This window comes from Acanthopagrus latus, chromosome 19, assembly GCF_904848185.1.
Source record: "Acanthopagrus latus isolate v.2019 chromosome 19, fAcaLat1.1, whole genome shotgun sequence".
Classification (NCBI taxonomy): Eukaryota; Metazoa; Chordata; class Actinopteri; order Spariformes; family Sparidae; genus Acanthopagrus; species Acanthopagrus latus.
In genome coordinates, this window is record NC_051057.1 from 18,395,708 (window position 1) to 18,532,729 (window position 137,022).

At 41.8% G+C, this 137,022-nt stretch overlaps 9 protein-coding genes and 1 long non-coding RNA gene across 21 annotated transcripts in view; 3 read left to right on the top strand and 7 right to left on the bottom strand.

Moving 5' to 3' along the window:
* The first annotated feature begins 16,745 nt into the window (after positions 1 to 16,745).
* On the top strand, positions 16,746 to 30,519 carry LOC119008306 (xin actin-binding repeat-containing protein 1). 6 transcript variants are annotated; one of them, XM_037078412.1, is made up of 9 exons: positions 16,748 to 16,905; positions 17,178 to 17,397; positions 17,950 to 18,451; positions 18,995 to 19,073; positions 21,786 to 21,922; positions 22,618 to 22,665; positions 28,158 to 28,288; positions 28,810 to 28,993; positions 29,094 to 30,519. In XM_037078412.1, exons 2-8 carry the CDS (start codon positions 17,243 to 17,245, stop codon positions 28,976 to 28,978), a joined length of 1,221 nt encoding a protein of 406 aa, XP_036934307.1. In that variant the 5' UTR covers positions 16,748 to 16,905; positions 17,178 to 17,242; the 3' UTR covers positions 28,979 to 28,993; positions 29,094 to 30,519. The 6 variants fall into 6 exon arrangements, with proteins under 6 accessions (XP_036934304.1, XP_036934302.1, XP_036934307.1 ...); XM_037078409.1 differs by lacking the exons at positions 28,158 to 28,288; positions 28,810 to 28,993; positions 29,094 to 30,519 and adding an exon at positions 23,054 to 28,151 and having other exon boundaries at positions 16,746 to 16,905; positions 17,950 to 17,995; positions 18,092 to 18,451; XM_037078407.1 differs by lacking the exons at positions 28,158 to 28,288; positions 28,810 to 28,993; positions 29,094 to 30,519 and adding an exon at positions 23,054 to 28,151 and having other exon boundaries at positions 16,746 to 16,905.
* LOC119008310 (solute carrier family 22 member 13-like) lies at positions 29,200 to 34,942 on the bottom strand. Its single transcript, XM_037078421.1, has 10 exons — positions 34,512 to 34,942; positions 34,253 to 34,356; positions 33,745 to 33,899; positions 33,154 to 33,325; positions 32,918 to 33,038; positions 32,743 to 32,837; positions 32,382 to 32,596; positions 32,156 to 32,264; positions 31,471 to 31,668; positions 29,200 to 31,379 (listed from the first exon to the last, which is right to left on the bottom strand). Exons 1-10 carry the CDS (start codon positions 34,884 to 34,886, stop codon positions 31,337 to 31,339), a joined length of 1,587 nt encoding a protein of 528 aa, XP_036934316.1. The 5' UTR covers positions 34,887 to 34,942; the 3' UTR covers positions 29,200 to 31,336.
* Positions 34,943 to 35,538: 596 nt separating this feature from the next.
* On the bottom strand, positions 35,539 to 42,514 carry LOC119008308 (solute carrier family 22 member 13-like). 2 transcript variants are annotated; one of them, XM_037078418.1, is made up of 11 exons: positions 41,576 to 42,514; positions 41,231 to 41,488; positions 40,415 to 40,518; positions 39,768 to 39,922; positions 39,388 to 39,559; positions 39,170 to 39,290; positions 38,296 to 38,390; positions 37,926 to 38,140; positions 37,717 to 37,825; positions 37,426 to 37,620; positions 35,539 to 37,301 (listed from the first exon to the last, which is right to left on the bottom strand). In XM_037078418.1, the coding sequence occupies exons 1-11, from the start codon at positions 41,603 to 41,605 to the stop codon at positions 37,232 to 37,234; spliced, it is 1,524 nt and encodes a 507-aa protein (XP_036934313.1). In that variant the 5' UTR covers positions 41,606 to 42,514; the 3' UTR covers positions 35,539 to 37,231. The 2 variants fall into 2 exon arrangements, with proteins under 2 accessions (XP_036934313.1, XP_036934312.1); XM_037078417.1 differs by having other exon boundaries at positions 41,231 to 42,514.
* A 150-nt stretch (positions 42,515 to 42,664) lies between these two features.
* Positions 42,665 to 47,622, bottom strand: LOC119008307 (solute carrier family 22 member 13-like). Of its 3 annotated transcripts, XM_037078413.1 has the most exons (11): positions 47,405 to 47,622; positions 46,733 to 46,990; positions 46,504 to 46,607; positions 45,941 to 46,095; positions 45,453 to 45,624; positions 45,209 to 45,329; positions 45,035 to 45,129; positions 44,623 to 44,837; positions 44,393 to 44,501; positions 43,643 to 43,837; positions 42,665 to 43,506 (listed from the first exon to the last, which is right to left on the bottom strand). In XM_037078413.1, exons 1-11 carry the CDS (start codon positions 47,549 to 47,551, stop codon positions 43,437 to 43,439), a joined length of 1,641 nt encoding a protein of 546 aa, XP_036934308.1. In that variant the 5' UTR covers positions 47,552 to 47,622; the 3' UTR covers positions 42,665 to 43,436. The 3 variants fall into 3 exon arrangements, with proteins under 3 accessions (XP_036934308.1, XP_036934311.1, XP_036934309.1); XM_037078416.1 differs by lacking the exon at positions 45,035 to 45,129 and having other exon boundaries at positions 44,623 to 44,761; XM_037078414.1 differs by lacking the exon at positions 47,405 to 47,622 and having other exon boundaries at positions 46,733 to 47,371.
* A 775-nt stretch (positions 47,623 to 48,397) lies between these two features.
* On the bottom strand, positions 48,398 to 54,127 carry LOC119008309 (solute carrier family 22 member 13-like). Of its 2 annotated transcripts, XM_037078419.1 has the most exons (10): positions 53,242 to 54,057; positions 51,817 to 51,920; positions 51,534 to 51,688; positions 50,897 to 51,068; positions 50,676 to 50,796; positions 50,476 to 50,570; positions 50,174 to 50,388; positions 49,332 to 49,440; positions 49,054 to 49,248; positions 48,398 to 48,964 (listed from the first exon to the last, which is right to left on the bottom strand). In XM_037078419.1, exons 1-10 carry the CDS (start codon positions 53,614 to 53,616, stop codon positions 48,898 to 48,900), a joined length of 1,608 nt encoding a protein of 535 aa, XP_036934314.1. In that variant the 5' UTR covers positions 53,617 to 54,057; the 3' UTR covers positions 48,398 to 48,897. The 2 variants fall into 2 exon arrangements, with proteins under 2 accessions (XP_036934314.1, XP_036934315.1); XM_037078420.1 differs by lacking the exon at positions 48,398 to 48,964 and having other exon boundaries at positions 49,108 to 49,248; positions 49,327 to 49,440; positions 53,242 to 54,127.
* A 3,581-nt stretch (positions 54,128 to 57,708) lies between these two features.
* oxsr1b (oxidative stress responsive kinase 1b) lies at positions 57,709 to 99,906 on the bottom strand. Of its 3 annotated transcripts, none has more exons than XM_037079082.1 (19): positions 99,521 to 99,906; positions 99,268 to 99,392; positions 90,077 to 90,189; positions 83,109 to 83,217; positions 75,797 to 75,938; positions 68,691 to 68,746; positions 68,249 to 68,358; positions 67,753 to 67,854; positions 67,487 to 67,620; positions 67,306 to 67,354; positions 66,095 to 66,160; positions 65,886 to 66,008; positions 63,311 to 63,346; positions 62,012 to 62,185; positions 61,851 to 61,906; positions 61,646 to 61,698; positions 61,427 to 61,495; positions 61,221 to 61,285; positions 57,709 to 60,276 (listed from the first exon to the last, which is right to left on the bottom strand). In XM_037079082.1, the coding sequence occupies exons 1-19, from the start codon at positions 99,559 to 99,561 to the stop codon at positions 60,202 to 60,204; spliced, it is 1,698 nt and encodes a 565-aa protein (XP_036934977.1). In that variant the 5' UTR covers positions 99,562 to 99,906; the 3' UTR covers positions 57,709 to 60,201. The 3 variants fall into 3 exon arrangements, with proteins under 3 accessions (XP_036934977.1, XP_036934976.1, XP_036934978.1); XM_037079081.1 differs by having other exon boundaries at positions 62,012 to 62,188; positions 99,521 to 99,905; XM_037079083.1 differs by having other exon boundaries at positions 62,012 to 62,188; positions 99,268 to 99,905.
* A 1,076-nt stretch (positions 99,907 to 100,982) lies between these two features.
* On the bottom strand, positions 100,983 to 105,998 carry myd88 (MYD88 innate immune signal transduction adaptor). Its single transcript, XM_037079769.1, has 5 exons — positions 105,532 to 105,998; positions 103,939 to 104,070; positions 102,769 to 102,943; positions 101,931 to 102,022; positions 100,983 to 101,829 (listed from the first exon to the last, which is right to left on the bottom strand). The coding sequence occupies exons 1-5, from the start codon at positions 105,875 to 105,877 to the stop codon at positions 101,675 to 101,677; spliced, it is 900 nt and encodes a 299-aa protein (XP_036935664.1). The 5' UTR covers positions 105,878 to 105,998; the 3' UTR covers positions 100,983 to 101,674.
* Positions 105,999 to 106,687: 689 nt separating this feature from the next.
* Positions 106,688 to 113,188, bottom strand: cry-dash (cryptochrome DASH). The gene is made up of 14 exons (XM_037080184.1): positions 112,912 to 113,188; positions 111,850 to 112,022; positions 111,334 to 111,427; positions 111,106 to 111,236; positions 110,843 to 110,991; positions 110,020 to 110,108; positions 109,858 to 109,931; positions 109,665 to 109,754; positions 109,215 to 109,294; positions 109,070 to 109,129; positions 108,795 to 108,952; positions 108,507 to 108,626; positions 108,153 to 108,329; positions 106,688 to 107,223 (listed from the first exon to the last, which is right to left on the bottom strand). Exons 1-14 carry the CDS (start codon positions 112,972 to 112,974, stop codon positions 107,116 to 107,118), a joined length of 1,566 nt encoding a protein of 521 aa, XP_036936079.1. The 5' UTR covers positions 112,975 to 113,188; the 3' UTR covers positions 106,688 to 107,115.
* LOC119009151 lies at positions 112,696 to 118,309 on the top strand. The gene is made up of 4 exons (XR_005071648.1): positions 112,696 to 112,803; positions 113,911 to 113,994; positions 114,069 to 114,193; positions 114,379 to 118,309. It is a non-coding gene; the product is annotated as an uncharacterized LOC119009151 (long non-coding RNA).
* Positions 118,310 to 124,449: 6,140 nt separating this feature from the next.
* gli3 (GLI family zinc finger 3) overlaps positions 124,450 to 137,022 on the top strand; it is a 102,801-nt gene continuing 90,228 nt past the window's right edge. The window contains exon 1 of the mRNA XM_037079634.1: positions 124,450 to 125,253. The gene's annotated coding sequence lies outside the window, so the exon portion shown is untranslated. The remainder of the gene's footprint in view (positions 125,254 to 137,022) is intronic.

The window sequence follows — 137,022 nt, forward strand, 5'->3', positions numbered from 1 at the left end:
AGATCAGAACGTAGCCGAAAACATAAACAGTGAACGAAATCTACTCCAGAAGTGTGAGACACCACTTCCAGTACTGTGTGTGCAACAAACACCATAAATCACTCACTGACTCATCAGTTCAGATATTTTAATAAGCACTTAAAGGTGCACTACGTAGTTTTTTTTTTAATCAAGACCAAATGATTATTTATACTGAACTCTCCTCATTTTCATGACTGAATAAACTGAATAAACAAAATGACCTTAAAGAACAACACATTTTCATACTGTTTAACTGTTTCAGTGGACCTTTTTTCCCCTGAGAACAGTTTGTTTAATCAGTTTGTATTATCACCTCATTAACATGATAAATATTAAAATCACGAGTGCTCCAAAACTATGTAGCACCCCTTTAAAGGAGACTTTTCATGCTGTTTTGTGTTTGATATATGGTCTTATGGTAAAAAGTTGATGCTAACAGAAGCTCCACTGATCCTATCACGCCTGGTCAGTAGTCCCGCCTTTAATTCTGTGACCCTGTGACATCACACTACATCGCTATGTCACACATTTGCATAACTTAAAGGTACAATATGTAACACATGCTGAATTTTTGCTCAAAACACAGGGGGCGCTACACATCATCAGAGCAACCTGCTATCTGCTGCTAACTGTAAGTTGCCACTAGTTAGCTCAGTTACCTGCACAGTTAGCAGTCCGGACTAGGAGATCAGAACAACAAGGTAATGTTGGTATTTACATGGCTAGCACATGAACTTTGGACCATAAAGGGCTGGGGTAGCTGGTTAGCATGCTAGATTTGCAACACACTGGTGCTGGCTCAGGCATGTGTGAGCTGACCACTCAGAGCAGACTGGGTATTCAGGAGGCGGAGCCTTAAAGAGACAGGCGCTAAAACAGAGCATTTCAGACAAAGGAGGAAGACGCGCTGCTGCACTGGACATTATCAGAAAACTGATGTCATTTTTGATCATCAGAACATGTAGATCTATTCTAGTTGTAACCCAAAAATAGAATAATGAACCTGAAAGTGAGCATAATGTGTCTCCTCCAACATAAAACCACATAACATGCGCACACTCTCTCAGCCTCGTCGCCGCCCCTCACCCTCCACCCCTCCTTCTCTCAGGGCAGCTGGCGTAATACAAAGGGGAGAAGTGTGCAACTGGTGCGATAAAGCTGGGAACATCTTGCTATTCAAGCGTCAGCATAATAAACTGGAGGCACAATTAAGGGAGGGGAAAAAAAAAATCCCCTAAACCGCAGGAACAAGTGCTGAGTGCTGCAGCCGTGTTCAGCGCCTCAGTCCAGCTGCGGGTTGTCTTTAGGACACGGGGGGAAAAAAAAGGACAACAGCGCTTTTCTGCTAACCCCCTCCTCGGGGGAATGCAAATGATCAGACAGTGACATACTGAGAGACTACAAAGCATGTGTGTTTTAACCTCAGATGCGCTGCCATGATAGTATTCGGGAGGTCTGATATATTAGTGTGTGCACACATTACTCCCTTTGTCTCAGCTTCAGTTTCTCAGAAGCTGAAGCACACGCAGTGGGGAATTCATATAAAGTCGATTGTTAAAAGGTGTTGTAAAACTTTACGGCTTAGCTAAATAGAACAAAGAGTCCTTATTAAAACCTGTGATTAAAAAAAAAGTTGCTGAAATCTTCAAAAAAAATTATTAAATTAAAAAAAACACACCTCCTGCAGAATTAGCTGCAAAAAAAACCAAAAAAAAAAAACCACATAGTTGGAGGTTTTTCCCGAAAAAAAAACAAACAAACCCGGAGAGATTCCTCACCCTTAAAACCTCCTCTCTGTTCTCACAATCCCCTGAGGAGGCTGGTGCAAAGTCTGCCGCTGTCTGGCTGTTCCCATGGCAACCACCAGGTGAGCAGACAGGCTTAGAAAGCACGGCGGAGAACATGTGACTCCCTCCACATGCTCAGGCAGAGCACACACACACACACACACACACACAGCACTCTCTTGGATAACAGGAGGCGAACTCCCTCCTTTATTCAAAACTTGCGAGTACACGGTGTAGTCACCAAAATAGAAAAAAAAAGGCAATGTTTGGTGAGTCTGAAAAGCAGACAAGCAGATGACCAGTCTGCCAGTCCGTCTGTTTACCACTCTGTGTGTCTGTCTCTTTTTCTGTGACACATGCACACACACACACACACACACACACACACACACACACACACACACACACACACACACACACACACACACTGTATTGTGGAGTGCAGAAGAAGTGGAGGAGGCTGCCCTGGTGGGGGGGAAAACTGAGATGTGTCATAACCGCTGAACGTCAAGTCCAGTTTCTGCCACAGGAGCGGAGGGAGACGGCGGAGCAGCAGGGGGAGCCGGGCGTGAAAAAGTCACACCAACAACTGAGAGACGAGAGGAGGATAAAGAAACAGTAAACTGTGAAGACAAAGAGAGAACTGTATGTCCATTTATAGTGATGACAAAGATTCTGCTGCGTGCTAACGTGCTCACGTTCAGCAGGTATCCACCTTATTCCTAACTCCCATGATCCTTTGCACAAACTGCTACTTTCAGTGCTTCAGACGTTGGATGCTAATCCACTTTCTTACCGGGTGTCACTCATTCATGAAGATCTACGTTGGCAACTTTATCATGTGAATCCCACAGACACTATTTTCATCGATTAGGCACTTAGCTAAGCACTAGCTAAAGCCTTGAAATTGCCACTGGTGCTATGTGTATAAGAAAAGGAAACAAACGCAAAACACAAAGGCAGGCAGGTAGAAAAAGATTCAAAACATTTGCAGAGCAGAAGCCGTAGAAACACTCTGAACACAAGGAGCAACACAGGAGGCGTTACCAGGCGCAGACAAACCAACAAGGTCAAACGAAAACACACAGAAATACAGAGGAACTGATTCACTCGTGATATAGAGGAGTGCACAGAAAAGGGGCAGGAAAAGGACAAAGACAGGAAGTGGAAAATTAAAAATGACACTCCCATATTTCTATGCCGGCATATTCACACAAATGACATTGGGAACAATTCAAGGGTTGTGAATCTTGCTCAAGGACACTTCGATGCAGCTGGAACTGAGGATGGAACCTCCACCCTTCCCATTAGGTGACGACCTGCTCCAGAAGTATCGGACAAATATAAAAATGAGCTAAATGAGGATACAGATCCTTATTTGCTCTGTGAAGTTGTTAATATTGCTTTTGTGTATTTGCAGGCCACTTTGCTGAGCTCTGCTGTTGTCCTCTTCAGCTATCAACTATGTTTAATTGCTCATCTGACTCCTTCATCAAAAATAAATTAACATACACATGTACGACGTGAATAATAAGCAGCTTAAAGGATATAATTAACTTTATTTTCACACGCAATTATGTTCTCATGAATAACATTTAGATCAATACAAATAATAAAAAACTGTGTTGCTTGGTAGCATGCACACAACGTCATGAGCAGTTACTGGAAGGGAATATTATGATGTTACTGTTTATTATTGACTCTGAGTTATTGCCTGTGCTATCTGTTGTATTTCCTCCCGCTGCACGTGACACACTGGCATACAGTGGCTGGGCTTCAGCCTCTGGTTTATATCCAGTAACACAAACTATCATCAGGCTATAAAAGCTGCAGGCTGCCAGAACACAATAAAATCCATGCCCAGTGATTAGGACCAACGTGTTTCAGACTGGAGCGATTCCAAATTAACCAAATCAAATTGTTTTGCTGTCCGGCGGTCATTTTAAGCCCCTTCTTTATTAAAATGTCACAGGTGATGAATGAGGCTAATCAGTCCTGGAGATACTGCACCTCTGTCCTCTTGTCTCGGCTCTGTCTGGGATTTACATAATCGGGCAGGTGACGGAGGTCAACGTGCAGCCATGTTGCGTTTCATTATTCATCCCTCCCTTGCCTCTCCGCTTGTGTCCGAACCCCCTCGGATGACACAGGATGCCTGAGCCAAACAGAGGTCAATCCTCCCACCTGACCCGCCTCTTACACTCTACTGTTACGCTCTCCTGCCGCAGGGGTGTGAATCATCTTTAATTCATGTGGCTTCAAAAATCTAAACGTGGGCCTGATTAAAAGCATGACCACACACATTCCTTAGAAATTTCATCACCACACGCACGTGTGTGTGTGTGTGTGTGTGTGTGTGTGTGTGTGTGTGTGTGTGTGTGTGTCTCAAAAAAGGTGCACGAGGCTGACGCAGAGGGAGGGAACAGTGCACACCTGCATGAATATTACATTACATGTGTTTTTGCTTGAACAGCCACATGTGTGTCTTTCATTCTAAGCATTCCTCGCCCAGAAACGCCACCGGCTTTCTCTTAAAAAAAAAAAAAAGAAAAGAAAAGAAAAACTCTTCCCACCCCTCCCACCACCATGGCCAAGTTGTGCTCCAGCCCCTGGGCTTTGCAGCTCCTCTCCGTCGAGGCGATTTCTGTGGAACACGACTCCAGAATAGGCTGGATCGTGTTGCCGTGGATTCCGCCTGTCCGCCTGCAGGGTCTATAAATAGTGCCTGTCAGATATTTTCACTCCTGTGCTGAGCGCACTCAGTGGCAGAGCAGTGTATTAATATCCACGGTGACCAGAGTCGTGCCTCGGGTAGGAAGAGTGTGGTGGAAACGTGTGTGTGTGTGGAGTGAGGTGGGAGGTGGAGGGACAAACAGCCAGGGCTCAGCAGGACTGCACACAACCAGCAGGCTGTCATCTTCCTCCCAACCTCCTCTCTGCAGACCTGAAAGACCTCTTTATGTCTCACTCTCTCTCCATAATGTGCACACACAACACGCACAGTCGACATCAGCTTGAGGAGGACGTGCTCTGAGTCACGTTACCTTTTCACCCCTATTACGTTTGCTGTATCTGTGTATCCCAGCGACTGTACACAAGTTTTTTTTTTTTTTTGTATTACGCAATCAGGTGCTGTGAACCCACCAAACACGGGCCCTTATCATCCAAATCATAAGCGTGAACAACAGGTCAGAGATTGTAGCTGGGATTCTGCAGCACAGGAATTACATTACAGGGGGCTAATATCCCTCCGGTGCATGTCGCTAATCAGCCTTGAGAAAGTGCAGATCTGCAGATGACCCCTGAGAGCTTCAGCTGTGTGAGATTTAAAAAAAAAAAAAAAAAAAAGGAAAAATAAATCAGGAGGATGGCCACGAGGGCTGAGCAGAGGCGAGCGGGTAAACAGGGCATGTAAATAGTGATACAGTAAAAAAGGGTTTTTACCAAATCTCCAGCATAGATGTGCAAATTTTATGCTTTCTGTTAAAAGCAACAGCAATCCGTCACTTCTGAGCTGATCACGTGAGCTCTCACACACACACACACACACAGACACACACACACACACACACACATATCTAGTGATTGCCTTGTGTAACAGAGGAGGATGCATGCATGCGCTGTCGCAGAGCATCACATGTGCGACTGAACAACCTGAGGTCACATTCGCACCAACACACTTGCTTGCCAAACTCTCTGCATGTTTCGGGGTGTGTGTGTGTGTGTGTGTGTGTGTGTGTGTGTAGGGGGGGGGCAATTAAGAAATGATGCTAATTCAACCAATTTACATGTATTTTTCTCCCACTGTGAGAAACAAGCGCCACTCCCCTCCTTCTCCTCCTCCTCCTTGCACGCTCACACGTTATTAGCTCCCACCATCATTAAAAAAAAAAAATCACAAGTGCTGAACAAAAGCAGAGCAAGCGCTGCAAGAGTGTGACGATATTCAACATGGTTGCATCATGTGTCTCCGGCAGCATCATGGCCCCTCCGTGAGAGGGGAGTGTGTGCAGAGAGCCTGCAGAACACTGCCTCCGGTGGACGGGGCCAGTATAACCACAACAGCTCCTGATGTCAGCGCTGTGAGAAAACAGACACCTCAGACTGCAGAACGAGCTGATGGAGCATGAAGCAATGAATATTAGGTAACACTTCATTATATAAACATAAAAAAAATTGTTAATTTCTAGATAATACTTTAGTTTTACTGTAACAAAGTGCTTTATAAACATTTGTTTATGTTTTTACATGAGCTACACATTATTTAATGACCATCTGAAAACTAAAATAAACAAGCAATTTATTGTCAATGGTTATTATAAAGTGATGACAAATAATATATTTTTATTAAAACTGTTTCATTAAGGTGTCAATCCAACTCTCTGGTTATTCGTCAGGCTGTTGTTTGTGGTTTTGTCAAGACACTGCTGTCTAAAAAGCTGCGAAGAATATTGTAATGAGTCGATACAAATTTAATGTGACTCCGAGGGGGATGAATGGTTTTGTGGTAAACTCCTTTTTCAGGGCGGTAATCCAGCAATTTTAAATTTGCACTTCCAGGAAATGAGAGAGGACTCACAAGAAAATTTTAAAAAAGGGAAAAACTGCACAATATACTGAGGTCGAGCCTCAAAAAAACAGTGGATCCTGCACTTCGGAAATTCAATTACTTCTCTTAATTAATAAATAAATAAATAAAAACAGTCCCTGCAGTTCAATGTGTGTGTCACTGGTTTTGGCCGCAGTAGTGCAGATCACAGGGGTTACAGAAAACATAAATAAATAATAAAATATAATAAAACGCAGCAAAATTTGAAAGAAAATCAATTCAGAGAAATGCAACCCGACCAGTTGGTCAACAGTATTGATGTTCAAGACGTTTGCACTAAATCATTAAAATGGCTATAAATACAGCCTTCACTATAATTCTTATAATGGAAGTTATTCAGAGCTGGTTTACACGACACACTCAGTGTCAGGGTGAAAAAAGAGAAATACTCTCATATAGGCCAGAAAAAGACACATTCAGAGTTCTGCCAACTCCTCTGAGTTTTCTATTATGTTGCTTGGTGCCTCAAACAACATGGTGCTGCCAGCAGAGGAGGAGAAAATGCTCTGCGAACGTGTTGTGGCTGGAGAAAGAAAAGCCTCCGTGGAAGAGTTTGCTGCCTTAAACCAGCGACAGAAGGGAAAAGCACGAAAGATCAGCAACCCCAGGGTGTTTTCAGTCCGTGTTTGTGGGGACGACAACTGTAAAGTTTTGATGGGAAGCCGTGATGTCTCCAACCCAATCTTCACCGTAAAACCAGGTGTTTTTAAGGAGGTGAATTCTTCTCCTAAACCTAACCGAGCGGATTATTTGCCTAAACCTAACTACACCAAAGGCACAGCGTTGTTACAGCATGAACTGGAACATAAAATATGTCCTATGTTAAAACCGTACACTGCCAGACAATTTATTACATGTCCTCATCTCCACACCCTTGTAACTCAGGCTCTCTGTTTTAAATGTGCAGTATCCAAGCCCCACCCGACCCCGAGGTAACCTCTGATGACATCGGTTGGGGATATTTTCTTTCCAGTATCACAAAAGCCATGCTTGCCTGGGACAGGTCAGTGCAGTTTACAGGCAATCAGCTCTTTTATTCCTTTTGTTTGTCTGTAAAAATACAAAAATCTGTTGTTTTAACTCTAATCCCAGTGGATATTTCTTTAAATGCGGGTTATGGAAGTTCTCCTCCAGCTATGAAACGAGGACATTGTGGCTTTCTCTCAGATAAACGCAGCAGATATCGGCCTGTTTGACAGTACTGCGGTACAAAGTGTCACAGCCGGAGATAAGAGACTACAGTCGGCCTCTGTTTGAGTTTGCTCTGTCTGTGCGCAGGACATTCCAGGAGCCGCTGCCGTGTGACGTCTCACATTCGGGATCACATTTCAACGAGGCTCGGCTCCAGCGGCCCACAGTCCTCGACCACAGACCTCTCTCCGGCTGCAGCTGATTGCTTGCAAGCATTCAATAACTTCATGGCCGGATTATTAGATAAAGGCGAGCGTACACACAGGAGCAATTCATTCTTCAGAGAGCTGGAAGGAAACTGCACGCATACGCCCTCTGTTTCCCTCTCTTGCGTGCAGCGACGCCGCTGCATTGTCATAATTTCTCCAGTTTTGCAGATTTACTCTATATCCTCATTTGCTCTGCTGAAGCTTGCCTCTCCTCTCCCCTCCTTCCCTCTCCCCCCCTCTCCTCCCCCCTTTTCCCTCCTCCTCTTCCTCCTTCGCAGCCTCTGTTGGCGCCACAGCAGGGTCATCTAGGGTTCCACAGCAGAGAGGGGGAATGTGAAGAAACAACGCTTTCCGCAGAATGAAACCATGAATGAACCTCACACGGAGCACAAAAACCTCATTAATTCTTATCAATTTAAGCATTCACCGTCGCTCCACCATTTGTTCAAAGGCTGCATTAAAGGAGCAGTACGCAGACATTTTAATCAGAAGGGAAAGATCTTCATGGACTGAAACTAAATGAACTCCCTTCATTTTCATGACTGAATAAACACACTGTGTGTGAAGGACAATGCAATTTCTTACTGTTTCATACGTTGTATACATGTGGCGGACCCTGCCACCTGTCTAGCTTCAGACAGTGTTCTGGGGACCTCATTTTCCTCTGAGAACAGCTTGTTAAATATATCTGCGTTTGTATCATCACCTGTATATTACCTCGAATTCTGAGTTTGAATTTCGTCTCCAAAACTACAGGATGGCCCTTTTTACGCCCTGTGATCATCATCACCCGGCAACTCGTAAATCCACCAACAGATTGGCGGCGGTTCTGCTTGGTGTTATCCTTAGAGAGCGCCCTGATGCAGTGCTGCTGCTGCTGCTGCTGTGTGCTGTGTGCTGACAGAGGAGGAACAAAGGTGAAGCTGTGAGTACAAACTCTGCACAAAGACAGGAAACCTGATATTCCAGCTCTCGACACGGACTGAATCTGGAGGGAGGTAGAGAGAGAGAGAGAGAGAGAGAGAGAGAGAGAGAGAGAGAGAGAGAGAGAGAGAGAGAGAGAGTGTGTGTGTGTGTGTGTGTGTGTGTGTGTGATATCAACAGAGGCGAACATCGAGTCCTGCAGGACATGCGGGGCGCACTGCACAAGTGTGTGATACTCTCTCTCGCTCTCTTTCCTTGTTACAGTACATCTGCACAGCAATTAATCATCCTGGACTAAAGCGAGTTGAGAAACTGTGTCAGAGTTTAACCTGCTTTTCCCCAAACGCGCTCACACTTCATCCGACTGAGCAAAGACGACCATTTTTGCATGTATGTAAAAGGCAAAAAAAAAAAAAAGAAATACAATAAAAAAAAATGCATCAGATGAATCGCGTGCTCTCACAAAGATAATCCTCATCGATAAAAAGAACAACACCACAGCTTTCTCCTTTAATGAAGCAAAAAGGGGGGAAGATAAATGCTTCCGCTGACAGATTAATGCCGTCACTTTCTTTGGGCTGTGTACAGTTCAGTGTGGTGCCTCCGTGGGCTGCCCCTGACCCAGCATTGTTATGTGAAACCCTGGGCGCCATGCTCCAGTGCTCAGCTATGCCGTCACCCCCTCCAGGCATGCAGCAAACACAGCCCTTTGAGTAGCCAGCGAGCGGCTGCCCTCCTAAGCCCCTTCGCAAAGCAGCTTAGAGCTCCGGTTGCCTCCACGGTGGTCACATGTGTGAAACGTGCACTCTCGCTGACACACGAGCACATGCGAGGCAGGCAGGCAGGCAGGCTCGCCACCGACTTGAGCATGACCACAGCGTGACGGGCGGGGCGTTGGACAAAACAAAGTGGGAAGGGTTAGGTCATGGTCACTCCCACTCAGCTGTACCGGAGCACGTTCCACCTCAGGGCAGAACACACTGCACACACAGACACACACCTGCAAGAAAAACATGCGCAGGGACAGAGTGAGCACAAACACACACACACACACACACGATGTGCCGCTGCTCATGTTCCTGGTAGGAAAAAAGAAGGAGTGTTCTCACAAATCACAGCCATGTGTGGGGAGAAGGCTGGAAAGAAAACACTTTCCCAGTGACACATAGATTCCCTCTTTCCATCAGGAGAACAAATGAAGTGAGGAAAAACTTTTTGGTTTTAAACTCAGCTTTTTAGTTGTTTTTTTTTTTTTGTTTTTTTTTGTGGTGTTTCCCCTCACAGTTTCTCCAAAACATGATGTAGCCCGGGTGAAGTGCTACACCCAATTAGACTCATTTATGTGCGAGAAAAGAAAACAGGCAAACAATCCAGTTACTCTGACAACAGAACAAAAGCGTGTTTATCTTTGTTCAATCTCCCTGTGGACACGGGAATATTATCAGGGGTTGTGTCGACTCCTGCTATTGGCTGCTTGTGATTCGGGTGATGTGAGAATATAATCCTCAATAAAAGTCAATTAATCCACTCAGATCTTTAAAAAGAAGCTCGGTGATTCCTTTTCCGAGCCACTGCGTTTCTCCACTTGTTTGTTTGATTTGTGACTCAGCTAAAGGATAAATATATACACCTTTATCTTGCTCCTTTCATTCCTCCTCGCCTTGTTTCTCTTCCTCCTCCTCCTCCTCCTCACTTTTCTCTGCTAGGAGAAAGAATGAAGAAACTGGCCAGAGGCAGCCAGCAGCAGAGGGATGTGAAATACTGTAAATTGTCAAAAAACACAGGAAAGGTAGTCAGGTAGTTTGCACGAAAATCTGAGTGTATTTGATAATGCATGAATGAAGAAATAATAACAGCATTATAAACTTAAAGATGGATCGAAAACAATAAAGAAAATGTTTTTGTATTATTAAATGTAATATTTATATTATTAAATGTAAATTGTGAGGGCTAAAAAGGTTTTAACAACTTCAACGTAATCATCTACTTCAATAATTCTGATCTAATTGTTTTCCTGACTTTTTAAAAGTAAACTCAACATTTAAAATCTAACATATATGCGTGATATATAAACAAACGCTGCTAAATTAGCTTTCAGAATAAAGATAACGATAAATTTTCAATGTTTGGTGTCCTGAAGTGGAGATTCGTGTGAGGAAAAACTCCAAATGTTCGATACAATTTTCAGAGCTTTCAGGAAACTTTCGCAGTTCATTCTTTACACTGAAACAATTTTGGAAGACATGTTTTCTGCCTTTTGAAAGGGACTTTATGTAACAATTTGTGGTTATTAACATGCATGAATCATCTTTTATTGGCCACACTGACTATAACGTAACACAAATGTTACTTCAGAGAACAAGTGTCCACAGAAGGTCCACAGAGCCCCTTCCATATTCAATTCTGAACGTAAATAAACACCAAAATGTGTTTTTTGGGCCATTTTCTTTCTACCAGTTGGAGAAAACGACATGTTGCCGAAGCCATAATAGCACAAAATGTCAAAATTCACCCGTGCATGAAAATATTTTCATCTGTTACATCACAAACTTCTTGTCGAAATGGTCCATTCCTGCAACACCATAAACATAATCACTGTAATTATCACTGCCACCACTGCTGCAAACAGACATTTAACATTCTTGCATCTGAAATTTTCAATTTTTCACGATTGCTAGTTGTTGAGCGTACACTGTGACGGGCGACGCAGGTGGCTGAGGGTGAACTCTTCGCTGTCTGCAACAGTCATTCATCTGTGGATCTGTTAAAATAAGTATGTGTTCAGTTACAAGATGAGAAAGTTTCATCATCTAATGCGTCTGCCGTGTTTTACCCTTTGGCAGCACGCTCGCTGGAGGAAACCCTCGTCTGTTCTCTGTACGAGCGTCTGTTTTGGATTCAAACCTCAAACATACAGACACAGAGCCGATGCTGACAACTGATAAGTTGCACAGGATGTCTGACGTCAGGGATGCTGACCGTCTACACCACTTTGGCTCATCGGAAGTGTCTGTATTTCTCTTTAAAACATTCAAATATGTTGTATTATTTATGTGATGCATATGTATGATGCTCAGGCAGCACATTCTGTGCACTGAGGGAAAGATGAGACGGTCTTCTTCTTCTCTAAAAATGTAAAAACTAAAAATCAGAGTGTATCGCAGTCAGACATCAGAGTGCAAATTAATTAACGGGCAGAGCAAAAAGGAAAAGCGAGTGAGTAAATAGCGAGCCTCCTCTGTCTTTTGCTAGTTATGTTGTAGGCTTTTTGCCTTTTTTTTCAAGGGTGGTCTGATTGGAGACTACAGATGGGACATTTCTAACTAATTGGGCTTCATCTTGGCATCAAAGTGATCTGGCCGAGAGATGACTGATGAATAAATAAGATACTCCAGCATGTGCCAAAAAGAGGATTTGGAGAACTACTTTTTTCAGCGTGATTAGACTAATAAGCCACACCAAACTGGAAGAGATATTATTAACATTATCTAACAAGCCACCGTATGAAAGCATTTAAAGTTACATTATGTAGTTTTTGGGGCGCAAAGAAAAGTTTTTAATGCTTAAACGAACTTAATAAACAAACTCTTTGTTTTTCGCGCTGACCTTAAAGGACGACACAGTTTCATACTGCTCTGCTATGTTTATATGAGGCGGACCCTGCCACCTTAAATTCCCTCACAGTGCCCCTTTAATAATGTGAAAAAAGTATTTTCTCAAAACGTTTTCTGAATGAAAAACCGACGACATTACCTCAATTACATGTCGGGCAGTATCACTAGTAGCACAGTCGCATGAATCACACACACAACCACACACAACCACACACACACACACCACTGCTGAGTCACACACACACACACTGTGCCATGCCGTCTGTGTCATGATGCATACATATAATCCATCTCGTGACTGCTGGTCGTGTGAGAAGCGTGTTGTGTGGTGTGGTGTGTGTCTGTGTGTGTGTGCGTGTGTGTGTCTGTGTGTGTGTGTGTGTGTGAGGCCCACATCACCGACAGGCCATCCGACCAGTATCACATGCTCTGTGGAGCGCTGCAGACCTCAAGACTTCTGCCATGCAGACGGGATGCTGCAGAAAAACGCGACTGCAGCAGGGTTAAGCGAGGCAGCTGAACTCAAACGCCTCATGATGGCAGACTTCTCTTTCCTGTGGATCACTGCTGCATATGAATTGATTTCACCGTCTGTGTTTAAATACGCTTATTTATGCCTCACTGGTGCGACGCTGCTCTGACCTTATCTGCCTCGACTATCTGGTGTCTGCTCGCGCTGCTGTACATCCTGGGTTATTTTGGTGCACTGAAATAACCTGGACTGGCCTTGAATAGCCCCACTGTACTGTTCCCACATAATCTAAATGTGGGTAAGAGGAGTCCGCGCCGTGTGGTCTCTACCACCCTCTGCTGGATTAAATTATAATCTATGCATGTGTGATATTAAAGGCCATTCCTTTCTCACGGCTGATTCTTTAACACAGTCAGACACAGGAAGTCAGACAGATGTGTTTAAGAGCGCATTCTCTGCTATTCCTAAGTCTCCTTCCAACCCGCCGTGGAGCCTCCCTCCTCCCCCCTCTGAAAACAGCTGGCTGGGTGTAAGCAAGTGTGTTTAAAACGCAGACAAGGCCAGTAAACTTCCCCCTAATAACACCGCTCAGTTCACAGTCAAAGGCGGCGCATTGCATATTCCCTTTCATCTCTGCAGTGCCTCTGAGACAGAGACAGGAGTGGGTTTTGAAGGGAGGGATGAGGGTTGTAGTCAGAGGAGGGGCAGAGGAGGGGGAGACAGGCAGCCAGGCTGAATCTCTCTCTTTCTTTTTTTTTTTTTTTTTTGCCCCTGGGGTGTGTGCTGCTGCTGTTGCTCTCTCTTTGTCTGAAGACTGATTAACAGAAAGCAAGACTAAAGAGAGGGAATATGAAATTCTGCACGCTGACAAAAGCTGCCATTGTCTCCGAGCTCCGCTGCATTCTCACAAGCGCGTGAAACACAGAAAACCTGCAGATACAGGACACCAGCACCATGTCCTCGGATCAGATCCAGCATTCAAAACCAAATGCACTGAACTTACCGGAAGCATCGACGGCTCCTTTAAATGTTAATTTCCAACGAGTTTCTGTCTAACTTCTGCCATTCATCAGGCTCTCTTTCCCCGTCACACTCACACACACAGTTATCATACACAGGTACTTACACTAAATGACTGTAGACATGAACTCTTCTGCTTGTAATGGATTTATGTTGGTGTCTCAAATTATAAAAAGAGTCAAATTAGATGTGTGAAGACATTATCATAAGACCTAAAAGGCAATTAAGGGATGATACTTTGCATTGTATTTGTAGGTAATTAGCAATTTTATAGCAAATAAAAAGAAAGACGACATTTAGGCAAATAACTTGTCTACTGAAATCAGGGTTAGCTTCAATTTACTGACCTGCAGAAGTTAAACGGAAACTATATTTCAAATTACGATGCAACAGCTCACTTCATTTCAGTGGCCTGCTGAGGGGAAGTTAAGCAGAAACCAAGTGGAACATTTTTCCTGGAAATGTATTAAAGGAATTACCAGCAGTTCATTAACTGTTTCTTGGAAAATAGCAGAATATTACTGATGGGGGGTTTTTTCTTCAGTTTTCAATACATTTTGAGGTAATTGCATTGGTAATTGGGGGTTTATGGTAATGTTACATATTAATTACCACGTATGTACTATTAAAATTGCAGACCTGTAAAATAAATAAATAAATCCTGTGTTTATTTAAAATCTGGAGAACAACAATGATTCACATAACTGAATGGAGAAACCAGAAGCATGTTTATGTTTATATGGTGACAGAACATCAGTGTTGTTTTCAGCTCGTCCTGCTGCCCCCGTGTGGCCACAATTGATCAATGCAGCTTTGAGTTCAGCATTTCACTTAATGCATTAAGTTACAGTGCTTTCCAAAACTGCTTGCAGAGCTTATGATTCATAGTTTCTGGGTTGTGTCGTCGATTTAATGACAACCTTTTCAAAAGAAGATTCCCAAATTATCCTAATTTCACTTTTTATTTTTAGCTCTTGTGTCAGTGCAGTGAACCTTGTCCAGGCCTCAGTGGTTTTACTGCAGTGAAGCCATTTCACCACAAGATAGCACTATTATGAAACCCCCCTATCATCACAGTATGCACTGTGATTATACTCTGCAGCACCAGCCTGAAACAAAACAATCATTACATCTACAGTGTGAGGCCCATAAAGCTAAATATTGTGTATACAGTTCATTTCAAATGCAGCTTAACTTCTTAGCAGATGCAGTTCTGCTGCAGCATGTGTCCGGGGGCAGCCTGGTTGGGGTCGGTGTGGTCGACGAGGTCACGAGGGAGCAGATCTTCCTGCTGCTCCCACTTGATCCCAGAGAGTCAGCAGGTTTTGGAATTCCTGGGTGGAGACGAACCTCCACAACACTTGTTTTCTCGCTGGCTGTCTGCTGCCGACTCCTGAGCCCCAGCCAGTTGAGATCTAATTTAAGAACGGAGGACCTTTTAAAAGAAGCAGTAAAAAAATAATTGTTTAATTGCAGTGCTGCAGTGTGGAGCGATATTTTGAATGGGGCGTTCAAAGTGGGGCACCGACTTTAAAGAGGGTTTGCACTAACCGAGGCCTTTTGGATCTTCAGCTCTTTGCGGTCAAGCAACTTCAAACATTTCCAGTACAGTGTGCCAGATTTATGATCTGTTTATGGCCATTTCTTTGTTTCTGGGTGTGATGATTTATTAGTTGACAGCTCTTTGAATGCAAAAAGGGGATAAATCGAGAGCACAAAACTAAAAGTGAGTATATGTTTACATCCCTCCAGAAGTGTCCTTGAGCAACACACTCAAACACTAAGGCTGCAAGGAGTACTGTTTTGTACCTAATCTTGCAAGGTTAATTAACACGCCTCGTGGAAATCCTATTCCAGTGTTCCTATGTGTTCCTTAAAGGAACAGTTCACCCCCAAAAAAATTAAATTCAATCATTATTTACTCATTCTATAGCTACTGGACAGTTGGGGATAGTTCTAATCAATACAACATTTCTGGAGCTTCACAGCAAAACAGCATCGCAGCATTCTCCTAAACAACTAATGTAGATTTGTTTAAAATATTTTAAAAAAAAAAACAACAACCTAATAATAAAACATGAAATGGCTCCATGCAGCTCATCCAGTGTAATACATGTCTCTGGAAGGCCAGAGATCTGTTATACAAGGGTGTAAATAACATTTTCTTTTTTCAAATGAATTCAGGCTCTTAAAGTTTTGGGAGACTTGGATTATGGCAATTTATGTTTTATTTTATTTTATAAATTTCTTAACAAGTCCCCATCTCCTAAATTTGCTTATGAGAATGCTGCATCACATGGATAATGACCAAGTTTTCATTTATGGTTGAACTTTAAAATGATAAAACCAAACGTGCACAGCGTTCTGCCTTTAACTAACACTAGCAATTTTTGGACCTTTGGAAGCCTAAAAATATGCTGATGCTTGTTTTCGATTAACATTGTTTGTACAGTTCAACAGCTCTTGTTTGTCACGCACTGCTGAAAATATGGACTGTGGCTTGTGTGTCCACTAATCGTGTACTTGAGATAATTTACAGATGTTTAGGCGTTAATTATTACTCCAATAGACACATTTCTCCAAAATGATGACACATTTCCCCTGTGTTGTTTAGAAATTCTCCTGAACAAACTCAACAACACACTGTGAACATGTACAGTACATCAGCTCTTGGCAGCACAGCAGCACATTACCAGCAGTCATCTGCTCTGACCTGATGTTGTAAATTAGTTAATCAGTGTCTCTCACAGAATGCTGTCAAAGCAAAAACCAAAAGCTGCATCTTATTGATGTTATCTTAAAGATGTTGAATGCAAAATCCAAATGGTGAATGTTTCTGCATTTCAAAATAAAAGAAGCGAATGCAGCCTGTGTCAGTAACCAGAGTCGTTGATTTACGTCCCGTTGTCTGCCACCATAGACATTTTCATAACTCATTTTACATAAATGAGGTAATGAGGAAGAAAAGGGACTTTGCTCACAGCCTGTGCACGTCTTGTGATTCTGCGGAAGTGCTTCTCATTGTCACAGGGAACAGACGCTGACTGACATCTTTCAGGTAACGATTCTACTCAGAATTGTCTTTATATAGTCCATAACCTTCAGGAAACTTTGTTTTTTATGAGTAATTATTGTGTTATTTTGCATGGCACTTAAATGGCATGACTTTGTACATTTGTTGCTACATCTCATTGATTAACAGCTGTGAATCATCGATGTTATAATACTCGATTTCTACAAGCGAAGCTTTACGAGTAGATCAAACTGTCACTTCTGGATTTAAGATGATAATTAAAACAGTATGTTTTGCTGTGTTTAAATACTTAACAGACTACGAGCTCCAGTTTGTTGATCCTCTACAGAGAGTGTCTGTATATTAGGTGATTATTTGGAAAATGTCTGCTGCTGAGACGTCATTGGCCATGGAATGGGAGAACAACCTGAGGCGCACCCAGTCACTGAGGAGCATCACCTCGTCATGTGACCAGCCCACCTGGACGGGGGCAGGGCTGCGGGGCAAGACCACGTCTGTGTCCCAGCTGGTTGCCAGGTGAAGAAAACATCTTCCTCGCTCTTTTTACATTTGTGACAATTAAAACACACAGTGCGCTATAACTTTAAAGGGTAACGCTGCAGATTTTACACACAGTTCAACTGCATATGTGAATAGAGCAGTATAAAGCTTTTTGTGGCTCCAGAAGAAGCTGGATGTAATCGGATAAACTGCATCCAGTGATGTGACTCAGTGGCTAGTTGCATTGTGGGAAATTAAGGCATCAGGTTTTGGATTAAAAATGGGGATACCTCTGGTTCTGTTGGATCAATTTTTCATTACTTGTTTTAAAACTGGCCAAAATGAGTCCAAGGAGTGCAGTGGTGAACCAGTGGATGACTGCATTACCCATAATGCAACTTGGCCACTGAATGACAACAATGGAGGAAATCTATCAGATTACATGCAGCTTCCCCAGGAGCCACAAAATGTTTTATACAACTTTTTTTACATACAGGATAGTATACAGGATAGTACTCCTGTACACATGCTTTAATGCGTAAAATTGGCGGAGTTACCCTTTAATATGGCTTTTGTGTATGTAAAAAGGTATCAAACAACAGTGGAAGTGAACACATCCATTGAAGAAACAATGGTAAGTAAAAGAACATTTAAAGAAAACTCTCTGACTTTACATGACGTACATGTGGACAAAATATGGGGAACTTTATCTTTTTTATCTCGCTGTCAGATGACTCCATCTCTCTCGGAGAGTCCAGAGATTCGTCTGGAGGTTCTGATAATGAGAAACGAAGAGAAGGAACGGTCTCGAGCCAAAGCGGGTTTGGTCCGCAGTAAGTCAGTGGGGAGCCTTCAAAGCAGCACTGTGTCCATCGAGGCCCTGAAGGCTGTGTTCGAGTCGAAGGTGCAAAACAACACCAAGAGCAGTTTCAGAGCCTCGAGTTCCACATCACCCTACAAGTCAGCAGATTTCATGCCGGTGATGAACGGAGAGGCTGAAGAGGTAGAGAGGCCTGCACAGAAAGTGAAGACCCAAATTCCTGCTGAGGCTCCTGTTGATGATGCGAAGGAGGAACGCGAGACCAAGAAGGTACATAGATTTGATCAGAATCCAAAATATTGACCTGTAAACCTGCTTTTACTAATATGATCATCAGAAAACATCAGTGGGAAAAAATTCAAGCATGTAAGTGTTAAACATTAAAAAGTTAACTAACAGCATCTACGGAATGTAGATGAAGAAGATATCACAGTTTTGATGTTAAGATGTCTATGTACTGTTGCAGAGATATCTACTGAGGTTAGCATGCTAACCAGCTAGCCGTGGTCCAGCGCCAAACCTGAACTAGCAGTGTAACTGAGCTAACTAGCTAACAACAGTAACAGCTGGCGGTTACACTGATGTGCAGCCCCCTTTTATGTTTTGAGCATGAATTCTTACATATTGCACCTTTAACTCACATTGCTTTGTTATGTAGTGTTCGTCTGTCTATGAAGACACCTGTCAATCATCTTGTGACTCGGCAGATTCACTTTCAACTCATATTTCCCTTGTTTTTATTTAATCCGCCATCCGACACAGACAGACAAAGGTCTACTGAGGAGAAGTGACGGTGCATTTCTCTCTCTCTAGGTGGTGCATCAGGCTCCGACGGAGAGGAGAAAAACAATTGGGGGTATCGATTTTGAAAAGATTGCTGCCTCTCAAGATGGTGAGTACCGGACAGCAATCATCAAAGTGTGCTCTGTGACCCAGCATACCTGATCACTATCTGTTCCTACCTCTGCCCAATAAAGCTGGGATAATTAAGTTTTCTCGTCCTTGATCTGTTATCAGTAGATCTTTTAAAAGAGTTGTATATATGTATATATATATATATATATATATATGTGTATATATATATATATATATATATATATATATATATATATATATATATATATATATATATATATATATATATATATATATATATATATATATATATATATATATATATATATATATATATGAACGAAATGGCAAAAAGCCCAGTATCACACAAATAGTACACAAATCAATGTGTACACTTTCAGGATAAGGACAAGATGATAAGACTGAATAAAACAGCTGATATAAAAGTTGTGATGAGGCTTGTTATGCCCCAGTTTAGGGGCCTAGGACACAACGTGAAAAAGCCCCATTTTCCCCAAGTCCCAAGTAGCCACAAACAACGACTTTGTTGAATACTAAGAAAAATGATTTATTTACAAAAAAAATAGTTGAAATGACAAACATAGATAATGATATATATAAGCCAAGCTATGAACTTCAGGGTGGACTAAGGCCAAAACAACAACTTAAGAAAAAACGAATGTCAGAAAAAAGGAAAAAATGAGGTTAACAAAACTGGCAGTCCACCCTTACTACTCAAAAGAAACTAAGCTACTCAAAAGGACTACAGAACTGAACTAAAGTGTGGCCAGCTGGCAGAGGAGGAGGAGGATGAGGAATGCCTGCTGCCATCAGACATCCACCATCTTGGCTCTTTATATACCAGGTTGTCTTCAGTGTGAAGCCAATCAAGAGCCAGGGCCTGGAACCACTTCACCAATCACGGCACGGCTATGGCACACACCTATTTGCATTGATGACTGAAGGCAGAAAAAACACAGGGCACACACAGCACACAGCAGATTTGGCAAAAAAAATTACTATAGTCATAACAGGCTGTATCAACCAGACCTTGATTTGCTCTATAAATTTAGATACCATGATGTAAAGTAGAAGAAATATTTAAAATGCACTTTGCGCAGAACAATGGTTAATTACTGTATGACTAACAAAAGTCAAACTCTCATTGTCTCTCATTTCCCTCCCATCACTTCTAAACAAAATACTAAACTGAAAACATGAAATGTCCAAGTTGAGTGTCAAGTAAATTTCTGTCAAGTTGCAAATCACATAGAGAGTGACTCGAGTCCACTCTGTTGTGCACAGCTGGTTATCTGAACATGCAAAAATATATAATACGTCAACGAAACAAAGACAAATACTTCAGTATAAATAGAGCTGCTTTAAAAAAAGAATTCCCTATAATTAGTATCAAATTATATAGACCTCTTTCTATCAGGGCACAAACATATTCTGCTTTTGGTCCACCACAATATCAAACAAAGAACAAAAATGACGTGTTTAGCTTCTCATATTAGCCCAAATCAGTGTCTAAAACCTCATGTAACTACAAAAACAACATTCCCTAGAAAGCCTCCCTTGAGTCCTATGACTCAGGTCAAAGCTGTGGACGGTATGGATGAAAGGGAAGAAGTGAAACAGAGATGAACAGTGACTCTGCAAGAAGCCGTGATTGACTCAACCTGGTGCAAGCATAGTGAGGGCCGCTCCGGAAACTGGACAGAAATAGCCGCGGTGCTGTGAGTCCTGAATAAGTGCGGGAGGGTGAAAGGGTCAGCTGTCACTAGGGCAGGAATGAAACAGAGAGAGGGAGCGACTGAGAGTGGCAGACGCACCACCGCTAGACGGGAAACCAGAACTGAACCCATGAGAGAAAATAAGGAGACAGGCAGGTCAGAAGAAGGAGGGAACTGTTTGTTTTCTGTGAGTACAGATTTGTATTTTGATAAAAATGAGGCAAAAAGAATAATATGTGTTTGCTGAGTGAAAACAATCTAACCCGCATGTTATATGGCTTGCACATGCACTTGAAAAAACTTCGCTTCTTCTTTGAAACCCATATAGCATAATATATATGGTAATCTAAGGAAAATACAATCCTTTTGATTGATAGTTTTAGCAGTTTTCTAAAATACATTTCTAAAATATTAGGATGGTGAAACTTAGGGACCACTTGAGGTTATGACCTAAATATTGCAGCCAAAATTCATGAAATCCTCAGCCATAAGAGTTCTTGCTTTATTCTATCATCACAATGTCTGTTTTAAAACACGTGTCGGGACGTGTTTTGCTCTTCTATGCTTAGTCAACTATCACAGCGGTGACTTGCCTTGTCCTTTTAACTACCAGTATCTGTGTCAGTGGTGTCAGATATCTGCCCCTCTCCACCAGCAGTGGTACATTTATAACTCCACCACACGGCAACCAAGTTACCAGAATTGCTTAGTATTAAGACACACTTTACTGACTTGAATGAGGACATTAAAGTCAAATGTGTGTTATATAAGTTGACACTAAACGGTGTCCCAGCCACACAGTTTGACAGTCAGAGAAAAATGGTGTATTATTGGACACCAGCTGCCTTTTTGAAGGCTAAAAATAATCAGTCAACAAAGCGATCACTTTTGTCTTTAACCTGGAACCCTTTGGTGGCACATTTGTATCCCAGAAAAAGGTTTGATTCTAACAGTGTAACCTGTGTCATCAAGAGATTCGGCACATTAAATCTCTGTTTCTGATGTCTCTGCAGAGGACAAGAGGAGGTCAATTGCAGATTTCAGAGGCATCAAAAGCAAGGAGAAACTGTCTGTCTCAGTCAAAGCTATATCTGCTCTCTTTCTGTCAAAGGCAGCACCTCAGGATCCCACAAACGGACTCTTAAAAACGGTAAACAAATGTTTTCTCGCTGTGTGCTATCTACTTTTCAGTCCTGGATATGTTTAGCCCAACCCTATCTTAAGAGCGTGATCTCAGAGACGTTTCCTTATATGCATTAGTGTTATAGTATTCAAGACCAGTTTCGAGACATCATTTGGAAGGTCTCGTCTTGGATTTGATCTGATTTTTACTCGACCTTGGACAAAGAGTACTCTGGATTTCATTTCAAGACTGGATAGGGATGCAGATGCTGTAGTCTTCCTCTTGACTTGGTCTCAACTCTTGAAGTATTGGTCTTGTCTCAGTGTCGATACACCCTGGCCTTGGTCATGTCTTTGTCCCGGTTTAGGTGGTCTTGATTACAACACTGGTATGCAGGAAAACAACTATTTGTACAGCATGGCAAAGAAAGTTAATTGTAAATGCTTTTGAACAGTTACATCTAACACTTCCCAGCAGTGTTGATACACCTGTTACCCACATCACCATTTTTTTTCATTGCACCTGTAACTATGAATCATTGTGTTTAATAACCTTAGAATATGAGCCTGTCAGGTGAGGGCAAGGGTGTTCGGTTGGTTGCTGTCTCACCACTAGATGCCACTGAACCATACATTTGCACTGGCATCTACACACTGCAGTTTGATATCTTTGATTATGATTATTGTAGTTGAAATATTGAAATATTCATTGCTCCCATTTAGGCACAACATCAGTCATCTGAGACTGGGAAAAGAGCCAAACTAAGCAAGGTAAGGTAAAATTTCCCCAGACATTTTGCATGACAGTGTGTACTGGGTTTGCATTAACATAACAATAACATAAACATCTTCCACCTTATCATGTAATATGGCTCAAGAACAAATGCTTGTTTTTCCTGGAAAGAAGGAAACAGATACAAGATATCATCCACTCTGTATTTATCACTGTGGCTGTATTTGGGGTCACATTTTCTGGTTGTATTGGAGCTCAGCTAACCCATAGTGACCCCTGGCATGTGGAAACCAAATCACCTGGCATGATGACGGTTGATGTCAAGGCTGTAAGCATGTCTGCACGCTCTGGAGCATGCTTTTCACTGGATAGCTCATTTCTGTTACAAAGGACTCAACGATGAGACTGTTCCTTTGTTCTTCCAAGATGGCTGAAGACTCCCAACAGAGGGAAGAGGGCCTCATTCTGCCTCCTTCAACAAGAAATCAGCCAGGGTCAGAGGACATCTCTGGGGCGCACTTCCAACAGGCAGTGCCATCCCAACTCACCAGAGAAAAGTTATACCAACAGCGGCAGAAATGTGAGCTGAGGAGGCTTCTGAAGCACACTCACCCAGAGCTTAAGATGCTGGATGATGTTGTGGATGAGGAGCTTGCTGAGGTTTTGAGCTCAGAGACAGGGGCAACAACTGTTGAAACTGGATACGAGGGAGAGGTTCTTTCAAGACGTTTGATATTTGAGAACTGTTCCTTGAGTGACAAAGTATCTCCTTACATTCCCAAGAGACACATGGCAGAGGAAACAGTGGAAAGAGGTGATATCAGTAAAATATCAGCTGTATTTGAGGAGCATGAAGAGAGGTCATTTAGTGAAAGTGTTAAAGAGTCAGTGGAGGATGAAAAAACACTTGGTTGTAGTCCAGATCATAACACAGAGTGTGAGGAGAACATGGTAAGAATAGATGTCCAGGCTACCAGAAGGCTATTTGAGAGTCAGTCTGTAAACACGTCCCTTCTAAATCCAGGTATTAAGCCCCGGGGAAAAGCATCTATTTCTGGGGATGAGCCTGGGGCAGTCCAAAAACGAGTACAGGAGCATCCGCACTGCAAAAACAAAAGTAATGCATGTGCCAAAAGTCTTGATTTGACGGATCTGCCCCAGAAACTAGAGCCATGTGCTGGTATATTTGGTCAAAGCACTAACCATGACGTTCCTGATAGAGAAGAGTTTTCTACTAGTGAAGGTTTTGAGGACGAGCCTACAAGCCTTTGTGATCCAGAGAAAAATGAGGAAATAATCAAAACAAGTCCGGCTCTTTTAAAAAACAATCCATTTATCCAAACAAACATAGAAAGAGAGCTTTCCTTTATGCATACGTCAGAATCCCAAAGCCAAGTCAAAGACAGTGCAGCAGCTCAGGACTATCCAGTAGCTAATGTCAAGAACAGAGCGCATTTGTTTGAATCGATGCCCTTTGACAAGATTAGGCATCAGAACAAGGATGAGGTTGAGACAATGGTGGAAAATATCAAGGACACATTGAACTCCCTTCATCAAGTTAATGTCATCCATTCAGGCGGCTCAATTATTGAGGTATATGAGACGATGATAGCTAGAAAGGCAAAGTTCACACTATTGGAGGGTGGGCCTGAGATCAAATATGATGAGGTGGCTGAAGGTGGTGCACAAAACTTCATACTCCAGTTGCTGCCACGCACAAACCGAAAGCCTCAGATCACTTACCTAAAGGAGGATAGTAAAGGAAGAATGGAGGTGACAGTTGTAAATGTACCTGTGCACCACCATCAGTTTTCTACCAACCAGGACACAGAGTTCAATACTGCCAATGTTGTTCAGGTTGTTGAGGATATTCTCAATCAAGACAACTCTCTGAGAAAAGGCGTGATAATTCAGGAGGATGTGAACAGATGCGCTGAAATCATAGTTTACTCCCTTTACAATTATTTTGATGACGAAGATGTGAAAAGTTACCGTCCTCCAAATGGTGCAGAGCATGAAGAACCAGAGTCAGACAGAGGAAATGTGAGTAAAACAGATGATAATGGACAAAGAAAAGGCGCCGTCGAATCAACCATTAGCTGCCTTCTAGATAGATCAAAAGACCAAACCTGCCAAGGATTAACACGGCCTGACATCACAGTAACAGGGAATGTAAAACTGTTTAGGAGTTGTATTGAAAAGGGAGACTTGGAGTATTTGAAAAGCCTTCAGGTTGAGCCAGAAGAGCTGGAACAAGAACTCCCCGTTAACCAAATTGGGGCAAGACAAGGGATGGAACTTCATCCTGGGCAGAGAGATGATCAGGCTGAGGCTTCAGATTGGGTCCCAGTGGATGTAAAGAAACTGAAAAACATGTTCTCTGGAGATCAAAAACCAGTTGGACCAAAGCCAAATGTTTGTAAAAGTCTTGCCCAATCTACCACCAGTTCTTGCACATTCACAGGCCATAATGAGCCACGTGGAAAGAGCGAGTCCTCTACAGATTGCAATGTTGAGTTATTCTCCCATGGGCAGCTGAAGAATAGTGTTGATGAGTGTGGTCCCCAAACACAAAAAGAAGCTTGCAAATCTTCAGTTGAACCACAAGAATCATTTCTTGAGATGCAAGAGGATGGTACAATCCATCGGGCTGAAATAATTGAAGTGGTTGATGGAAATTATGAGATTGCTAACCTCCAAACTGCAATACATAGCCTCCAACAGGCCACAATCGAGGCCAAAGCCTTGTCCCACTCATCACAAGAAAAACAGAAATCACTTGATCAAGAATCTTCAAAGGAACCGGTTGTCTCAGGTACAGACGGCAATGTCAGACACTCAAAAACACAAGGTCAAACACCTCAAGAAAATGCAAACAAAAAAGAAGACCTGTTCACGGCCTCGAACATCACCTCAGAACATAAATCAGATCATGGATTCAAGAGCACAGAGATATACGATGAAGACACCAATTCTGAAAAAGTACAAACTCATGAAATTTGCGGCAAAATGTGTCAAAAAGGTGGCACAGAGGTGTTCCAGAAAGCTGCTACGGCATCTGTTCATAGCTCAGAGACAGCAGACACACAGCAGGAGGATGAGGAAGTAGTTTTTGAGGGTAAACTTCAGGCAGCTTTGAATTCCCTGGAGAGATCCAACATCAATGTCAGTAGAGGAGATTTCAGAGCAGCCATGATATTCAGAAACTCTTCAAAACCTCACAAAGAAATGCCACAAAATGTAGTCAAAGCATCTGTTCAAAAGTGCACTGCAGAGGAGTTTTGCCCCATGGCTGAACATGAATCAACTCAAGCACCAATAAGACAAGAGCTCTCCAACAAACAAGTGACTGCAGCGTCTGCAGATCCCCCGAGCCAAAGTGGCAGCCAAAATAAAGCAGCAGCAAGTGCCAGCTCAGTGAGAGGCGGAAGGTCTGTTTGCCCAAAACCAGCCATTCCACCTAAACCTGAGCATTTGAAAGTGAAACAAGGGGACATTCAATCAACCAATGCAAGAAGTCATGAGATAACCCCGAATAATCCTCAGCCATTGCCAATGACATCATTGTCAAGTAAGGATGAACAAAACCTGATCAAAATTAACAATAATGCAAACTCAGGGACTGAGTCAGTGGCTCTGCAAAGAAATATGCTTTCTGATGAAGCTGTGCGTGAGTTTCAGGAAAATGAAGTTCATCAAGTTCAAGGTTCTCTAGTGACTTTGGAAAGCGATGACACAGATAAGAATATCATTAATCGGCAAAAGGAGATAAATGTCACAACAGACAAGAAAAGCAGCCAGAAATCCTCAATCAAAGAGAATATGAGTAAATCAGATGAAAGCCATGTTGACTTTCACCAAGAATGTAAGACATTTGGGGGTAAGAAGGCAGTAAAAAATGCGCCCGTAAAGCCAAAAAGAGTAAAAATTGCCCAGCCGGACAACAAATATCCAAACCTCATGTCTGGAGATAGTAATTCCTCAAGGCTGACACATGTTGAGCAACCACAAGGCATTCTAACTGGTCCATCATGCAGTAACACAAACACCTGCAGACAAACTGCCGACAGCAAAGACAGGCATGAGAAAGAAACTAAACAAGAAGGCAAGGTTGAGATGAGGGAAAAGAAAGGACGCACCGAGACGGAGGATGAACGCCGACAGCGGCTGTCAGTTCACATGGATGAGATCATGAGAGGGAACATAACAGCAGCCATGGACATTTTTGACAACCTGCGAAAGCAGGAGGAGCTGCAGAGCATACTCAGTCGGGTTGAGGAAATTGAACAGGACACGAGCGAGGTCGATGTAAGGTCTCTGAGGACAGTGTTTGAGAACGTCCCCGACTGGGTTGTCAGCACAGACAAAAAGAAACACAAACAGGTCAAAGTGGAAAACAAAGAAGAGAGGACGCTGTTAAAAAGAGACAGCACTGAAAATAAACCCTCAATGGCACATGTTTTTGGAGATCTTGAGCGAGCCAGTGAGGAAATAATGAATCTGAAAGAACAGACTTTAGCCAGACTCATGGACATAGAAGGAGCCATAAAGAAGGCTCTTTATTCTGTCTCTACTTTGAAATCTGACTCAGACATTGCTGGTTTATCATGCCTGTTCAAAGAGTCTTTAGGTACAGTGCAAGAAACCCAATCCTCTGGTAATATTAGCAAAATTAGTATTGGCTCAAGCAAAAAGAAATCACTGTTGACACAGGAAAGGCCTACAGTACAGATAGACACAGCTCTGCCAGTTAGCCAGAGTGCAAGCATAGAGGTAACCTCAGCAACACAGCGAGCAAGTCCTCCATCTTCACCAGCCTTCATCTCCATCCAGTCAGCTGCTAGAAAGACAGATAAAACAGAGCTGCTTCCAACCACAATCTGCCCGACATGTCAGCACAGCCCAAAGAGAGATGAAAAATTCCGGACAACAAAAACCCTGACATGCAACAGTCCTGCTCAAAACAGAAAGGGGGATCCCAGAAAAGGAGGTCAGAAACAATCCTCTTACAGCCCACTTCACTCTAAACGAGAGCTCAGTGTCCTTGAGGTGCAGACTGACCCTGAGGGAAACAGTGTTATGGGCAGCAAAACAGTCACAGAGAACTACGAGAGGAGTGACAACTTTGGAAACCGGGTTTTCTCTTCCAAAACCTCCACTGTTGTCACTACTCAGCCAGAAACAACAACATCAAATGGTCAAGCAGTGGTCAGTCCAGCTACATATCAGGTCACCAGTTACCCAGAAGTTCGGCTGCCGATCAATCAGAAACCTTAATTCATCCACACACAGACGCAGTATATTACCTATTAGTTTGTTTTTTCATATTCTGATTGAAAACATTGTTTTGTACATGATTTTATTTGATATTACTTATGCAAATTATTGCTCTTTAAGATTTTCTTATTGATGTTTAAGGATTTCTTTAGCTTGTATTTGACTTGAATTTGATATTAAATAAGCTTTATTGGTATTTATTGTGTCTTTTTTGTTTACTTTAACCAAGTTCAGTCTCATTTTCTTTCATCAGTTCCAACCAGCCTGTCAAGAGATGTGTTCAGCCTGTTTGAAGCCGGTTTACCCGATGGAAAAAATCACAGCAGACAAATACATTTTTCACAAAATTTGCTTCTGCTGTAAACAGTGCAAGAAAAAGTTGAGGTGAGATACTAAATTACTGAAAGAATCAAGCGTAATATTGATCAGTAATTCCCAAAATTGATTTATTTGTTGATTACTTTGTTATTAATACAGCTCATATTGATCATAATAGTTTTTGCATTTTTTACAGACTTCTACTTTGACAAATGTGAAGTTGAACAGAAGTTGAAAAGACCTCTCTCAAAGTAGACATTGGACTTGTTAGACAGAGGTGTAAATCCTAACACTGTTAATTGCTGACTTGCAATATTGTCATAGCAAGATCAGAGTCATTGTTAATTATTAAACATTCCACCTGTGCACTTCCTGGTATGACAAGTAAAAAGCACAGCAGAAAATCTGATGTTAGCTATGACAACTTTTGAAGGATGATTTACAGAATGCAAAATCAAAATATGAAATATATAAAGTATGATTCATTTTGGAATGTGTCAATCCAGTAAACTCTAAATGAGATGCACTCCATAACTAAATGCAGTCCTTAATTTGCGCTGTAACTAACAAATTGTGCTCTTTTGTAGCATGTACAATTACACACCTTTACATGGGGAATTCTACTGCATATTTCACTACCAACAACTATTCAGAAGAAAAGGGAATTATGATGAGGGGTTTGGACATGTTCAACACAAAAACCGATGGCTTCTGAGGAATACTGCTGACAACATTTCCAATGAGTCTGACGCATAAATAATCAGTTTCAATGTGAGTAGCAGCAGGCAACCACTTTTCTCTTTTGTTTTATTAACTTTAATTTATTTAAAGGTTTCTTTCTGTTAAAACTGTGTTCTGTTTCTGTACTCAGCTGACTGTGACATCAGCGAAAAACTCCTCTTGAAGATGTGTTCAAGGCACTCTGCAACAGCCAACTGCTGTCCAAATTAGTGTGTTTGTATAGTGACTGGTGATAAAAAAAAATATATATAAAAGCAATAATGTAAATGCAATGATTGTTTGTAAGATAACTCATACTGTCAGTTTGATACTTTGATAATTAAATTGTCTTCTGCTTTTTTTAGTTCACATTTACAAAAACTAATAATTACAGTCAACAAGTTTTTATCATCTTAATTTGTGGATACAAATGGTTCTGTAAATGATATTTTAACTGGGATAACAGAAGAATGAAAAGAAAACACAACATTTTACTTATATGATTAAGTAAACGGTGCACTGTGTAGTTTTGTGGAGTACATTTTCTAATTAGAGGAGAAAAATCCACCATTCTCGCTTCATGCAGCATTCTGGGGACCGAATTACACTCTGAGGACCGTGTGCTTATTCATTTATGGAAGCACTGTATATCATGTAAATAATTTTGATTTTGTATTATTATATAATTTTTCTGTTGTTTAAGTCTTAGTGTTTCAATCAACATGAAAAATGAACACAAATGTACAAATAAAGAGAAATAAAAAATAAAGAAAGATTGAAAGAAAGAAAACGATCACACAGACTTAACAGAAGGACAGCATCATCTTTACACTTCCATTAGCATTAGTGATTTTAAGAAATCATTAATTTTAAGAAATCATTAATGCTACAGGCAGTATAAAGATGATACTGTTATCTTTTCAAAACTAAGTAACCACCATTCTCGCTTAATGCAGCATTCTGGGGACCGAATTACACTCTGAGGACCGTGTGCTTATTCATTTATGGAAGCACTGTATATCATGTAAATAATTTTAAGTTTGCATTATTATGTAATTTTTCTGCTGTTTACATCTAAGTTTTCAATCAACATGAAAAATTAACACAAATGTCCAAATATGGAGAAATAAGAAAGAAAGAAAGAAAACCACACAGACTAAACAGAAGCAGAGCATCATGTTTACTCTGCCCATGGCATTATTTTCTTAAAGAAATACAGGCAGCATGTAAAGATGATGCTGTCATCTTTACAAAATCGGGCCCTTCTAAGTAATAAAAAAATATATTTTTTAAATCCATCCATCGACCCTAGAGTGGTTCAATGGATGACTTTTTCAAAGAATTTTCTGAGATTAGATTTCTTCTCAAAACCGAATAGTGCACCATTAATGGTCAAATTGCAGAATGCATTGGGATAGTTCTGTCAATACAGATAATAATAAAGAGGCCCATTCACTTGGCCTCTATTTTGTGCTTTGTTGTTCTCATGGATGTCATTCCACAAGATCTACCCCAGGTCTGCAACATTTCTAATAAATACTGAGACAACCTGACACAACATTCTTGTAACAATGAATTTCATACAGGCATGCATTGTCATGTAATGTTATTACTTTTACTATATTTTGTATTATTATTATTATTAGTAGTAGTAGTAGTAGTAGTAGTAGTAGTTTCATAATCTGTATTACTATTATTACTCTTTATAAATAATCATTTTCATTTTTATAAATATGTACGTATTTAATTATTAAAAGTTGTTCGTCACATTATCTATTCTCCTTTAGTCCCATTCAATGCAATTTAATTAATCTTTAAACCAAGCAAAATTCTAAGATGTGCCAGTACATTTGGCAATAAAACGAGCAGTACAATGAGACAATGTTGCAAACTTTATTAATATGGAACCTTTAACACAGCAACATTCATACAATGAGCTTCATGCAGACAGACAAGAGAAGTGGTGGTACTGGCAGTAAGATGCTTACAAACCAGCCCAAACCTACATAAACATATGAAGGTGTATAGAGACTTGGGTTTCATAAACCAAATATAGACAACCAAAAGAAAAACTGCAGATGTCCGGCTACTTGCAAGGCAAGCAACTATTGCCAAATAAGGATGGATATACTTTAGTTAACTTTTCTTTTATCTTCGCTACTCTGTCTCTGAAAAACAACTAAAACAACACTTAAAAATGAAATTTAAAAAACACTTTAAAATGTTGTAACCGTCATTACCCAAGAGTTTAATTACTTCATTTAAAAAAATGTTGTTAATAAAGCAAAGACTGCACTTGATACCATTTTATACCTGGTAATAGATAAGGAACAAACCAAACTTTGAACTCTTGATTATAATTGAATTTCAAATTCCAGCTCTTGAGTGAGTTGTTCAGCAATGTGTCCGTTCCTCTATAGATTCATTCACTGGTTTTCTGAAATCAAAAACATAAAAAGCATTTTAATGTACAATTTTTATACGCAACCCACTCAACAAAGTTAATTTGATATTTATACTCAGCTCACTTCAGCTCAGTAGTGTGTTCTTGAAGTTGAACATTGAGGGTTTCAGGCAGTAGCCAACACAAACCCCCAGCAATTAAGGGGCAGATGCCATATATCAGCATGGGGATGCTGTAATGATAGACATCCAGGAGCCGGAAAAGGGGAGCGAGGAAGCCCGCCACACGAGCACATGCTGAGTTAAAACCAACACCATTCTGCCTGTAAGAAAGTACAATCACACTTATTGTTATGACTTGGTGATGAGTTAAATCACAGTTGGCAAATAATAGAGTAATTTAAGAGTATATAAACACACACACACATAAAAACACAAATAAATGAGTATTTCATAATCACAGAGCACAGTGGCCCTGTTTTACTTACTTACTGTAGACATACAGTAGTTGCTATACAGCCTGTAAACTAAAGTGGTCCAGTGTTCATGCTAGAACAGCATTTTAATGACATTAAAATTCGCCATTGAAAGCAAAACCTTTAACTGACTTGGCATTGATATGTTTGTCATGGTTCAATCATTAGCTTTGTCTGTGTGACTACATGTTGACATCAGTTATAAAAAGGGAGGCTGAAGCGCAAAAAGAATGCTGAGCCTCCTAGTGATAATAAAAATATAATAGAAAATGATATGTTTGTAATAAGTCGTGTATGTAATCATCATGAGTAGCGGTAGAAAGACTGATAATACCTTAAAATCGTTGGGTATAATTCTGGAGTGTAAACATAGGCTGTGGTGAAAGAGGCAGTTCCAGCAAATTTTCCCATTACAGCTATGATTGTTGACACCACTGGAAGATCTGTTGGGTAAATAATATGTCAAAAAACATTTACAGGTATATATCAGATATACACTGAATAATTTAAACCCCTGTGAAAAAAGAAATGTATGACCACGTCTGAGGTTTTGAAATTACCATTTGGAATAGCAGGGATTAAGAGGCAAGCTGCACCCCCAAAGAGCAGGTAACCCGATTGACACATTCTCCTTCCAAAATGTTGATTCAAAGCCAAAGCACTTAGGTTTGCAGGAATTTCAATGAGACCAAAGATGAACTGCGTGAGGAAGAGATTCAGACCAAAACCACGAACATTCAGGCTCAGTCCATAATATAGCAGACTGGCTGAAAACCTGGAAACATAGTTGGAGAGAAACATTCAGTTTTGCTACAACTCAGCAACAGTATTGTTGAGGCAAAGTGTACTGTTAGCGCTGTAGCTATGACATATCATTGCTTAACATTATTAGGAACATTTGTAATGACTGACAAAGCACACCAGTTAAAGCCCATTAGGAGAGTGCGTTTTCTCAAATATGAAATCCGGAAGAGGTCCAACACGTTTCCTCTTTCAGATGTACCCTCCATCTCACACTGAAAAAAGAAATTACCAGAAAATGATCACATATCATAGAGAGATTGATCATACGTTTAATCAAAGTGATGCAGCTCACTTTATCTTGCAGATCATCTGAGATCATCCTCCCATTCACCCTGGCTGCCCTCTGAAGCAAGTTTAGGGCCTCCTCCTTCCTGCCGTGGGCCATGAGCCAACGAGCTGACTCTGGGAGGAACCTATTTAAACAGAGGTTCAAAATCAGAGATGTTATAATTAAAACTTTGCCACGATGTGTTTGTCAAGTTGCACTTAATGAAATGTAAAATTAAAATGGTTAGATGGACTACTGACCAGTAATGGAATCCCACAAGTAGGACAACAGGGCTGAAGAGCACGAGCTGCAGGATCCTCCAGTTGTGAATTAAATATGCAATACCAGACAACAGCATCAGTCCAACAGAAACGTGTGTAAGAATCATCCACGTGCAAAGAGCATTCTTAGACGGACCGGTCCACTCCACCGCTGTGTGACAGATGTGGATATCATAAACACGATTACCTATTACTCTACACATTAAAGTACTTCCTATCACCATACACTAATTCAACAGTGTTTGAAAGATGCTGTTTGTAAGAAAAGTTGATATTTGAGTCTTATTCCCAACTTGTAAAATACTGACGCGATGGAAGTGTAGGTCGGGGTGGCCACCATCCCAATTTATCAGTATTTGACAAACAGGACCTTTAATGCCAACATTACTGTTGTGGCAGTGTTGAACTGAACCATTTGTGCTGACGGTGAAAGAAGGGATGTTTAGATTGATCTTGAAGGATATCAGATCAGTAAGTTGGACATAACCCAACAATAGCCTCATTTTGTTTTTTCATTTTTACTACTCAGTACTATTTTGGTGTCTTTTAAGAGATGAACAGTGTTCCTACCCATCACAGATGTGTTGATTAAAATGACGCCTCCTGTAGCCCCACAAAAAAAATGTAGGACCATGTAGACATAGATATTTGGTGAGAACGCAGAACCCACAGAAAACAGCAGAAGTAAAGTGAGGGTGAGTAGGATTGTTATGCGTCGTCCAAACCTGCAGACAAAGGGAGAAAAGGCATTTGTTCAAAGTGAATTCATCTATTTTGTTAATCAGTCATTGTTTGTTTGCCACCATGATGGCATCATTAGTTAGTCAATCCCTCTGTGCTGTATGTCCATCCTGATACAATTATTTGGCAAGTCTTAAACTAATTTCTCTCTCAGTTAAATGTTAAACTTCAAGGTCTTGTTTTCAAACTTTTTTTAAGGCTGTTTCAAGTCATGTAGATAAAGACTAACAAGTAGCATAACAGCTACTGTAAAACCAAAATCTAATGTTTTACAAAGACTGAGAACCATCACTGAAATTGGATAGGAGGTGGTAGTGGACATGCTGTTGGTCCCAACCTGTCAGAAACTGCCCCGACGACCAGCGCACCAACCAGAACACCCGCCATGTAGATGGACTGTGATGCCTCAACAAAACCACTCTTGTCACAAACAAGATCAAACTGAGAAGAAAAGGCAGGTAACAGGAGTAGAACGGAAAGCAGTTGATCAAAGATTAGTTTACAGGACCAATACACACAACTAAGGGTGTGAGCAGTGATTTATACCCTGAGGACTTAGAAGTTTAGTCGGAACCCTTAAGTTTTTCCTTTCTTACCTCTGTCACAATGCTGGAAGCACCTTCTGGTGCCTTGTAGTCCCATCCATCTCTGCATCCAGTTGTACTATTAATCCCATATGCTTCAATGGCTTCCAAATCCAAATCCACAGGTGTGAACATTTTACAGCTTTCAAACCTTCCATCCTTGTTCACAGGGAGGGTGAGATTTCTTTGTCTCTCATCAGTCAGGTTGGACCCACGCTCCAAGATCCAGTCAGTGTTGCAGTGATGTGGGAAGCTAACGGCTATATACACCTGACCTATCGCATTAAAAGCAGCAAAGATGCTGCAAATGCATAATGCAGCGACTAAACGTTTCTGAAATAAACCAAACTCTCCAACCTCCTTTATGATCTGCCCGAAGTTGCTCATATTGACATGTGGTTGAATGTTTAGTGCGTCATCATGAAAGTGCAGTGTTCACTATGTGTCAGCCCAGATTTATAAGTTGTGAGTAAAAGATTAATTAGTCAGTCACTGTATTTGCATTTATCTGATCTTGGTAAGTAATCTTTAACCAACATTCATAAACATTAACCAAGCACAATCTTCCATATGTTGCAAACATTCAACAAAGCAATAACACGAGCAGTTGAATGTAAGTCAAACGTAAGTAAAATTTGCATAATTTAGGATAAATTAGACAATATAAATAAATCACATGTTCAATAGTGTGTGAATGCAGCCAAGTAGCAATCACATATAGAGCTTCAAACAAACATCAACAAAAGAGAAGTCAGTCATGCCCTTTCAGACCCTATTCTGCTCAAGGGTCTAATTGAGTTTGCCTTTACCTTAGATGTCCTGTTTGTCTCTGATTGACTTTTGAAATTCAGCCCAAACCATAAAAGATAGCAAGTCTTACACAATGGTGCTGCTACAACTAAACTAAACCTACACATACAGCTTCAAACACATGCAACATAAGTGAGGTAAGTCATGCCCTTCTTGCCATATCTAATTTAGTCAATTTTGCTTTTACTTTACCTACTCTGTCTCTGATATGGATGGACGTAAATAAATGTTTGGAACAGAACAAGTTTTTATTTGAGAACCATTTGTGAATACATCAATTTCTACAATATTGGCAGTAATAAAGTGCACTAAAAAACAACTCAAACAACAATTTAAAATGAAATTAAAAAAACACTTTAAAATGTTGTAACCGTCATTACCCAAGAGTTTGATTACTTCATTGAAAAAATGTGGTTAAAAAAGCAAAGACTGTACTTGACACCATTTTATACCTGATAATAGATAAGGAACAAACTGAACTTTGAACTCTTGATTATAATTTAATTTCAAATTCCAGCTCTTGATTGAGTTGTTAAGCACTGTGTCCGTTCCTCTATAGATTCATTCACCAGTTTTCTAAAATCAAAAGCATAAAAAGCATTTTAATGTACAATTTTTATGCACAACCCACTCAACAAAGTTAATTTGATATTTATACTCAGCTCACTTCAGCTCAGTAGTGTGTTCTTGAAGTTGAACATTGAGGGTTTCAGGCAGTAGCCAACACAAACCCCCAGCAATTAAGGGGCAGATGCCATATATCAGCATGGGGATGCTGTAATGATAGACATCCAGGAGCTGGAAAAGGGGAGCGAGGAAGCCCGCCACACGAGCACATGCTGAGTTAAATCCAACACCATTCTGCCTGTAAGAAAGTACAATCACACTTATTGTTATGACTTGGTGATGAGTTAAATCACAGTTGGCAAATAATAGAGTAATTTAAGAGTATATAAACACACACTTTCCACTTTCCATCCTTGTTCACAGGGAGGATGAGATTTCTTTGTCTCTCATCAGTCAGGTTTGGCCCGCGCTCCAAGATCCAGTCAGTGTTGCAGTGATGATGAAAGCTAACAGCTGACCAATCGTGTTAAAAGCAGCAAAGATGCTGCAAATGCATAATGCAGCGACTAAATGTTACTGAAATAAATCAAACTCTTCAACCTCCTTTATGATCTGCCCAAAGTTGCTCATATTGACATATGGCTGAATGTTTAGTGCGTCATCATGAAAGTGCAGCATTCAGTATGTGCCAGCCCAGGTTATAAACAATAAGAAAGAATAAGTCTGTCACTGTAGTTGCATATATATGATCTTGGTAAGTAATCTTTAACCAACATTCATAAATACTTACCAAGCACACTTTTCTTTTTAGCTTCCGTATGTCCTAAACGTTCAACAAAGCAGTAACACAAGCTGTGAAATGTAGGTTAATGTAAGTAATATTAGCATAAATTACGATAAATTAAACAATGCATGCAAATCACATGTTGAAGCATTTGTGAATACATCAATTGAGAAGCAAAAGAGCGGCAGTCAATTTAATGAAAACAACCAACAACAACAACTCTATACAAAATATTAACTAACCACTTTGAAACATCCTGCTCTAGATCGGGTTCAAACATGTACAGTTGTACCACAGCCATAGCTACCGGCTGTAGAAGCATGCACAATATATGAAAAATAATGTGTTTTTTGACAAGCAGTATGAAAACCTAATGTTGACAGGCCACCAACCAACAAACACACGGATAAAAAAAGATAACCTCCTAGGCAACAGTAACTAGGTGGGGAGATAATTAAAGAAAGTTTAAATTATTTATTCTAAAGTTGGTTTAGCTTAATTGTAGTTAACATCTTTCAGACCAGATAATAAATTAGAAATTTAGAATTTCTGACGATGGTTTAATTATAAGTTACAGTTTGTGCTGTTCAAGGATTTCTTCAGAACTGTATCTGTTCCCCGTAGATCCATCCACTGGTTTCCTAAAATCAAAAATAGGGAAAAAAATAATAACAAAAAGTAAAAAGTACTTTTTTGCAATTATTTTCAATACATTGTATCAGTACAAGTGTACAATGCTTTTTTTCCCAGCATTTATGTGCTCACTTCAGCTCAGTGTGGTCTTGAAGTTCAACATTGAGGGTTTCAGGCAGAAGCAAACAGAAACCCCCAGCAACAACAGGGGCGATGCCATATATTAGCATGGGGATGGTGTAATGGTGGACCTCCAGGAGCCAGATTAGTGGAGAGACGACACCTCCCAAACGAGAACACATGGCATTTACACCTACACCATTGTGCCTGCAATGAAGGAGAATGGGCTCATATTAACACATATGAGTGGTACCAAGAATTTTATGTAATAATCATGAGCAGCAGCATAAAGAGCAACATTACCTTAAAATGGTTGGGTATAACTCTGCAGTATAAACGTATAGTGTGCTGAAAGAGGCAGTGGAAAAATATTTCCCCAGTGAGGCAATGATTGTGACCACCACTGGAAGATCTATGGAACACAAAGTACATGTCAGATACACACTTAACAAATTCCACCTTTGTAACACATTTTTTAAGAAAAAAAAACATGGCAAAGGTTTTGAGAGTACCTTTAGGGATGGCAAGGACCATGAGGCAAGCAACACCCCCAAAGAACAGAAAGCCTGCTTGAGTTATTTTCCTTCCAAAGTGCTGAATCAAAAACAAACAGCTCAAGATTGCAGGAATTTCGACAACTCCAAAGATGAACTGTGTGAGGTAGAGATTCAGGCCAAAACCACCAGTATTCAGGGTCAGTCCATAATATAGCAGACTTGTTGAAAACCTGGTCAGAGTTGAAGAGACCACATCAGTTAAGCTATGACTTAAAAATAGTATTATTGGGACAAATGTGCCATTGAATATAACACTATTATACTAGCGATTTACAGACAAAGAGAGAACAAGCATGATCAGTTAGATCAATTAAAGAAGACAAACCAGTTAAAGCCCATTATGAGGGTACGTTTTCTCAAATATGGTATTCGGAAGATGTCAAACATGTTTCTTTTTTCAGATGTATCCTCCATCTCCAACTGAATAGTAAAAAGGCAGAAAATGTACAGGTGTCATAGAGAGGTTTACTATACATTGACTCAAATGCCCAGTCCCAGTTCCTGCCCTTGGCCTCACCGCTTAGCCCTACCCCTCCGTTTTGCATGTTCACATCTAGGGGTAGGGTTTCCTGATTCCTTTTGGGATATAGGGGTTGGGTAAAGTGTTTTCAGATGCATAATTCAAACCCAGACTTATGATGAACAAGCCCCCAGGAAGAGTGCCATCTTTTGTTGTGGCCAAACTGTGTAATTACAATGTAACGTGATGCACTGGGGCCCAAAAATACTTGTAACAATACGCTTACACTGTGAAAGGCGTGGCTTTTAAACGTTGGATAAATATATTGAGCGTTACAAACCCCACAAAATCACTTGTTTGACTGGCATAATCTGAGCCATTTGTTCCAGTAATATTTGCCAATTCTAGAGGAGTTTAAATCATTTTAACTATGCAAGTTTGCATGGGTCACACAACACGCAAGATCCAGGTAATTTTAAAGCCAGGAAGTCAAGCCATTTGGGCTTCATGTGCAACTGAGCAGCTTTCATGGGAGTGAACAGAGCTCCTCGCCCAACACTGTATCCAGATTTGAATATGATGTCCGTGAGGTTGAAGGGTTGTCTCATTTCATAGGGGGAGATTTCAATCACTACCCCTTGTAACTCTGTTCAGAGGGTCAAGGGGTTCACTCGAAAAATGAGGGGTAGGGCTCCAATTTGAAGTGGGATTGGGCCAAAGTGTGTATGATGCAGTTAACCTCATTTAGCAGATCATCATGGACCATCCTCTCATTCACCCTGGCTGCCCTCCGAAGTTCCTTTATTGCTTTATCCTTCCTTCCATGGGTCATGAGCCAGCGAGCTGACTCTGGGAGAGACCTATCAGAACATTTAAAACCATTAAAACCAGAGATGTTACAACTTTCCTACAGTGTTTTTTGGCAAATAGCAACATATCAGTATATTTTATGCTGACCAGTAAAAGACTCCCAGGACAAGGATGAGGGGACTGAAGAGCACCATCTGCAGGATCCTCCAGTCGTTGATTAAATATGCAATACCACACAACAGCATCATTCCAACAGGAAAGAAAAAAATCATGATCTGTGCGCAAAGAGCAGCCTTAGAGGGATCAGTCCACTCCAATCCTGTATAACAGATTTGGATTACATAATCAATCAAAACAAGCCTGTTCAACTAAAGCCAGATTAGACAAAAAGTGTCAAGGTGCCCTTTTACATTCCCTCTGTCTGATCGGTAATGCTATCTATCTGTTAAATTATGTTAAAAAGTCCTATTTTTGGTACTTCTGCTGTATAAAACCTGTCTTTAGCCACAGATGAACAGTGTACCTACCCAACACGGTGGCATTCATCATGCAGACACCTGCTGAAGTCCCACAGAAAAATTTTAGGATCATATAGACATAGATGTTTGGTGAGAACGCAGCACCCACACCAAACAACAGTAAGTCAAAGAGGCAGAGAAGGGTTGCAAAGCGTCGCCCAAATCTACCAAGAAGAAAAAGCATGTTGTGTTGAAGGCTGCAGATTGAATCTACACATACAGTACATATTTATTGTTTATCATTCACTCTTTGCTTGTCATCGATGGGGTTATTTTTGCAGTAGATTTCCCTTTCAAGGTTTGTCCAGAGACATAATCTTTTGTTCTTCTAGGTGTGTTTTAGGGACAGAGAATGCAACATTATTGTCATCTTTGTTGATCAGTCTCTCTGTACTGTATGTTTATCCTTGTTATTTTGTTTTTCGACCAAGTCTTGCACTATTTTCCATTTTGTTAAATGGAAAAATTTAAGGTCTTGATTTCAAAGCTTTATATTTAGATTTTCTAGGGAGACCTCCCCTTCAGTTGGTTGTATCACCAAGTCTCATACATAACTAGTAATTAGCATAAAAGCTGCTGTGTAACCAAAATCTCCTCACAAAGAATGAGATCTATCAGTGACATTGGACAGGAGTGAGTGTATTATTGGCTCTTACCTGTCAGATATTGCCCCATACAACAGCGCTCCAACCAGACAACCTGCCATGTAGATGGACTGTGATGCCTCGACGAAACCACTGTTGTCACAAACCAGATCAAACTGAGAAGAGAAAATAAATATTAAGGGAGGAGAAAGGAAGGGCGGTTTTGGCTCAGGGGTAGAGCAAGCGTCTTGTTATATGAAGGTCACTGGTTTGATTCCCCTGGTCTGCATGTCGAAGTGTCCTTGGGCAAGACACTGAGACCCAAACTGCTCCTTATGAGCTGGTTGGCACCTTGCATGGCAGTCATGGCAGTATGAATTTCAGTAAGTCAAAAACGTCTGCTAAATGCCCTAAATGTAAATGTAAACTAGAAGGGGAAAGATCAGAGAAAGAATTGAGATCAGGGCCATGGCAAGGATTACCAGAATCAATACACACAACTAAAGGACTGTGTGAAAAAGAATTCGGACCTTTAGGGTCTAGAACAGGAGACTTCAGTTCCAATTTTCCGCAAGCGAAGGTCTGGAACATCATAATGTCTAACTCGAAATACAAATCAGTGACATCTACAGATTACTGAAGTAGCCTAGTAGTTGTATTGATGTCTTTATATAGTCAACAACTGACTGTTAAGTACATTTCTTTATTTATCCAATATTGTCAGTTTTCCCATTGAGCTGAAGTGATGTTAAATAAGTACTTAATTAATAAATACATCTGTACAAAAAACGTGTAATAATTATCAATATTTTATCAAGCCTAGGTCCTGGTCTTGATAGGATGGTGTCTGGATCTGGACATTGGACACTGAAGTTTTTCCTTTCTTACCTCTGTCACAATGCTGGAAGCACCTTCTGGTGCCTCGTAGTCCCATCCATCTATGCATCCAGTTGTACTGTTAATCCCACGTGCTTCAATGGTTTCCAAATCCAAATCCACAGGTGTGAACATTTTACAGCTTTCAAACGTTCCATCCTTGTTCACAGGGAGGGTGAGATTTCTTTGTCTCTCATCGGTCAGGTTAGGCCCAGGCTTCAAGATCCAGTCAGTGTTGCAGTGATGTGGGAAGCTCATGCCGGTAAACACCTGACCAATCAAGTCAAAAGAACTAAATATGCAAGGGATGCATAATGCAGCCACTAAACGTTTCTGAAACAAACCAAACTCTCCAACCTCCTTTAGGATCTGCCCGAAGTTGCTCATCTTGACAGGCGGCTGAATCTGCAGCGCTTTGATTGTTAAGGTCAGTGTTAGGTATTAATGAGCCCCATTCTGAATGTGATAATCTTGCTAGTTAATCTTTAACCAAAAGAGGCAATATTTTAACTCCTTCCTCTCCAGCCCATTACATTGTCACAGCTGGGTCTGATCATTCACTAACGACCATTATTATTTGGCGGGACTGTTCAGCGTTAAATCTTTAAGGGGTTGCAGATAAAAAAATGGTCTTCGAAAACACGTAGTCATATAGTTCAAAAAGGCTGAAGACAATACCTCAAAAGGAAACAAAACCCAACGACAGGTAGAGTCAGGTGCAGTTCTTGGATTTACTGTTGCAAAATACAGCAAATCAAGGATGATACGTGAACATGAACACTGAACCCTGAAGTAGAGAGCATCGCCTTATATCCACTGGAGAACTCCCTTACATGCCAGCCGTCCACTTTGTCTACATTCAACTTAACTTCTCTTAACATAATGGCATCAAAACACTGCACATGTGCAAAAATAAAATAAAACCAGCTGGGAACCAGCCCCAGCTGTCGCTGACTTGCAGTTGCTCTGCCCCTTTGCTATTTTTAACCATGCACATATCCTTTCCAGTTTACTCATGCACATTTTACAGAGTACAGAACGACCCAGAACAGTTGAACCAAATGCAAAAGCCAAAACACGAATGCGAGTCAAGTTTTTAAATATAGTAGTATTTGACCTGCCATTGTAAAGGTGCAAATTGTTTAGTTTTTTTTTAAAACTCTTTATTTCTTTATTGTAAACACATCTCTGATGTAGTGTGGTTTTGAACCTGTGTGCCATTTAGTTCCTAAAAGGTTGAAATTGTTGAGAGTTCCTGTGGGTGAAATTCCTCTAGATGGCGTTGTCAAACCTCCTACAAACACACTACTGTGATATGGTGGCAACAGTTAATTGACTTCATTTTGTACCGTAATCGCTGACAACAGCTCTAAATTTTAAGTTTCCACTCTGTTTAACTTTAAACAAAACAATGAAATGAGCAGTAATGCAGACAGCGACAATAACTGAGCTCTGGCAAATTTAACTTTGTTGATGTAGCACTTTTAACACAAAGCAATGACCTTCATAGTGCAGATAGACTGGACATATAAGACAATAAATTAAATCCTGTGTTCAACAGTATGTACTCAACAAACACCAGTACACATAGAGCTTCAAACAAAATGGCAATAAAGGTATAGTCAGACACGATCTTTCGGACTTTGTTGTCAGATCTGACAGTCGGCCAGGTGACGATCCCTGTTCTTATCAAGGATCTTTTGCAAACTTTGCTTTTACGTTTGCTGCTCTGTCTCTCTATGATATGACAGGTAAGCATGCACCCATCAGCCACAATATTAAAACCCCTTAAAGGTGAAGTGATCAACATTGATCATCTCGGTACAATCCAATGTTCTACTGGGAGACTTTGGAGCCTGGAATTCGTGGTGATGCCAATTTGACATGCAGCTCCCCGGCAAAACACCAAGTAGACCACTCCACCCAAATGTTAGTCACTTCACCTGCCAGTGGTTTTGATGTTGTTGCTAGTCGGTTGAGAACAGAAAATTAATCCATTCAACCTACGAAAAGAAGCATTTGGGTGAATAAAACAATTTCTAATAAACTTTCAGGTATGAAATGCATGAAAAACTAAAAAAATGGTAAAAATGACTCATCAGTTCTATTTCACATCTAAAACTGTGTTTAAAACTACATAAACTGTAGTCAACATCTTTGCAACCTGATGATAAAAAAGAGAAAAGAGAAACTGAACTTCTCAATATTTTAGATCAAATTACAGTTTGTCCTCTTCTGTAATTTCTTCAGGACTGAATCTGTCCGACGTTGGTCCATTCACTGCTTTTCTAAAATCAAAAACAAAAAAGTGTGTAAGTAAAGTATTATAAATTAAAACATGTACTTATTATGAACACAGTTTGTTGCTGTGCTTATCCCAGCAAGGATATTTTCTTCAAATATAGCATTTTATACTCAGCTTACTTCGGCTCAGTGTGGTCTTGAAGTTCGACATTGAGGGTTTCAGGCAGAAGAAAACAGAAACACCCAGCAGCAACGGGGATGATGCCATATAGGAGCATGGGGATGGCGTGATGGTAGACCTCCAGGAGTCGGATAAGTGGCGCTAGGATGCCCGCCATACGAGCACACATGGAGTTTACACCTACACCATTCTGCCTGCAAGAACATACGATGGACTCTTAAGAAACTGTATACTTACAGAAAGGATTTAGTTAACACTTTAGACTACTGCCCACAAATTACAGTGTAATCATTGTTTATATGAGAATACTTGCTGTATGCCTAATTTAAGGTTTTAGGATACTTAGACTGATGATCAGCCACAATCAGTAATCACTGTTAAAACACAGTTAGACTTTAAGCCATTAATCAAACCACAAACTCACTGTAGTCAATGAATGTCAGAAAATATGTACTTATAATACTGTAGCAGTTACCAGTGTTACTGTTTAGTCAATCTGTTCACATATAATGACATGTTATGACTTTTGGTATGTCATTAACATTGTCAAATGGTCGCAGTTTTGATTTTGGGACAAAAACAACTTGGTGAGGTCTAGGCACAAAAACGACTTGGATAAGTTTTACCTTCAAGCTGAAACAGACAAAAATATGTTAAGTGCAATGTTTAAAAGAGATCATTGTTTTAACAGTGATGATGTTTGCTTTTACATGATAATCATGTGCAGCAAGCATCAGGATTGACATTACCTTAAAATGGTTGGGTATAACTCTGCAGTGTAAATGTAGGCTGTGGTGAAAGAGGCAGGCGCAGCAAATTTTCCCAGTACAGCTATGGCTGTGACCACCACTGGAAGGTCTGTTGGGTAAATAATATTTATTCATCTGTCAGATAAATACCATACTATCATCACAGCTGTAATAAATGTTTTCTGATAAAAACAACAAAAAATAAAATAAGGGCAAAGTCTTGGAAATACCGTTTGGGATAGCAAGGATCACGAGGCAAGCAGCACCACCAAAGAACAGAAAGCCTGCTTGACATATTTTCCTTCCAAAGTGCTGCATCACAAACAAACAACTCAGCATTCCAGGAATTTCGATGAAACCAAAGATGAACTGTGTGAGATAGAGATTCAGGCCAAAACCTTCAGCATTCAGGCTCAGTCCGTAATATAGCAGACTTGTTGAAAACCTGATGACAGAGTTGGAGAAATGTGTTTAGTTTTCTGACTACTTATATAAAAATAGGATAACTGGGAAACTGTGAACTGTTAGAGCTGTTGCTACTACACGTCACTGCTAAAAATTATTGATGTATCTCATCTACTGTGATTCCCTGACTGAAAGAGACAGTGACATGAACATGTATTGCAATTAAACAGGACAAACCAGTTAAAGCCCATTATGAAGGTTCTTTTTCTCAAATACGGTATTCGGAGGACATCGAACATGTTTCTTTTTTCAGATGTACACTCCATCTCCAACTGAAAAAGTTAAAGGTCTGTTTCAGAAACGGTATAAACTTCGTAATGTTTTATTCAAAGCGAGTGTGATGCAGCTCACCTTTTCTAGCAGATCTTCTGGGACCATCCTCCCATTCATCCTGGCTGCCCTACGAAGCTCCTTTAGTGCCTCTTCCTTCCTGCCTTGGGTTATGAGCCAGCGAGCTGACTCTGGGAGAAACCTATTGAAACACAGGTTCGAATTCAGATGGTATGATTTTGAAGTTACAGTTATAGCTGTATTGTTTTTGGCAAATAGCCCCTCATGAACTTGTCAAAGTATTATGGTCTGATAGACTACTGACCAGTAAAAGAATCCCAGAACAAGGACAAGAGGGCTGGTGAGCACCAGCAGCAGGATCCTCCAGTTTGGGATCAAATATGCAACACCAGACAACAGCATCAGTCCGATGGCAAAAAATATGATGATGAGTGTCGTGCAAAGAGCAGCCTTAGAGGGATGAGTCCACTCCACTCCTGTATAACAAATATGGATTGTGTGAACATATTCACCTATTATGGTATACAGTACAATACTGCCAAACCCCATAGACTAATTCTCAGGCAGATTTATACTGCATGTCTAAAATGCCACCATTACTGCAGTGGCAGAGTTGAACTGAACCAGCTGCACTAACAGTGGAAACATGTTTGGGTTGATCAAAGAAAGATATTGCCCCCATCAATCAGTAACTTTTCATGTGCCCAACACCAGCCTCTCACTGGTCTTATTGTTGTACTTCTACTGCTGTGTACAGTCTGACTTTAGTCAACAGATGAACAGTGTACCTACCCATCACAGATGTGATCATTATAACGACACTTGCTGAAGTCCCACAGAAAAATTTTAGGACCATGTAAACATAGATGTTTGGTGAGAACGCAGCACCCACACCAAACGACAGTGTGACACTGAGGGCAAGTAGGATTGCAAAGCGTCGCCCAAACCTATAAAGAATGGAGAAAAATTATTTGTTTTGTGTTAAAGTGAACTCACACATCCTACTTATTATTCTCTTGTTGCTTCTCATACAGGGGTTTAGACTTAACAGTTGATTTCTCTCATATGGTTTATCCAGAGAAGTAAGTGTTATGTATTTAGGTGTTCTAGGAGGCAAGATGGTGCCATTGTTGGCTCATTGTTGATCCATCCCTCTTTATGCTCCTTCCCATAAATATATTTAGTGTCAAAGTCCTGCACCAATTTCCTTTTTGTTAAATAAAACACTTTGTCTTGTGTGTAACACAAAGAGTAATCAACATAGGAGCTACCTTAAAATCGAAGTCTCTTTAAGTCATACAAAGATTGACATCATGGATATTCAAGGTGGGAGTGCATGTGTTATCGGTCCCAACCTGTCTGCAAGTGCTCCATGCACCAGTGCTCCAACCATATAACCTGCCATGTAGATGGACTGTGATACTGCAATCAGACTACTCTTGTCACAAACCAGATCAAACTGAGGAGAAAAGGAAGGTGACAGGAGATCAGAAAGGAATCAATCAAAAAAAGAATCAAGAGCAAGCCCATAGGAAGCACTTACAGGATCAATACATAGAGCCCTTGTGGTGTTTTCTTGCTTACCTCTGTCACAATGCTGGAAGCACCATTAGGAGTCTCATAGTCCCATCCATCTATGCATCCAGTTGTACTGTTAATCCCACGTGCTTCAATGGTTTCCAAATCCAAATCCACAGGTGTGAACATTTTACAGCTTTCAAACGTTCCATCCTTGTTCACAGGGAGGGTGAGATTTCTTTGTCTCTCATCAGTCAGGTTAGGCCCAGGCTTCAAGATCCAGTCAGTGTTGCAGTGATGTGGGAAGCTCATGCCGGTAAACACCTGACCAATCACATCAAAACCACCAAAAATGCTTGGGAGGCATAATGCAGCCAGCAAACATTTCTGAAACAAGCCAAACTCCCCAACCTCCTTTAATATCTGCCCGAAGTTACTCATATTGACAGGCGGTTAAATTTGCAGCGCTTCGACTGTTAAGGTCAGTTTTAAGTATTAATGAGCCCCATGCTGAGTGCTATAATCTTGCTAATTAATCTTTAACCAAAAGAAGCAATATTTTAACTCCTTCCTCTCCAGCCCATTACATTGTCACAGCTGGATCTAATCATTCACTAACGACCATTATTATTGGGCGGGACTGTTCAGCGTTAAATCTTTATGGGGTTGTGGAAAAAAAAAAAAAAAAGGTCTTCCATAACCCTCAGTCATATAGTTCAAAAAGATTGAAGACAATACCTCAGAAGGAAATAAAACCCAACGCCAGGTAGACTCAGGTGCAGTTCTTGGATTTACTGTTGCAAAATACAGCAAACCGAGGCTGATACGTGAACGCGGACACTGAACCCTGGAGTAGAGAGCATCGCCTTGCCCGAAGTTGTTCATATTGACAGGTGGTTGAATATGCAGCGCTTCCCCATCAAAGTGTGGTCTGAGTTATGACTGCGCCCAGGTCTGTTTTCCAACAGTGTAGCACTGTCGATGTAAATATCTCACTTTAGCAATTAATCTTTAACCACAAACAATCTAAGAGTGTCATATGCCAATCATATTTTATTTGGCTTCATTGTTTTAGTCGGGAACAACAACAATAATTTATAACTTCCGCTAGTTGTAAAACTATAAAGAACACAATAAAATGAGCATTGATAAAAGCAAATGATATCTCAGCTCAGCTAAATTTGAATTTAATGAAATAGCAATTTGGTTAAAAACAACATTCCAACAATAAGCCTTTTATTGAGGAAAGAAATTAAACAATAAATAAAAATCACATGTTCAACAGTACGTACATTCAGCCAGCTAACATCTACACACATAAAGCTTCAAATGAACAGCAATAAAGATTAAGGCAGTCATGCCCTTTTGTACCCTATTTGGATCACCTGGTTTTACCTCAGCTGCTGTGTCTGTTCCTTATATGGATGCACATTATTTTATGTTGGGAATGGGAGTGGGTTTAATAAGCAGAACAATCTGTCCATCACACAAGCACCACACGAGCACACACTGAGTTTATACCTACACCATTCTGCCTGCAAAACTCACAGGACACTCATCAGGACTCATTCACTGATTGAGATGACTTCGGTAATAATTTCAAGGTAAATTCTTGGGTAAATATTTGGTACTCAGGCTTAAATATGTATCTGTGCTTGTGGCAGTTTAATTAAACGTCTATCACCACAATAAACGGCATTAAATGGAAAACAAAATACGTCACACTCAATGTATTTTATAACGGCAACAATCTTTAATCTTTCTTTTAGTGTTATTTTTTTTGCCACATGGAGCAAAACCCCATGGCGGAATCAATACGCACCTTACATGTGAATACACGTACATCCAATCAATCAATACTCAAGACAAATATCTTGCTTTTTCCGCGACTTTGTTTTCTAGCTAGTCGCTAACTTTACCTGTGCCAGCAACATTACAGTTGTGCAAATTTGCAGGTCAAACAGCTAAAAGTGAAAATGCCTGCTTAGTCACATCTTCCTTCATGCAGTACAGCTGACTTGCAGCATCTTAAATACATAGAGAGGAAATACATTCCATAAAAAGTCCAAATATACATATACATAATTTAATAAACTGTAAAAAAAAAAAAACCCAGTTCTCAAAGTTTATTACTTCTGTCGCGGTGAAACTATTTTCTAACAAAAATTCAGGCAGTGTTTTGCAGGCTTGGATTCATGTAAATGCATTCTTCTTCTTTAAAACATTATGAATTACATTTTTGTGCTCCTCCCTGAATTATTGGAGGACACCATCTCAGCATCCTTGTCGTCTGGATTCCTGAAATTAAAAACAAGAAGATTAATTCACAGAATTGCTTTGAATTGCTTGGAAGCGATCCCCTGTTGTGAAAGGGTTCGTCAACTCACGTGGGTTCAGCGTGGTCCTGGAGTTCAACATTGCGGGTCTCAGGCAACAGCAAACACAAACCCCCAGCAGCAATGGGGACGACGCCATATATGATCATGGGGATGGCGTAATGGTAGACGTCCAGGAGCCTGATTAGAGGAGCGAGGATGCCCGCCACACGAGCCATCGTGGAGTTTAGACCTACACCATTCTGCCTGCCAGTGTAGATAACGGTCTGATGAGCGATCATGTTATTATAATAATTTGATGTTTTCCCTCTGGACATTACCTACCTTACCTTAGAGTGGTAGGATACAGCTCTGCAGTGTAAACATAGACTGTGGAGAAACTGGCAGTGGCAGCAAATTTTCCCACTACAGCTATGACTGTAACCACGACAGGAAGGTCTGATGGATAAAAATACATTAAACACGTGTCAGGATGCAATGCATGTCTCAGTTGGATTATCTGTTTGGATTAATGGTTTCAGTAATCGTTAAATGAACCCTCACTTTGATCAATTTCTGATATAGAATGTAACATTTCTGCGAAACCACAGGTAAGTTGAAACTGGACGTCTCTTTGTGTTTCACCATAACGTTTGGGTCGTATTTTCTCTCTTCTGTCACAATACACTTGCGCTATGGTTTAGGTTCACCTGTTTTGGTCGCCACTATCATGGGTGGAGATGGTCCAGCCTCCCATGAACAATAGCTGGTTTTGGTTGCGGCAAGAAATGAATGGAAGGTCTCCCTGAAAAACGCTTGGTTTTGATGGAAACGTCTCCAAGGCCCCTTAAAAATATCCAGTAGTGGATATCCAGTCGACCATTTGGCAGCTGTGTTGGCTTGTAATAATGCCCGCAACTTCCCCTTCACCTCCCGCTAAGAAAGGTGGCTAACAAACAAATAATATGTACGCGATATGCCACATTTGGTTCAAATGTCTACCTTGGACATAACTGTGGTGTGCAGAAACATAAACTGCTGACACAATATCCTGGCGACTGTGCTGGACACCCCTACTTTGGATGTAGGAAGGCTCACAATGCAAATAATGGTAGTAAAGTAAAGTAGCAAATCAGGTAAAAGATGTGATCGAGACAGATAACAACTCCTCTTGTTATATACAATAAAGTACCTTTTGGAACAGCAAGAATCACAAGACAAGCACAGCCTCCGAACAGCAGGACCACTGCTTGACATATTTTCCTCCCAAAGATTTGAAGAAGAGGCAAACAGCCCAGACGTGCAGGTACTTCTACAACACCAAAGATGAACTGTGTGAGGTAGATATCCAGACCGAAGTTGCCAACATTCAGGCTCAGTCCGTAGTACATCAGACTTGTTCCAAACCTGTCAACAAGAGCGGAACAAATATCTTCAGTGCGGCTGTAAAGAGATTTTGCCGGAGATGTGGTCGAGGTTGTGATAAAAACTCACCAGATGTAGCTCATTATGAGAGCACGTTTCCTCAGATACGATATCCTGAAGATGTCCAGCATGGTTCCCCTTTTGGATGTTCCCTCCACCTCCAGCTAAACAATGTAGGTGACTTTTCTTTAGTTTGACAGTACATTTTATTTCAGAACTTAACTGTGTTTGATTTTACTTAAAGCCTAAATGTGTCTGATGCATTTGACCTTGTCGAGCAGTTCTTCAGGGACCTTCCTCCCGTTCACTTTAGCCGCCCTCCGGATCTCCTTTATGGCCACATCCTTTTTGCCCTGGGTGATGAGCCAGCGAGCTGACTCTGGAAGAATCCTGAATGAGACATAGATCATAAACTTGTACTCTTTTTTTAATTTATTTATTTTAAGGCTAAAATCAAGATGTAACATATCAAATTGGAGTTCCTGCTGACCAGTAGAAGCTTCCGATGAGAAGAACAAGTGGACTGAAGAGCACCAGCTGCAGGATCCTCCAGTCTTGGATGACATAGGCGACACCAGACAAAACCATCAGTCCAAGAGGGAAGAAGGAGTGGCAGATAATGGTGCAGAGGGCAAATTTGGAGGAGTCACTCCACTCTCCACCTTCAAAACAATGACACAGAGAGAAATGTCATAATTTATGCCTGTGCTGCACTTAGATCTACTCATTTTAGTTCCAGTGTGTAGGGTTTAGTGGCATCGAGTGATGAGGATGCAGGCTGCAACCAAATAAACACACCTCGTCTCACTCTCACCAATGTGAGATCCAACGTTGGCAGCTTGCAACTTGTTAGCCATCGACGTGGAACTTGTGAAACTGAGACGCTTAGTATTGATTATAAAGGAAACTATCAAGTAGAATTGTGTTTTCTTTTCCCTCCCAATCTGGGGCTGCAAAAAGACAATAAATCACACCGCCTTAAAACAAAAGGCTTTGTTCTTTGAAAATTAAAATGAGAGTCAGTTGGTAATGGGTTTAATGCAATAACAGGGAAAGAATGATATGTAGATGGTCCAGAAAACCAAAGTTTCAAATTCAGGAGTTTCAGTCAACAACATTTCACCCACCTATCACAAATGCATTCGCAATAATGCCTGACACGGAGATCCCGCTTGAAAATTTGAGAGCGATGTAAACATAGATGTTGGGTGAGAAAGCAGAGCTGACCCCAAACACCAGCATGAGGATGAGTGAGAGCAGCACCACAAAGCGACGACCGAGCCTACGAAAGGGGGAGATGAGCTGTTAAATATGAAAAATGTACGTTATTTCAGATGGAAAGATTTAAATTGCGCGGTTTAGAATCACCAGCATCATGTTAATGGAGTTAGGATGGGAGCATATGTCTACCTGTCAGCCATCGGCCCCAACACCATCGCTCCAACCAGAAGACCGGCCATGTAGATGGACTGAGATGCTTCAATCAGACTGCTTCTGTCACACACCAGGTCAAACTGGTAACAAGGAGGGAAACTTTATAAACTAGAACTGCAGGCGGTGGAGAGGCATAACTGTTCTGCTGCTGAGGCTGTACTCAACAAATACAGTATGTACAACTTTAAAAGTACAAAGTGCTGCAGAGGATGCTACAGAAGCCCTGAGTGGTCAGTAGGGAAAAGCTCAAATGCTTGGATGATGTGATGCCGCTGAGTTCCTGGTTGCAAATAGTTGAAATGTAGGGAATCTGACAAATTGCTGCCAATAAGCTTCTTCCCAAATCACAACAGATCAGAAACTCAGAAGATGATGGATAGTGAAAAACTGGATGGACGGTATACGCTAACATGCTTGATAAACCATTAGCTAACGTAGCACTCACCCACTTCCTAGCTACATTACCAGAATGAATTCACGCCTTTCCTGTAAGACCATCAAATGCTAATCTAAGCTGCTGTCTGACAGAAGCTAATGGGTTATTGGACTAATGGGCCTTGAAAAATATGGCTTGATGTCCCCCAGTTTTTACCATCTATTGTCTTTCCAGTTGCTGATGCATGAGGAAGCGGTCAACGCCTAAATCTCTGTAGCTGCCAAGCTAAAAGCATTAGCACACACCTTGTTTGGAGTAGTACAGATGTTTTGCCAGCTAAATGACTTAGCTTAGCAGCTAAAGTGAAGCTTGGAACTTCGAAAAGGGTGTCAATAAAGTCTTTTCAAATAAATGTGGATCTCTGGGCTTTCAGAGACTTCATTGCAGCTGCTAAGCTAACAGCGTTAGCTCACGATGCCTCTGGAGTGGGTACCTCAGCTCGACCACAAATCAAGAGTTCAAATACTGTCTTTGCAATGTGGGCCTTTTTATATTTATTTGTTTTATTGATTGTTTGTTTGTATGCTAATTTCAGGTTGTCTTTGTTGGGTTTTTTTTGGTCTACACAACTTGAGGCTAAGCAGATAGTGGCTTTGGATGAACTTGTCCTTTAACCTTCACACTAGAACCTGAAATGTCAGTCCATAGATAACCAAAGAGGCAGGGTCATCAGAGATGGAACTTAATTAATGACAAAAGCGGGTTTGCAGAGGTTTGCATATCCAAGGGTCAAAGTTCAGATTTTGTTCAAACATTAGCCTCCAAGCAGGCTTCTTGATGAGGAGTTTGACATTTGTTGGCAGAGGGCAAATAACAGCTAACTTGCTGTAACCAGTAACAACAACCTCGTGTTTGTCTGAACAATAACACAAAATAACTTTGAATAAATAGCAAGAAGTAAGAAATACATTTAGTGGAACAGTTAGGTGTGTTGCTCTTTGGGGGTACAAATAAGCTTCTCTTACCTGTGTTAAAATACTGGAAGCACCTTTGGGTGCCTCAAAATCTGATCCATTTATGCATCCAGTTGTTGTGTTAATCCCATACGCCTCAATGGTTTCCAGATCCAAATCCACAGGTGTGAACATTTTACAGCTTTCAAACTTTCCATCCTTGTTCACGGGCAGGGTGAGATTTCTTTGCCTCTCACCTGTCAGGTTGGGCCCACGTTCCAAGATCCAGTCAGTGTTGCAGTGATGTGGGAAGCTCATCCCTGTAAACACCTGACCAATCACGTCAAAGGCTACAAACATGCTGGGGAAGCATAATGCAGCCACCAAACGTTTCTGAAACCAACCAAACTCCCCGATCTCCTTCAGAATCTCTCCGAAGTTGCTCATATTGACATCCGATTTTCTGCTCTGAATGAGAGGGACAGTCCAGCTGCTGCCAGGGGAACTTGACTCTTGTCCTGCAGGTTAATATTTAAACTGACAATGACAGCACGTTCATGCTGCTGCCACATTTATAACAAACACTCTGCACAGGCATTTAAATGTGACTTGTCCGGACACCTCAGGCTGAAGCTGACGTGTAGCTGTGGGTGCGCAAAGGCCTCATTACAATAGGTAGTTTACTCAAGTTGGGGGGTAATCAAAGACTTATCTCTCCAAAGCCTGAGCTGGAGCGAACATTAAGCCTCAAGCTCCTCTCTGATTGGCCACAAACAAGAGGAGCCAGAAATCCTCCACATACGGTGTCCCTGAATTACAAAATTCACAATTCCTCAAATACATTTCAGATAGAAAACACAAAATAGAAAAAGTCCTGGCTGCACTGTACTTTCAACAGCAAAGGTACCAGAACCAGGCAAATAATGGTCATTTTAGCAGAAGCTACATCCCAGAGTGCTTCATGTCTCATGTTTGTTAAGAGTACACAGTAAAAAGTCGTCAGTCAGAGATGTGAGCAAACACAATGGAAAAAACAGCTGAGCCTACCTTCAGTTAATGTGATGTGAGCGAGGCTGTCAACATCCACCCAGAAAGAACAGCAGGAGTCGATCTTTACTGGTTTCATTGGTTTCAGAAGAAATTGCACTTCAGGGCCACAATATCAACCAGCTGATGGCATGTGATGAGTTGTCGATAATGAAGTCTCATGAAATACAGGAAGGGTATGGTAAGTTAAATACGTTTGTCATCCATCAGTTGATAAAATGTTTTTTTCTCCTTCTTTTGCTGAGATCAACATTCAAACCCAGAACATTAATATTTACAATATCAATGTAATATTACAAACTCAAAAATATTCATTGTTTCCAAACCTGAATAAACAAGCTGTTCTCAGAGGAAAATAAGCCCCCCAGAATACTGTTTGAAGCTGGAGAAGGTGGCAGGGTCCGCCAAATATAATCAACATAAAACAGTATGAAACTTTGTTGTCCTATAAGGTCAGTTTGTTTATTCAGTCATGAAAACAGAGAGAGTTTATCCATGTAGTTTGTTTAGTCATAAAACAATTCAGCCCATGAAGATGTTTCTCTTCCCCAAAACTACGTAATGTACCTTTAAACTTAATTTCATTAAAGCAGCCTCGATACATTTTTTTCTCAACCAGCTTATTCGACTCTGTGCAAACAGTTTGTGTCATTTCACATAAGCGAATTCTGCCTTTCTTAATTACTCTGACAGGTTTGTAGTTGGCGGATGCTCAGTTAGAACACAATGATGTCACACTTCCATGCACCAATCAGGCACTTAGTTGGTCTGCGAGCGATCGACTCTTAGCAAACTCCACCCATGCAGTCCAAAAGATGCAGATTTTTTAAGACTTCTAACTTTTTGGGGGCTTTGAACAAATCTAGATCAATTTATGTGTCACGGGTTGAGTCGTACTTCCCCTGACACATAAATTGAAAGCTCTTGCTCTGAAAGTAACCCTTGGTGATGTCATCTGGGTGAGATTCTCAAAAGTCATAATGGAAAACCTGCGTTACAAACTGAAGACAAACAGTAGAGATTAAAATACATGTGCATTTATAAGATGTAAAGGGACTAAAAGGGAGAATATCGGAATATCAGTTCTGCTTCACTTATTTTGACCATTTTTGACAGATTCTGCCTCGTTAAAGTCCCTCAGCATTATGAAAGTGCCACACTAAACGGCTGGAGTGCTGCGTTGATGTTGGGAAATCAGACGACGACATAACTTGCTTCGAGCGAAAAGGGGTCGTAAAGAGATAATTGTAATCACGCACCTAAAAGATAGTGAGGCCAACAAACCTGAGTGCAGCGAGAGCAAACCGACTATAAAATAAGGATTAACACACAGACCACAGAGTGTAAATATAGTTATATAAAGTCGAAAATACAACGTACCTAAACAGGCACGTGCAGAGGGAGGGTGGAGCACCTGCCCCTTTGACCCTCATGTCCAAAGTCCCCTAGTTTATGGTGTTTGGTTCAGTTTACTATGTTTCTTTGTGTCACATAACCTCATAGTACATAACACTGACACTAGCACTTTACAGTGAGGTAAACAAAAATGTAAGTAGTTCCTAATTAAAGAGTGAGGAATTAATCCAGATGACTGGTCATTGAATCGTTAATGAATAACTCCTGAAGCTGTTGCCCATATAGATCATCAAGTTACTGGATAACAGACTGGGGCCAAAAACACGTAATTAATAATTAAGTCATTGGTAATTAATGAGTCGTTACCAGTTTGTGCCACTAGTTCTTAGTTAATGAACAACAATGAACAAGTGGTCAGTATGTCACTTCACAAATAATCATCTGTTGCCTAGTAACTCATCATTATCTACTATAAAGTCCTTGAATCTTAGAATCTTATTATTTATTATTACAAATGAATGATTTATTGATTATCAGTATGTCGTGTACTTTATTTCAAAGTGTTATCGTTTCAACATTGGTCACATTTGTCACATTCTTGCCTTTCACATGGTCACACAAACAGTCAAACTGCTGTTAACATAAATACTGAATTACTTTATGCAGTTACAGCACTAGAAATCATTAATAAAGGGCAGATTTTGGATCAACACAGTGGAGCAAACTAGTGGATATTTGTAAAACATGAAATGTCCCTGTGTGGTACACCATGCTCTGAAATTTCTCCTGCCTTTATATCTTTTGCCAATCCCATATCTGAGTAACAGCGTTACATATTGACCATTTTAAATCATGCATCAGTAAGTTGTCGTAAGTGGTCGTAGCTGCAGTGGCTTCGTTGAATTATAGGAAAATCGTTCTCCAGTTGCTTTGCTAGTTGGGAGAACAGAATCACATCAATAAAATGTGTTCCTTCGTGTTGTAATTAACTTCATTTGCAATCTCAAAGGAGCAATTTGGAAGATATGGCCAAAAGTTTAATTTGAAAAATGGACTAAAATTATCAACACCTTGTCTACACTTTCAGCTGGAAAACATACACCAGCTTCTAGTTTATTAAATTAATACAATAAACTCTCGGACCGCCAACTGGGCCATGAGTTAATTAGCTAACAGTAGCTAGCTACAACCAAGGATAGCTAGCAAAGTGTGGCAGTTGTTGGATACTCTAGTGATTTGCTGTGTTTTGGCGATACCTCCAAATTGTGGCCATATTTTAAAAATGATGCATTTAATGACAAACAAAAGCATCAAATAAATACACTGAAGAAGCTGAAACCAACAAATGTTTGAAATTTTTGTTTGAAAAATGGCTGACATGAACGATCAATCATCAGAACAGTATGCACTTCGTATTTTTCTGATCAACCAATCGCTGCAGTTCTAGTTCCCCCTCCAAACTTTTGCCCTCCGCCCCTCGATAAGTCTCTGCACGGCCCTGCCACTCGAGTCGCTCTAGGCGCAAACACAGGTGACTCATTCTGACGACATCATTAAATTTCCATACCTCAAAATGAGAAGTAATGGTACGGCACACAAAGAAACAGATAGCGCTGGGAGGTGGCTGATATGCTCATTCTTTATTGATTAAAAATAATCAAGAGAAACATGCTTTCAACTCCCAAAAAAAATAGAGCAAATGTAAGAATGAAAAAAAAAACAAAAACTGAAAACAGGTGGAAAATTCAAATATATTACAGCCTTGATGAGTTATTGCCAGGACAAAAAGTTTATTTTTTTATTTTTGTTTTTTTGCCTGTCATCTTGTTCAGTTGCTACAGCTTTGTTAAGACTATACGTAAGCCGGACAGAAGGAGACTGCTGGAGAGATGATGAGAAACAAAGCCACAAAGATCTTCAACCTCGTCGGAAACACGGCTCAATCTACGCAACACACGCACACACACCGACACACACACACACACACACCTCTCAGGGCTCACACACACACCTATCCTGTCCTCGTCTGCCGTCAGCTGCAGACTTAAAGCAGGAGAATGGCACAAAATACTGCAGTTTGAGAGTAACGGAGGGTTGCTGACTTCGTCGCACCCCCTTTTTCAGGAGAACACAGGGTCGACACACCTGTATATCTTTATTTCACGCGTCTTCACGTGTAACAAGAACTACATTTCAAAAGACACTGAAAATCTGAATCAAAACCTTATGTCAGAAAAAAAAGAAAATACACTTGGTCGTTTTCAATTTAAGGCTAGCGTAAAATTCAACATGTTTTAAAGTCAAAATACAAAGATTTCCTCGTTACATTTTATCCGCAAGCAAAAAAAAAGTTCATTCTTTTTTTTCATTCAATATGGCATCTTAGGACATTATCACGTCACCAAATTAAACAGTAAAACCTTTGCTGGCGTTTTTTTTCCAGATCTACACACATTAGCCGCTGCCTCGTCGTCTGCCAGACGCACATTCAGTATAAAAACATCCAGAGTGTGTTCGAAAAGGATGAGACATCGAAATCCAAAATCACATTTCTAATCGTTCCAAAAATGTCTACAATCATCGCTGGCTGTTTCCAAAAGGATGTAAAAAAAAAAAAATCTTCATCATAGCCGTTTAAAAAAAAAAGATGTTATAAAGCAGCTGTATGACTTCAGTTGTTGCTTAAAGTAAGTGCTGTAAACGGCCTCCAAGATGCATTTTTATTTTTTATTTTTTAAAGAGTTGGAGACAAATTGAATCAAATGAGATTTAAGGTGGACAGGTGTCAGGGCTGCTGTGACTCCCTAGTAAAATATATTCTAAATTCATGAAGGCAAAACAGAAGAGAGAAAAGCGCAATGAGTCAAGGTAAATGAGCGTCATACACGACATACAGTCACACAGTATGTCCTGCAGAATGAGAGAATTCAAAAGCTAAATTTGCAGTGTCGTTGTCTTCCTTCACGCAGCGCTACAACTCACAATCCTGTCATAGGACAGAAAAAAAAAAGGCCAAGAGTGAAACACCCAGTATAAAAACAAATCAAAAGCCAAATGTCATTATTTACATACTAGAGGTTAAATCAAGTACTTATGTTTCATCCACATAACAAAAAAAAATGCACTTAAGTCTTCTTTTTTTTTGTATCCTTTAAGTATTTGAGAAACTGATTCAAAACATTCCAAACAGACACAAAACTAAATACCCACAGACAGACGCATCTGCTCATACATCACATGTGGTTTCAGCCGCTTGTCAAACTTTCTTACTTTGACAAATTCCAACGTATCGGTACTATTAACCCTCTGATTTCATGCTACATCAGTTTTCTTTTTTTACACCGTGGCAACTCAAAGGCAAGAATGAAGGGAGAGTGAGTATCATCTCGCACACTGAAGTGTAGTCATTTAAAAAACTAGTTGATTAAATCGGCTCACGCTTATCTGTTTCCTTCCTTATAATGCTGGTTGTGTCAATGCTTAGAGCGGCAATATGTGATTTTTTTTTTAAAAAGTACCCAAAATCAATGAGAGAATGTGAACAAATGACAGCTCTGACATTATATTCATGTATTGTGTTGTAGAGACATTTACTGAAGTCAGCATGCTAACCAGCTAGCCCTTAAACGGTGCCAGCAGAAAGGTCTTTTGTTCCCCTGGTCCTCTTGCTCTTAAGTCCAAATCGCTAGCTGCACGGCTCACTGAGCTAACAAGCTAAAGGCTGCTACAGTTAGCACTAATTAGCAGTTACTCTGGTGATATGCATTTGTTTTGGGGTATGGATTTGACAGGTGGCCAATTCTTACGTGTTGCACCTCTAAAAAAGGATAACACGGAAAGAAAGAATCTAAATATTTGTTATTCATTTCTTAAGATTTGCGCCTCCAGTGTGAACGAACGGGCCCAAGACTGAGCGCCACAGACAGTGAAGGGGTGACAGAAAGTAGTGCTCGTTTTGGTCTTTTCATGGCGATTTGTTGACGATAATAAAGATCATTGATGTTGGGAGTGTTCGCATCCTAAAAATTTGTCGTGTCAAGGTTTGATGGGGAGAAAATATTTCATACATCCTCTGAAAACTAAGTTAAAAAAAAGTCTCAAACAGGCAACTGAAACCACATTTGTGCATTTCAGACAACATAATGCTCCATATGGTAACAGGGGGGACTTCCCCAAAAACGTGCATTCAGTAGTTCTGATGAATATAAGGCATTGTTACACTTATCAGGATTCAAGGGAGTTAGTTCAGATTGTGCAAATGCATCACATATTAGAGAGAAATAACAGAATAACAGAATGAGGGAGACCGGAATGAGAAATGAAAACTGTTTGTTGTAGATACTTGCATCCTTCTACATATATGCTGTAAACTTTTTTTTTCTGTTTTGAGTGATTCTTATCCCGTACGCTCTGATACTTCAGCCGAACCACCCAATTCAACGAGAGGCGTCTTCGTTTAATCCTATGGGTGACAAAACGGTACTGTTTTCTTTGGCAGTAGTGGTTTCTTTACAGCCATAGAAAGGAAAAGAAAAAAAATGCATTAAACTATTTTTTTTTTTGTTTTTTTTGTTTTTTTTTAATTTTCACATTTTTTAGGCAAGTCACGGTCCCAGGTAGAACAACAGTTTAACTAATGCTGAGCTGAGCAAAGCCCATCAACTTGACGTCGTCTGGTATTTCAGATCCCTCAATTCCAGAAGCCTGTGAACCAAAAAAAAAAAAAAGAGGGAAGACGAAAAAAGAAGTGAGCAGTGACATATCAGGTGTCTAGTGAACAATTACCAGGCTTCCATCCAAGTGGTGCCAATTTTTGACCAACTTTTTGGAAAAGTGGCGGGAGAGTCTGAATATAAGAGGTTGGTTTGTCGACAGAATAGAAGGTAGTGGGCACCAACATATCTAGTCTCTTAAAGAAGTATTTCTTCACTGGGATGATGACCCTTGATGATATTTATTAAATTGGAGCTTCATGACTAGAGAAAACAGACAAAAAAAGAGTAGTAGTGTGGGATTCACTTTTGACTCAAAAGTTGGAAATCCTGCATCAACGAAAAGCGGGGGTTTTACCTTGTTCATTTACTCAAACTACCAAAACTGTAGTGATACAAAGCTGGTTAAAAATCATAAACGTTCCCAATTAGGTAGAGCCGAAGCTTCTGTGTAAGTTTTAAGGTTCCAGTACGGAGGATTTAGTGGCCTCTAGTGGTGGGATTGCAGATTGCAGATTAAAAAAAAAAACAGGTAGATGTAAACGATGTAACGTTTTTGTGCATGTAGTTAACTGTTTTTATAACAATTTGTGAATCTGTTTAGGATGGAGGTTATTGAACCATCAGGCATTATAATGTGTTATTATAATGGTTATTTTTCAAGAGATAGAGTCAGCCTCATTTTAGCAGAAATCAGAACAACTCATTCAGACATTTTTTCTCTGCTCCACTGCCTCCCTAATCTTGCGTGACCGGGGCTGAACAGTTAATCATGAATAAATGTTCCTCACTTACAGATCTGGCAAAACAAAGATTCCAAAATTCTGCCTTTTTTCATTTACAGTCAATAAAAACACAACCTGAATAAAAAGGATATCAGATTTCTTAAATAAAAAAAGCTACTCTTGTTGCTCCAGAGGAAGGTGCAGCACTCACCAGTTTGAAAGTGACATTTTTATTGGCTTGAGGCTCGTCTACTATTTTCTGCAAATTTGCAGCAACTGAAAAGAGAGACAACGTTTCAGTCCGGTGAGAGGAAATAAGAAATATGTATGTGCGTGTATAGAAAGAGGGGAAATAAATCATACTGTGATGAGAGGCAGAGGAATGTGTTTCTTTTTTTTCTTTTTTAATTCACTGACCTATTACTAAGTCCCTCCCGTCCACCAGGCCTGCTGACACAAGCTCCTGGGACACTCCGTCTGCTGTGTCTAAAAAACATAAGAAGATGAACAGGTTCAATCAAAGTTTAACCACACAAGATTCTGTCAGTTTCACTTACTGATTACCTGAAATGGGACACCATGAAACTGAGGTGTATCTTTGATTGGTACAGTCATTTAATATAAAACTTCTCTTACCTCTCCCTGGCATAAATTCAAAACGGATGTCGTTTAGCTCCTTCTTTGAATTTCTGAGGCGATAAAAGAAAAGACAGACCACACCGAAAAGGTTATCGTCTGTCGGTCAGTAAAAATGAAAGACTGACATTTAAATGCATGCTAAAAAAGAAGATGTCAGGTAAATATAAACAGGCTGGTTTACTGATTTTCATGTGAAACTTACCTTAACCTTAATACCAAACTAATGGGAGCCTTGACATCTCCTGAGACAGCTAGAGCCTGTCCACACACAGATGAAAACAACTGAATAGAGCTACAGGAATAGAGGGATTAACGTCATGAAAATCAGGAGATAGCCACTTTATGTTGATAATGATGGCGGACCTGTGTGAGAACAGCAGAAGCAGCGGGTACGCCCGGTGTGGGGGACGTAGCCTGGGCTGCGGTGGATTGAGTGTTGACTGGTGTGGGCTGCAGCGGGACCAGACCTGCAGCCTGAGGTAGTTCAGCCTGACCTGCAGCCACGGGCTGGAGTAAAGGCTCAGGAGTCTGGAAAACCTGCTGGAGGAAGATGTCAACGTCAACAATCAACGTCTTCAGTGTTTAATATCAACATATATAAACTAATATAAACTAACTTAACTTAATATAAACTTTAAGTGAAAACACAAGTAAGCAGCTGGCTGTTGCTTTAAAATCAAGATATTAGATGTGAAAAAGTAAGGTTTTAAATGCTGTCTTTATATCAATTTTACACATATCAAAATCTGTACTGCACCTGCTGAACTACAGACATAAACAACCAATACATATCAAATCCAAACATGGACACCATCATGTCGGTCTGTAAAAGTTTAGCCATGATACTGGAAGGATAGAGGGAGAACAATGACACAACACTGAGGGAATAAAATATATAATAATGTTCTTTTTAAAAGATAAATATAACAAAATGTGTGTAGTGTGTTTACCATCTAAATTGATGGAACAACTCAGTACATCTACTCAAGTACTGTACAACTTTGAGGAACTTATACGTTACTTGAGTACTTCCATTTTCTGCAACATCATATTTTCACTCGACTTCATTTCAGAGGCAAATATTGTGCGTTTTAGTCAAATATGTTTATTTAATAACTTTAGTTACAAGTTACTTTGCAGATTACATTCTGCACCTGGCATGCAGGACACTGGAACCTTATATACATACATGTATAATTCACTTAAACTTGTACTTCTGGTATTTGAGTACATTTATACATTTACTGCTAAAACATTACTTTTGATACTCAAGTAAATTTAATATCAGATAGTTTACAGGAGTAATATTTTTAACAAGATTGTCTTTACTTTTACTCACGTATGACTTTTGAGTGCTTTTTATTAGACTACTCCCCTTCTTGTCAACTGAGACTCTGCTGTCTGAGGTTCTTCAGATTTACTCCCCCGCTGGTACAGATGTATCATCATCCAGACAGTTTTAAATATTCAGAATTGATATGAATCGAAAAAACATCCACTACAAAAAGACTACTTTTTACTCAAGGTGCACTTCATACACGGAGATAAGTTAGACAGTGCAGGCTGATATTTTAGATTTTTGCTCTGAAAAATGTATAAACCCCGTGATCCCAGTGCTTAAAGAACATCCAACTGTGAATAAAGAACGTCTGAAAAACTCACCTCTGAGTTCTGCGATCCCTCCTTCACTCTGGGCGACTGTTCAAAAACAGATAGTGGGAGATGAGACTCATACAATACATCGCTGTGGTGGCTTTAGCAAAAGCAAAAGACAAGCACGCATGGATGCAAAGAACACACAGAAAGCAGGAGAGGGTGAGCAGACTGAAAACAGCTCACTTGTTTACGTTCCTCGCACGTCGGTCGGCTTAGCTTATCGTTATCTCCTTTAAGGTGAATACAGTAGTGTCATTAAAGATATGAAACGCAAATAATACTTACTGTATACTACTTAATGCGCCACTTCACTAACCGGAGCTGATATGACAGTATTTAGTGAGATAATGCTGTGCAGTTTCTAGCCATGTAGCTATAATATTAATATCTCTGGCCTGATTTGTGGGAATTTTTGATTTACAAGATGTTTGCATCAATGTGGTGAAGTGCAGTGATTTGTCAAGTATTTAATTAAATGGTTTTTCTAAAAAAAATAAAAACAAACAAACCCCCCCAAAAAAAACAGCCCGTCCCATCTGCTCTATTTAGAAATTCTCTGTTAAACTTCAAGAAATGTCTCTGTGTCACTGAATATATCATGAAATGTGCATTTAACTGAGTTGTAAACGAGTGAAAACACATATTCTACACTTGCAGTTTAGGTTTTAGTTTGAAATTTGAAAGGCGAAAGAAGCAGAAGAAGTGAATACGAAAATCAGGAGAAAGTCACACGGTTATATCCACGGAAAATAAAATAAAGGGTTTAAACCAACTCCATGGAACATGAAGAGTCAGACTGAAGCCTTGCGGGCCCAAATGAAAGCAAACTGACTTGACTGAGAGGATGAGACACGGCGTCTGAGCTGATGTCAGAAATCACATCAGCTCAGGAATCTGCCGTCTGATTCAGGCTGAGGGGGGAGGACTAGTCGCTGAGGCACACAGACGTTACACGAGGTGCTCAGACGAGAGACAAACACGCATCAGCTCATAAGTGTTTTGAGATATCTAACATCCGCAAGTGCCGATTTATGAATTTGAAGTTCAGTTTGCCAACAAGTGGCCAGTAAAGCAGCATCAAAGCAGCAGACATCGTCAAATTTGAATCCCTTGATGGTCGTTATTAGTGCTCTAATTGAAAAATCACTTTTAGTTCTGTTTGATAAGTCATTTGCCTCATACTGATTAAATGTGATTTGGTCAGTATAAAAAAAAGGGTTTTAGGAAGAGAAAAGGAAATACAGATGGCTTCCAGGAAAGATAACTCTCACTTCTTTAATCAAGCTAATCACAGCTCTCTCAGAACAAAACCCTCGCTCCGCATTTATTAGAACTTAAAAACCTGTGAACAGTTACCAAGAACTAATGTTTAACAATTTTATACACTGTAATATGATACAGTTATGTATGAAACACTCAAACCTGGTTATGGGTCAGAAGTTTTCCCAGTTTGTGTCATGGATTTTCTCAGAAATCAAATTAAAAAAAACTTGCTGAAACCTCGATTGAATTCATGGGACAAAATCCTACAACTGTCCTCATAAAACACTTTTTGAATTTGGCCCTCTGAGCAAAATTTCAGCAGATATATATCCACCAATAAAATACAACCACTGAATGTAACATTACAGTCAGTGTATGAAAAATTGAGCGACTGCTGAGGTTTAGGATACACACAGAAATAATAACAAACTGCTGAAATTTTGCTCTGAGGGCCAAAATAAAAAATTAAAATCATGTTTCAACATTCATTTTTTCAAGAAAATCTGTGACATGAACTGGGAGTTGGTATGAAGTCACCCTTACTTGAACACAAGTCAGTTTTCATTAAAAGCCACAGATTCGCTTCCCTTCCCACGAGACACGAAACATTCCACGGTTTAAAAAAGACTCTCACTGTACTGACTAATTGGCCCTCGCAGGATTGACCTTTCGGGTCAAATTCTACGCGCATGTGATCTACAGCGTGCACCTTTCCCGTCAACAAACCAATTGCGTAACTTCTTCTGTAATTGCTTGTTATCTTCTGATGGATTAGTGTAAAGTTATATAATTTGAGAACAAACAAGCGCTATCTGGATGAATAAAAGCTTATCTGTGTGCAGATTTACTCTGTAGGAACTTTTAGAATAAGGAATTTGAATTTTATCCAAAGTGAATCCACATTCAACCGAAAAGGATTCACAAGTTTTTTTCTCTACCGCCCTCGCTTCACCTGCTCGTCTCCCTACAGAGTCTGTCCTGACTTTTTCTAGCTAACGTGAGCAGAGAGAATCCTTCCTTGTTAGGGGAACGCCATCTGTATTGTGGGGGCAAGTGAACAACCCTGGACGCAGGCAGCTCGAGTGGGAGGGAGAAGCGCACTTGTCGCCTGGTGGCGCCAACAGGCTTCACCTGCTGCTCCTTGGCCGTCGGACAGAACATACACACACAGGGGGAGACTCAGTGGACAGACACTGGACAGATATGCTACTGCACAGAACATGAGAATGACATTTTTAAACATCGCACAGCCATTAAAAGACAAGACATGTGGAATATAATGTGAGGGGAAGAGAAGCGAGCTGCAGCCTCTGCTCACCCTCAAGGCGGCGACCGCTGCTTTGCCCTCTTCGCTTTCTTCGTCCAGCTCGTCGTCGCTCCATTCCCATTCACCGTCCTCCGTTTTATGCAGCCGACCGCTGGAACCCGGCACTCGACGTACCTGATGACACATGACCTCAAAACTCAGCTCATCTTCTTGGCAAAAAAAAAAGCGCAAATTGTAGATGTGAATCTTTGCAGTCTTACCCTTTTCGACCTCTCTGTTATTGTGGGCGCCCTCTGAAGTAACTTCTCATGTAAATACTCGTGGGTCTGTCATGAGGGGAAAGAAATGACTGTCATAAAAATCACAAAATTCCACTTTCTCTGTTTATTCTGTTACCTGATTAAGTCTTACATTATTCAGAAACTGACCTGTGACCCTTTTATAATGTGCTTTTATAAAACAAAGACTTTCCACGGAACTGGCTTTCTGTCAAAGTTAGAATTAATTGATAATCCATTTAGTTACTTTTTGAGCCTCACACAACTTGTATTCTATATCAGTGAGTTGCTGACCCGGCACCGGTTCATTAGGCCTTTCAGGTCATCGAACACCAGCTCTGGGAAGAGCTCTGCTCAAAGTGGTGACTGTGTGTTTGTGTCCTGGCTACCACGTTATGCGAGTCTCCCTCTGATGGTCGATTCATTGCATGCTTTTCCTTTAAGACCAATTTAATTTAAAACAACATTATGTAACATTTTACCTTAAAATAACAGCTTTAAAATAATTGTACAGTGTCTTATAACAGGGTGAATGGTGTCTGTCTCAGCCCTCAGTCACTTGTTTCTGCACTATGTAACATCAGTGAGAAGTTAGAATCACAGCGTTACATACTGTATGGGATTTGTATTCATGATAATGACTGCCCTCTGCTGTACAAACAGAGTACTGCAAGTCTCGGTGCTGACCAGGGTCACGTCCAGCAAACCCAATAGGTTGGGTTTGGGTGCTGTGACATGCTGAACCAACACTTTTGTTGTTTTAGTTGCTAGGGTACCAGGCAGCCGGAGGCTGGAGTTAGACTGCTTATCCCTGCCTTTTGTTAGAGACAGCTCTGCACGGTCAATAATGAGAGGAATGCTGCAATGGCCTCAGCTTGGGTCAGACACACTGACAAGTTGAGCCAAGTGAGAAGTAGCCGGCCTCACTCAAACACTTCAGGAGGAGAGACTTCATTGATTTATTTTCTTGATGTGTTATATTTGACCTTTTTCTCATGCATTAAAAACCTCGTTCAATCAGTTCTAGAGCTATAAAAAACGCAAACCAACACAAGTCACAAAGAGCACATTCATTTTAAAAAGAGGTAAAACTGAGGTCATTCACTCTGATCCTTCCTGCCGGCTCAGACCTTTACTCATCAACCAGACACAGAGGTGTTGCTGACTCACTGTGTAGCTGATTAAGCACCTACCTTTGCTTTCTGAAAGAATTTATGCTTCAACAACTCTGAAGAGGTTGGCCTAAAAAAACACCAGAGTGACAATAAATGAGTTATCTTCTTTTGAGCTTTTACGCTCTCAATAATAGAAAAATAACAAAGAAACAAACTAGTGAAGCACGTCAAACGAGATGATTAAAGTCATTTCAAACACCTTTTCTCCGGGTCCTTCTGTAGACACAGGGAGATCATCTTCCTGAAGGATTTGCCATATTTCTTAACCATCTCCTTGTCTGTGATGCCTGTCTCCAGGGCAGGGGGGTCGTTCTGCAGCGTCAGCATCAAGACCTGAAGGCACACAACAACACATCTGGTCAAAGGTTGTATCCACAGCACGGTCGGAGGAACTGACTTTGTATTTGTTCTGTGTCATTAACCACACATTTCCGGATATGCTCGATCGCTCAGCACTTCTCTCACCTTCATTGGCGGGTATTTGTGATAAGGTGCGGCCCCTGTGGCGAGCTCAATGGCTGTGATCCCAAAACTCCAAATATCTGCTTTGAAATCGTAACCCCTCACCTGCGGGAGAGGAAATCGTATTTAGCTTTAACAGATCCTCACAGCTGTGGGCATGAAAGGATGGGTTACCTCTGCGAGTAGACAGAAGAAAGCATAGTTTGTGGGACGAGCAGGAGGACTATTAAAAAAATTAACTAATTGAGTGTGCAAGCTTAGGCACTACAGTCTATTATATGGTCCCTGAGTGCTTAGTCATAGCAGAGATGACAAGCTGTGGCTGCAGGCCTGGCATTTCTAAAACAGTGCCAGTACAAAAATGAAAAGAAAAAACGGCTGATCATCTGCTGATAACTAAATGTCTGTTTTTTGTTGTTTTTTTTTCTCCCCTTTGGAGATAAAACTGTGTCTCATGCGTTTTCTGTCGTCATGGTTACTTCTTGGCATGACAACCAACCTGCTCCATGACCTCCGGGGCCATCCAGCATGGCGTTCCCACGAACGTCTTGCGCACTTTATTTCGAGTGATGTCACCACCTGTGGCGAGAAAGGCACTGACGCCGAAGTCTGGAGAGAGAGAGAGAGAGAGAGAGAGAGAGAGAGAGAGAGAGAGAGAGAGAGAGAGAGAGAGAGAGAGAGAGAGAGAGAGAGAGAGGGGGGAGATAATTAGACAAACACACACAAAGGGACGTGACGCAGTACGTCACCGGCGTTATTGTCAGGAAAGTTCATCTTCCTCCGCAGACTAAGGCCTCCTGTGCACAAATACGCCGAGACACGGGAGCAGAGCTGGCGGTCTAACAGGGGTAAATGAGTTTACAGCACAGCTCCTCCTTCACACCTAATCCTGGCCACTAGAGACAGGTACTGAAAGGTGATGTTGCCTCGGGGCTAAATACCTGCAATTTGCACTGAGCCGTCATCCCCGAGGAGAATGTTTCCAGCCTTGAGATCTCTGCGGAAGACAAGACAAAGAATCTGTACATCACACAATTACTTCTCAAACAAGAGCTGTCAAACAATGACATTTGAATAGACAATAGAATAATTACAGTTATTAATTGGCTAATTTGTGTTTACTGAAATCTTCCACCACCCAGACTCAATGCAAGCTTAACACCTCTGCTTCATGTGTCAGAAAGAGCTCAATTTGAGACATTTTGCGAAAAAAAAAAAAAAAAAAGGCTCAAAAAGCTTTCATCTTTCTACCGCTTTGGGTTTCTATCTTCTTAGACTTTATTACACACACACACACACGCACAGTCTGTAGTTAATTTGTTCATCCCTGTTCAGCCTCCCCTGGTGGCGATAAGAGGATTCAGCAGGGACAGCTGTCTGGCTGCCCGTCTGCCTCCACGCACACAGGCTGCCACACATGCCGAATACCGCCACCTCACCAGCCAGACAGAGTCGCCATGGCAACAGACTTTCAGATGTTAAGTCGAAGGGTCAAGTGAAAGGCGAGAAAATAAAAGAAGCGAGGATGTCACAGAAGAGTCGGCTCTGTCTGCCGTCCAGACTCTCACATTTTGAAGAGGATTATGGGACACTGCTTGACAGGACAAAGAACACGCGAGCGCTACAGCCCCCGACTTTGTCAGCTGTTACACCACCTTGGACAACTTCTAACAGATCTGCACAGATTACCCTGAGACAGATCTTTACGCTGTTCTGACAGCCTGACACATGACTCAAAAGAGATGCAGTCTCAACAGCCGTGCAGTTCAGCGCGCGACCAGATGGGGGCAGTGGAGTTAAAAGCTTCAGCAGAGAGATAAATGCTGTTGGATCATTCCAGCAACAAATTGGTCTCAATGAAGGTAAAAATAGACCGGCCTTTGGAGAACTGGCTTTGGAGATGAGACATAACGCAGCTTCCAAGAGACAAAGGCTCATTTCATTGGGGTTATAATTCAGTCCATATAGACTATAAACACATGCCAAATGGCAGACACGAGGGGGGCGAATGCTGCAGACACTGGAAAGATTCTGGGGCTTCACAGACAAGAATACCACTGAAGCATGCCCACATGTTTAAACTTTCCCTGCAGCCGAGGGGCTTCCTGGATTCTTTCCTGAGGCCCCCCCGGTTTCTCCAAGTGAAGGAGGTGGACTCGACAGTTTGGCTTAAGCACTTCCCTCTTCTGCAGCTACAAATCTTTACAAGCCAACTACTCGAGACACACAATGTGCTGAAGGGACTCAAGAGTCTGCAGGTCACAGTTCAGACGTGTGTTTAAACGCCGCCGAATACTTCAGTGGAGAGGCCTCTTTCGCCAAGAGTGCTCCAGTAAAATACCACACAGACAACACATCTCATAGTGACAGGGGAGCAGGGAGTGGCAAACAGTGAGCCACACAGGGAGGAATGCTGCATATGTGACATATTAGCAAGGACCACTGGCTGAAAGCAAAGATGGGGATTCCCGCTGCAGGGCAAACTGACTGCTGGGGTAGTAAAACCATCCAGAGGGGAAACAGGACGGGGTGTGAGCGCTCTGTATCGAAGCCTCCTCTCCGACTGTGTGTTTTCGCTAATCAGCTCAGGCAGAAAGAGCCGTCTGTGTGCTGCATGTGGCACAACTTTTGATGTTCATTTGTGTCTAGACGAGTTCAATTACATAACTGCCACACTGGGGAGGCTGCATAGGAAGGGAACGGGCGGATGAAAAACGGACATGACAGCCTTTGCAGGCGGCTTTTGAAAAACAACCGTTGGGAATGCCTGCCGCCGCGCAGACGTCTGTGCTCCACGGCTCTCCGTCGCGTCCTGTCACTTTGCTGCACTCACAGAACAGCTAGGTGATATGAGGTCACGGTGCTGTCCACTTTCTTGCACTCGCTACTTCTGCTTAAGTCAAGAACACGCTCATCCTCGCGTGTTCGTGCCGACAACAGTGATGATTTACATATGGTAATGTGAGATGTTGCTTTTTTAAGGGTTTGAGGGGCGGCGAGGAGCGGACCACCTGAGGCTGAGAGGCAAGTCTGGGAGGATCCCAAAATACTTTTTCCTCTTTTACACAACCACCGTCCCCTTCAGTGGCTCCAGCTGATTCAGGGTTTAGCCTTACTGTATTTTTAATGAGCTACTGTGGGTTCAGTCTAGGCCAATCAACCACTGCAGCCGTGTCACAAGACCTGCGAACTCATCGTCTCACTTCTAACATTTTCCCAAGAGGAAGGACTGTGAGAGAGCATTGTGCTTCTACAGTTGGAAACATGCCAGAGAGTAGACCTGTGCTTGTTGAAGAAAAAAGAAATCGAATGGAGAGTTTACGCTGTGCTACAAGAATGATTCTGGATAATGACAATCAATATTTAACAAGATAAACAGCCCATGATTACAACTAATGTTTAGCAGGTGTAATGTTTACCGTGTTAAACAACAAGATTAGTGTGTTAGCTTTGCAGGTATCTTGGTCATCAACCAAAGCTTTCGATGTGAAGATAGCATGGATGAAAAGTGGCAGGATGACCAAAGCTCTTCCACCAGCTTTGAGAGTTGTTGTTGTAATCAAAGACGCGTCATTAGACCAACGGAGGGCGATTCAGAATGCTTAACGAGCTGTAGAATATAATAAGCCCACTTTGGTCTGCATGTCAGGTCAAGAGAAACCTGATATGTTTGTCTTCGCGCTGGGAAACAACTCTCCCAGTCAAGAACCAGCTCCATTTTGGTTGAAATGCACCTTTTGGGGCAAATATGTTGCAATTAAGGTGATCAACAGCCTGTATTTGTAACCAATGTACATTTTCAGTTAAATATAACCAGTGATGGAATGTTACGAAGTACAATTTACTGAAGACATGTATTTAAATAATGTAAGATTTAGCCATGCGTCAAATTCAAACAAATAGCATATCATCAAAGTTATTGTGAACTGCTGCTAACTGTATCTACAATTAGCTAGTAAGCTCAGCCAGTCGTGAAGTTGGCGGTCCTATCGGTGGCGTATGTCCGAACTGGCAGCTCAGAGCACCGGGTCGGTATCACATATGGTCAAAACTTCTAATTCTTCAAATTCTGCAAATTAATTTTGCTAAATCATCATTGTTTTAAACAAAAATCTTACATATTGAACCTTTAAGTGTAATTCTGAAGTACTTTAATATTTTTGATTTTCTGCTTCTTTATATTTCTACTGCTCTATATTTAGTTGATAACTTTACTAACCTCTGAGTTGTCAGTGTTGAAGGCTGTTCTTCTGTTTGTAAACAGTAAGATAGTGTTGCTGGCGGGGCATTGAGTGAGTGCCATTATACCCAAAAAACCCAGCACAAACACATATTCACAAAAGTGCTGAATATTGGCCTCCAAAAATCAGCGGCATGTCATGGCCATCAATCCAGTAATTGAGATATTCAATTCATTTTTATCCCTTTTTCTTTTAGAGTTGTTGTGCGTTCAAAGAGATAATGAATGAAAAGCTTAAAGCTCTTCATCAGAATAATTAAGGCCACAATGTTTTTAGTTATTTCATTATTCATTTTCTACAAACATCTCTTACTGACGTCACACGCTGTTTTTACGAGATTAGTTTTCATTTGTGAATTCAAAAAAATGCTCTTCTAAGGTTGAATTTTCAATGCAATGTACTCCTCTATAATAAAAGACGACCCCTGAAGCTGTATCCCTCACAAAGAGTGATCAAGGCCGTCTGACTAAGTCTCTTTCGCGCTCATTCAACAATCGTGTAGACTGTGGCTCGCTGCAGCATATTGTAAAGCTGTGAGAAAAAGGCTGCAGAGTGCAGACAGTCATTAACATTCACAGGAGAGGAAGAGGAGGAGGAGGAGGAGGAGGAGGAGGAGGTGGGAGGAGGTGGTGACACAATGCACCATGCAAGTTCAATGAAACGCTGTAGCCGAGAGGAAAAATGCCAACCTGCAGTTCAAGTCCGAACTCCTGCTAGCCATCCGACCATATGTTACAATAGTGGGTGGATTGTGCTCACTTACCATGTGTTGAAGCACGTTATAGCCAGAAACTAGAATGTGTTAGACAACCAAAAGTTATAGAAAAATGAACAAGATACGTGTGGTCTCTTGATATTTATGACCTACTGAAACGATACCCAGGCAGTAGCCAGTTGGTCACAACTACGGTATGAAACTGTCATGAAGATTTATCATTCTCATCTGGCAGCTCTCGCACCTTCCAGCTCCACCGGGTCACCTCCGATGACATCACATCCCGGTGCCGGGCTCACAGTCCCCCTAACAGGGCCGTAAAAGAGGGTTTATGAAATACCTCCCCCCCTCTTTTAACTGTGCCCTCCGTGACCATCAAAATACCTTCCCTTTGCTCCGCTACTTTGATTGCTTTTCTCCGTGCCGCTGAATTTCAATCTCGTCTGTTTTTCCAAATCAATTTTTATGTCTTTATTTTGTCAATTTCCCTTTAATCCACAGCAAGAGACTCTCCGCTCCCTGAGGAAGCATTACTGCAGCCATTACCTGATCATTTATAAAACCGCATGCCAAGTAATTTCCAAGGCTTGTACCCTCTGAAGACTTGTGAGGATTCAGAGATGACGAGAGGCGAACTGGCTGATTTGATGTCTACCTGCTGCGCAAGTTAGAGGACAAGTGCCACCTCTGAATCACCGACTCCCCGAGCAGCTGTGAACGTGGAGGTGGAGCACTTCGCCGTCTTGTGGTAAATGTCTCCAGACGAGGCTACAGCCCAGCCCGCGAGACTCTAATTGCTTTTCTGCCTTCCTGGGCTGGATGGAACGTATCAGGTGACACTTTCTCCCTCTTGTCAAGCCTCACCCCCTCGACTCTCTCCATCACCCCTCACCCCGAGGCTCCGACTCATATGATCCAGCTTACACAGGAGGAACTCTCAACCGTACACACGCGTCTACATCAGCAGACGCCGATTAACTTGAGCAAGGCCTCTCTCCTCTCACCGTGTCATGGATTTTCAGCGGCCGGGGGGGGGGGGGGCATACTTCGATACTTCACACTTTCTTTTTCACGAGTCACACCTCAGAGCCCTTGGGTGGACAGGAGAGATGAATGAATGATCTAATGATCCTCTTAAGACAGGGCAGAGAGTTGAAGGAAGGTTTCAGTGGGAAAAACATTCCCCTCTCTCTTGCAATGACAGATAACCCTGTCACATTATGCTGAAAGTGGATCCTTAAATGCTGCAGCAGAGGTTCACCGCAGTGGATTTTCCTTTTGAGTTAACACAGTAATTCAAACAGTGTTTTCCGCTAATTCCTCACATCTCCACCTATACTTTCTATAGGATACAGGCGCCTTCTAACGAGCTGGTTAATGAGCTGATGCTGAATTAAAAAAAACATCCCTCATCCTTCAACCAAGCTTCTCTCTCTCTCTTTTTCTCATTGGCATGCTGCTCTGAATGCTGCCGAGCACTTAACCAAGCTGAAAAAAAAAAAAAAAAAAAAAGCCATGCATTATTTACACACATAGCCTGTCCTGGGTAATATGTGTGCCAGCGGGAAAGAGGAGATGATGTTGGAAAAGTGAGTAAATGAATATTAAATAATGAAGAGTCGTGTGGTGGCTTCTACAGCCGGCGTGTCGGCTGGGCTCACTGTAACAGATTGAATGCTGGGACTTAGCCGGGTCTTGAACTGGCTTAGAAAGAGAGCTTTCGGGATCACATTTCCTGTGGCACGCAAAATCTTCCATCGACACATTCCTCCAATGCATATTCATTTAAGTAATTCTTAAAGATTATCAGTCAGGAAGTGGTGGTGCATTCACAGGTTTCTTGCAGTGGTTTTAAACTTAAAGTTGGCAGAGGTGGGGACTTGTTCACAGCTTTGAAATTAATACTTAAGAGAGGAAGTGAGCGGACTGTCTTCTTCATGAGCCATAAACACATCATTACTGCCTGTTCTTCTGGAAGACTTGTCGCAGTCCCATTGGGGAAGTATGCTGCCTTGTCTCTATATAGATCTCAATGACACCCCTGACCTTTAGTGAGCTGAGTGGCTGTCTGAAAATGCCATTTCCTTGTTACAGTCACGTGTCTAGTCCGATGAATAATACCAATCACTTCCAGGCAATGAACTTTGGATGAAACTGATTGGCAGAGATGACGTTATTTGAAAAATGCAGACAGTATGAAGGCAACAGGTGCCAAATACTGAAAAGGGGCACATGATAATACAATTATCCACCGTAATATAGTAAAACAGAGAGTAATGCATTCAGCAGGAGATGGTGGATTACATGATACTATTTATGATCTAAAATAAAAACCCTAATAGCTAAAACATTCAATATTTTTGGAAGCAGGAAGCCAAACAGGAAGCCAATATTTTCATCTTCTGCCCTATACATGCGTAATGAAAGCATGACATCATGTGATGCTTGTTGCAAAAACTGGTGCAAACGTGCGCGAGAGGAGTTGAGAGGCAAGTTGCTAGCTATCAGACAGAGATAGAGAAAAACAGCAGTTCTCCAATTATACCACAATAAGCAAAAATACCACTGGAGGTAATGTATTTCTATTGTAGATGAAAATATCAAAACAACTTTAAACTTTGCTAATAAATAAGAGGATATCTCAAAAACAAAAAAAATGACATTGCTCAAATACGTTGTGGAGTGTTAGGAATTATTTTCTTCATGTCTTAATCTTTTGGATCAATATGCTTTATGTTTGTATTGAGTCAAATGTCAGATTTGTGTTATTTATGACATAATTTCATTACATTTGTCTGTTATTATTGTTGATTGGCCTACATCACCTTTTAGCTTAGGCTGTACAGATTTTAGGGATATGAAGCATTTGTTTATTGTCCTAAATAAAATGCTCATTCAACCAAAGAATTCATCTAATGTGCAGGATTATTTTCCATAGTGTGAAAACCATATGAAGCATTAAGTTTCTCTGATGTACGGTATGCAACAAGTTTCTGCTCCATAAACCCTCAAGGTGAAGTCAAACAAAGCAGAAATGCAGAAATGAGAAGTCCAGTGACATTATTATATGATAATAGCGGGCTCCTGTTACCTGTGGATCTGTCCGTTCTTGTGTAAGTACTCAAGGCCCTCGAGCACATCTTTCAACACAGTGGCTATGCTGGGCTCGTCCAGGACGCCTGTCTTGTGTTCGCCTCGCGAGATGATATGCTTGATCACGTCCAGCACAGAGCCTGGATAATAACAGCAGAAGAAAATGGTTGATTAAAAAACAACTTACAATGTCATGCCTCTTTGTTCTTTGTTAAAAACTACATTTGTGATCGTCAACATCGATGTCAGGCAGAAATTAAAACTATCCAGCAGTTGGTCTCTTTAAAAATGGCTGGATAAATACATTTTCTTGTTTCTGGTCTTCACTGATGATCAATGAGAAAGTCACCTCGGGCTAGCCTTTATCATTTGTTAATCCTACTCTAAACCAGACTAAATTTATGAAAACATATACTTCCTGGTGGATTGGCAGACGTTCAGTCAAGATAATTTGAGTGTAATTTCATATTGTTTGGATAAATTAGATTGTGGGTGCACAAAGATCTCTCTCCAGTTCCAGGAAGATGGATTTTATTGAAGGAAAAAACAAATGGCTCAGTTGTGTGAAGACAAAGTCCTTTGACCTTTAAAATTGCCCATGGCAAAACAAACCAATGGTGGAGCGAGGCAAACCAGAACACTCATTACCGTGCATTCTCCAAAGGGTAAATCCGCCTATAAAGAGAATTCATGTTGTGTTATCTATGATAATAAAAACTCAAGTCAGTGTCTACAAACACAAACAGCTGTCTTAGCAGCAACACTTGAATTCAAGATGTCCTTAGGGGACTTTTTTTTTGGACTTGGTCCATTGACGTTGAATTAGATTGACTTTTTTTTGGCTCACAGGATTTTTGTTTGAGCTTTTCCTTCCAAATGAGCTTCACTTGGATGTTGAGCTCACCGCAGAAAATGTGCCCAGTTAAAATCACCATGGCTACTGTCAGAGTCATGTCCTTACTTAGCGTCTATAGAGCAGCTCCAGGATTGGACTCGATGACATCATCATTACAGTCTCTGCAGTTCGACAGTAACACACTGTATGTGAATCCTATTCTAGGTTGCATGCACCTTTGGCCAGAGATCTGAATGAAAGATAAGTGTGCACGGTAACATTTGAGGTTTTAAGTCAAACTGTTTCTTTGTCATTAGTTGCCCAGGCTGAAAGGAGAATTAGTGTTGCTCTGCTCACTGACCAGGCAGGTCTCCCTCAGCCTGGCTCCTGCTGAATGAAAGGAGCGGTCTGGATGAAAAGTCAGACTGCTGTCAGTGTATGATTTCCTTTGTGCGACTTTTCCAAAGAATAAAGAACATCGCTCTGAAAAGAGGTTCAGTATTTGCATTCGGTATGACAGAAAATTGGGCGACACTGGTGAATGGGGACAAAGCAGAGACGCAAAAAGAATGCCACTTGCCTGACAAGCTGCATTGTGCTGCAGTGATACACAAACATCGCACTGCCACACTGTCTGTCTGACACACACACCCTCAGCCACACACACAGCGGCACTTGCGAACAAAAGCTGGAAATGGCCTTTTCAAGGTCCCGAAACGCTGTCCATGACACAATCCCACGACTAAACTGATAGCGTTTTAGCAACTGTGCCAAGCTTGGGGTCCAAAGATATTTATTTGCTCAATCACTTCAGGGCGTCCTCGCCTGCAGCAGCACTCGGTCGTGAACTGCATTACCCAGCGGAGCTGACCATGACGGGCCACCTGAGAGTAGACGTGATATTGCAGTGAGTCTTAGACACAGCGAGGCGGGAGAGGCAGAGTAGGGAGAGCGAGCAGGGGAGAGACAGTGAGTTCAACGGGTTCTTCGTGCAGTGACGGTGCAGAGGCAGAAAATGTGATTCAGCAGCGAGGAAAAGATACAAACCTATTGAAAGAGAGGAGAGACGAGGGTGAGGCAGGGAAAAGCAGCCTGGATGTGTGTCTTGAGTGTGTGAGATAGCGGGTGTATATGCAAGCGAGTGGATTGGCATGGAGCGAGAGGAAGAGCCTAAGAAGAGAGCAGCCTTGCCTCTCTGATGTGACAGCTCTTTGAAGCTCATTGAGAAAAGGCTGTTTGAGTTTTTTTTCCTCCTCGTCTGTCCCCCCCCCACACGGCTCCCTCCTCCCTCAACGCTTCTGCTCTCAGCATGAGGTTCATCTTCTAGTCTGAGATGGCTGTATGGAGGAGAGGAAGTGACAGGTAGTGACAGGTGACAATGAGGGAGAGGGGGGTGAGTGAATAGAGCCAAGTCCTAGAGAGGGAGAGATGTAGTGCTAACGAGCTCACAGATGTGACTACATGAGAAGGTGACAAAGTAGGAAATCATCCCTGCTTGCTCAACTTGATATAAAATGTTAAAGCCTCACTTTATAGATAAAGTGAAGGAACTGATAGACATTTTGTAGAAATTCAGTCATTTACTTTCTTGCAAAGCATTAACCGAAAAGATCAGTACTGATGTCTATACATAGTTGATAACAACAAACATTCTTGCATATCAAAAATGTTAAGTTTGGTCTTAGGAAAATTCACATGTACTTGCTCTTTTGCTCATAAATTACTTCACCTGATGCCATTTCTTCGTAAGTGTCCGATTGGTACTGTGCATGTGCAACTAGAGATGAATAGGAAGCAAGAAGGTTCAGTCCTTAGATACTTCCATCATCATCATCCCTGGAAAACAATGTGTTTATTTTTTTTCACCACTTGCCTGTTTGGGCAAGTGAGTTGCGAGATTTACCAGCCTGGAATCCCATCTTACTTGCCCCGGGAATGCGGGAAACCCTTGTTGTTGATTCCTGATCTACCACCAGCAGCTGGCTAACTTAGCTTAGCATAAAGACTAGAGGAAACAGTAATCATGGCTTTGTTCATAGTTAACAATATCTGCCTCCCAACACTCCTAAAGCTCACTAATTACTTCAATGTTGTTAGTTTAACTGGTCCAAAAACTAAAATGTAAAACATTATGTACTGAACTAGACACACGCAGCCCAACTCTTGGCAAGGTGGCAAATAACCTTACTTCCCGAAATGTCAAACCTTTCCTTTGAGGTAAAAGACAAAGCTAGCCAAGATGAAGGGAGAACTTTTCCAGATCACTCACAGCATGATGTAGGCTGTAGAGAATCACTAAATGCCAGCCTTGTCAGCCTCTTTCAAAGTCATCCGATTGAACTTTCACGCCTCGTTAGGTTGTTTCAACATGCTGACACTGACTGACATGATAACACTCTAAAAGGTTCGTTTTGCATGGGAAAGACTACAGCTTTCCAGACAAATGACACCTGTTGGCCTCGTTCAACTGCACCTGTCCAAGCCCGCAGAGGGAGCTTTATACAAATCACAGGGAATAAATTAAGTCTCGACAGCATGGTGCACTGTAAAGCATGCAAATCTCATGAAAATGTCTAATCATCATTTCATTTTTATGTTGGATTAGCCAAATCTCTCTCTCACTCGCTCAGGATTCCGACAAAACCCGTGAAGATGTAAAAGCCAGGACTTTACACCTAGCTACTTAACCCTACTTCATCCAGAGACACGTTTCCAGTCTTTCTGTTCTCCTGGTCAGATCAGGAGGTTGGGGACTGTGGGAGAGGATGAGAGAGTAAAAAGGAGGGAGGAGGGAGGAAGGGGGAAGCGGACGAAGGCGATGAAATCTGGTGCCAACTGTGCTAAAGGCCGATGGGGAATGCCAAGCAGAGTTGGGAGGACAGAGGGAGGGCGGGGCATGGGAGGGGCTGTGGAGAGGGATAGGTGGTGTAGAGGTATGGTAAGAAAAGAGATGATTGTGGGACTCCATCGAAACCTTTATCAAATTTGGGTAAAAGATCAAATACAAAAGCGAACAAAGGTAATTTTGCACACTTAAATCTCACTCTTTATGATGAGGACCTGGAGCCGCCATCAAGGCTCCCTGTCAGCATTTTGCCCGTTGCTGAGGGCCACATCATGACGTGACAAATCCACTGGCTCCAAACTTGACAGACTCTTTTCATATGCAAAATTCAGCCAGTCAATAACAGTCTGCCTTTAGCCGGATTCCACTCGGAGCGGCATTCGATTGAGCTCGGCAGCAGCGTCTGCAGGTCGGTGAAGGCTGCGCACACTAATCTCCTGGGAACACATTCCTCTGCTTGCTTTGGCATGACTCATATTCTGTCCCAGTGGGTTTTTCAGTGGATGTCTCTGCGATGTGAATTCAGTCACTGAGCGGTGTCTGCGGTGCTCTAATGAAACAGTTGTTCACATGTCACATTCAGAACAGGAATTTCCTGAAAAGCGCTTTGCCTGCTGCGTACCTACCTCAACACTCAGCCCTACAAGTTTGGCCTTGAACGGATTTGGCAGGGGGGAGGGCGATCTCGACTGAAGACTTTAGAGTTCTGCTCACTTGAATGAACAATATATGAGGTCTATAATGGTGACACTGTATAGTGACATATACATTCCTTAAGAAACAGTGCAATTAAATGACTGTTAATGTGCACAACTGGAATGCAAGAGTTCAACAGTGTCATGTGAGACTTTTAATCCAATCATGTTCACGGCTTCTGTTTGTATAAGCAATGATGGTCTTTTTTTGATTGAGCAACATGAAGATCATAAAGTGGGTGATGGCATGTTTCAGTGCCATATGCTGAGAATTAGAGGTAAGTCGCTGTTAGCAGAAGGGAGTATGCCAATGGTACGCGGCAGTGAAAGACTGGTGACACGCCGTTTTTAAATGGGCCACAAGCCAGCTGAGAATAAGTGGCATACTACCAGTTAGAATGGCACCTAACCAAGAACATAAAACAAGAGGGTTGTCCCAGAGTGGTGTCTGCCAGTGGAACAAGACACAAAACATACTGTATGTCATCAGAATCAACAGTGCAGAGGTTCCTAAATACTTTTTTTCTGATTTACCCTGCTGATCACTTCACTGACACCACCCGTCAGGCTTCAAGTAATCATGAAGTCCATCAAATGTAAGAGGAATTTGGGAAAATGCCCATGGCAATTTCCCAAATTAGTGAGCATGTAAAGTGAGTTGCACTGTTGCTTGCATTTCTACATAAAGATGCGAGTGATCTGAGAATTATGCAGATTTAATATTGTGAAAGACTTTGTGATCAACGTATTCATACTTCTACCATTTGGACTGCCAGAAGATAGATGCTCCAACCATTTCTATATTTCTTTAAATGATTCATTTGGGCTTTTCTGCCTGCTAGTTTTCACTTATTCTAAATCGCTACATGTGGTGTTAAGCTCTTGTAGCAAACTGAGGTCAGTGGGAAGTCTGTTTCATTTTTCTTCAAATCATGTTTTTTTTCTTTCCAAGTAAGCTGAACTACTCCACAGTCTTCCCACGTGCCTCTTGGCAACTGCTAAAGTCTGCCCTAGGTTATGCCTGGTTGGGAATTACTCTGCCAATGCAGCATGAGTATACATGCTAACCCAACCACTCACCTAACCCTTAAATTGGTAAATACCACAGTAACAGTGATATGGCATAATACATGTGTTCAAAGATTGCTCTTGGAAACATCTGTAGATTGTTGTCCAATTATTCTGCAAAAGGCTAAGCTCTCTATAGTAGAGGCGCTGTCTGTAATGGGTCTATATGAAGGCCATCTGGAGCAAATGTGAAAACATTGCTTGCTATGAGGTCGAACAACATTCTTCTCTTTTAGAGAAGGAGACCGGTAGGCATGCACTCTGTTGCTTCACCAGAAAGCACGTCACTAACAAAAACTGTGGATAAAAGTATGTCAGCGCTTTGTCAGATCAACTGTCGATCTGTTATCAGACTTTCAACAGCGGGAGGCACGAGACAGGATGGAGTCGGAGGGTGGAGGGTAACTTGTGCTCCGTCAGCCCGGAGGAGCAGACAGGGGTTGGCCTTTCTGGGTTGGTATGCTCTGCCCTGCGGAGAGATGCTCTGTAAACCCGAGCTTATTTGAGGTCTGTCTACATGGCAGACGTCGCCACGGCCATCATTTAATTACTCTGCGCAATAAAACTCAACATCAAGGGCCTCCTGTTTAACTAGGATAAGGGGAAACATGCGAGGGACCATCTTAAGCGGGGTCTGCTCCTGCTGGGAGGCTGGCCACTTGCTAAAGCGTCGCTTGGCGGGCACCGTGACCCTGGGCCCAGCTGCCAGGCGGCTGCCAAGCAGCTCATGACTTGAGTGTCTCCAAGGGAGCCAGGCATGCCACCTGGGCACTATCCGCTATAGTGGGACGTTGTTTACAGAGGGGGAGTTGGAGGGGAACAAGTAGAAATGTTTATTGTGTGGATGTATCCGTGTGCTTGTATAATTAAGTGAGTAAGACTGAAAGCAGGAGTTGGAGAGAGACGAGTGGCAGCTTTTTTCCTTTTTGTAAACAGAAGACCATTACTTGAGGCTGAGGCAAAGGAGCCCACTGCTTCTTGCTTGTCATGCTTGACACTGGACGCCTTCATCTAGATGCTGCCCTCACAGGTCTTCAAATTCACAAGGCCGATCCAAATGCTTTATTAGATACCAACGATTGATGTGGCTGGTGAACACAAAAATTAAACACAACAATCAGAAGCAGATGTTGTATTTTGAGGTCTTCCTCTCCATGGTGGCCTCCTCTTCATGCTCCTCTCACTAGTTAATTGCAGTACTGCCAAATGGGTGCCATGACGCCGGCTTGCAGGCTGTTATTACCTCTGCCCTGTCATTAGCTCCTGCACTGCACTGAGTCAAAGCCCGGAAAGAACTGCAGCTCACGTGGGACACAATGAGGATCAGTGCTGTCACATTCCCTACAATCACAGTTAACATCACTTGCAGTAAGGAGCAAAGCTCTTCCTACTGGCCTGACTCTCATCTCGAGGGGCACCGCTAAAAATTCTGGACCCCTCACATATGACTTTAGAGGAGTAATTTGTAAGATTTGGCCAGAATTTTATTTTTACATCTGTGTACTGTGTTGCAGAGATGTCATATGAAGCTGGCATGTTAACAAGCTAACCACATACTCCAGAGCCTCTGGCTCTACGGCTATCTGAACCATGAGCTAGTTGGCTAATTGTAGCTAGCTTCAGCAAAGGATAGCTAGCAAAGAGCAGCAGCAGTCATTTACTCCGGTGATATACTGCCCACTGTGCTTTTGGAGCAACATTTGAATTCTGGCCATACAATTACGAGTTACACCTTTAAGGCCAGAAATATATTTACATATTCATCACTAGTTTGCGCACTGCGACATAAATTCTGCTTATCAAAATCTTTTTAAGAGATTGGATGGATGATGGAAGAAAGAAAGCTGTGGTGGAGACTTGCACTTACCACCACTGAGCAGCTTCATGACCAGCCACAGCTCGTCCTTTACCACAAAGGAGGTGTAGTAAGACACAATGTTGGGGTGGTGGCACTGACTCATGGCCTGAATCTCTTTCTGTTAGAGGAAAACAAAAAAACATAGTTTTAATCCGTTTAATCAGAATTGTACAAGACATTAAGATGACCTAGTGACACCCTAGCTCTTGATTTGCAATGAACCTAACGGAGCTGTCAATTAGAAATAAAGTTTTAAATGAGAGACAGTGTATTCTTCTTAATGACTTTCCTTTCAAGAAGCAGGCAAAACAAATTTTTTTTGAGCTGTTAACAGTTGTGGTGGAAGCAAGATAAACTGTGAAACACACAATACACTTTCTTTATGTTTTCATGCAAGACACACAGCGCCTGGCAGCCAAATGTGCTCATTTGGCTTCCACACAAAAGGTATGATAAAAGCCTGATAGAAACAAGCTGAGCGCACTCACAATAAACACCTTTGATGCCGCAGCTATTCTTAAAATTTAGTGCGATACTTAAGATCTTAATGACGTCAGTAGTCAGAGGAGAAATAGGTTAGGTCAATATAATGCATATCCATGCAAAAGCGAAAAACAGCCGGAGCTCAGCCCTTTATACAGCTGTAAAGCTCTCTTTCTGTGTGTGTGCGTGTATTTGAAAAGCAGGGGAGCTGAGGTAATGCTGGCACAGAAGTCTAATCCATCACTTCAGCACCAGTCGTGAAGTCATTTAAGGATAGACAAGCTTCCTAAGGAAAAGAAAATCGAGCTGACTTCAGAGTTGGGACCACTGCTTCTGTTTCTGCAATTGAACCAACTGACAAATGAGTGAACCTGTTACTGGAGCTTCCCATCACTGCAGAGAATCTCTGTGCTTGTTGCTATTATTACGTATAAAACTGACAAATATCTTATTACTTACTACTGATAAATCCACAGAATATTGCAGTGAGCGTTCAGTGAATTCATTGTTTAGTCTGTCTTTTATGTATGTAAATGCTGCTGCTACGCCAAAATTTCCCAGCTTGGGATTAATAAAGTATATCTATCTATCTATCTATCTATCTATCTATCTATCTATCTATCTATCTATCTATCTATCTATCTATCTATCTGTAAAATGTAAAAAAAAAAAGAATAAATAAATAAAATAAAATATAAAAAGGTGAACAATTCTCATCTCATCCCGGAGCTCACAGTGACGTCTTCGAATTTCTTCTTTCATCTAACAAAATCGGTCAAATTCAATGTCAAATTCGGCTACATGTGTAGAGTGGTGTACAGCGATATCCGGAGCATATGATAATATGTTATTGATGGACCTAGGCGAGCATTTTCCCCCTCTTTCCCCCCAGTCTTGGTGCTAAGCCATGTTGTGCCAGGCTAGCAGTATCTCTGTATTGGATCCACAGAGGTGAAATCAATATCAACCTTCTGATCCAATTATGGGTTTCCACCACAAACGACTATATTTCCCCAAATTTCAGAGTGTTATATACAGTAGCGTGTTGTACTATGACAGGTGCAGTAAGAGCCTGTCAGCTGAGAAACCTTAACACTCGAGCTGAGGCCGTTTGTTAAAGGCCTCAATCAATAAACGCTCTTGGGTCAAAAAGTAAGCAATCAAAGCCTGATGTTCCATCAGCATAAATGCTTAGCCGACACGATGTGCATTAGCGGCGGTAGCTGTGGAGTCATCACTATTGAGCCTGTGGCCTTCAGAGAGTGCCTCGGCCAAGAGAGAGACTAGAGCGCCTGACAAAACGGGGTTAAAACATTAAATGAGTCATAATAAGGGTGGATACAGACTGTGTATGAAGCAAAGTCATTAGACCGTGACAGGCGCAGACATGTTTAAGCGCACACAGATCCATGGAGGACAAAAGTAAGAGTGCCAGCGACCAACAGGTGAGCCCACACACACACTCCAACACCTCTAAACTACAGTCTAATAACTTCCAGTCTGTCGAGCCAGACAGCGAGCTCAGTGGGTTGTCTCCCCTATCATTCTTTCTCAGGATACTACAGGCTGAGAGAAAACAATAATGATACAGCCTGCTGGCTGCTACCCTCCAGCCCCCTCCCCTCTGTTCTCAGTACAGTGGAAGAGGCAGGTCACTGCAGCTCTGTGGGCCAGGGTAACCCCAGAAAAGAAAAACAATGGGATAACAGGGAGGATATCGTGCTCTGGCAGTTGGCAGGTTGTCCCATCTTTTTCCAGCAGACAATGTGTGAATCAGAGGGACTCTTTGTTGTGGGGATTAGGTCACTGTAAACCTATGCTGCCGCAAATGTTCCCATCACTCCGCGCCATTCATATGACTTCTTTCTGTGTGACCTTCAATGAACAACCTCTCACATTTGAGGAAATCTGCTTCGGAAAAAAATTATTTCTGCTGGACATCTCAGTGCTGACAGGAAAACAAGAGATACTCTAAAGTGCCCGATGATGTACGCAAGCGCTGTGCAATCTCCCTGTCAGAGCCATTCATGTAGGGGCACATCGAGCATTCATTTCATGAAACTTATCCTGCATGAAATCTAGCTTCATTTGACTATAAATTTTGTGCCAGCCACTGATACATGACGTGGTTAAAACACTCGCTGGTTGGAGGCTCATCCAACATTTGACGGATCATTGTAAATGTGTCTTCATGTGCAAATTCTGTCTATACAAGAATATCAGTGGTTGTATCAATACCTTGTCTCAGTGTATGTCAGCATCGGACCCAAAAGTCCAGCACTGGTACCATATACAGGTTCCCAGAGACCAAAGTGATGTCTTCAAACCAACAAATATGTGCCATTTCTACTTGATAAATGCCTTCACAAACAATTCAACAGTTCTGTCACCAGTGTACGACTGTGTGTGTGAATTCTGACCTGAGTGGTCAGTAAAACTACAGAAACCGCTACATAAACACAGTCCATCACCCGAAGATTTTCACAGAGAAATGATGAAAAGCCTTCCAAAATGTCTCTCTTTTGCCTTTGTTTTAGGATGAGGTCATCGCGCAACCAAACACAGAGCGCTTTTATTCACCCGACCTGCAGACCGCAAGAGACACACCTGTCTACTGCCACAAACAAAGACACCCACAGCACAAATGGTTTCACTAGCCACTGATTAGATTTCTCCTTTTCATGTACGAGACGCAGATGACATCAGAGGAAGCACTTCTGGTTAGCTGTGTAGGACATCATCGTGAAGAGACTTTTAATAATGACCATCTGTGTTACTTTCACAGGCTGCATACCATTAGCATAGCATATTCTCCCTCTGCACTTCTTTTGCACGAGTTAGCTGTATATTATCCATCAGAAGGGATTCTTTTAAATGAACAGTTAAGGTTTAGAAGAAGGGAAAATAAAGTCAGAGGGGACTGTGATGTTTTTTAATGATTACTTCATTAAAATCACCTGTTTAACAAAACGGTACATGTGCAAAAGTTGACAGATGTTCTCTCCTTTGTTATGAGAAGGTTAACTTCCATTAAGGACAATGTTTTCTGGAAAACCAGCACCAGCAGGGGTAGGCCAAAAGTTCAGATCAATAACAGCATCAGACCGGCCCCTCCATTCCCCTCTTTCCACTCGTCTAACAAAACTTGTTGTTCTCGTCCTAATGGAAATCACATTGGTTTATAGAGCCTGTAACCTTGGATTAATATTTCCTCAACACGTCAACTCAAATTCCTGTTTTTACAAAAAAAAAAAAAAAGAAGTGAACTGAATAAGACAAGGGCGTTCATTGTGACGTGCGTGAGGTCACTTTAGTTTATTTCATATACAGAACTGAAGCTGACCTTTCCGTCTTGTGATAGGGCCTACAAATCTTTGTTGACACTCTGCAGAAACCAAGCTAAACAGTGAAGCAGGTTAAGCCTCCTCACGCATCCCTTAAAAAACAGACCTCGTTATTTGCATCCTTCTATATCGGGGCCTGATCGTTGCTGTATTTGGCGTGTCTGCCGACCTTGAAACTGAGCAAAAAAAATAAATAATTGACCTATTGTCACCGACTGAATACAGTGCTGGGTCACAAACTGGTGCCACAGAATCGCGCCGATGGCAGACGCACAGAGGAGCCACTATAGAGGCAATGTTACGTCACTATCAGTTACTCAGAGCCTAACACACACTCACTATGACCCAATCTCACTGCAGCATGCGCACACATACACACAGACAGAAACTATTGAGGAACAGAGACACTGCCGATTGAGGGGAAAACGTACAAAAATGTTATGTTAATGCTGAGGACACCATTGTGCTTCTGAATCACTTCCTACAGCTCGATGCAGACTGCCTGTACTAGAAGTTACTAGAGCCAAGATCATTAGCCAAAAAAATATGTTGAAAGTAACTATCGGCGCACCAGCCTTTGCTGAAAAATATTTTTCTACTTTTTTTAATCAGACCCTGTGACTTTTTGGCTTCTTTACTCCCATGTGACGGTTAACTGAATCGATTTGGTTTGTAGCCAAAACAAGACATTTAAGGGCGTTAGCTTGGGCTTTGGGACACACCGTTTACATTTTCCACCATTTTCTGATACTTTATAAACTAAGCAACTAATCGATCAATTGAGAAAACAGCTGACAGCTTAATCAACGATGAAAATAGTCATTAGTTGCAGCCCTAGACGTAACTATTTTCACCTCAACATCTTCCTCAGGTCACTGTTACCTCAAGGTAGCATAAAATTGACTAGTATTTTGCCGTATTACCACACAGGAACACTCTATCAGTACGTGTCCATAAATAAGTACCCCCTATAGTTTTAACAATTGTGTGATCATGCAGAGCGCCGCGTGTGAATAGTAATCAAACGTCCTCCTCGTTTGATCGAGCTCAAGTCACTCAAAAGCGCCTGTCCGTCAAAACCGCTGTGCCAGGAATAACTACAACATACCGCCTCGTGACAGATTACTGCTTTTCCTCGCATTAAAGAGATTCACAGGTGAGACTGAAGACCTGCGGGCTTCTTTAAAAACCTGCGGAATCCTCTTTTAAAAGCTTCTTCTTTAGAGGATCAATCTGGGTTCAATTTAATGCTTCCTTAACGTTTAAACGGGCACCCAGCAGGCTGTGGAATTGGGAAGGTGGGGGGGGGCACAGGCAGGAAATCCGACCTCGCTGTATTCCATGTGACCGCCTGCTCCGAGAATCACGGAGCAACATTCCCCTGATTCATCCTCCAGAAATCACGGGGCGGAGTGGGGCGGGTAAAGGTTTCTTCTTGGTTTAGTATTGCGGGGGAGTAGTGAGAAACCTGCCAGTTATCTCTAGCGATGATCTTCCATGCACACTTACAAGCTTACACAATATTCATTTCCCACAGGTTTCTTTCACAGACCTTTAGACGAGAGTTAGGACTGAGGACTGGAAAAATCCATCAATCACTCTCCAGGTTTAAGTTAACAACAGCTCATTTCCCTGGGAAATTACATGTCTGCTGTAAAGAAACCAACAAATAAATAATAAATCATGATTTGACAAACTGTTTGCCATCACTAAGGTAGGAACATAAGCCACAGACAAGCACCTGATCATCTTTATGCGCAAGGAGGAGCTTGACACAATCCTTCCAGCTCTAGAGCTAAATCATCGGGTGTAAAGCATACGGCAAGTGATGTGGAGGCTGCGGTGCAAGATTGCATTGAGGGTATAAAGGCACAATGCTGCCGTCAGGAAGATGTCCCACGGTGGTCTAATAGTTTCCTGGCAGTAAGTGGAGCCCTCCTTCAGAGAACAACCACGATAGTGTTTGAAGTGACAGGCGAGATTGGGGGAGGGCTCGGAGAAAACGAGTAATGAAAAGCAGAGGTGGAACTAACTCCGTCCACACGCACCGAGTGCAAAGACAAAGCTCTGAATGCGATCTCGTGCTGTTGGAGAGCTCCCATTGATTGCACAATAAAAAGTAACAAGGTCAAGAGAAAAAAGATGTTTCGGGTAATTTGTAATCGTGAAATTCCGAGGCCGCATTTTACACAGTGAAGCTCATTGGTAAAAAAAAAAAAAATGAAAGGGTAGGAGCGCTTCCTGGACTTGAAAATCACAAGAAAATATGAAGTCAGTTATGAACGAATAAAATGAATTTATTGTCACAGCATGGTAACCTTCTGAAGCATTTCAGCATCAAGCTTTTGTCAGGTAGTAAATACAGTGAATAAATCAATCAATTCTCAAGTTCATTGTTAGTGTCAGATCCTGTCTCTGTACATATTTTTTTGTTTTGTGTGTGTAGCCGATTTATCATTATCTATTTCCACGACCTTACATTGGCACTAAATATCAGCCACATATCGTCTGGGCTTTAAAACCACAACTGAATCGTGACAATGCTACATTTGTTCCGGCCTGTACCAAAAAAAAAAGTTTCATCGCAGTTCTTCATTACAATGCTGTTTTGTACACATTTTACCATTATCAAAAAAAGCTTTTGCAATTTGGATATTGCACTTGGCCACACTGCAATTTCAGTAACATTGCGACTAACTGTGCAGCCCTAATAAAAAAGGAGGTTAAAAAGGCCTCTGGGGAAATGTTGGGTTGAAAGCACCTGGCAGGCTGAGCTCCGGCAGGGGAACAAGAGAAAGTACGTGAGCATGTTGTTAGTGCTACTGAAAAGTAAGAACCACAGCAGTACAGCAGAGTTACATTTTCAGGTTCTTTTTACATTTACGATCTTTGTTTCCACCAAAAAACATGCCGCTAAAGGGGGACTTGTTGCAGATTTTGATTGGCATTTACAGCAGCAGTTTATCAGACACAAAATTAATATATACCAGGTTTTTTTTTCCATCAAGATCAAAACATTATTCCCTGAAAAATTCATGCAAACCACCTTGGAATGTGAAATCCAGAAAAGGAACACACGTCTTCTGTTAATGTCATAATAACTATACATAGGTTACATAGATTTTATTAGAAGGGTTGTGTGTGGCTTACCAGCAGTTCATCCATACTAGTCTGGCACTTCTCTAGGTTGATGCGTTTGATGGCCACCTTCTCCTTGCGTGGTAAACAGTAGGCTGCTTGAACCACTGCTGTGGCCCCACTCCCTAAAATCAGACAGGAAAACAACATGTTATCTCTTTGATTCTGATTCAATATAAATTGTCTCAGGCAATATGAGGCTCAGTGTTTTGGAAGAACCCAACTTTGGCACTTTCATCTCGGGTTATATTCACATCCTTAGGCTGCACAGGTATATTTATATAGTTGCCCTTTCTTTTCAACTCAAAGATGCTTGATACACCTAAAAAAAAAAACTCCCGAGTTCAAAGCAGTTAGGTACAGCTTTGCTGTGACACTTCATCAGATTTCTATTTGGTATGGCTCAACTGTCTTTTCATCAATTATGAATCAGCTTTCCCAAATCCTGCCTGATGAAGCAAGTCTGATTGGGGTCAGTGAATCTGCTGGACGAGGTGCATCCCCCAGGGGGCTTCTGAAGGAGTTTCATGCCAGAGAGAGCCAGCGTTTGGTCAATATACAGCTAAGAAATTCTTTCTCTGGAGTGTACATGTATCCTCGGTACCCTTTACAGACTAAATTCACTGGTCATTGAAAACTAGAATTCTTTACCAGATACTGTAATCCAGAACATGACAATCGCTCTAAAACCAAGATGATTCAAGGATGCAAAGGTTTATTTGTCATGTACTGTACATACATAATATATGCACTGAAATGAAATTTGTGCTAAAAGAGTCAGTCACCTTCTTTTTCCATGCTTTCAATACTTTTCAGTAAACTCCACGAACCCTCGCAGCAACAGTGGGAGTTTATACCACCACAAGTACTGTTTTGATGTGCAAGCAAACCACACATAGATTACAATCTGATTAAAGCTTGAAACCTACAACAGTGGGCTAATCTTTAGTTTGAATCTTGCGTGACAGACGGGGCAAAAGCTTGTAAAAATCCACCCCAGGAGAGGTACGCCAGTTGTTCCTGCATCGTGGGAGGTCATTTCACTGCCCCCTCAGTGCTCTTATTTGACGCCTTACCTCGCACACACGGTTGTTTCCACAAGATCTCCGGGGTATACGTGATGCTGAGTAATGCTGGGAGCGTGTTCTCCACTGGCAACAGGCCCCGGTGACTGAAGGAGTGAGAGGTGAGTCGGTTCGCCCTCCAGTAAGCTTTTCCTAACCTCCCTCGTCCTAGCTATGCCCAAATATCAACAAAGTGCTCTTTGTTTGGAGTTTTCATTGAGCCAAAAGTGTATGGAGGTTTAAAAAACGAGGGCTATATTAAAAATAAAAAAAGTTCACTTATTTTAATTAAAAAGTAAAGCTGTCCCTGTAGACGTGACCGCTTTTTATTTAACTATTTTTCATTTAAGATAATTATAACTTCAGGCTAAAAGAGAGATGCAGAGAGTAAAACCTTTTCGATATCGCTCCAACTAGGAACTAGAAAGAGATTTCGTGGAAGGTATTTTTATCATTGAAATAGTCACGTCCAGTCTGAAAGCTTTATGCTTCTCTGCCTCCGTTATACTCAAGGCGTGCTGCAGGGTTTGGATTTGGGATATTTCTTTATTGTTTTGACTGGTTTATTGGTTTATGCAGCAATGAATAGAGTCCTTATCAAGAGATGTCCCCGTTAGTGCATTCAGTAAAGTCTTTGAGCTATGTGATGGCATCCTCCAACCATTGTAAGGTGCTACAAGACTGTGACATTTATGCTACTGTTCGAATATTACTTTGTGCTAATAAAGTTTGAAAGAGGGGGAAAAGCTTATTTCACAGACGACATTTACTGCTGGATGTATCATTGGATTTATCTTGTCTATTTTACAAAGTCTCCAAAAAGACACAGGAGTTCAAGGCTGGATTACAAAGCTTCTGAAAGGGATACATTGTACCAGAGCCCCTTTAGGAATGGACCAGCAATTAGCTAAAAAGTTCAGAGAACTTGTAACCTGTAACCTCCAGCTCTACACAATAGCTGAAAAAACAACAATAAAACCCAAAAAGCAAACTCTTACTTTTTAATTTAATCCAATAAAATGGAAAACGGAAATTAATTTTCCTATAATTGACAAACAGTGGTGGCCACCTCACCCAACATGAATCCACTGTGAGTGCCATCTATTGACTGACAACCTCTGATAATGCGTAGCTGGCCTTGCTCAACTCTCCAGCATCCAACTAATCACAGACCACTCCGTCATTGCTCAAAACGTCGTGGCTGACCAGCTCTTTAAATATATCCCCAAGCCCTCTCCAAACACCACCACGGCCAGCAGCAGCAATACCAAACAAACCTCTGGAGGCCGGCCAGTGACGGGGAGCTCGGCCCTTTGCTGGCCCGCAGGGAGCCCAGTTGCCCTGTACACATCGGAGTGTAAATTCTCCAAGCAAACAAACAGCCAGTTGTCAGGGGTGGCTGGACAAGCTGGAGAGCATGTGTGCTTCAGGGAGATTGTTGGGTTTGAAGCAGGCAAGGTCAAGGGGCAGCAAGGTTCTGCAAGTCATTAAGGACGAAGAAGAAGAAGCCCAATGTACCAGCGAGTTGGGACCTTGAAATAATAGAGACCTGATGCTCTTGCAAGCTTAGCACAAGCGTTTTCTGCACAAGGTAGTCACGTCTCCACCATTTGTATCCGCTTACATGATTATTCAATATTTCACAGGGCCGTTGAGGTTCTAGCCAAACCTGCAAAATGAGCAATTATACCATCATGCAAACCATTACAGTCATGTGTACCAGTAGTCAGCAGTGAGGTTTCCACCAAAAAAAGGAGACCTTATTATGAGGCATTAAATACAGACGCAAGTCACAAAAAGCATCTGATATTATCAAAATGAGCCACCCAACGTCAAATCTCTATCGTCCTCAGGGACAACACCATCGCTGCCCTCTCTTTCAGAATGAGAGGAAACATACAAAAGAGCCATCCTCACAAAGCCAAGCACTGCAGCAAGCGTCGGGACTTTGAAAAAAAAAAAAAGTCAGGCCAACATCTAATCTGCTAAACAGTCTGGCACAGACATAAAGGCTGCATATCAAGCAGGGGTTGTTTTCCCCTTTTTGTTAAATTAATTAATCAATGGGTGAACGAGAGGAAAGAGCCCGCTCTTTATGAATACAAATCAAACTTTTTGAGCTCTCCGGCCCGTATTTCATATTTCCGAACGCTCAACAACAACACCGCTGAGCGTGTTCTGGAAAGAGGACGGCTAAATCAAATCTATATATTAAGTTACCACATTAGGCGAAATCAAATGAAGATGATCCGACTGTCAGCTGAAAATGCGGCATGTTGACGTGGCCAAGGGACAAACAGCTGTTCTGGCTTGTTGATTTCCATTGGTGTTCCCATGTCTGATCACTTTTTCCCCTCTTTGCATTTTGTTCCAGTTTCATACAGTTGAGTTTTACAAATATCAGGACGCCCTTTTATTGTACATTTAGATGCCAACTTAAGTGTCGACTTAGCAACTTTGTTTGGATTTACTATCCTTACATTAATGTTAATATCAATATTAGGGATGCAAATATCAGAGTGTAGATTATCAGTCTGATATTGGGAAACTGATAAATGCTGATAAATGACCTGACAGCCAAATTGCTTTCATTCACTTAACACGCACAGCGTAGAGAAGAAGAAGGAGGAGGAGGAGGAGGAAGGGAAGAAAAAGAAGAAGAAGAAGAAAGAAAAAAACACTGTTTTAACACAACAAATCTTGTTAAAGCTAAGGAATATCACATTATCATGAAATTATTGGTTATCTTGTTTAGTTAATAGACTCCATGTGCCTCAATATGTTACAGCTCTAAATGTAAGAACAGGAAAAAAGCAGCAGACAGGGTCAAACTACTTGACCACTCCAGCAGGGGAAACATTGACAAAACAATCCTGATCTTTGAGTGTTTTCTGTAAGCATGTTTCCACAAAACAAGTGCAGCTTGGCATGGAGGACTTTATGAGCATTGTTATACTCTAACCTGGCGCGGTTTGAATGGGACACGCCTGACCACAGTGTTTTTTCTTGGCAGTGAACTGTTTAAGCCTAAATACTCCAATGAGGGCCTCTTGTCATTAACCTGGAAGCTATGTTTGCTCGAGCTGACTTGCAAGTATGGAATGTTTGCATTTTCTCATTTTCTGGCGCGACTCTATGAAGTTTGTTAAACAAACAAGATAGCAAAACACAAAGGAATAGTCAATAATTTAATAGGCCTACTTCCAACTTTGACAAAGATCATTACACTTTGATTAAAATGATTACGGCAGCTCAAAGACTGTTTAGATACCAAGGGGTATTTTTTTAAATGTCAAGGTTTTATTAAAAGGTGCGAGATGGACGAATTGGCCACCTGTTGAGTTCATACATCCAACACTTAAGAGACAGCATATCACTCCTAATGGCTGCTTACTGTGTGCTGTTTATACATCCATGACTGTAGCTACTGTTTGTTGAGTTAGCATGTCAGCAAGCTGGACATCCAGGGGAGTGTTGAAAGAGTTTTTAAGGCCCGCTGCTTTAAATTGTTACATATCGCAGCTTTAAAGTGCTGTTAATACATTTCAAATGTTTTTGGGTTTTTTTCCCTATTGCTTCTTGACTTCAGTACTTGCTTTTTTTAATCTTGATTTTTTTATGCACCAGAACACCAGGACAAAATTCTGGTATGTGAAAAACCTGACACTGATGTGTCAACATTTTCCTGGTGAAAAAGGTGAAAACATGTAACATTAAAAAAAGTCACATAGTAGTGCCCAGTACAGTATTATCTGATTAGCTTGGCTTTGAATTGGTCTCTTAATAGAGTAGGCAACAGGTCTTGGTTTCCTTCCTTATGTAGGTCATCTTGGATTAAATTTTTCTCTGCATACCTGGCTGACATTCCTAACATTCTTTAAAAAGTTACAATGATAAATGACATGACAAAAAAACAAACAAACAAACAAAAAACCACACACAGTGGATGCCTACTGTTTTGTAATCGTCTGATAACGATGCTCTAACAAATTAATGTGGCCTAAACCTTGAGGCTGACATTAAATCATAATTGCTAGCATGGGGGAGGGTTGCTTTCCATTGTGATAAGTTTCCTAGAACATAATCATACAGATGTTTGAGTGCAGGACGAGGAACAGGGAGGAAACATGGTTGCTGGTGGATACAAACAGTGAGAGCAGAAAAGTTTCCAGTCCAGATTTGCCAATACGAATGATCCAAAGTCTGATCCAAAATGAGAGAGCAAGCTGGACTACTTTTTTTTTTTTTTCCTATGGGCACTGTCCAGTATGATCCAATGTTTGGTGGATGGGAGTGGGTGTGAACCATGTAATAACAAGTCCTCTTTCCCTGGGGAAGTTACCAAAACAATAGCTCTGCCGGGCGTTCTGGGTATGCAGGGCAATCCTCACAACACCAGTTGAGCATAAGAGCTGCAGAAAACATCTCTCTGGCAGGAAACAGTTCCTACAATATCTCCACAGTCAGTTTCTCTTGAGATAGGGAAGTCTTTAGTAGCAGTTCAGCTAGGCTGATGGGGTTTTCTAAACTCAAGTAGAGCTGGGACGATTAATAGGTCTATCGCTCAGTCCATCGACAAAAAATATTACTTGTGAACTGTCGCAATAAACAATGTGTTTATTTACTCAAAGGGGCAATCGATGCGTAATCAAATTAGCACGCTAATGAGCTAGCTCCAATGCGTCCTGGTAGAGAGCTCCTGTGTTGCAATGTAAATGCTAAAACTCCTCAAGCTCCAAGTCTGTACAGGTAACTGAATCACAAACTGAGCTAAGCCAGCTAGCAGCAGTTAGCAGTAATTCTGGCGATATGCTGCCCTTTATTGTAATTGCATATGAACTCGACAGGTGGCAAATTCTTACATGTTGCAACTTTGAGGTCAATCTATGAATCAAAACTTGCAAATATTTCCTGCTTTCACTCATCTGCTTCTGTTTTTTTTGTTGTTGTTTTGAAGTGCGAACAAAAACGAGCAATTTCACTGAATCTTTCACCACTTCCTGACATGACTAATCAAGGCAATAATCAGCCTACTATTCAATACATACCGCTTATACGCTGATTGTCATGGGGAAACATCAAATCTCACTGCTCTCTTTATAATTTTCTACCAGTCTGTGTGCATGCGCTGTTCCGTACGTTATGGTGCTATATTACCTGACTGTGAGGAAAATTGCCAAGCTAATAAAACCCACTCTTTTGATTAAATCAGCGACGCCTTGAAGCAATTAGAACTTCAGTCCCACAACGCACTAGCTACCTGCCGCTGCAATCAGAAAAAAGATCGGAATTAAAAAAAAACATCTACTTTTATATCAACTTTCTTGAACAAACAGTAGCCTGTAATTATTCGCAGTCCTCAAAATTGCATTTGTGTTTACTCACACCCCTCCTTGAATACACACTACATAACACCACTGCAGCCCACCCCCTGGCCGATTGTGCAACCTCAGGAATATGCCATCCAAACATGACCCCACGCTTTGAAGCTCAAGCATTTTATTTGCTAATTTAAGTGACCAAATCCTCCATATTGAGGCCTCTATCTCATGGGTTAGAGTAAGGTACATTCTCTACTGCTATTTAGGAATGGGCAATATGTTCCTGGAAATCCTGACAGCAAAGGTCAAGATGGTAACTTGAGTGAAATGCTATGAGGAAGTGACTCCAATTGAGTGTGATCCCCTGTCTACATGATAAGAACAGCAAGAGCTCTTCTGTGTATTCATTTATAACGAAAGCCCCAATGTTCCCTCATGGAAAGTGGACTGATCTAGCAGGCCTGACAGAGGAAACTGCAAAAACTCAGACCTAAAGCTCAGCCCTTTTTTTTTTTTTTTTTTTTAAAAAGTTGTGTTGGTCATAATCAAGCAAAGACTGTCTGAAAGAGCAGAGAGAAAGCTCCACAGGACTGTTGGCGAGGATTGTTATGAACAGAAGCAGATGCCAAACAGGAGACTATTTCTTGTTTACCTTGTGCTCACCAGGAGCCTGGAAACACAGGCACACACAGAGGGTTCTGCTAATTTAGATGAAACACAAGGTAGACCAACTGCTTCGGAATCAAGAGGGCTGCTGGTAATCAGGGGGAAATGAGGGGAAGAAACTAGGCTAAGGGCACAATTCACTTCCAAAGCTAAGTTGATAATCATGATCCCTCGCCACAAGTAAGCACGCTGCAGTCCAACCTGGAAATAGCCTTTCCAGCTTTGAATCTATGCTAACAATGTGTGTCAAACATTAAGCTGGAAAATGCCACAGAACTGGTTCCTATACAAGAGGGGCTGTATCTCGGTATGCATGCTAAATTGCTGGGTGCTATCTTGCGGGGTGCCCCAGATCACATTTTCCAGGAAACCGAGAGAGCAAATGTAGAAATGGGGTTAAAGTTAAACCTGAGACTTTTTAAAAATACACAAAAAGGTCAATTTAGGGCCTGCAGAATGGACCCTCTATAAACACACAGGTCCCCTGTGGAGGAAGCATGCACCGCTTAGGTAAGGCAAACCAGAGGCACAAACTCACTGATTTTCAGGGAACAATACTTTGCTTATGTGTTGCACACTCCCTTCATATGTTCAGCCTAACAAAGTCAGGCAAAGGTAGGACAGGGTCAGCTATTTGTAGGGTGGGACATTTCAGAAGTTCACAAGTAAAAAGCTGTCATTCCTAACCTGTGAGCTGTCCTGAAAGGTCAGAAAGGCTTGATACTGCACAGGAAAGGTGTAAAAAAACAAACAAAAAAAACAACCTCCTGTCAAACACACTGGAGGGTTTGATAGCGAAAAGGTGGGTGTACATACAAAGCAAGTATTGTGTTTTTAAAGAGAACGTTTATAGACTGAAAACAATAAAATGTGCACTGTGAAGACATTTTAATCAGAAGATAAAGATCTTCATCGAAATAAACAAACTCTTTGTTTTCTACCTGGATAAACAAACTGATCTTAAAAAAAGAACAACAAAACTTCATAGTGTTTTGATTTGTTTATATTTGGTGGACTAGCTCTAACTGTGGTGCCTTATTTTCCTTGTTTATTCGGTTCTGGCAGAAAATAAATATTTCTCAATTTGTACAACTAATGCATCAATATTGTAAATATTAACTGAGTCTGACTGTCTTGTCCAGAACTACACAGTGGCCCCTTTAACTTGTGGATTTGACCCAGACTGGCTCAAACAATGTGTTATTGACAGTGTTACCCAGCAAATTATGAAAAGACTTTCTCCCCATTTTTTTCTGTGAGGGACATGGGTTAGAAGCCTCATAATACTGATTAATCCCCTCCAAAAGAGCTTTGGCATAACTGGATTAATTCAGGCAGTAAATTGCCCCCAAAACAATAATGCTGCTCCGAGAGGGACCGTGAAGAATAATCTCTGGACTCTGCAGCGGCAATACCAGTGTTTTGGGGAAAAAAAAAAGTTTGCTCGAATAACCAGTGTGTTTTAGGTGGAAATGGGCGTGAACACGCGCACACACACACACACACACACACACACACACACACACACACACAGAGTACAAGTTTAACCTGGTTTTAGCAATTACATAGCAGTTTCTTCCCCAAATAAGAAGACAACTTTAGGAATACGTTCTTTTTAAAGCCCCATCCGATTTAAACCTACTCTGCAGGTTGGGGTTATGTATGAAATACCAACACTGACACATTTCACCAACACACACTTAATATTCTGGTAATTTTACAGGTCCAACGCCCTTTTTCTAGAGTCCATTTATCAAAGTATTAAGCTAGCTGTTCACAAGAATAAAGAGCGCTAAGTGAAAGCCGTTATTTTCCAGCAAATAGTCACAGCCTGACTAGACAGGAACGTTAACGTTATAGCGCTCGTTTTTCACTCCGGCGTAGCCCCAGCGGACGGGGGGTAACGGCTCTCACTAAGCACTCCACCGACTCCGAGTCACAACACCGCCCGGCCGGGATCGCCAAGTTGCCAAAAGCGGTGAACTCGACCTAGCTCAACTGAAAGAAGATGCCTTCTTCTCGCTTTACACTGGAGATGTATTAACGTTGTGTTTAGCTGTGGGTGAGCCTTCCTCTCTTTTGGGTGGGCTCCCATTCTCAGACTGTCGGGGCAACGCATACATTAATCTAAACAAGCCAGGGGATCACATACCAATCACCTCGTGTAGCTCATAATCATCTTTGTTGATGGACCAGGGTTGGGAGCACGGGTCCTCCGACATGGCTGAGGAGTCTGCTCGGGCCGTGCTATCTGAAGGAAGCTGTTGAATCCAAAGGCTGCGCGTAAAAAGAAGTCAAAGTAATCCAAACAGGACCAACAAGGGCGACACTTCCCCCTTCTTTGCGAATCCTGCAGCACTCCTGTCATTCCCAAAGTTTTACACTAGCCTAGCAGCCCCGCCTACCGCATTCCTGCTGAGCAAATGTGGACCTTCCCGGCGGACATGTTGAGTGTGGGACGTCAGAGCGCGCTAAGCAAAAACATGTGGAAAATCTTTGATTATTCCCACGAGTGTTGGCGGTTGATGAGTAAAGAGGAAATCACGATCTTCACTGGTTGGCGGCTAATTATGCTGGCCGAATATGCTGCATATGAGGCCAAACTAGCCCGACTGTTTAGGACGTTTGCGACGGAAAACCATAACCCACACTTGTAATAATTTCCTGCACGATAATGTATTACATTTTTGACAAAAGCCACAAATAAAGAATGCTTAAATATTGAGTAAATCGGACCAGCCTTTGATTTCCGCCACACTTTTAATGGCGGACTGCTGTAGTGACAGTGTCTTCACACCCAGAACTATGCCTTACAGGCGCAGACATTCGCGCTTCACATACAGCACATAAACCTCATTATTTATACGAAGTAGCACGTTTCAATCCCGGCCACAACTCGCACAGAAAAGCCTGATTGACAGCGCATGCTTTCAGGATAAAATTAGGCTGGGATGTGCCACCTGAGAGACCGTACTCAGGGCAATAAGTATCAGATCATTAAAGTGTGTGAAAAGAGGCGTGCCACTCTAAGAACACCCTGTCATCTGATTGGTCGGTACCACGTACGTCGCCCTGTGATTGGATGCTCATGTGTCAAGCGTGAAAATGCGCTGAGCCGCTTCTGGTGCATTTTGCAACATGCAGGACTTGCACAATCCCGACACCTGCTGGGGAACAGAACATAATGCGCTTTCACAAGATGAGCTTCAAGTTGTGTTGTTCTCTCATTCTCTATAGCTTCTTCCTCCTCCTCCTCCACGTCCTCTTCAGTTTTCATTCAGGCTCCCTTCTGATGGATCACTGACCCCAGGGAGCATCTATCTCTCCTGGCTCATATGGATGGTCATACCCTGGGCTCCACTGGACCATTGCTCTCCTCAGTTTGACTATCTGCTTATATCTGTATTTCTGTAATATGTGATGCCTCTTCACTCTGATCTTTTCTGTTTCACTGCTTATTATCTTGCGTGGCCTGCCCTTTTCCAGGTCGCCACGGTGGAGGGGCGGTCGTGTGGCTCGGGCACAACTTGGCAGGTCCACAGCAGTCGACTGTTATTTCTATCAGATAATTTGCAGATTGGGTTTTTTGTCGTTCTGTTCTTTACATGCGACGTCTAGCGCATGTCTGTACATCCTGGGAGAGCAATCCCCCCTCTGTGGCTCTTCTTGAGGTTTCTTCCATCTTTTTCTTTCCCGCTTAAAAGGGTTTTGTTTCCCAACATGGCAAGTTTTTCCTCAATTGATTTGAAAGAACAGAAGATTTCATTAACTGGTATCAATGGGATTGCGATTTTGGGCGATATAAATGAAGTTGATTTAATATGATTTGATACATAATTTCTTGAATAAAAGAATACTGCAATCGAAAAAAAGTATTATATTTATTTTTAGGAATTAATATTCAGAGCATTCATTCATGATGGAGTAAATCCACGTTTTATAAAACTGTTTCAAAAAGACCATATCAAAAATACAAAATCAAGTGTTAGACATCATGGTGACACATTGAGAAAGTGTGAGAGAAAAGCAGGTGTCAGCAGTCAGCAAAATTAAAACATACTGAACTGGAAGTATCACAATCACAATGTCTCTTCCTCTTTTAGCTTCTGACTTTAGAGGCTAACTCATAAGAGGAAGTGGCCAGCACACAAAAAAACAGCTTTTACTGACATTCAGTGCATGCTGCCTGAAATGCAAACAGATCCTCTTTCTCCAATATACCGCAAATATTTAAAAAAACACAGGCACATACTATGTCACTCTTGACCTTTTAATAACATAGTAATGGATTTGTGCAGTGAGAACTTGGCTGATATTTGCTATAATTGTGCAGCATGAGTTTCATAATGATACTGCTCAGAAATCATGATGTGATCGTCACTGGAAACGCCAACTGTCGCATAGTAATACGAGCTGTATTCACACAGTTAATGGTAACCGTGTCGTAGATAACAAGCAATAGTGCACACTTGAACTGTAACATTGGCCAACTGTTCAATATTCCCTTTGATGGAATAAAAAGGCACCTTTAAAAACACCATTAACAGACCGGTCCGAGATCATGGCTGCGAGAGCGCTCTGGCCAGCCGTACCCAGAACCAGCTCTTGGTGCAGGGCCGGGTGTAGTCACAGAGGGTGAGGAAGCGCAGGATGCTGGGAAATGGCTTTTTCATCGACTTGTACTTCACTGGAATGAGACGTTTACTTCGTGCTCCTGTAACAGCATAATTAAGAAAACAAAAAAAAATGTATATTACAAGCATGCACAGATAGACTGTATGTCAGAGAGGAAGAGGATATATAAATGTAACTTGCCGGGACAAAGGCTGAGAGCAAACTTGGTCTGAAAGTCACAGGCGTCGCTGTCAAGGTATTCATCAGAGATCACCACCACCATCCTCTTACACCTGCACACATGGACGCATGTTACAGATGCAAAGAGTGAGAGTTAGAAGTGAGGGGAGATTTGAGGATGTGTGGTCTTACAGAACAAACATGCTTTCAAGTGGCTTTCTATATCTACATTTACAGTCATAGTTGAGCTTTCTGCCATAACTGAAACTTTCATGATTTTTGTACCTTGGTACTTTCCAATTTCAATCTATGTGTCCACAGATTATTTATAGAGCCACAAGTTCTGCCCTATTTGTTTGTGCGGATCTTCTAGGGGTTTAAAGGATAAGTTTGCATTAAAATGAGAATTCAGTCAAAATAAAAATTTGTTAAAAAAAAATAATAATATATATATTTTTTTTTTTTAAAAAGTGCTCCACACCCCGGCCTCAATGAGTGGTCGGGGTGTGGAGCACTCACTTCAGAAGAGGTGCAAAGTGACGCTCTTAGCTTAGCAGCTACAGGGACAAATTTATCTTAAAAAGAATGTAAATAAAACCTTTTCTAATCAGTTTGGGATTTCAGGGCTTCTAGAAACTTGGGCTGAGGTGTTTTTTGGGGGGTTGTTTCTTTAAAATTGAAAACAAGTCTCCATCTCCCTCATTGTTTTTGGAGAATACAGCAAACTTGTTTGCGGACTCTGAAACTTCAGCCGTATTTCCATCAGCAGGAGGACAAGGAGCTAATGACTGAATTTGTATTTTTGGATGAACTTTTCCTTTAATTGACACAGTAAACCTTGACATGGTTAGCACCCCACCTCCTCTCAATGAGTTCACTTGTGATGGTCCACACACATGAGCCCGGCAGCACGTCTCTGTCGAACACACACAGTTTCAGCTTGTACTCCGTCTGCTCCAGCTCCCGGATCATCTCGTGGACGAACTCGAAGTCACTCTGGCAGTAGCAGATGAAGGCATCGAACAGCTCCGGGGCTGCATTCAATTCAGTTAGATTAATGTCAGTAACACAACTCAACTTGTAAAGCCTGTATTGCGCAACAGCGTGCAACCCAGGTTAGCAATAAATATAGTGTTCCACAGAAGAGTATCATAAGCATTAAGGATGAGAACTACAAAGCTGTGCGGGGAAGTGCAACGGTGCAGCAGCGCAGACATATGATTAGAGCTGCAGATGACTCGTCAGATTAATAGGCAGGCTGGAGCTCTTCCTGTGCGACAGTTTACCACAGAAAATAATCTTGCACAATCGCAAGTTTGACTTGACAGAATACTCCGGCTTTATTAGAATAAAACTGCATTACAAAGTCGTGACCATACATAACCATGGTTAACCATGTCACACATTTTGTCTTGTCTTGTTTATTCTAACACGACAGTTCAAAGCGTAGTTTGACAAGTCTGCGATTTGTTACAAGTTTAATTGTTAATTGTTCACCAATGATGGAATAAATACTTTCACTCAGATTATTTGCACAGTGCAATGGCTGTAAAGTATATATATTTTCTAAATGACACCATCAGCGTTTATGTTAAATGGCTGCATTCAGGCTTTTATCATGCATATCTGCATGGTTACTGTTATAGTTGGTGCGTAGATAAATTCAACGACTGTATATACTGCTGGGCACGTCATCATATTTCATTTTACTTCATAGTTTGTGATCATAGCTGTCTGTGAAATGTTAATATGCAAAGTAACCTGAAGGCACAGCTGTGAGATAAATCTAGAGGAAAAAACGCAGCCTTTCCACGTCAACCGGAACAATCTTATACAACTAACTTAGAGATGAACTGATACGTTCTGTGATGCAGAAGTTATGCGCCTCTTATGTAACGCTGACAGGGGAAAGAATGCATTTTTTTTTGGTAATATGTATATTAACAAAATCAGTGCGTGTTTAACCTGTAGCCCTGCGTCCTTCTCATACATACCCAAAACAAAAGTACAAGGTTGCACACATACGGACCTTCGGGGTCGTCCTCCAGGGTGATGCCGACCCTCTCCGGGGTGAGGGGGAGACAGCTGTCAACCTCTGCAACCTGGACCGGGGGCTCTGCCTTCTTCTTCAGACTCTCACAATACTTCTTGACGTTCTCATCTAGTGCCAAAAACAAAGAAAATAAAAGATGTGTGAGTGCAAACAAGACATAAATACATAACACACACATGTCCACACAGTAACTTGAAGGATATGATATAGTTAAGTTTTGACTTAAAGGAGCATTATGTAGTTTTGGAGAAGACACATTAATCAGAGGAGAAAGATGTTCATTGACTGATTTTTGTCATGCTGTAAACAATTTGAATAAACAAACTCTCTTTTTTTTATGACTGAATAAACTGAATGAACAAATGGACCTTAAAAGGACACAACTGTTTGTATTTGGCAGACCCTGCCACAGCCTGTTTATTCAATTATGGAAAAAATAATGTTTCTGAGTTTGTATTATTACTTCGTAAATATTACAATTCTGAGATTATATTTCCTCTCCAAAACTACACAGTGTCCCCTTTAACTTGTGGATTCAATCCAGACTGGTTCAAACAATGTGTTATTGACCATGTTACACAGCAAATTACACTTCAAGTCTTTCTCCCAATTTTTCTGTGAGAGTTGTGGGTTAGAAGCTTTATAATACTAATTAATCCCCTCCAAAGAGCTCTGGCATAACTGGATTCATTCAGGCAGGAAATTGCCCCAAAACAATGTGTTACTCTGAAGAAGGACAGTGAAGTATAATCTCTGGACTCTGCAGCGGCAACACCAGTGTTTTGGAAAAAAAAGTTTGCTGGAGTAATCAGTGTGTTTTAAGTGGAAATGGGATGAACACGCACACACAGTATAAGTTTAACATGGTCAAAATAAGAAGACAAGAATATGAATAGAAGAATAAGAATATGTTATCTGTAACGTCCCATCTGATTTAAACCTAATCTGCAGGTTGAGGTTATGTATGAAATACCAAAACTGACACATTTCACTCACACACACTTAATATTCTGGTAATTTTACTGGCATAACGCCCTTTTTCTAGAGCACATTTAATAAAGTATTAAGCTAGCTTTACATATGAATAATGAGTGCGACCAGTTATTTCCCAGCAAATAGCCACCGCCTGGATAGACAGTAACCTTAAAATGCAGTTGTTTATATGTGGCGGACCCTGCCACCTTTCTAGCTTCAAACAGTGCTCTTGGGACCTTACTTTCCTCTGAGAACAACTTGCTTACTCAAATATGGAATAAAATTAAACATTTTTGAGTTTGTATTTTTACCTCATATATTATATAATATTGAAAAACTACATAGCTCCCCATTAAATGTCTTATTTTAACCATATTAACACGTGAGTATATAATGTTTACATGACTAATAACCATGTTTGGACGCAATGTATTGTGACTCATATGTACATGAACACTGTGGTCCAGGCACCTGAATCATTTCCTGGAGTACAGGAGGGACAAAGCAGGAAGTTGCAGTATGAGTGAATATTACTAACTTGCACCACTGAAATAAAGTAAACAAAAGAGAAAATCTCAGCTGAGGCCATCTCACCTATCAGAGGTCGCAGGTCCTCCACTATGTCTTTCCTCTCCACCTCCTCCAGGATGGACAGCAGCTTTCCGACAGTCGCGTCCGTGTTGCGGGCCCGCCAGTCCTCCAGCACCGTCTCCGTGGGGCTTTTGGACGCCTCGTAGTTCTTTATCTCCAGGTAGGTGAAGCCCATGGTCTCCGCCACGGCCATCCAGTCCGCGGCCACCATGTTCCTGGGGTTCAGATACAGTCCCAACTTTTTCCTCAGGCTCATGTTGAGAGCGATGAGAGGGATGGTGTCCAGGTCCACCTGAGAGTCCGAGCAGCTCGCCATGTCAGGAGAGTTTTCCGGAGACTTCCGTGACATGTCTGGGCTCCGGTTAAAACATGTTTTGAATCACGACAGATCTGAGAGTTGCGAGTCGCTTCCGAGTTACCTGACGACGGAGAACAAGGAAGTGATGTGTGCAGCGGACTGCGTCACACACATACGCCCACCCACAGTGGGGCGGAGGACTGAGCACCGCCTGACACCACTGTCAGGGGAGAAAAGTGAACTTCCTGTTGATTAAAGTTCATTTATTAGTTTAGTGAAATGGCTGCCAGTAATTGGCACCACAAGAAGATGTTGGCAAACATTAGAATTAGTTCCCTTTTCTTGTAAACACCCCGGTGAAAGCTTCTTCCAATAACAACCTATTTAAAGGGCGAGTCCACTAATTCCACACATTAAAGTGTGTTTATAGGTCTTGGAAAGCACTACTGCATATGTGAAAATAAAAGGTAATGTTAAGTATTTTGTGGCTCCAGATGCATGTAATCTGATTAACTGCTTCCAGTGAAGTCACTCAGGAGTGCATTGCATTATGGGTATTGTACGTGTGATGCCTGGCGGGGGGGGCGTGGGGGGGATTCAAACTATTTAGTATTCAAACTGGTCATAATGATAGTTTGTGAGTTTTTTTTTAATGATTACGAAAATCTTTAATTAAATGAACCACAAGTGAATTATAAAACACATAAGTGTATAACAGCGGTGGCTAAATGTGACTACAGAAGCCAAACACGGAGACTCATCTCCTCACTAGTCCGTCTATACGGGTGGACCTTAGTTATTCTAACTCTGCAGCTTTTACATTGATCAATTTCCTGCATTGCGTAACAAAACCGCATGATGTAAAGTTTTCTATGTAGAAGTTTTTATTTTTTCAACGGGAAACAAATAGGCAAACTCTGAAAATGAATAAAAAAATAATAGCAAGATATCCAAAGACGTAAGAAAATAAGAAAAACAATCTGCATAAAAACATCAGAGGACAGTTCATTCCTTGTTATCAATTCACTGCTCAAAACTAAACCCACAGTGTGGGTTTTCAGAGTCACTGCAGCTTACAACAGGAAACAGAAATTCATGAAAGGTGTTTATGAGGTCTACTTTTCTAGAGAACAGCTCGGTTAATTGAAAATATTCAAATAGCACCATACATGCCCTCAAATCAACTTCACACGTCAGTGTGCAAACCAGATTTTACAGCAACAGTTTATGTTTGGATCACTTGAGCTACTGTCGCCCGAGCACCTCTCCACATGTCAGGTGTTTACAGGTCACTGTTTTTTGCCCTTGGAGAAGTAGAAATCGATGCCTCTGTCGCGATGTTGTTTGGGTGTGTGAGATGGACCTTTCTTTCCTCTGGGGGAAGGCCCTGTGCCACTCTGGAAAACACCACATAAAGAATTGACCTTACTGTGATGGTTTGTACGACGTAAGTGAGGCAACATTTCCATGTAAAATTAAAACCAGTGTTGCTTGCCAGGGGAGGAAAACATATTCAGTTGCCATACTGAAGGACATACAGTAACTATAACAAACTGTAAAAACACTTTATTTGAAGTCAAGGTCCTGCATTCAAACTTTAAAGCAACATAATGCAACTTTTTCACCTTAAAATATCAGCTTTAAAATAATGTTGATGGTACAGTGTGTTGTAATAGGGTGAGTGATGTCTCTGTCAGATCTAAAATAAGGAAGACTTCTTAGTCATATTTAGTAAAACTCTGTTCCATGGATGAATGTCTCATGTTACTGTGTTACTCATGTAATTAAATATTATACTGTTAGACTATCAATGGGTATATATATATATAACAGGCTAAGTTTGTGTTTGTATGCTTTTTTTCTCTAGTCAAATTTTTTGTGAAATACTGCATGATTTGATCTCTTTGACATTTGACATTTGAAATCACATAAATTGAACATTTCAGAGAAAGAATATCTCTGTGGATCTGCTAAAAACTCTTAAATGAGACAAATGACACTGCTTTTTTGTCAGGGCTAAAAAAAAGCTAAAAAGACCTCATATTTAACAAAACACTATAGTTTTAAGGCATTTCATCTGTTGTTTAAGCAAAATCTGAAACTTAAAAATAGTAATCTGTCGGTCAAATAAATGTAATGAAGTAGAAGTATAAAATAACAAAAATAGAAATACTCAAGTTAAGTAGAAGTACTTTGAAAAGCATTCTTAGTTTCAGTGCATCAGTAACTGCTCTTTCTTAAATTTCACCACCTTTGTTTGCAGCCATCAGGATCAAAAAAAAAAAAAAAATCAAACTATCCACTTCCCTTTTTCTCAAATACCCACCGGTTTCTTGTTAACGTGTCTGCTCCATTCTGGGGCCATGACGATGGGGGTGGGGTAGGTCTCACCGAGGGTCACGTGAGCATGAGACAGCGCGGCAGAGCTGAGGGTCCACGGCGCGTGCACATCAGCTCCCTTGATCCCCTGCAGCTCAGGAACCCACTGCCGCACATAGTCACCCTGAAGCAGATGCGAGGGCAACTGAGGGATTACTCAATAACTGAACTTTCCAACTTACAGTTTTAGTTTCATCACCGTCATGTGATGGCAGCGCCACCATGAACACAAACCACGGGCAAGGTACAGATAACGAGGAAGGAACTAACAATCTGTGCATCTTCGTCTTTTCAAACATACGTTATTGTCATAGTCGAGGCCCTGCTTGATCATGTTGAATTTCCTGTTCTCTCTGGGGTCGTTTCCTATCCCAGCACTGTACAGCCAGTTGCCATAGTTGCTGCAGACATCATGGTCAATCTTTGGAGGAAAATTTTAAATAATGAGGGAAAGCATCGTCATCTTTGCATTTAAATATAAAAAGGACTAAAACATGTTATTCTGCTATTCAAAAAAATTTCGATCAATAAAAAAATGCTTTAAATAACTTGAGATGAACTGATTTAAAACCAGGCTTTCAGTACTTACCAGGAGGTATTCGAACCACTCGGCTCCCATCCTCCAATCCAGGCCCAGATCTTTAGTGAGGAAGCTAGCAACGTTTTGCCGCCCCCTGTTGGACATGAAGCCTGTCATTGCCACCTCTCTCATGTTGGCATCCACAAATGGCACTCCTGTTCGTCCCTCTGTAATCACATATCAAAAATACTTTCAGCTATAATTCAAAATACTTTAAATGCACCTCTTAAAGACAATACTTAGTGTATTCTGTAGACAATGAGAAGAAAGAAAAAGGTGCAAACCTTTCCATGCATCGAACAGCTTCATGTCCTTTTTCCATGGAATAGATTTGTCCTGAAGTCCTGGGATACAATCATTATCTTTATATTTATTTTCAGTTTTTTTTTTTTTCAAAAGAAATTTGTTGATAACTTGAGCTGATTTTACCTTCGATCTGAAACAGTCTGTCTCCATACTTGACAGCTACAAACTTGAAGTAATCCCTCCACAAAAGTTCAAAAATGACCCTGGACAACAGCAATGAAGATCAGAAAGTGAAGACAAATATATATGATTTGTGACTAAATAGTGGCCTATGATAGAATGTATTTAATTTCCATTGAAAACTGATCATTCTTCTAATATTAGACACATTATATGACTATCATATAGCATCTATTTTTTTTTGTCTCACACATTGAAAAGGGGCACTATGTGAGTTTTGGAAAATAAATTCAGAGACTCAGAAAGGCAATATTTACAATAATGATAAGGTAATAATACAAGAGATATTCATCATTTCCAAAACTGAATAAATAAGCCTCCCTCAATGGAAAATAATGTCCACGGAACACTGTTCGAAGCTAGCAAAGTGGTCCTTTCTTACTCCAGACTCACCAGTATGTGCTCTGATTGGCTGTTCGCTCCTTCTCATACTGCTGGATCTGATGATAAATATACCTGGGTGAAATGCAACCCATTGCCAGCCTGCAGAAGTAAAGCATGATTAGAAATATATATTAATAGAAATTACTTGCAAGGAAAATTAAACTCTAGTACATATTCACCAGCAGAAGAAATGCTCACTCACCAAGGTGCAAATTTAGTAGAATAATCCACACCAATCAAGCCATTACGGGTCTCTTTATAAGTCGCAACTGCATCCTACAAAACAGACACATACTGTGTATTTATCACACCTGCAGTATAATGTTGATAACGCATGACCATATCTAAAGGGAGTTGTACTCACAGTGTCCCAGAAATAGTGTTTGATTCTAGCCAGAGCCTGACTTTCACCACCACTGCAGGGAAAGGCTGAGCGAGGATCAGCCAGAGGCTCTGTGAGAATAAAACAAAACAAACATCTCAGTCATGTTAAACACTCCCTGATGTACAGTGAAGACACACAGAATCATAAAAGCTTCATCGCACACATGGAAACTGCACCTGACTGGTACTTAATGAGAAAATCTATACTCAGCAGTTTGTTTATTGAAATGTCAAAGTAGCAGCAGAGTGGATATACTCAACAGAGGCACTGCATAAAATGACTGTTATGAGCTTCCTATTTGCTAACAGCATGCAGAGACATTACATGACAGTCAGTTTAATAAGCACAGAAAATAAATGTGCAGACATCTCTCCCACAGATTCGTAACTTTATTACACTACTCATGGCATTATTTTTGCACAACACCTCAAAATCACGTGAGATGTCCTGTCATGAAATTGCAAGTTAAGAAAATTACCCACAACAAAGACCCAAACAGAGAGTTTCTTTGTTGCATCTGTTGAAAAGGTTCACAGTTTTTCAACAAGCTTTTTTTTTTAACTGATTGTTTCATTTTGCATGTTGGAAACAAAAAAATATATCAAACAATCAATCAATCACTCATCTTATTAGTAAATGTACTGTGATTTTAACGGAATTTAGGAACAGATGCTGGAACACTAATTACTAATCATGAGTTTATCTTCTTGACATAGTCTATAAAAAGTGGCCATATCAAGTGAAACATATTAACCAGTCTTCTCAAGTGAAAATGCACAGATATACTGTTAGTGTAATTCACCTGTCTGTTGCAGGTCCTCAGCTGTAGGAACGGCTCCTTCCTCCAGCCCTTGAGGAAGAGGCTTTAGCTGCTCAGGAGTTGGGAACACAGGCCTCACCTTGCTCTGGGTCTCCACTGCCTTCCTGAACTGAGTGTACACATCAGGCAGCCTAACAAACCAGGAGGAAAGGTTAGAGGAAGTTCCAATTACTTAATTATTCTTGTTAATTTCTCCTAAGAATGCCAGAAACAGGATGCCTAGCAGAAATGGGATGTTTGGTCACCTGGATATGTGGTGAAATGGAAGATCGTCCCTGTGGTACAGTGTAGACCCCCAGCAGGTGTGAACTTTGACCTTCATCTGTGCACAGACATCCTTCACTCTTTTCTCGACATTCAGTTCCTCAGAAGTTATCTTAAACATTAGGGAAAACAGTGTAAAAAAAAAAAAAAAAAACACCAGACAAAATAATAATAAAGCGGTGACAATAAGTGAAAGTGTCTTCAGCTACCTCTTCATGGAAAGCCACAGTGCTGACAGAGCCAAGTTGCTTGATGAGATCAGCGACTACATCCTCTGGCTTACCCCGTCTCACCACGAGGTTGCTGTCACACACACACACACACACACACACACACACAAAAGTACAAAAGAAAAACCTGATGTCAGCTATATCCTGGGTAGAGAGCTGATAACTTCCCCCCTACTGAGCAGAAATAATGATGGGAACCAGTGTATGCAGCACCAATGTTAATGTAAACAGAACCTCCTGTTAGCCCAGGTGAGTCCTGATCTTACAACATCTGTATTGGTTAAATCCTAGAAAGCAGAGGACCGATTCTGCACCATCATGGGCATGTGTAACAGTAACATTGTACATACATTTGTGGTCACTTTCAAACTTTATGAATAGATTATGTTTCTTTGGGCAGAGCCAAACTGTGAAAAGACCACACTATAGCAATGCAAAACACATTTATTAACGTGATATACAAGAAGACCAGGTGACAAACAACGGTTTAGTTACCTGCCCTTGTTGAGTAATGTGTTTCTGAGGTCTCTGACACTGTCCAGTAAGAAGCGCAGGCGGAAAGGCCCAGTCTTTGGCAGGTTGTAGTTGTGGGTTCCCACATAATGTCTGGGGTCGAAGCAGTACAGTGGGACAATGTACTCTGCATTTCTTTGAGCCCAGTGGAAAAGCTGCGGGCGACGAAAACAGTATGGGTCATACATAACATCATCTCCCAGGAAAAGTCCTGGCATGGTTAGAGTGGCAGTAAACATTCAGCAAATTTGGTTCTATGAGCATATTGTTTAGGAACTACAATTATTGGCTGCTGGTATACAACAAAACCACGTCAGGTAGTGTTGAAAACACATACTATTACATTTGGTGATATCATTTGATGTTTAAAAGGTCACTACAATTATGCAAATGCATTTTGTTCTTCTTTGGTTTATTTTTAGAGGCAAGATGTGGCATTATTACCTTTTTTCTAGATTGGAAATACGCCTCAGTACTCAGATCTACACTTGATTCAGAGAAAAACTGAGATATCCATTACTCATCCCATAATTCAATAAACCTTACCTATAAATTCAAATACATATTGCCTTAAAACGACTGTATCTGGAAAAAATCTGTCTTTTATTTAGAAAAACGTAACCGGAAACCGAGCATTTCCTCTGATGTTACTTTACAGAATGGCTCATTGAGTGCCTACACATAAAAAAGAGAGATCGTGAATGGCATTTTGACTGATAATTTGGTCCGTTTGTGTGATTAATTTCAAATCTTTCTTTTTGTGAAGATAACTTATAAAAAGGAGGCTTTTATTCTCAAGGAGTAAAACAAACCGGAAGTAGCATGGTAGTTGCTGCTAGCAAAACAAAACTAGCTTGATGCTAGTAGCAGCAAACATACATAACGTGGTGCAAATGTCCTCGCAATGGCAATATCAAAGCAAATACCACACGCTGGGTAAACAAACACGTCAACTTGTAAATTTAATAGGTGTTGAACAGTTAAAAAGCGTCATATTTCACGACTAAATGGACTCGTCACGTTAAAAACAAAATGCAGTCTTACCTCATTGTCGTGGAGGCGTAAGTCGTTTCTTAGTAAACAGATAACTGTTCGGGCGGTAGACATGGTTGTTGTTGTTGTTTTTAATGGTGAAGCAGCAGCAGTAGTTGTTGGAGAAACACCGACAGTCCTGTGTGTCAGCCAGCAGCGTCCTCCGGTCTGTGGAGCCGGGTGGGTCCGTCACGTTTCCAGCCAGGCTGTTACCAAACATCAGCTTGTATAACGTGGTTGTCTAACAGCCCAACAGCTGCCTCAGGCTGTAAAACATGCAAAAGACAAGAAAAGAGTTTTTACCAAAACAGCGCCTCGATCACGTACTTTCCTCGACATAAACCTAGATCTTTATTAATGTAAAAACAATCTGTATGTACACAAACACTCACTGACCACTTTAGGTCCACATACTTATTCTTAAATATGTTTTTAAGTACAATGAATAGCTTTCTAACAGTGCATACAAAATGTATAAGCTTCATAATAGTAGAATTTATAGTTATATTCAGTTTATGTTGATTTGATTGACATTATATTGTACGTGTGTACCTAAGTGTGTGTACCAAAGTCAATCCATTAATCAACTTGTTTTGTCAGTTGTCATTTGGAATGCCATTTAACTCAATATCATATACATGAATATGTACATTACATAAATAAGTATGCATATGAAATCGATCCCAAAATAAATGAATGAATAAAAGGGGCAATAAATATAGAAATAACTCAAAAGTGTGTTAATACAGTTAAAAAAAATAACAAAAATTTAGGTTTTTGATGTTTTTTTTTATGAAGGACAGGTTTTATTTATTTCAGGGGAGTTCATATATTTTTTTATTTTTTTATGATTGCTTAATAGGCATTGTGAAAAATACACAATAAAACAGGGCTTGAAAGTAACAATGATTTTACATGTTGAAGGATATGTGGTATTTTCTCTCCTTTTGTCTGAGCTGTTGCCCTGATCTGAAGAAAATAAAAATGTTTCTTTATCATAATCCTTTACAGGGTCGCGAGGGGGCTGGAGCCAATCTCAGGTGACACTGGCAGAGTGGCGGGGTACACCCTGCTGATTAACCCTTACCACTCCTGGTATGTATTTGGTCTTTTTCCTGTTGGAACGACCAGCTGCACCCAGGGGCCAATCTTCTCGCTGTTGATTTCAGGTTTTCCTGACAGCAAAACAGTCCCACAGCCTGATACTACATCCACCATGCCAGTTGGTTATTCCCCCAAAATATAGTGGATTGGAAGTAAGAAGGAGATGGAAATGGACGTACTCAAGTTCAGAGTGAGTCATCCGCAATTCCACAAGTAGCACAAGTACTGAGTAATTGTGTTATCATGTGTTTTACTGTCTGGAGAAACAGCTTGTTAAAACATATAGTGTATGATTTTCTTTAAAAAAGGGCAACTGGTAACATCAACCACAAGGTGGCGCAGCCTGCACACCAGATTCAACCTGTGCTTTTTAAGTTTCAGGCAGAGTTACCAGTGAACACTCAAGTTGGAAATGAAAAACTGACCCCATCTAGTGGCGGTGTGGACGGGAGGCCGCGTCTCGGGGAGCAGCAGTAGACATCAAGTTCGTGAGGTTTGTGTGTCGAGTCTCACTCCCAAAGAGCTGCTAATAGACAAGCAGATTGATCGTACGCTGCATCGCTAATATTCCACAATCCTCATTATCCCGCAACTGAAGTACAATGGTAATCACCACTGGGGAAAACAGCAAAAAAAAAAAAAAAGTACGAAACTGAGCTGGTTCTGGAGTGTGTGGTGGTGAAGAATGTGAAAGACTCACAAGTGGAGCAGCACCTGTGGTTTGGGAACATCCCATCCATCTTTCTGCACAGGGGGAATTGTGTGCGTGTGTGCATGAAGGAGATGTGTGAGAGAAAATAAAAGGGAGGACGTGCCGGAGTCCGTGAGTAATAGGAGAGACAGTGTAAGCATATGTGACCCATTGACATTGAGCGGGCTGCAGTCTGGTTTCAGCTGGCCTGTGATCTGGTTCTGTGGGCTACAGAAAAACCCTCGGGGACGGCGGCTTATGTCTCAGCAATGCCCCACCGGCTACGAGCAGCATTTACTACTACAACAAGTCATAAATAGCTCCTCGTGAAAAAGTTACAATGCGGCTCATTGGCAAATTTCTAGTGTGTTGCGAGGAAAATGGTGCATACGAGATGGAAAATGGATCCTTTATCCGGGCAAGCAGGATCTTCGTGCCTCTCCTCGGCTGCAAAGAAAGAAATGTAATAGAACTTGGACCTCCACAATTTCAGCCCCAAACAGGGAGCCCTCTTATCATCCGCCATCTCTCCCCCCAGCTAATATTTCACTTCAGCTCCGGGGCCCACAGAATGAGAGACGTTTCCATTTCAAGTCAGTCATTTCCAGGCCTGTGTGTTACCTGTGCGGTGATAAGTGTTTGACTGACTGGGAGTGTCGTTAGTCACTGTCCGGCTCCGAGTGACAGCCACAGATTGACGCTGATGATGAGAGGCAGAGAGGCTTTGGCGTGTTCGGGGGGGGGGAGACGACAGAAAAAAAAAAAAAAACGGTTGATGTAGAGAGAAGAGGCAGGAAACACGTTTATACAAATGACAAACACAAAGCCCATGCAGGAAAACGCAAAACACTTCAAGGTGGATTAAAAGAGAGAAGTCTTTGTAATGTCACATGAAGGGACACGAGGGTTCGCATGCAGATCGTCATTTGCAGAAATGTGTTTAGTTCCTATTCGGTATCAAAAGGTGCAGTCGTCTTTGTGGAGACATTTTAATCGGAAAGAGAAAGATCGTCACTGACACAATTTCATACTGTCTTGCTTTGTTTGTATGTGTCGGACCCTGCCTGTTTGTAGCTTCAAACACTATTCTTCGGACTTTATTTTCCTCTGATAACAACTTGTTTATTCAGTCCTGGGAAACAAAATAGATATTATTACCTCGATAATATCGTAAATATTAGAACCTCCATAACAACATAGTGCCCCTTTAATGACAAAGGCTCAATAAAGACAATGTTTTAATGAAGTTATTTTTCTGCTGCTACAGACATAAAGACTAAACTATGTGAGCATTTAATTGGAGTTCTGTTTTCCACTTTTATCGGCGCCAAATCTCGAGGAAACTGCCTAAATATTTAAAGTTAAATATCACTCACTTTCTTGGAAGTCATCTTAAAATAACAGACCCACAAACAAAACGTTAACCTCATTTTTCTCAGTGTTTACTCCGAAAACCGTCACGGTGAGATCATCCGTGACTACAGGCCTCTTTATGGATTTGGTGGTAAATAAGGTAGTTATGTTGTGGATTAAATGGTCAGCATAATGTTAGTAATCACGTCTGATTCCCTTAATTAGCGGTATAATAAAATAAGCGCCAGTGGGCCAGATGTGCTCCTCCAGTGACGATACGAGGCTTATGAGGAGTGTTTTTTTCCCGTTGTTCAGAGCAGAACTATCACGAGATTTCTTAAAAAATCAGCTGTGGATAACAATGTAAATATAAAGGCTTGATATCACTAACTTTGAGGATTTAATGTTGATCTTTTTTACCAAGCCCTGGCCGACCCCTGACGTGACGGGATCTTTTAAACGAGCCGTATCATAAAACAGCAGTGATGATGAAGTTCCAGATGTAAGTGAGGTGTAAAGTTGGCAACGCTGTTTCGACACCTTTTGCTTTCACCATTTCTCTCACTGCGAGGCCAACCTGGAAAACACAGAACAGGAAACAATACGGCGCTACAAGGCCAAGAAGTTCAGTCTCTGGACATCTCTGGAACATGTTTTCACCCTCGCGCTCTCTTACCCTTCCCTTTACCTCCTCTTCCAAGCGTGAGTCGGTAAGCTGCGAGATGGATGGGCTGAGCGTTGCAAGGGTTTTTCCAAAAGCGTACAGAGTCTGACTGCTGCTCTACCTGAGGAGCGAAAACAAAAGAGCCATCTCTACCTGTAGGACTGTGGGAGTCGAGGCTTTGATCTGGACCAGAAAGAGAGAGTAGTTTGATGAAATATTGATGCTTTCTCTTTTTTTTTTAACTGAGTCCTGTGGGAGCTCAGTCTGCTCTCAGGATGTGTGCGCTGATCCACAATACTGCTCGGCGCCTTCGCTAGATGAGAATGGACTTGACTCCTCGGCTCAAGGAGTCTTATCGGTCCTAATGGGCCTAATGATGACCCCCCACTCCGGGCCTGAATTGGTCAGGGACTTTTTCTCTTGTTGATCAAAAGGAGAGGTGTTTTTAATCAGTCCAGACCTATTCCGAAAAACACGCACAAGTGATGTGTGTCTGACAACATCTTTACAGATTCTTGACAGCAAAGCCTGCACATGACTTAAATCTTTATTTTGTGTTGAACGGCCTTTTTTTTTTTTTTTTAGAGGGGTAGTTTGCCCTTGAAACCAAGGTGCAACGGCTTCAGGTAAACATGCTTTACGTCCTGACACGTACATTCATTACTGTTGAATGCATCCATGTTAATCTAGATCAGACAGCATAAAAATAAACAAAGTGCTCACTGATGAGAGATAATTCAACCCACAAGTATGTTAAAACTTTCCGTGTCTTTATGTTGCAACTTCACATTTCTTTTGATGACATTTTTCTGTTTTATGTTGTGATAACGCTCACCTGACTCACCTGGTTCTGCAGCCACAAACAAGCTTGGAAATCATCCTGACATCTCACCACAAATACCATGTATAATTGCCATTAACACAACTGTAAATATCCTGACATCTCGTCAAAAATTACATAGTTATGACGCCCCAAACGTGGCTGTAAATTGTTCCAGAGTATCCAAAATACTTCGTGTTGTTGCCACTAGAAAATGTGCTGATGTCTCATCACAAATATCTGGTTTTATTGCATATAACAAGGCTGGTAATTTCACAACGTCTTGTCAAAAATATTACGTTTTGTGTTACTGACATATATGGAAAATGTCCATACATGATCCAAACATGACTGGAAAATGTTTGGTTTCGCTGCTGGAAAATATGCCAACGCCTCCTTAAAAATGTCCGGCAGCGTCACGCTTACAAATGTTTAAACGCTCCCACCGTCACCTCCAACTCTCAGCATGACACTCAGCTTATACATATCATGTAAGTTTGACATTAAATGTATTTCACTTTTAGAAATGATACTTATTTTGCAAACTTTCAAATAAAAAATTATTAAACAAGTAGAGAAATAAATAAACGTGACCCACATGTTCAAAGTGACTCCTCAGTATTCAAACGTTGAGGCCTTGTTAAAGCCCAGCATCGGACCATGTAATATGATTTTCAACTGGCTGCTCAGAAACTTTGATTGGAGTTTGTGTGAGTGACCCACATTCTTCAAGCAACAATGAAAAAAAAAAAAAGAAGAAGAAAAATCTGAATATTGATAATTGCCTAGAGTGCTTTTGTCTGAAAGTTATGAGGCCAACACGCTCCAATCAAGACCGGGGAAAAAAAAAAGAGAGGGTGACAGACGAGGGGGTTGGATTTATCACTCTCCCATGCTTACGTTCATACACAGAGATAGACGGCGGGACATAATGACTTCTGTGCGGAAGGAAAAAAGAAAAAAAAGGCAGAACGATTATTCAAACTTAAAGGAAGGGGAGAAGGACGCAGAGAAAACGGGGGTGAAGGAGGGAGGAGGGGGTCTGAGGAGGAGCCAGGGGCAGGAGATAGTCTGGGAAAGGTCTCGCGTTAAAGTGGAATTAACATGCCTTTCCATTGGAGTCCATTAGATAATCATATTCATACCACACAAGGCTCCCAAAACCCCTCTCTGTTTCATTATTCCCTTTTAATCCGGCCCTGATAAGGCGGTGCAGGCGTCGTGGTTTTTTTTATTTTTTTTTATTATGTCGTCATTTGGATTCCACATGAAATCCCCACGGGATGTTATCGTGGGGAAATTGCTTAAATAGCCCAAGTGGATATAGTTTGGCGTTTATTATTTCTGACGGATTCAAAATAACTGCAAATATCCCTTTTTCTCCCGATTATTGGGAGGCTGAGAGTCTTATCAGTCATTCGCACTAATGGGCCCCACTCAAGCCACCCGATACCTCCGGCAGGAGGGGAGGGGGAGGCATGTCGGGGAGGAGAGAGGAGGAGAGAGGAGAGGAGCGGAGAGGAGAGGAGTGTGGGGTTTAGTGTCCTGAATGTATAAGTGTGTACAGGTACGTGTGAGGAAGAAGGAGAAACAACAGAAGGGAGTTGGAGAGGTTGACTTTCTGAGCACTAAGGATGGATCTGATACCCTCCCGACATCAGACTAGAGGTCACTGAAGCTCTGCTTTGTGGTATGTTTGTTTGGCAATCAGGCCCAGTGTCAGGTGGCTGCAGCCGCTTGTTTGAGCACACTTACACTTGTCGGCCCGAAGATTAAGAGTGGCGAAAATGCCACGGGGGCTTCTTAAGACACGGCGTAGACGCAGACAGGAAACAATGGATCCCCTGGCAAGTTGTTTGGTAGCTTTTTGTTGCCACATCCAAAGAAAATTCTGTAACTTCTCAAGTCAAAGAAAGTATAAGTCGGAAAACGTGGCTGGAAAATTTGGTTTGTTTATCTTCACTCATGAAAAGTTGACATTTTGGAGATACAGCGACGATCATAATGAAAAAGTTGCAAGTACACCTGCTCAGAATCCAAGAATTTGAAATGGATGAATGTGAGAAGAACACCATGAATATGGACAAGATTTTGACTGATAACTCAGCGATGTGGCGTCGAAATATTCAGAAATATCAGCTCAAAGAATTGGGCACGCGACTCGCCCACTTAGACGTCACATGCATGTAAACAATTGAATCTGAAGTGAGGTTGTTCAGAAACGGGAAACAGATATTGACGAGCGGCTTGAATGTTCCACGCAGCAGCACGTCTCGTAGCCTTGTGGAGTCCATGCTGTGTCTACATTACGACTAAAAGCGTTTTTCCCTTTTCGCGCACAACTTAAAGGGTCAATTCAACCAAAATACAGATGAAACCCTTTGAGATATTGAGCTTAAAATGTATAAAAACATTGTTTTTATTCGTCTCGTCTTTATCAGTCTCCACTCCGATACAGGTGAGCTGAATGGAATATTGTTTTTAACAGTGTCTTGATACATTTTTTTTTAAAGATTTACCACACTTTCTGGATTATTCGCCCCCTTTTTTTTCATTAAATGGAAACAGAGCATGAGACAGACAGGAAATCCGGCAGACTCAGAGGGGTGAGTAACACGATTCCAGGGTCCCAGTTCTGATGACTAACGGGAACATTTACAGTTATATGGACCACCAGAAAGTCTCATCCTTATTACTATTAATAATCCAGACGATAATAACAATTACAAATTCATATTTACAGTGGAAGCAGATGACTCCCCCCCCCCCCAGCATTTCCAGTAAGTATTATTGTTGCACAGACAACTGGATCTTTTGTGATTTCCTCAGAGTTAAAACCAACAACACTGGACAGGCTCTGAGGTCATTCATACGTTACGTAGACGTGAAAACAGAGATGATGCCACTGGATCGACAGTCAGCCTTTATCTTCCCAGGGGATTTTGTGCCCGGCGTTACTAATCTATACACTGATATTATTAGTCTGTAGCTCTTGCAAATATTTACTGGCTGACGATAACTTGTTAACTTATTTATTGCCAGTTTTGGAGAACGTATGTAAAAATACTGTCAGTGGTTTCCATAAAGGGAATTTATTTATTTGGTAGAAATTTTCGTTCCACATGCTTAATGTTTTGTAACAGTTCAGCCGGAGTGACCCATTGGAATATTTGGATTTCCGTTTTCCCTGATCTCTGATGATTTAAAATGTAATCTAAGAAGTTTAAAGCCGCCTTAAGAGACTGTAATGTAGTTTCTATTTGAGTGGTAGAAAGTAACCAAGTACGTTTACTCAAGTATTGGACTTCTAACTCTTCTCTACATTTGTCTAACCCGTGATCGTTTCATAAAATGTGACACGTTTTTATGCAAAAGTCACAATTATCTCCCCATTGATGCTTACATAAAATATAAATCTGATAAAGTCTATATTTCATTGAAAAAGAAAACACTCACAGCTCTTGCTTTTGATACTTAAAGTACATTTTCCTGCTTTAACTTTCATACGCCTGCTTCAGATATGATTGCCGGACTCTCAGAGTATTTTCATACTGTGGTGTTGATACTTTCAACTCATTGAAAACACTTCAAATGTTCCTTTATCTCAAACTGCTGCCGCTCGGCCGTGAACAACACAGGACCCTCTGTCGTTCCTCTGTTCGTGCAGCCAGTGCATTTCCAGCAGTCACATCTGTGTGGATATAATATGCTTATTCCGCCGTATCCATTTCACAGTGACATCTGTCCGGCGGGCGAGAGAATTAAAGGCAAAAATCCAAATGCCTACACAACAATCTGCCAAGTATTGATTTACTGTAAGCTCGTGTAACATACGTGGACACGCTGAGCACTCACATATCAGCTCAGTGAGATCACGGCCGAAGCTGGAAACGCTCCCCGAAACGTCAGCCGGTCATTTTTTATTATTATTATTATTTTTTTTAAATATATAAGCACAAGATGTAGACGGTGATCGTCAGTGCTCGGCATCTTGTTTTAAGTTGGTTGATTGTGCTGTGAGGGAAAACGACAATACTGTGAGCGCGTGTGTGCTTGCGATTGGTTATCGTGTGTGCGTGTGTGTGTTTGTGAGCATGCCTGTACCTCGGTGAGTACACCTCCCTGTCTGTAGATCTCAGGGTCTGGAACAAACAGTAGTTCCTTCTTAATTGGGGTGAGATCTGGGGCTTAAAGGGGGCCAAGAAGGGACCCGAACCCCTTTTTTTCCTCCTCCAGAATCGCTTTGGCTACAGAGGTGCTTTTGATGTGTGCTTTGGCTCTGCGAGCCCTACTCTGGAATATGTTCTTGGGAGACCATTGGTTACTTGCCTCCAGGCAGAATCTCAATCCCCAGGATCCTGGCCCCCTTTGATGAAATACTTTCGGGAGCCGCTAACCCTACTGATGCCCATGTGCACCCCCCCCTCCTCCTCCCTTACCCTCTTGTTCTACCCCACCTCACCCCCACCTCCACGTTCCTCGGATTCTCTTTGAGAGATTCATAACAAGGACTTTATCTCTGTGTAGTCCGGGCCAGATGAGCACCGCCTGACAAACTGACAGGAGAATTAGTCGTGTCTTACAGAGCACCTTTGACTGTCTCCTCTCTCTCGGCCCCGACTTCCTGTCGTCGCAGACACGAGCATTTTCATCGAGCTGACACTGATTTATATCACGGCTCAGATTCTTCTATCAATGTGCGCGTGATTTATTTCTGTTTTCTTTGCACACAACCACGTTTTTACATCTGTATTCTATTTTGAAATCATCAGACTTACAAGAACTCATGCTTTTATTTTGACATTTTATGGGTTATAATCAGGTAAATGCAGAAACTGATCATGTGTCTGTGGATTTATTGATGAACAGAGACGCTGGAATATTTAAAACAGTCGCTCAATGACTCCTCACAGTCGCCCCCAACTTCTACATCCAAAATCTGTCTTCACATTCTGACAGTTTCGAACATTTACAGCTTTATCGACGACAAAGACATCGACAGCCGTGACAGCAGATCTCAGCCTCCGATTGATCGAGACGCTAATTAGTCGGCGCAGACTTTATTGGCGTAATAAGCGTCGGGAAACTGCCTCTAAAACATCCTTTTTTTTTCTTTTTTGAAGCAGAAAATTCCTTTAAATGATTTAATTCGACATGTTCGCAGCTCATCGCGCGTGTGTGTGTGTGTGTGTATGTGTGTGTGTCAGGACAAACACACACAGGCATTGATGGACTTGACCTCTCGGCCACACACATGCACATTCAAATCCTGGTTTTTGAAACGATTAACTGGGCGATCGTGCTCTCCAAACTCCCACCTCTTCATTGATTGTGACAGCACCCTAAAGACCTCTCTTACCACATCATTTCCCTGTATATTGATTATGTATATTGATTATAACCTAACCCTACAGGAAGGCTCCCACTCTGCTTTGCCGCCGCATTAGGTATCACTCTGAAGGCTGAGCCCCCCGGGGGACCGTTTCGGCTCTCATAAAAATCGACAAGTTTTCAAATATGGGAGTCGGATTTGCTCCGTAATGTAAATTTTTTTAAAAAAAAGAAAAAAAAGGTGGATAATTGAGGATCTGCGTGAAATACCTGGATCTGAGAGGATCGCTGCCAAATTCAATTACGCTCACACTCATGATTAGAGAACAAATCCACGTGTCTGTCGGTCACTGCGACTCTTGCGAGCTAATTATTATGTTTTATTTGATGTGATTGTTTTTTGTTTGCTGGCGGTAATTATTCAAACCAGAGCGGCAACGATTGACTGATTGATCGATGAGCTGTCAGCAATTAAAATCATTCTGTTTGGATTATCGGTTTATAAATTTATAAGTTTTTTATGGAATGAAAGACAAAAAAATCTCAGATTCCAGTTTATTAAATGTGGATATTTTCTGATTTCTGTCATCCTCTATGATACTAAACCAAATATCTTTGGGTGGTGGAAAGAAGTGTTGTGATACACTTCCATTTAAAAAATGACATTTTTTGCGTGTGAATAACAGACAGGCTGGTGATATATCGTTGCCTTGTGAATCTTTCCTTCATCTGGTTCGCTATTCCATCTTTCTGCACAGTTACAGACTCTCTTCACTTCCCAACACTACAATTTTTGTGTAATTGATTTGCTCACAAAGAGACAAAACACACAGTGAACAAATTTAAAGCTGGACTTCACAGATGGCAATATTTGTTTTCATGTCTTCGAGCCAATATCATTGTCGATATTGATTATAGTGTAGTGAAAGTGTGATATCATGTCAGCACTTCAGATGAAACGACACATCTGAGGACGTCAACAGGTTAATCAATGAAGAAAATAATCACTTAGTAATTTGTTGTTCAGGTTGACATTGTGCCGAATCTAATGTTCAATGCGTCTAGTAAGTTTACATAGAGGTATTTACGTAATGTATGACGAGATGAACTTTAAAGGTGCACTATGGAGTTTTATTATTCCTAAACAAACAAAATAAGCAAACTATTTGTTTTTACAAATGAATTAACTGAATAAACAAACTGACCTTAAAGGACAACACAGTTTCATACTCTTTTACTTTGTTTATGTGTGGCGGACCCTGCCACCTTTCCAAGCCTCAAACGGTGCTCAGGACCTCGTTTTCCTCTGAGAACAGCTTGTTTATTCACCTGCGGAAACAATAACTATTTCAGTTTGTGTTATCGGCTCATTCGCAGCGTAAATATTAAAATCCTGAGTTGGAATTTATTCTCCAAAAACTTACATAATGCCCCTTTAAACTTGTATATAAAGACTAAATGAGGGTGCACTGCAGGGATGCAGCTTCGGAGGGTGAAGACACGAAGTCTCCTGAGTCCCGGCAGAGTCCACGATGTGGTTCACCGGCCACACCACCTCATTCAGACACTCCTAACAACAGTCCTGACAAACAGGAAAATGAAGCCAAAAGATGATAAAAAAAAAAAAAAAATTAACTTTCTCGTCACTGAAGATACATTTTCCCATTTTTTTCACTTCCTCGTGTGCCTCCTACCAGGCCTGTGAGGAATAAAATTAAACTCATACTGCACGAATTGTGAGACAAACCAGGATAAAAGTTCCCCCAAAAAATGTTAAATAAATAGAGGAAAAGAGGAAGAGAAGAGAGGAGGGGAGGACAGAGAGAAAGAAAAGGGGGGTACACAAAATCAGGAGAAAAAAAAAAAAGGAGGGAGGCAGTGAGTAAAGGAGGGAGCAAATCCGAAGGGAGGAGTCAAGCGAGGGAAGGAGCAGCTGGAGTCCCACACTTCGCCCTCTCTCTCTTCTCCTCGAAATAAGCGCACTAAATGTAATAACAACTCTCCATGCGCTTCTCTGACGCTTCTGTCGGGCTTGGGTTTGTTTTTTTTTTAAAAACGCGCGTCTGCGGGTCGGCAGATATCACCGGGGCAGGCTGATGGTGTTGGTCCGGCGGTGGTTGAACACAGCAAACTGTGAGAAGGAGGAGGAGGAGAAAGACAGGCGAGAGGAAAAACTCTGGCAGCGCCGTTTTGGAGTTGGAGTTGCAGCGTAAAAGAAAAAAAAAAAAAAAGAAAAAGTCCCAGGCAACTCCAGAGAGGCACATCTGCAACTTAGCGAGGAGAAGAGGACGAAGAAAGAAGACGCATCACTTCTTTTTTTTATTATTATTTTTATTTTTAATCCTCTGTCAAGACTTTGAAAGAAGTGGAGGGGAATCAACCCAGAAACAAGTAAGTAAACACACGTTTGTTTTGTTTTCTGTGCGTCTTTTGCGCGTATTTGTCTTTTTTTAAAAGTTTTTTTTTTTTTTTTGGAGGGGGGGGGGGGGGGCTGAGGAGGAGGAGGCGGTCAGACTTTGGAGAGGGTTTCACGTTTCAGGAGGAACGATGCGTGTTTCATACAAAGTTTAGATGTAGACATGGAGTCGAACACTGGTATGAAAAAAGCAGCTCTTTTGGAGAGTGAAGAAGAAGAAGAAAGAAAAGGGGGGAGAGAAAAAAGCTTCGAGCTGGGATCTCCAAAACAGCCACGGGAAAGAAAAAAAAAAAAAAAGAGGCAGCAGAGTGTGTGTAACACTTCGGCCTGGGTGTGATTTATTCTCTGTGAAATAAGTGTTGGTTGTAAGAAGAAGGAGAAGAAGAAACAACCCTGGATGGCACACTTACACTTAACACCGACAGACAGATGTGCATTTTTAAACAAAACTAGTCTGAAGTTGTAGAAACTAGCTTTTTTTTGGCTCTTTGGCTCTTTGGTGTACTACAGATAAAAACACGTGTAATTCTAATGGGAGTTTTGAATTGGGGGGGGGAGCAAAAAAACTTTATGAACTTCTGCAAAGTTTTTTCTTTTGGGGGGGGTAATAAGGGAAGGGGGGGAGCTGGAGATGCATATTTATGTGCATGTGTGATCATATTTCAAGTGTGTGTTATTGATTTGTGCAGCAAAGGTTTCACACGCATGCTTTTTATATTATTTGTTCGCCTGTGGCTGACCCTTGACCTCTGGCATGTAGAGATATTTGCAGCTCGAACGTCACGTGATTTTTATATATATATATATATATATATATATATATATATATATATATATATATATATATATATATATATATATATATATATAATGATCCATTTATATTTCCAAGCCTTAAAAATCAATTTGAGGCCTTTTTATTATGTACACAAGAAGTAATTGCATCACAAAAAATAAGACTTAGCTTCATATTTTGCATTTGAACAGGTGAAAATGGCATTATTATTATTATTATTATTATTTTTACAGTCCTTTGTGTTCCTGGTGCACTTTTTTAAAAAAAAAAATAAGTGTCAGTGTTTTAATTTAGAAATTTGATTTGCATGGGGAAAGGTTTTTAAATGATTATGTGCTTAACCTAGAAAAGGGGGGGGGGGGACAAAAAGAAAAGTGTGTTTGAGGGTACATCAGAGCGTGTTTGAAGGCATGTGCATGTGCTCAGAGAAATTTAAGCCCATTACAGTGGGGTCTGTGGCTCCGCAGGGGTCCTCGTGGGGAGTTTTATGGGGCCCCGAGCAAAAAAAATTAGAAATAGTGTAAAGTCAGTGTAGTTTTGAGCGGAATTCGGCAGATTTATCACGAGTCAAAATAGAGGAGAACGGCTAATTTGAGAGGTTAGAAATAAAAACCAAACACACACACGCATTCAGAGAAACAAACTCACATGGAGTTGTTCAGGCTGGGGGAAAAAAAAAAGATCCCTCCAACAGAAGTATGTGTGTTTCCTTTTTGGGGGTCCGGGGACATGAAAACGGTTCAGGAGCCCCCCACCACCACCACCACCACCACCACCACCCTCGAGCCTCCACATGTGCGGATATTTGTTTGAAACTTTCCCTCCTGTCCTCGCCAGCTGTTCCACATTTTATCTGCTTGTCTGCTCTCCGGTTTCACACAAGACGATGAGGGTCCGAGGTGCTCAGCCATGCGGTGCAGCTCAAATCCTCCTTTTTTTTTTTTTTTTTTTTTGACACTTGGCAAATTATTAACGGAGGTCTGGGCCGCCTTGAGACGGAGCAGCGAGCTAAAACACACCGACTGAGATGTTTAACAGCACAAGTTCACGCAGATAAAAATCTCCTTTTAGCTGTTTTCCTTTTATGAGGCTCGTCCATCAGTCATCCCTGGATGTGGATTTGGTTTTTGGGGTTTTTTTTGCAGAGGTCTTGGCTATGTTTGTTCAATAAAATGAAAAAAAAAAGTCATTTAATATGTCCTCTATTTTATTTATAATAACAGAATAACATTTCACAGGGCCTGCGAGAGGGAGATTAATCACTGTCATGTCAATGATTCAGCTCAGTTAATGTGGAATATAATGAGCAGACGGACAGGCCTTAAACATCTCAGATTTCAGGGCCTTAATATTTTATATTTTTTAAAATGACACCATGAGAATTATTTGCAATTACAGCCATATTTACTGAGATAAAACAAATGGAGCTGCTCCTTTTCCCCCGTATGTTTTGCCTTCTGTGGCATAATCATTTAAAAATAAACCTGATAATTAAAAATACCATCTGATTAACTCGATATATTTATTAATTGAGGCCAAAATTATGATGGCATCTGCCTTAATTTACAAACGTCTGATTTGTTTTATACAAGCATTAGATAAAGTCTGATTATATCAAAGTGTGGATTTTAAAATGTATAGAAAAATCTTTCAAAATTAAGCAGTTTGTTTCTTTAATTCCTGTTTTTACACACCATGTGGATGTCAGTGCATTTTTTTTTAAATGATATGTTATAAAACATAAAACAGCTTTGCAATGTGGGGAAAATCACTATGCATTGAAAAAAAAGTATGAATATTAAATGAGTACACTTGTTATTATTATATTAGAGTAAAACACGCGAGCAGGAGGGATCCTGATGTCAAACAGGTGCACCTTTCCCCTCCTCCCCCCCAAAAAAAAAGAAAAGAAAAAAAAGAAAGCAGCACCACTTTGCCTCATTATGATGCAGCAGCGGTGATGAATGCAGCAGTGTTTAAGATGCTAATCTGCTGGAATGAGATGCACCGCTCAGAGCCACTCCGCTTACTGTAGCCAGCAAAGATGTATCACTGCCGCTCTCCCTCTGCCTCCTCAGCTCCACGCGTGAGGAGCAGGGCGGATAACTCTGCAGGAGTCTGTCCGTCAGATAGCAGCAGCAGCAGCAGCAGCAGCAGCAGCAGCGTGCCGCTTTATCTCAACTTTTTTAAACACTCCTTTAAGTAAAAAAATAAAATTATGCATTGCGACACTGGCCCCTGTGCAGCACACCAACCCCCCCAACCGTGACCCCCGGCGACCCCCGGCAGAATAGAGGCTGTCATGTTAATGCAGGGAGATGACATGCTATTAGCTTTTTTTTTCTGAGGTATGCCCCCCTCCTCCTCCTCCTCCTCCTCCTCCTCCTCCTCCTCCTCCTCTGCATCCACAGCTAAGGCAGGTTCTGTGTCCTCAGGCCTCTCGCGCCCCGCAGGAATAATACCTGTTATCAGGCCTGTATGCAAGAGGCCCTAATGAGCTGTGTTGTTGTGCTAACGCCGCGACCCGGAGCCCCTTTCAAAGAGGTGGCACATGTTTTGTTGGAACGAGGGTTAGGCGTGAGGAAGTTGATTTTCCTTAAGATAACCAGAATTTGAGTTTATTTTGCAGTCTTCGCTCATGTGTCTTGCAGGTTTTTCCCCTTTTTATTTTTTTGGTTGAGGTGTAAATAAGAAGTTTGTTTTAGTATCACCACATGACCAGTGAAAGTTTGGAGTAATTCCCCTGTATAATTTGATTAGCTGTTGCTTTTCCCCCCTTTCGCACATAACCAGCCGCAGTTTGACTCGATGGCCCCCGAAAAAGAAAATCTCTCACTTTGATGATTTGCTACTTTGATATGCTGACATCAAATGAAACAGACACAGTGGGGGAAAGAAAGGAGGACAAGTCAGACAGAGGTAGTGATTGAGGGGGAGAAAGAAAGGGAGAAAAAAAAAAAAGGCTGGTGGAAATGTGTGTGTGTGTGTGTGTGTGTGTGTGTGTGTGTGTGTGTGTGTGTGTGTGTGTGTGTGTGTGTGTGTGTGTGTGCCGGTTGCAGGTTTTTGCGAGGCTCGGATAGGGAGCGGGAAAAAAAAAAAAAAAGTTGGGCCGAGATGGCGAACCTGAGAAGCGTCAAAACGTCTGGATGCATTTGCGTGCGAGCGGAGACAAGAAGGGGTCTTCGGGTGTGCGAGGGCTTCTCCTTGGCCTCCTAATCCCCAGGCCCAGCCATCCCTTCAGGGCATGCCTCAGATCTGGCTCTCTGGCTCTCCGCGTGGACGACCCAGCTCCGCCAGCAGATTTAATATGCTATGTGTTCCTGCTCCCCCGGCTCGCCCCCCTCCACCTCCACCATCATTGTCCCAGAGCGGGACCCCCGCTCCCCGCTTCAAGGAGCCTGCTAAAGGCACCTTTCAAGCCGGGGTGATGTCTTTGGATAAGGCGTGCGTACGGGGCGAAGGGTGGTTGGGTGGGTGGAGGAGGTGGGGGGAGTGGCGACGGAGAGAGGGTGTGAGACTCGGATGGTATCGTGCTGTAATTTTAGATATGTATATTACACACATGCAGGAATCTGAGCACACTCGAGGCTTTTGCGCAAACAGCATTCTGACAGTCACACACCTCACCACAGTTGCATGCATGTACACGCTCATTCGCACTTCTCTCCCATTTTTTTTTTTCCTCTTTGTGGAAGCAACTTTCTTCTCATTTGTCTGAAGAAATGAGGAAGAAAAAAGAAAGAAAGTGGGAGCTCAAGTTGCCTTAGCGAGGGGGCTGAGGGGAGGGCTGGTTTGTTTTCCGTGGCTGTGGCCTGTTGGAAACTCCAGCTGGACCTGACAATTAGTCTGGCCGACTGAGAGGCACACTGGCGAGAAAAGAGAAGGAGGCAAAAAAAAAAAAAAAAAGGGGTGAAAATGTGATTTAAAAAGGTAGATTTTGGTGCCGGTTGGTGTGCCAGAGTGTGCGTTTTCTTTTCTCACATACTTGAGGAGGAACAGGACAGGTCACGCCTGCATGTGATCGCTGCTCGTCCCCTCCTCTGTTTGCTGTAGCCGCCGTAAAAATGTCTTTAAGTCTGTGGTGTGAATTATAGCAGCAAGAGGTGAAGTGCTTCGCTCCGGGGCCCCATTTGCTTGTGAGCCTGTGTGTAAAAAGTTGAGCGCCTAAAGACAAACACTTTCCCGTGGGGGCCGGGGTCGGCTGTTATTGCAGATGTGGCATTGTGTCAGCTTTGATGGGAGCCGGTTGTGGCATCCGTGAGGGGGTCTGTGCTTTCTCGTCCGGGGAGGTGATTGGGGGGACGGATGAGCCGGCCGCTCGCTGTGAACAATGATCTGTCACTTACCCCAGCCTCTCCATGTGTGAAGCCATGAGTCAGGAGCACAGAGAGGAGGAAGAAGAAGAAAAAACACTACATTATTAACTGCATTCTCTAAACAAAAAACCCTGCCCTCACAACTTTGATTAAGTTATGCATTGTCATGCCAATGCGGACCCCGTGTGTTTGCGATCCCATGCTGCTCGCAGTTGTCTTTCAGTGGGGAGTTATCCCCGCAAGTCTTGCCGCATCCTGGAGTGGAGGTCAAGGAGGGGTCTGTTGTTTGAACGTCAAAATGGAAATCCCAAGGTTAATACCTGAATGAAGCACAGAGCCAAGACATTCTCCCTCCTCTCCAAACATGTTTAGATGAGTAGCTCTTCCCCCACTTTGCTCCTTCATTTCCGTCTGATGCGGACTTGGGGGCAAGTTGGAAAAAGGAGGAGGAGGAGGAGGAGGAGGTCGGGCATCCCGTATAAACCCCTCTAGTGTGTTCTCCTCAGCAATGAATGCTAACGGAGCCCGGCTCTAATAATGCCTCATCCCGGAGAAAACAAAAGGGGGAACTCTACTATCTGAGCAAATTTCTGCCCCAACCTGAAAGAGCCCTCCTTTGACAGCGCAGCATTTGAAGACTAATCGTTTTTTCTCATGCAAAGCACGCTGTTTTAAGAGGCCGGGCCGCGGAGAAGAGAGGGGGCTGTGTTTTAACAATACTCCGCAGGGAGTGAGGAACAGGGTTCGGGGGGGAGGAGAGGGGGGGAGGTAAGGGGTGGGGGGGTTCCTCTCTCCTTTGCTCCTCAGACAAAGCCCGGTTCCTTTCAGGGGTTGCGTGGGGGGCAGGGTAGGAGGGAGCATCCAAGAGTTTTTTCGAGTTCCTTGAAAGAGAGGGACTCCAGCCGCTTTTAATGACAGTTTGTCATCGCGGCCCTGCTCCACCTTCCAGGCAGAGCGCGGGGGCCAGGCCTCGCGGTGACAGGCCCTGGCAAAAAAAAAAAAAAAAAAGAAGCCGGGCCCGAGAAAATTTATAGAGAAACAGATATATTAACGTGTACATGGGGCCCTAAAACGGCTTTGGCTATTCCTGCCAGACTGGTGTTTTTATTAAGAGGGGTCGACATGCTTTGGAAATATATCTTATTCATGAAGAAAAAGCCAGGTTAGACTTCCCAAAGAATTCATTATGTTCCCCCCAGATGCGGCCTGGCTGGTTGCAGCCGTCCCCTCGGAGGACGCGGAGCGTGGAGCGCGACATTGTAAAGCCTCCCTCAGTGGGCACGGGAGTGCGAAGGGTTCCATTTGTCAAAGGTGTCTTTTTCCCCTCCTCAACACTTTCCCGGCTCAGTTCTCAAACTCATTGTCTGAGCAAAGGCAGGACATTAGTCACCGCAACGCCACGGGAGCTTGCAGGGGCTAAAGGACCAGTGCTCCAGAGCCCGGGCCGGGACGGAGAGGGGAGGAAGAGGAGGAAGGGGAGGAAGGGAAGGGGAGAAGGAGAAGGTGAGGAAAGGAGGGTAGACTGAAAAAGTGAGGAAGAGGGAAGACGGGAGCGGCGAGCATGTGTGTGGGAGAGGGAGAAAGACCATGGGGGGGTTAGAGGGAGTGGAGTCTGTAGCTCTACCTCAGGGCTCAGTGTGTAAGCCCCTGTCTACCCCCCAAAGCTGCTTTCACAAAGAGATTTACAAGACAGGTCTCCGGTGTGCTTTGCTGCCCTGCATTATGAGTGAGTGAGTGTGTGAGTGTGTAAATGTGAGAGTGTGTGTGTGTGTGTGTGTGTGTCTTGCTGATTTTTTTTTTTCTGATTTCTTTTTATGCAAGAAAGATATTCACCCCATTTTTTCTTTTTCTTTTTTTTAACCAATCCAGGCGGGTCAGACTCATAACAGCCCCAGTGGAGCAGTGTGAATAACCTATTCCCCCCTGGTGGCAAGCTGTGTGTGTGTGTGTGTGCATGTGTGTGCGTGTGTGTGTGCATTCATGTGTGAATGTATTTCACACATTCACACATACAAGGGATGCTGTTAGCTTTTGGAATTATTTATAAAGCCTGGCTTTTGTGTGGCGCTCTAAGTCGCTGTCTCCTCCCATTACTGCCTATGACTCTACCTGGGCCTCCTTCAGCCTTCCCGAACGCTCCCTCAGCCGACCCTCCCAGCAACCGGCGAACTGAGCTCGGCATTAAAAACAAACCTAAACATCCCCCCTCCCCGTACCAGCTACCAGTTTTCCGGAGAGAATCGCTTTCTTTGCTCCTCTGGAAAAAGACGCTTTTCTCAGTTTTTTCTTGTTTGTTTTTTTTTTCCTCGTTGCCGTCATAATCCGAGGAGACAAACACAATCCAAACACTTCAGAGAAAGTTACGCAGACCCATCCCATCTGGCCTTAATTAGCCTGTAATCCAGGAAAGTTTTTTTTTCTTCTCCTTCTTCGTCTTCTTCTCCCCTCTTTTTCTTGCACGGACAGAGTGGGGGTGAAGGTTTTAGTGTGTTTGAGATGGTTTATGTTAATGTTGCCTTTATTGAAACAAGCTGGGATGTGATTATAGTCCTGCTCGGTACATATGAGCAGCACGCTGCTCCAGTTTCCCCCCCACCACCGTCTCCCTCTGGCATAGAGATCAATGCAAACCGGCTAACGCAGGGTAATAAGCCATTAGTACACACATTGTTGGGGGAGATTTACATACATCGACCGGGCGAACTGATAAACTGGGTTCCGTGTCCTAGAGGTAAGAATGATTGTGCGCGCGAGTTGATTAGCTGAATGAACTCTCGGGGTGGAGAGAGAGAGAGAGAGAGTGTGTGTGAACCGTCTCCTCCTCCCCGCGACTGCCAGTCCTGTGTGATAGGTGCCAGATTGCGTAGCTGGGAGCCAGGTTGTCTCTGCTTGTCAGGAGAGCAAAGGAGGGGTGGTGGTGGTGGTGGTGGTGGTGGAGGAGGAGGGGAGATGTGAGGATGATTACACTGTACACTGTTCCCTCTGATCTGATTCATCACTAACTGTCTCTCCTGCAAAGGGTGAACTTATTATCCCTGTCTCAACTTCCACCGTGGAGCCAGCTGCTCTCCATGCTTCCCAATTAACCCCAGGCACCCGTCAAATGCTCCAATTAAGGCCTCCTCCTCCTCCTCCTCCTCCTCCTCCTCTTCGCAAATTTATTTCCCCCTGCATGCGTTAGCCCGGGCCCCCACGACTCCTGGTTGGGATGCTGGAGCGTGGCGGTGAGCGGTGAGCATGTTTGTTTAGGAGCTGTCCTGAGCGATGGCGTTGCAGCTCCCAGATTTATCCGAGGCGGGGTTGCAAACAGCTGAAACGGGTAAATACACCCAGATGTTTGGCTTTCCTTCGCGATCAAGTCGGCGGGCCTGAGGGGGGCTGCCTCTTCTAATGACAGTCTTGTTCCTCGCTCTTAATGCCGGGGATTTTCAGGGGGCCATTTTGTGACTGCGCTCTTTGGAGTTTATGGGAAGTTTTTTTTTTGTCTTTTCTTTGCCGAACGCTCGGCAGCGCCGTGAGCTTTACAGCGTCTCGTTTCCAGGGTTGTTTGTGTGGCGTGATATTGTCCTGGTATTCGAGTTGCGTGAGACTTTCCTCACTCGGGGTTTTCTTTCTCAACTCAGCCTTTCAAAACCCCCAACCGAAATATTCAGCTGTGTGTTTTTTGATGCACTGGTTTCTGATGAGCAACAGCATGGGTGTGTGTGTTTGTGTGTGTGAGTGTGTGTCTATCTGGTTGGGGTACAGGTTTGGCAGCAAATCCTCTGAGACTGCCTGTGTGTGTGTGTGTGTGTGTGTGTGGAGCACAGAGGGATGGGGGGGCTCTGTGGCTGATATGAAAGTGAAGGGAGAGAGTTGTCTCCCGCCGCTGCCGCTGGGAGAGCCGTCAGGGAGCTGGAAGTCTCCGGGACTCCCTCTGAGCTTCAGCTGTCTTTGATCTCACACCTCCGCTGCCGTATATCTCCATACCGCGCTATAAGAACACACTCTCACCTGCCGCCAGTCACGCAGCTCACCTGCCGACCTGCACAAGGGGCCGGTGGACCCAGTCACTGCGGTGTGGTTTCATATGAAAGCTACGCAACCAAGAGTGAAGAAACAAGTGTTCATGCAAAGTTTGGAAAAATAAAGCAGCAATATGCAAGAATTTTAGTTGAAAACATTAAAAAAGAACAAATAGCAGTTTTGACATCATGACATCCAGCTGTGTTGCTATTAGCTATTATGTTGAGCTATCTACCAAAGCTAGCATGCTAACTAGCTGACTCCCAGTCCAAGGGTCCCGCAGTATGGGAGTAAACACTCCCCTGATCCCCGGGGCTCCCAGTCCGAACCACTAGCTGCACGGCTAACTGAGCTAACTAGCTCAAAGTTAAGTTAAGGAATTTGCTTGATTTTCAATATAATTTGATATTTATCGACACAGTCGGTTGCATAAATCAAAAAATCTTTTAACATTTGTGACAACACAATCCCGTCGCCATATTTGTTTGTTGCTTCCTGCCGTCGAAATGAGCACAGATGAATAAATCATGAGTAAAACACGCAGTCCAAGTGTCAGTCTAAAGCAGCAGAACATGGAAAATACTAAAAGTACAAGTAAATGTACCAAGTTACATTCCATCACTGTTTCTAACAATTTAGATATGATGATAAAAGCTTTGAATGTCTGGAAATGTTTGGTTTAGTTTCCTTGAGAGTGCAGAACACTTTCACTCAAAATCTGGATGAACTCTGGCAACTTTAAAAACATAATGAAACTATTAAGCTGCAGGCACTTATTTTGTATTTCCTATTAATCAATAAGTAATGTGTGTACAAAATGTCAGAAAAGTGCCTGTTGGAAGTTTCCAGAGCCCAACGCGTCTCATTTTGTCTCATTTTGTCTCACTTGGTTTGACCCTAACGCACAAAAATGTTCAGTTTACAATAACAAAACAGCTAAAAGTGGGAAATCCACTTCTTCTTAAGAGCTGGAACCAGTAAACGCTCGCCATTTTGTTCTTAATGAATGATTCACTGAGTCAACTATCTGATAATATACACAAAGCGGGTGAAAACGGACGGTGATTCATTGCGCTGTGCGGCCGCCGCGTTAAAAACATGTACGGTGTGTTTGCGTGCGCTGCCTCCCGTCCATCACTCACATGTTGATATAACGTCGCGGCGCTGATAGAGTGGCCTTATTTAACGGCATTTTTCCAACCCGTCCAATGACAGATAAGGAGAGACGTGGAAGATAACAGAATCGTCCGGGGTTTTTTTTTATGCATCTGTGGAATGTGTGACCCGGTGTTACCCTCTTGGATGCGTTCCCATCCACACAGGAAGTGGAGCATTAAAGCGATGCCATGTCTTCCTTTTTTCTCGTCCTCTTTTCCCTCCCCTCTCTCTCCCCTTGCATTCCTCCTGCTGACTGACTGCGGCACATTTCAGGACGGCTTCATTCAGCATTCCTTTACATGCCGATGTGTTTGCCCTCCCCTTGTATTTATTTATTTATTTATTTATTTATTTATATATCTTTCCTCTTTTTTTTTTTTTTTTGCAAGTCTCCCTCTGTTAAGGTCTGGCTTCATCATGCGGGAGCCAAACACCAAGACAACTTCATCTCGTCCAATTTCCCCTACCCCCTTTAATTCGGTTTAAATGGCATGGCCGCGAGGGCCAGAACGGGAATTAATAAGAGCCAATAAAGCTCGCCACTGGGGCATCGAGGCCAGTCTTTAAGTAAACATTATGACTTCTTGAGGGGGGATTCAGGGGCAGCACTTGATGAATTGTGGCGGAGCTCGGGAAGGGCTAATTTCTCACTTAGCCGTCCTGATGGGGCGAGCTAATAGGCCTTGCTTTGCCTGGCTGATTGTCTGCTGGCTTTATTATTGTGCATTATCGCGCTGCCCCCTGGCTGTTGTTAGCGCTCGGCCCCGGAGACGCCAGGGCCCCGTCATTAATCACGTAGCGGCAACTGACTCACTCTCCGGCGCAACACTTATCCCAGTGACACAAAGGAATGAAGGAAAGGAACGAGACGAGAGACTGAAGAAAGGAACGAAAGCGAAAAAAGAGGGAGAAGGGGAAGTCCGGCATTTTTTTTTTGCGGCGACACCGTTAACCTGTGGCTGCACCGCCACCGCTGCCGCCACCGCCGCCGCCACCGGGTCCCTCTCAGTTGCTCAACTCCTTCAAATACCCGCCACTCTTTGTTATACGCTGCTTTTTTTTTAAGTGTTCCTTCTCTCGAAGCCATACCTGCTGCCGGTACACTCACACAGGACCATCTATCTGCTTGGTACGTCTCTGAGTGCACATGTGGAGGAGGAGGAGGAGGAAGAGGAGGAGGAGGAGGCAGAAGAGGGAGATGCGTGTGAGGTTTTCATCAGTACGGGAATTTCTCTCCCTCCACTCATCCCCTCCCTGGGGTCCCCTCTCTTATTTATCTCCAGCTCACAGTGATCGCACTTGCATACCGAGAGGCGTGTGGCGCACCTGGCGCGTCGTATATACACAGCGTCACGCGGCGAGGCTCGGTGGAAACAGTCCCTCTGCTCTCTCACACACACACACACACACACACACAGATGCATTACACTGGAACTGTGCTCTCAAACAACACAGAGCGCGGCGTAACA

What these genes read in the sequence shown, in the direction of transcription:
- LOC119008308 (XM_037078417.1), bottom strand. Translation starts at nt 41,605, where the DNA reads ATGAGCAACTTCGGGCAGATCCTAAAGGAGGTTGGAGAGTTTGGTTTG. An exon ending in GGTCCTTGCCATCCCTAAAG is followed by an intron (nt 37,826 to 37,925) that starts GTACTCTCAAAA and finishes TGTGTTCCATAG; the next exon opens with ATCTTCCAGTGGTGGTCACA. An exon ending in TTATACCCAACCATTTTAAG is followed by an intron (nt 37,621 to 37,716) that starts GTAATGTTGCTC and finishes CCTTCATTGCAG; the next exon opens with GCACAATGGTGTAGGTGTAA.
- LOC119008310 (XM_037078421.1), bottom strand. Translation starts at nt 34,886, where the DNA reads ATGAGCAACTTCGGGCAGATCATAAAGGAGGTTGGAGAGTTTGGTTTA. An exon ending in AATCAACACATCTGTGATGG is followed by an intron (nt 33,326 to 33,744) that starts GTAGGAACACTG and finishes TCTGTCACACAG; the next exon opens with CGGTGGAGTGGACCGGTCCG. An exon ending in CAGATGATCTGCAAGATAAA is followed by an intron (nt 32,838 to 32,917) that starts GTGAGCTGCATC and finishes TTCTTTTTTCAG; the next exon opens with TGTGAGATGGAGGGTACATC.
- LOC119008307 (XM_037078413.1), bottom strand. Translation starts at nt 47,551, where the DNA reads ATGAACAACTTCGGGCAAGGCGATGCTCTCTACTCCAGGGTTCAGTGT. An exon ending in AATGATCACATCTGTGATGG is followed by an intron (nt 45,625 to 45,940) that starts GTAGGTACACTG and finishes TTTGTTATACAG; the next exon opens with GAGTGGAGTGGACTCATCCC. An exon ending in GTTCTGGGATTCTTTTACTG is followed by an intron (nt 45,330 to 45,452) that starts GTCAGTAGTCTA and finishes GTGTTTCAATAG; the next exon opens with GTTTCTCCCAGAGTCAGCTC.
- myd88 (XM_037079769.1), bottom strand. Translation starts at nt 105,877, where the DNA reads ATGTCACGGAAGTCTCCGGAAAACTCTCCTGACATGGCGAGCTGCTCG. An exon ending in CCTGGAGGACGACCCCGAAG is followed by an intron (nt 102,944 to 103,938) that starts GTCCGTATGTGT and finishes AATTGAATGCAG; the next exon opens with CCCCGGAGCTGTTCGATGCC. An exon ending in TGCTCTCAGCCTTTGTCCCG is followed by an intron (nt 101,830 to 101,930) that starts GCAAGTTACATT and finishes ATGCTGTTACAG; the next exon opens with GAGCACGAAGTAAACGTCTC.
- oxsr1b (XM_037079081.1), bottom strand. Translation starts at nt 99,561, where the DNA reads ATGTCCGCCGGGAAGGTCCACATTTGCTCAGCAGGAATGCG. An exon ending in CCCCGGAGGTCATGGAGCAG is followed by an intron (nt 67,855 to 68,248) that starts GTTGGTTGTCAT and finishes CCTCTCCCGCAG; the next exon opens with GTGAGGGGTTACGATTTCAA. An exon ending in CGGGAGGGACTTAGTAATAG is followed by an intron (nt 61,286 to 61,426) that starts GTCAGTGAATTA and finishes CTCTCTTTTCAG; the next exon opens with TTGCTGCAAATTTGCAGAAA.
- cry-dash (XM_037080184.1), bottom strand. Translation starts at nt 112,974, where the DNA reads ATGTCTACCGCCCGAACAGTTATCTGTTTACTAAGAAACGACTTACGC. An exon ending in TCTACTAAATTTGCACCTTG is followed by an intron (nt 109,755 to 109,857) that starts GTGAGTGAGCAT and finishes TTACTTCTGCAG; the next exon opens with GCTGGCAATGGGTTGCATTT. An exon ending in AGTGGTTCGAATACCTCCTG is followed by an intron (nt 108,627 to 108,794) that starts GTAAGTACTGAA and finishes TTTCCTCCAAAG; the next exon opens with ATTGACCATGATGTCTGCAG.
- LOC119008309 (XM_037078419.1), bottom strand. Translation starts at nt 53,616, where the DNA reads ATGAGCAACTTCGGAGAGATTCTGAAGGAGATCGGGGAGTTTGGTTGG. An exon ending in CTGAAGAACTGCTCGACAAG is followed by an intron (nt 50,571 to 50,675) that starts GTCAAATGCATC and finishes TACATTGTTTAG; the next exon opens with CTGGAGGTGGAGGGAACATC. An exon ending in CTGTATCCTACCACTCTAAG is followed by an intron (nt 49,249 to 49,331) that starts GTAAGGTAGGTA and finishes CTACACTGGCAG; the next exon opens with GCAGAATGGTGTAGGTCTAA.
- LOC119008306 (XM_037078407.1), top strand. Translation starts at nt 17,243, where the DNA reads ATGTCTGCTGCTGAGACGTCATTGGCCATGGAATGGGAGAACAACCTG. An exon ending in GATTGCTGCCTCTCAAGATG is followed by an intron (nt 19,074 to 21,785) that starts GTGAGTACCGGA and finishes ATGTCTCTGCAG; the next exon opens with AGGACAAGAGGAGGTCAATT. An exon ending in AAAGAGCCAAACTAAGCAAG is followed by an intron (nt 22,666 to 23,053) that starts GTAAGGTAAAAT and finishes TGTTCTTCCAAG; the next exon opens with ATGGCTGAAGACTCCCAACA.